The 121896-nt window shown below is 42.5% G+C and overlaps 4 protein-coding genes across 10 annotated transcripts; 2 read left to right on the forward strand and 2 right to left on the reverse strand.

Annotated features, from left to right (window-relative positions):
- Window positions 1-60172: 60172 nt before the first annotated feature.
- On the reverse strand, window positions 60173-66382 carry LOC139405958 (growth/differentiation factor 6-A-like). The gene is made up of 2 exons (XM_071148414.1): window positions 65939-66382; window positions 60173-61732 (listed from the first exon to the last, which is right to left on the reverse strand). The coding sequence occupies exons 1-2, from the start codon at window positions 66288-66290 to the stop codon at window positions 60840-60842; spliced, it is 1245 nt and encodes a 414-aa protein (XP_071004515.1). The 5' UTR covers window positions 66291-66382; the 3' UTR covers window positions 60173-60839.
- A 7895-nt stretch (window positions 66383-74277) lies between these two features.
- Window positions 74278-89138, forward strand: LOC139394543 (syntabulin-like). 6 transcript variants are annotated; one of them, XM_071142660.1, is made up of 8 exons: window positions 74278-74396; window positions 79531-79585; window positions 79901-80087; window positions 81019-81213; window positions 84978-85077; window positions 85416-85565; window positions 87037-87189; window positions 87329-89138. In XM_071142660.1, exons 2-8 carry the CDS (start codon window positions 79562-79564, stop codon window positions 88491-88493), a joined length of 1974 nt encoding a protein of 657 aa, XP_070998761.1. In that variant the 5' UTR covers window positions 74278-74396; window positions 79531-79561; the 3' UTR covers window positions 88494-89138. The 6 variants fall into 6 exon arrangements, with proteins under 6 accessions (XP_070998761.1, XP_070998753.1, XP_070998777.1 ...); XM_071142652.1 differs by having other exon boundaries at window positions 74280-74400; window positions 87034-87189; XM_071142676.1 differs by having other exon boundaries at window positions 74280-74396; window positions 81073-81213.
- A 2686-nt stretch (window positions 89139-91824) lies between these two features.
- Window positions 91825-111008, reverse strand: LOC139394582 (receptor-binding cancer antigen expressed on SiSo cells-like). The gene is made up of 7 exons (XM_071142688.1): window positions 110704-111008; window positions 108837-108931; window positions 108462-108540; window positions 108095-108247; window positions 107369-107476; window positions 104620-104714; window positions 91825-96022 (listed from the first exon to the last, which is right to left on the reverse strand). Exons 2-7 carry the CDS (start codon window positions 108917-108919, stop codon window positions 95905-95907), a joined length of 636 nt encoding a protein of 211 aa, XP_070998789.1. The 5' UTR covers window positions 108920-108931; window positions 110704-111008; the 3' UTR covers window positions 91825-95904.
- A 530-nt stretch (window positions 111009-111538) lies between these two features.
- LOC139405959 (dual specificity protein kinase Ttk-like) lies at window positions 111539-120761 on the forward strand. Of its 2 annotated transcripts, XM_071148416.1 has the most exons (25): window positions 111548-111658; window positions 112067-112159; window positions 112323-112545; window positions 113105-113211; window positions 113505-113648; window positions 113864-113975; window positions 114114-114198; window positions 114755-114864; window positions 114956-115037; window positions 115201-115309; window positions 115497-115719; window positions 115837-115943; window positions 116040-116183; window positions 116398-116564; window positions 116786-116925; window positions 117384-117516; window positions 117702-117794; window positions 117974-118131; window positions 118725-118876; window positions 119014-119138; window positions 119252-119326; window positions 119466-119642; window positions 119749-119848; window positions 119986-120071; window positions 120160-120761. In XM_071148416.1, the coding sequence occupies exons 2-25, from the start codon at window positions 112069-112071 to the stop codon at window positions 120244-120246; spliced, it is 3030 nt and encodes a 1009-aa protein (XP_071004517.1). In that variant the 5' UTR covers window positions 111548-111658; window positions 112067-112068; the 3' UTR covers window positions 120247-120761. The 2 variants fall into 2 exon arrangements, with proteins under 2 accessions (XP_071004516.1, XP_071004517.1); XM_071148415.1 differs by having other exon boundaries at window positions 111539-112159.
- Window positions 120762-121896: the final 1135 nt, after the last annotated feature.

Below are 121896 nucleotides of genomic sequence, written 5' to 3' on the forward strand. Positions count from 1 at the left end.
ACAGGGAGTCGGGGATGTCCAAAACAGGGAGTCGGGACACAGTGTGACAAAAACATCTGCAGTCTGAATAAATCCTATTTAAGTCATGCAAAACTGTATTGTTTGTACAGAACTAAACTCAGCAGAAAAAGAAATAGCCCTTCTTTCAAAGGTAATTCGTAAAAATCCAAAGAACTTCATTGTAAAGGGTTTAAACACTGTTTCCCATGCATGTTCAATGAACCATAAACAATTAATGAACACGCGCCTGTGGAACGGTCATTAAGACACTAACATCTTACAGACGGTAGACAATTAAGGTCACAGTTATGAAAACTTAGGAAACTAAAGAGGCCTTTCTTCTGACTCTGAAAAACACAAAAATGATGCCAAGGCTCCCTGCTCATCTGCGTGAACGTGCCTTGGGCATGCTGCAAGGAGCTATGAGGACTGCAGATGTGGCCAATAAATTGCAATGTCTGTACTGTGAGATGCCTGTACTGTGAGACGCCTGCTACACGGAGACAGGACGGACAGCTGATTGTGCTCACTGTGGCAGACCACGTATAACAACACCTGGGGTAACAGGATCGGTACATCCAAACATCACACCTGCGGGACAGGTACAGGATGGCAACAACAACTGCCCGAGTTACACCAGGAACACACGATCCCTCCATCAGTGCTCAGACTGTCCGCAATAGTCTGAGAGAGGCTGGACTGAAGGCTTGTAGGCCTGTAGTAAGGCAGGTCCTCACCAGACATCACCGGCAACAACGTCGCCTATGGGCACAAACCCACCGTCGCTGGACCAGACAGGACTGGCAAAAAGTGCTCTTCACTGACGAGTCGCGGTTTTGTCTCGCCAGGGGTGATGGCCGGATTCGCGTTTATCGCCGAAGGAATGAGCGTTACACCGAGGCCTGTACTCTGGAGCGGGATCGATATGGAGGTGGAGGGTCTGTCATGGTCTGGGACGGTGTGTCACAGCATCATTGGACTGAGCTTGTTGTCATTGCAGGCAATCTCAACACTGTGCGTTACAGGGAAAACATCCTCCTCCCTCTTGTGGTACGCTTCCTGCAGGCTCATCCTGACATGACCCTCCAGCATGACAATGCCACCAGCCATACTTCTCATTCTGTGCGTGATTTCCTACAAGACAGGAATGTCAATGTTCTGCCATGACCAGTAAAGATCCCGGATCTCAATCCCATTGAGCACGTCTGGGACCTGTTGGATCGGAGGTGAGGGCTAGGGCCATTCCCCCCAGAAATGTCTGGAAACTTGCAGGTGCCTTGGTGGAAGAGTGGGGTAACATCTCACAGCAAGAACTGGCAAATCTGGTGCAGTCCATGAGGAGGAGATGCACTGCAGTACTTAATGCAGCTGGTGAACACACCAGATACTGACTGTTACTTTTGATTCTGACACCCCCCCCCCCCTTTGTTCAGGGACACATTATTCCATTTATGTTAATCACATGTCTGTGGAACCTGTTCAGTTTATGTCTCAGTTGTTAAATCTTGTTATGTTCATACAAATATTTACACATGTTAAGTTTGCTGAAATTAAACGCAGTTGCCAGTGAGAGGTTTATTTTTTTGCTGAGTATACATTAGCTGATAAATTTTTCTTAAAATGTCTGATAAATTCTTCTCTGATTCTTATGCTTGCTGCATGGGCGAGGTGAGGAACTTAAAAAAAGAAAAAAAAGAAGCCTACTCCCTCATAGTCATCTTACCACACACACCCCACACACACACCCAGACATGCACGCACACACACCTGAACAACACAAAGCCTTCGAGTGAAGGACAGGGTTCCCAGCAACAAACCTATCCCTCATAAAAGCCTCCACCTTCCCAGACCCCTATCAGAACATGGTGTCCCATCTCACCACAGCTCTTCAAACAGGCTTGCATTGATTAACTCAGGGGGCTTTCTCTGCCACCCACCTATTCATTATGTGGCCTTCGTTAACGCTGGCCTGATGAATGGCCTCTGCTGGGAAATCCGAGTTAAGAGGTGTTAACACAACACCTGCCCGCACTCATGTTGCCATTTATTAACCAACATCAACCTTCCACGCCGTTAAGCCACTTGCTGTCTATTTGCTGTCTAATAAACAGGCCCCCATGTCTCTCTCCCCTCCCTTGTCCCCTTAATCAAGCCTCTCGGACTTTGTTGAGCTTTAAAGCTAAAAAAAATGACCCATAAACATCGAACACCTGGAATCAACTAAAATACTGATCAGGGGCACACACACACACACACACCCAAAAAGTGAAGTACTGTAGGCGGTTAATGGGCTAATGAACAACCTCTCTACGCTGTAGTTTAATAAGGGGAGCGACCCAGGTATGAGGAGCCATAAGGATCAGCTTTTCTCTGTTGACATTGTAATGGTACCAGCCAAACACCTCTTAGGCTCTTCAAGGCCAATCTGTCGTAATAGTAGGGAAATTCCCCCTGTCCCCTCAATGTTTTTTGGACCACGGGGATGGTTGGAATAGAGTATGGTTAGACACAGGATAACCAGTTTTATGATTAGGCATCTTTCGGAGTAGAATGACGGCAGTAAGTGATCTTAACCCCAGCCATTTCTGTTAAGGGCGCCGCATACCTACCTGTGCAAGAAATCCATCTTTAAAACAATAACCAATCTATGATCACTTTATATACATTTCCCTCGAGACCAGTGGGGATTGAGTTATGGAAAAATGACAAGTGAGCTGCAGGACCATAGTTAATTTCTCCCATTGTCAGAATGAGTGGTTTGGGCCATTTTCACAGGTTAGGAGTCAGTGTGATATGTGACTGGATCGGTCTGTTGGTTGCCAAGATAGCAGGCTCCCTGAGTGAACGAGGAAAAAAACATTAGAGCGAGATGGTAATGGCTCGTAATGTGAGGACGTATTTATTTCATCCATTGGCCCAAGTAATTGGCCGTCTTTCAGTGTGGCCGGGGTTAAAACGCTGAGTGATGGATGGGAGTTTTGACAGAGGTTAGCCGCTTCCGCTTTCACTGCAATTCTTCTCTGTGAGAGATGGCTGCTGTCACTGCTTTAGTAGACTGATCCACTGAGAGACCCCCATTCCGAACCCTCCAAACCCTCCAAGCCACTTTGAGTCAAATCAGTAAGTGAGTATTAAAACCTGTATTAAGAAAAACAAGATAGCTATTAGCAAGGAGTACAATTCACATACTTCACAGTGTCTGGGGCATTATTCTTTGAATTTGAGGTTAACATGTCAAATGGAAATTTCTCTATGAAATTCAACTGTATTATCAGAGATTTGAAATTACTTTTGGGGCAGGAGAGTATTAATGTCCATGTCAAACCATTTAGCAACTAATCTTAATGAATATCACTGTTAAAGAGGAATAAATCAAGGAAAACATCAACTGAACCAATTAAACTATAACTATCATGGACAGCAGGTGGTTAGCGCATTGGGCCAGTAGCCGAAAGGTTGCTAGATTGAATCCCCGAGCTGACAAGGTAAAAATCTGTCCTTCTGCCCCTGAACAAGGCAGTTAACCCACTGTTCCTAGACTGTCATTGTAAATAAGAATTTGTTCTTAACTGACTTAAAAATGTCTATGCTAGTAGGTTACAGAAACAACCACATTTAGAGTAAGGTTTCCTTTTCAATCTATTAAAATGATTGAACGTTAGCTCCTAGTATTTAATCTATAGTTTATTGGTTGCTGGTTGAGATATGATCCTATACAAAATATTTTCAATTGAACATTTAATTGACTCTTAGCTGTGCCAAAGCAGCACAGAGCAAGAGTAAAATGACTCATATAGCCATGTAGCCAACAGAATGACTTTAGAGATTGGAGTGAGTTTCCCCTGGCTCACAATCCCTCAGGTGGATGGGGGGGGGGGGGGGGTGCATTGCACAGGGGATGTGGGGATCCATAAAGAAATCATGTGGAACAGCAAGCCAACAGTGTGTGTGTGTGTGTGTGTGTGTGTGTGTGTGTGTGTGTGTGTGTGTGTGTGTGTGTGTGTGTGTGTGTGTGTGTGTGTGTGTGCGTGCGTGCGCGTGCGTGTGTGTGTGCGTGTGTGCATTAGTTAGCTAGTTTTGTGAAAAGCGGGTAACCTTGAAGTCCAACCCCTTCCCCCGTGTCCCCCTATTCTTGGGTCTTGGCTCAGCCAGTGCCCTGGCAGGTGGACCTAACCATCACAGTGGAAGGGGTGGGGCGGGCACTTAAATTACGGCTTGGGCAAAGCGCTCTTTCACAGCTCCCTGGCCACCTAACCCTTCCAGCTAAATAAATGCAATTTTATGCACTTACATAAATCTAATCAAACATGGCCTTCTCTCTTATTATTTCATCTGATTCACCAGCGCTCCCTTATGCCATGCATTGTGTCCAATGCCAGGACAGCTGAAAAATCAGGAACTGGAACCAAAGACAATCCCTGGACTTTTAAAAATGGAGTCAGATACAGTATACTTTGCTGAGAGCATGCTTCTATGAGTTGCTGAAGTGTTACTGTCTTTATGTAGGTTAATTTAAAGTTCAAGTGAAGCATAGCTAGTCTAAGTAACGCACAGGTTTACACAGAGTGTACAACACATTAGGAACACCTTCCTAATATTGAGTTGCACCTCCTTTTGCCCTCAGTTTTATTGTGTTACTCTTTATCTTGTTTATTTTTTAGTTTCTTTGGTAAATATTTTCTTAGCTCTATGTTCTTAAAACTGCATTGTTGGTTAAGGGCTTGTAAGTAAGCATTTCACGGTAAGATCTACCCCTGCATTGCTTGCTGTTTGGGGTTTTAGTCTGGGTTTCTGTACAGCACTTTGAGACATCAGCTGATGTAAGAAGGGCTATATGAATACATTTGATTTGATGATTTGATATTCGGCGCATGTAAAAAAAAATAAAAAAATTGATTTGATTTGATTCGATTTTGAAAAGCCTGAATTTGTCAGGGCATTCATACTGTTTTGTAAACTCGGTGTATACTTTAGTCTTAAGCAGCTAAATACTTAACAAAATGGGGGGAAAGGACACAAATAATTGATAGTCTTGATTTTGCTTCATTAGACTAAAATATACAACAAATCTTAAACTGGAAAAAATAACGTTTTACTAGTTAGTGTTATTACTAAGTGTTTGTGTCTGCATTTGTCTCTTTTTGTTCTCGTAAGCTGCCATCTCAGCCACAGCAGAAACCTAACTGGGGAGCAATGCACTGGCTCAGTGCTGAGCGTGGGCCACAGGCATATTAGTCGGGACAGGCAATAGTGTTGATTACTCATTGGCCATTAGATTGCTTTCACTGCAGTGGCTAAGCCTCCTGCATCATGAGCTCACTTGGCTGAGTGCAAGATTAGAGAGCGTGCTTCACCCAAATCCCCCATCCCACCCACCCGCCCGCCTCTTCTCCTCCTCCCCTTCTACCCCTGCTGGCCCCTCTCCTCCTCCCGACCCCCCCATAAAGTTAATCTGGCTCGCCTCAGGTCAGCGCGACAGTGCAACAGCAAGACAGGTTGACTTGCTGTGTAGTCCTTATTACCTCATTTCCTGTGACCAGGGTTTTACCCCCTTTCTCTTCTGGTTCAGGGACATGTTTTATGATGGTTATGCATACTTAATGGTCCCTACAACTTAATTGTTTTTAGGGTCAATTTGGAGTGACAAATTCAACTGAACTTGATTTTTTTCAGTTGGCTCATTGGATCACGGCTGGAAAGGGAACTGAAGGGGGTTCTGTTTATGATTCCCCCCCCCCCCCCCGCATTTAAGTTCACTCCAAGTCATCTGGTGGAGTTGAAACACTGAGCTGAACAGTAGAGCCAGCCTTTCGAGAGGGTTCAGGCTAATATCAAGATTTATAGTCTGGGTATAACCTAGGACTTGAAAGGTGGACAGAGAATAGCATACATAGCGGTGCAGCTTAAAGCTCATTAACCTCTCTCTCCGGCACCTTGCTGAGTTGAAAAGGCTTGGCTGCCTCTCGTAGACACATTCACTGGCAGATAATCAGGTCAACAGCGGAATTAACCAATCTTTTAGATTTGGTCACTGATGCTTGCAGGTTGTAAAAATACTTGCTTTTTGAGTGTCATTGTGACTTACGGTGATATAGTAGCCGTCTTGTCATTTGGAACAATGAGGGATATTTCGAGAAAGTTACGGGACAAGGGCAAACATCAGAGGGTTTAGTGGGAGGATGACAAGGGAGATATCATGCCATGTAAATCTTCCAGGGAACACGATCAATCACTAGCTAGGATGTGAAGGCCTGTTACAAATATAAAAGGTAGATAATAGAAATGCCAAGATGTAGCCAGCATAGCCTCCACATGGGAAAAAATATATATATATTTTTTCTAGATATTTTCTGGGGATTTTTGTTGTTGCTAAAAACCTGCATTATTAAACAGTTTTGTTGGGGTGACCACCCACATATCAGAATATTATACATACCGGTAAAACACTAGAATACTAAATATATGTGTATATACATTGAACAAAAACATGCAACAATTTAAAAGATTTGAATGAGTTACAGTTCATGTCAAGACAATTGAAATGAATGAATTAGTCCCTCATCTATGGATTTCACATGACTGGGAATACAGATATGAATCTGTTGGTGACAGATACCTTTCAAAAATGGTAGGGACGTGGATCAGAAAACCAGTTAGTATCTGGTGTGACCACCATTTGCCTCATGAAGCACGACACATCTCCTACGAATAGAGTTGATCAGGCTGTTGATTGTGGCCTGTGGAATGTTGTCCCACTCTTATTCAATGGCTGTGCAAAGTTACTGGATATTGGTGGGAACTGGATGTGCTGTCGTACACGTTGATCAAGAGGATCCCAAATATGCTCAATGGGTGACATGTTTGGTGAGTATGCAGGCCATGGAAGAACTAGGACATTTTCAGCTTCAAGGAATTGTGTACAGATTCTTGCTACATGGGGCTGTGCATTATCATGCTGAAACATGAGGTGATGGTGGTGGATGAATGGCACAACAATTGGCCTCAGGAACTCTTCACGGTATCTCTGTCATTCAAATTGCCATCGATAAAATGCAATTGTGTTCGATGTCCGTAACATATGCCTGCCCTTCTCATATCCCCACCGCCACCATGGGGTACTCTGTTCATAATGTGGGCATCAGCAAACCGCTAGCCCACACAACGCCATGCACGTGGTCTGTGGTTGTGAGGCCGGTAGGACGTACTGCCAAATTCTGTAAAACAATGTTGGAGGCGGCTTATGGTAGAGAAATTAACATTCCATTCTCTGGCTACAGCTCTAGTGGACATTCCTGAAGTCAGCATGCGACTTGCACGCTCCCTTTAAAACTTAAGACATCTCTGGCATTATACCGTGTGACAAATCTGCACATTTTAGAGTGGCCTTTTGTTTTTCCCACCTGCGTAATGCTCATATTGTTTAATCAGATTTTGATATGCCATACATGTCAGGGGGGTGGATTATCTTGGCAAGGGAGAAATGCTCACTAACAGGGATGTATGCAATTTTGTGGACAACAGTTTAGAGAAATAAGCCTTTTGTGCGTATGGAACATTTCTGGGATCTTTTATTTCAGGTCATGAAACATGGGACCAACACATTTATATTTTTGTTCAGTGTATATACATTAAACTTATCCCATCAAACAAGCTATTTTGTAACCAATTCAATCCAGTATTTGTTGCATAATAATTATGGCTTTATGTAATTTGCTTCACAAACAGCTGAACATCTTGATAAGACTGAATCAAAATGCCTTGCTATACAGAGGTTTCCATGAAAAAGCATTGGAAAAGGACTTTAACTTATGATTGTATGCACATGCACATTTACGCACGTTTGTGCTCAGGCAGGTTTATTTGTGTGCTGAGCGTGCTAGACAGCCCCTGACCCACACGGTCATAGCAGGTTGTCCTAACAGGGAAGAACATCAATCTCTCCCATGTATCAGGGTGCTAAAGGCCACCGTTAAACTGCTCAAACACTGACTGGTGTGTATTTGCCACAGAGGAAATTTGACTGAGGTTTGTTTCGGAGAATCGTCAACCTACCTTTATTCTATCGCCCATCCTAAACACACAAAGTCCCTTTTACTAACACACGCGTCACCTTATTTTTGTTTGAGGTATTTTCCAGACATTTCTAGATCATTTCCTGCTGGATTGAAGGTAATAAGGTAATGTGTGTAAAATAATCTCAGTTCTAGCCATTCTTTGACCCTTTAGGTTGATATACCCATATTCTTAAAGATACAAGTATCAACTCAGAGAGGACAATATTCAACTCTCCACCCCTCACCTCCTGCTGTTTCACCCCTGCAGTCATGCGGCCTGGGGGGCACCAGTGGGAGTGTTCTATGCGGGGGGGGGGGGGGGGTGGATTGGCAGGCCCAAGGGGTGATTGCTGCTGAACTGTGGGAATGTGGGATATGCTCCCTGACATCTCTGTGTGGATTACGGCTCACGAGCCGTCGCTCCCAATCGGTCGGGCTCCACATCACCCTCCACCCAGGCCATCGGGGAGCAGTGGGCCTGGGCCCGGCCTGGGTTCCTCAGCCCCTCAGCTCAAACCCTGAGCCCCCGACAAGACTGGAGCAAGGGGAGGGGAGGGTGGTGAGATGGGTGGGTGAGGCAGGTTCTGTAACCACACGGGGTATCTGAGTGCGCTGCACAGAGGAGAGGTGAGAGAAGGGAGGGGAGAGGGGGTCTAGAGAGAGAACCTGGGCCAAGAAAATCTGTCTTGCTCCAATTTACCTCCCATGAATCCTTCCAAGGAGCTAATGCATAAGAAAACTGAGGGAAATCAAATAAATAGAAAGACCTTTAGATGGAATTTGGCCATTTGGGGTGATGTCATTTGTTTTGTGAGCAATATACTGTATGGTGGACATGCTTCTCTGGCTTTGCAGGGGAATAGGGAGACGGACATGCTATATAAATTAGAAATGTAATGTTCCACATGAATTCTTCATACACACACACACACACACGTTCAAGTAAGGCACAGCAAGTCGAAGCTATCATGGTTATAGTTGTTTGTTTGAGAGAACACAGACGTGCACGCTTATTTAAAAGGAGTGTTCTGTTGAACTGACTTGACCTTGGATGAGTTACAGTACAGTACAGTGCAGTAGACATGGCCTCAGCAATGATATCAGGTGAAAAGGGTCCACTGCTGTGGTGCTGTGGGTTAGTCATGGCAGTTACAGCTAATGCTCGTCATCCACTAACTCAGTCTCATGAAAAAGCAAATAATCACAGACCAGTCTCAGGACAGGCAGGGCTATGAAACTGTGACTCGCTCCATGCTCTGTTCTGTCTGTCTCACAACACAGGCAAACGGAAGGAGGGGGAAGGAACGAAACACAGAGAAAATCGAAGTAAACGAATAAGGACAGTGACAGCAACAAGAAAGCGCTTGAGAAAGAAAAAGGGGAGATACACGGGAATGCTCAAATTTGGCTCAAAGGCTGTGACTCTCTGATCCAGCAAGTAAAGAGAAAGAGAGAAAGATACAGACACAGATAGAAAGAAAGAAAGAAAGAAAGAAAGAAAGAAAGAAAGCGAAAGAGAAAGAAGAAGATTGTCTGAGTGCTGTGGTCCTCCAATCAGGCACTCACCCGGCGAGTTCATTCCTTGCATTCCAGTGAGAGGCAGGCGCAAGTCTCACCAGTGGGTCATTTGGTGTGATTGACATTATTTGCTACCATTAGCCAATACTATGTGGTTGCCCTCTGACCCCCTGCGAGCGCGTTGTTTGAAACAACTTTAAACAGTTTGTTTTAATCTTCATGGGAAAAAAGACCCTGGATCCTGCCAGGGCCCCCTTAGATCAAACACCAATTAGAGGTGAGACAATGGAGCCCCTATCTCCAAGGTCAATAATTCAACTCTACTCTTTATCTCTTTTTCATTTTCTTTCAGTCTCTCTCTCTCTTTTCTACCTCAAACTCCTTTCTCTTATAGGCACTCTCTCTTGCTCTCCTACACGCTCTCTCTCCCACTCTCTCTTTACTTCTCTCTCTCTTTCTCCCTCTCCCTCTCTATCTTTGTCTCTTTGGCCGTGTCTACACTTGACAATTACATGCAACTTCTGCTATCAGAATACAAAGATCGCATTGAAAAGACAGGTCTAGATCCACAAAAGTCACTTTCTGGTCTGACTATGTTCAGATCTGGCTGACTTCAGGAGGTGGTCAGGGATGCATTGTGTGCGGATTTCTTCTCAGTCTGGACGCAATCAGGCTACCGAAAGTGTATGCGGTGGACAACATCATCAGCACTCCTCCCACAAGTCTCCAGAAAACGTGCATTTTGGGACCGAGAGGCACCTTTCCATTATAACGTTGCAGGAAATACATTCCTAGTGTGTGACTAACGTGTTTGCTGGCCTCATAAATGCTAGCCAGCTAGCTAATATTTAGAACATTTTCTTTTTGGCTAGAGTTATGCTAACCGTTTGCAATCCCTTTTAATGTTGCTTGCTAGCTTGCTGGCTAGTTAGCTGGCTAGTTAGCTACAGTAGTTAGCTACTGCCATCAGTTATTGTTGTGTTATTATCATATTTTGCCTATTCCACCGTTTGTAGAATGCATATTGGCATTTAAATACAGTGTGGGAAAAGGGAATCCGGACACACTGTGGACACGGTAGACACATTTAAATGTAGGTGTAGATGATGCGTTCAGAATTCCACGATCAGAACTCTATGATCGGAATAGCTGCATGAACTGCCATGTCTAGACACAGCCTCTCTCTCTCTCTTCCCCTTCTATGTTGCTGCTCCCTCTCCCTCTATCACCACCAACAAAATAATGACTGTTAAGGAAGTTAAAGATGTTCTGTATGTGTGCGGTTTGACACAACAACAAAAAAAAACGAAACTCCTCTTTTCTGTTTTAACGACAGACAGAAACTTGCAAGCCAAGTTCTCCCCTTGCATCATCGGACTGATGTAAGTGTGAGTGAACGAGGCACAGTGGGTTCAGAATCTGAGTTAAGCATTAAAAAACACACAATTCATGTTTTGATTGACAATTCAAACCTACAGTTGAAAGAAAGTCTACCATATTACCATACATGGCTTATGGTTGTGTTGAAACATTTATAATTCAATAGAAGAGTTAAGGTACTGGTGTTACAAAAAAGCAAGGAATACTACATAACAACCATAAACCATAAGGCAGTTAAAAAATACATCTAACCTGATTCTGCTCTATTGGTGTTTTGCCAAATAAATACAGTTGTAAAAACACAGCTTTGACTATATATTAATGCCTACTTTTTACGTGTAAAATGTACGACGACTTCTCCTCTCATGGCATTCCCTCGCCTCTGTAACAAAACAGCAATGTAGGCCTATTTGATTTGACCTTTGCATTACAGAAACATGGTCACAACCTGGTGAGTGTGTGTGTGTGTGTGTGTGTGTGTGTGTGTGTGTGTGCGTGTGTGTGTGTGTGTGTGTGTGTGTGTGTGTGTGTGTGTGTGTGTGTGTGTGTGTGTGTGTGTGTGTGTGTGTTTGTATGTGTGTGTGTGTGTGTGTGTGTGTGTGTGTTTGTGTGTGTGTGTGGAAATGAAGAACACCTGAGATAAATTAAGTTTGCAACAGGCTGAACTATGACCCTCCCACATTGAGCAGCTGGTGTGAAACAAGGGTTAACAACAGTACCCCCCCCCCCCCCCACCCACCCCAGTTCCCCCACAAAAACCCTAGTCTTCACGCCCAAAAAGAAGTCTGTGGCCTACATGAGGTGAAGAGAACAGAATGAGGAAGGGAAACAATGTTTCAATGACACACATTACAGGGCTACCAAGACGAGTTGATTGGACGTGACATCTTACATTAAGCAAAGTGCTTGAGCTCGGGTATAGTCATGTGACTTAATATGTCAATTTGCTCTTGTCCATCGGTGTTGTGTCATTATTTTTCCTTTGCCCAACCTCAAAGACAGGTAACTGCCAAAATAAAGGAAACACCAACATAAAGTGTCTTAATAGGGTGTTGGGCCACCACGAGCCTCCAGAACAGCTTCAATGGTTTACATTGTTTTCACGCTCATCAAACCATTGTGACCATTCATGTCCCGTGCATGGGGGTATTGGCATCCTATGGGGCATAGCCATGGTAGCCAAAACATTGTCCAAAATAATGGCATGTCCACCATTTTTATGCAGTACATGAACCTAAGCATGATGGGAAGTTAAATGCTTAATTAACTCAGGAACCACAACTACGTGGAAGCAACTGCTTTCAATATACAGTTCACAAAATATAAACGCAACATGTAGTGTTGGTCCCATGCTTCATGAGCTGAAATAGAATATCCCAGAAAATTTCCATATGCAAAAAAAGCTTATTTCTCTCAAATTTTGTGCACAAATGTGTTTATATCCCTGTTAGTGAGAATTCCTCCATTGCCAAGATAATCCATCCACCTGACAGTTGTGGTATACCAAAAAGCACAGGTACACCTTGTGCTGGGGACAATTAAATGCCACAATACAAGGCCACTAAAATGTGTAGTTTTGTCACACAACACAATGCCACAGATGTCTCAAGTTTTGAGGGAGCGTGCAATTGGCATGCTGACTGCAGGAATGTCCACCAGAGCTGTTGCCAGAGAATTGAATCTTAATTTCTCTACCATAAGCCGCCTCCAACATCATTTTAGAGAATTTGGCAGTACGTCTAACCGGCCTCACAACCGCAGCCCAAGTGTAACCACATCAGCCCAGGACCTCCACATCTGGCTTCTTCACCTGCGGGATTGTCTGAGACCAGCCACCCAGACAGCTGATGAAACTGTGGGTTTGCACAACCAAAGAATTTCTGCACAAACTGTCAGAACCGTCTCAGGGAAGCTTATCTTCATGCTCGTCATCCTCACTGGGGTCTTGACTGACTGCAGTTTGGTGTTGTAACCGACTTCATTGAGCGAGCGCTTTGCTGACGTCAACGTTGTGAACAGAGTGCCCTCTGGTGGAGGTGGGGTAACGGTATGGGAAGGCATAAGATATGGACAACTAACACAATTGCATTTTATTGATGGCAATTTGAATGCACAAAGATAAAGTGATGAGATCCTGAGGCCCATTGTCGTGGCATTCATCTGTCACCATCACCTCATGCTTCAGCATGATAATGCATGGCCTCATGTCGCAAGTATCTGTACACAATTCCTGGAAGCTGAAAATGTCCCAGTTCTTCCATGGCCTGCATATTCACCAGACATGTCACCCATTGAGCATGTTTGGGATGCTCTGGATCGACGTGTACGACAGTGCATTCCAGTTCCTGTCAATATCCAGCTAATTCACACAGCCATTGAAGGGGAGTGGGACAACATTCCACAGGCAACAATCAACAGCCTATGTGAAGAAGATGTGTCGCGTTGCATGAGGAAAATGGTGGTCACACCAGATACTGACTTGTTTTCTGATCCAGGTCCCTACCTTTGTTTATGATATCTGTGACCAACAGATGCATATCTGTATTCCCAGTCATGTGAAATCCATAGATGAGGGACTAATGAACTTATTTCAATGGACTGATTTTCTTATATGAACTGTAACTCAGTAAAAACTTTGAAATTGTTGCATGTTGCGTTTATATTTCGTTCAGTGTACTTTGTTTTCCTCATTTGCTTTGTTGAACGAATTAGTGCTTTTTGAGGTCGGTTCGGTTTCGGTTTGATTATTAAAAAATAATCACGGTTTTCATTTTTCAATTTTTTTGGGGGACATTAAATGCATTATGAAGTAATGACATAACAATTATTTTTGAGCTTTTTAATATAAAGTCCAAATCCAAAAGTTTTGAACATTCCATTACCAAAACATTGAACATATTCCATTGTCTCTGTCAATTCCACATTGGATAGACATCAATAGAAAAATAGGAAATGACTATGAAATAATAAAATATTTCAGTTGTGTATGTTACTTATTATTTTTCATTCCTTAAAGTCATCATCTCTTCTCCTCTTAGGCAGTAGCAGCCGAACAGCCAGACAGCGTTATCTCCATGATCCCCATGCTGTACTGTCTTCAGTCATCCTACTTAGCTAGGCTAGCTGTCTGACTAAATCATTTGACTAGTTCTTCAACGTAGATAAGGCCTACTTTCACAAACTGTCTCTATTCCTCTCTCTCATTGTTGTGTTGTGTATATTCCTCTCTATCTTTCGGTCTATGCAGTCTGTGTGTAACTAACCTAAGAGAGTATCGTAAACGTGTATCCATCTCTAACCCGAGACGGAAAAAACAGTGATTTATCTTGTGGGAAAATGTGATTTCTCTCTGGAGAAATGGTGCGTTGGGCTCACAAAAATCTGAACTAAATGGAATTCAAGTAATTGAACCGATGTTTATCAATTAGTTGTTCAATTTCTTTTATTTTTCTGATTTGTTTAACACTTTTTTGATTACTACCATGATTCCATATGTGTTGTTTCATAGTTTTGATGTCTTCACTATTATTCTACAATGTAGAAAATAGTCCAAATAAAGAAAAACCCTTGAATGAGTAGGTGTGTCCAAACTTTTGACCGGTACTGTATACTGACCAGGTGAATCCAGGTGAAAGCTATGATCTCTTATTGATGTCACTGGTTAAATCCACTTCAGTCAGTGTATTTGAAGGGGAGGAGAAAGGGTAAATAAATATTTTGAAGCCTTGAGACAATTGAGACATGAATTGTGTATGTGTGTCATTCAGAGGATGAATGGCGAAGACAAAATATTGAAGAGCCCTTTGAACAGGGTGTGGTAGTAGGTGCCAGGTGCATCGATTTGAATGTGTCAAGAACTGCAACGCTGCTGGGTTTTTCACGCTCAACAGTTTTCCGTGTGTATCAAGAATGGTCCACCACCCAAAGGACATCCAGCAACTTGACACAACTGTGGGAAGCATTGGAGTCAACATGGACCAGCATCTCTATGGAACCCTTTCGACACCTTGTAGAGTCCATGCCCCGATGAAATTAGGCTGTTCTGAGGGCAAAGTGGGTGCAACTCAATACTAGCAAGGTGTACACTCTGTCCCACATATTTTGTTCGTTAGCATAAAAAAACATATAAACTGCAACATCCTAGTGAGACAGAGAACCCCCTGGGCAAAACTGGTTGAATCAACGTTGTTTCCACATCATTTCAACCAGAAAATGCAATGTGAAGACGTTGAATCAACATGAAAACTGAATGGACTTGCAAAAAGTAATCAACGTAAGGAATTTGAACCTAAATTGAACCTAAATCCAATGGTGGTGAAATGTTTTGTTGATTTCAAGTTAAATTTTCATTAGTTTATAACTCAACCAAATGTAAATCAAAATTAGACTTTGAACTGACGTCTGTGCCCAGTGGGAACCAACATGGTGGAAAGGAAACTGCGTTCCTGTTGACTCGAGCAGCACTGCACCGCAAGGAGAGAGGAGCTGAGAGACATTATTTATGTATTGGGTTGCGTCTGAAATGGCACCCTATTCCCTATATAGTGCACTAGTTTTGGCATGAGTCAACATACTCCATAGGAGTTTGTTCAAAGGTAGTGCACTATGTTGGGAATAAGGTGCCATTTGGGATGCAAACACGCACAATATGTTTCTTCCTTGAGGTATCGCCACATTTCCTCGGACAGTTTAAGCACTGTAATTTAGAGCGCATCTTTGTGTGCTGTGGACCTACAGTAGCCTGATAATTGTTTAAATCTGGTAGGGTTCCCAGAGAGCCCTGCGTGTAATGAGTGGGGAAGGTTATTAAAAGCCCTTTTCCATACTGCGGGGAACATTCCCCTAGTCTGAGGAAGTGTTAATAAGCTCTCTTTAATACGAATGCAGTTAATTTTCCAGGTGATGCAAGGCAGTTGTGAAGCATTCGCCAGAACCAGCCTGCGTTGCTAGTTAACCCTTTCTGGTTGTTTTTAGGCATTTACTTATGCCATGGAAAGTATAGCCATCAGTGAAATCTGTGCTGTACTTAAGGTCGGCATAGTGTGGTAATAGACTGGAGGAGAGCAACATGGAACCACACTTTAGCCCACCCCAATGATCAGAGTGGAACTGGTCAAAGGATGTGAGCTTCAAACCTGGGTTTCAGCATTTCTTTTCTTTTCGAATGCTGTAGCTGTGCTTGACTGAGGTTGTCTGGCATCATGGAATCAATGGAATACTCCCAAAAGTGCAAGTCCCTCCAATCTGGCACTTCAAGTGGCTCAATACAATCCTCAAAGTAGCAGAAAGAAAACAAATACTATTCACACCCAGATCTATTGTGCTTGTTCAAGTGTGAGCGTGTAGGGTGTGGGTATGTATGGAGAGCGGCGGAGATAGCTGTGGTTCTCTGTTTGTCCTTCTTGGCTCAAGAGACAGACGCTATATCCCAGAGTGACTGAGCTTCCATATGGACCCACTCCACAAAGCAAACAGAAAAGGCTGGATCACCGGAAGGAATAGTCCTTTGAGTAATAAGGAGGAAAGCTAAGCTGACGATACGACAACTTTTCCAGTTACCGCCCCCAGCTCTCCGAACTGAAACCCCTCTTTCCCCCTAGCAAAACCTATAGCTACGCTCACGTACATGAGCAGGTTCCTAGCAAGTGGAGCTATCTTCTAGTATTTGGAGGCCTGAGGCCCTCACCCCTTAAACACACACATTGACCATATGAAAAGTCCACATGAAAATGTTTATCCCAGAATCAATTATGATATAGTAAACTACACCTCAATATCCCCACCTGCTCTTTGATCATACAGGATCAAATCTCTTATCCACGGGTCACAAACAGACAGGACTGTCTCGCTCTCGTTCTAGCGCGCTCTGCCTCTCTCTCTCGCTCTCTCTTTTCCTCTCCATCTCCCTCCCCACTCTCTCTCACCCTCTCACTCCATCCCTTCCCTGGCCAGAGAGAAGACAGGGCTGTGTTTGCCCTCTCCCCTGGGATGTAACTGAGAAGCCTCATATCAGCGCCCCTCCACTCTGAGCCAACAGAACCAATATTACAAAATATGATTTATAGCCCCTAAATACAGCGGTGAAGTGTCTGTAATAAGACAAGGAGCTCATAAAGATGGACGTGTGATTAAGAACAGAGCAGATCCTCATCTGCCTAGGTCACCGCGGAGAGAGAGATTAACAAAGCCTCTGTGCACCAGATGTACAAAGGTCTCAAAGGTAAAAGACCTTGGATATTAGGGAAGACATGTCGTCAGACACCGCCCAGTGCACTGCACAGGCCCTCGGTGGGAGAGTACAATTACAAAACAGAGAAAGACTGCGTCTCTCCACACTGTACAATAAGCTACAGCAGCAGTATTTATCTAGGCATGTAATCAGGTAAGACATGGAAAAATAATGCATGCACACAGGGGTCAAAGAATTCAATTGGACCACTGAGGAACAACCCCTTTTTCCTCCCGTGTCTGTCTGGAAACCCAGCCCGTTTTACTCCTCAACAATTACAAATGGCCACTGTGATGCAATCCAGGACGCAGTTCCTTAATTGTGGCATTTTGTTGGAGGGCAGTGACTCCCAGGGATCCTCTGAGAAGCCTGACCCCCCCCCCCCCCCCTGCCCCCTACCTCCTGGGAGCAGGGACCGAGTCTGGTTTCAGTCACATGTAGAGAGACAGTCTGGTGGTCGTGGCTGTGGCTGTTAGAGTCAGGCCCTGCTTTACACTGCTTTGAGCTGGGCTGGGCTATGCTGGAATGTGCCTGCGCTGTGAGGTAGGGCAGAGGCCCCTCTGCTGCAGACTGACCGAAAGGGGGAAAGATCTGATTTAAGTCTGCCCCCCGTGGGACAAGTTGAGCTAATGAGAGGGATACACGTCCCTCAAGCCGCCTGTCAGAGGACAGACAACAGCAGAGATTTTCCTCTCCTCTTTCCTCTCTCCTCTCCTCTCCACTCCCCACCTCCTCTGCTCTTCTCCTCTCTTCTAATTTACTCTCCTCTTCCTACTTCTCTCCTTTCCTCTTCACACCCCTCCTCTCCCTCTCTCAAACTCAGGCTGTCCATGCTGATCAGCAGGAGAACTGGGGAATGCATTATAGATCATGCATCAGTATTATGGGACTTCTTTAGCAGAAGTGACCTCAATGCAATGCACAGACAGGGCTGGTAAAGGCTCTTGCTATGAGTCTCGAGGCGTGTGTCAGGCATGGTCCCATAATGATCACGTCTCTCTGTGTGGTCTAAAGAGTATACGACATCTGGCTGGGATGGATGGTAGAAAAGGACAGGAGGAATCCAGTCCAAAGTCTGCCAGTAAGTCTGGGGCATTTCCCCAGTCTGTGCCTGTGTGTGTGAGAGAGTCCTACTCACTATGACTAAGAGTGTCTGCTTCTGCAAGCCTCCCCTGGTCCTGCATTGCCTCATCATATACTGTATGAGCTCAAAATGTGTTGGGGCCCCAAGGGTCTCGCTCTGGGGACTAGGCTTGGCCTGAAAGCCTGGGAAACATGTAGATACTTGACCATATAGACGCCAAGAACACATACGCATATATGCACACACACAAAGACTCACACAGACACATGTACATGTACAAACACACACTCTCTCCAAACACCTACTGAGCTAACAATCAGTCTGAAGGTACAGTATATGACAGGGGGAAAACTGGTCATGGGAAGACCGTCTGTAGTTAAGCAGGGTGGGGAGCGTCACTAATATGGGTGTCCGGTAGCCTAGCAGTTAGTGAGGCGAGCCAGCAACAGTTGCACCCTTGAGGATGGTACTTGACCCTTCAAAAGAACAGCTCCCCCAGGTACCCAGTGTGGCAGCCCCCACCCCACCCCCCCCGCACCTTTCCAAAAGCATGCATGTGTGTCTTTCTTTTGCTTGCAAATGACCAATAAAGTCATCTTAATATGAAACACCCTTCCACTTTCCCATCCTCAAATCCCTTTCCTCACAACACATAGGGGCTCTACTCCCAAAATACTACTTATTCCTCCAAACTAAACTTCATGGGAAGCCTTTAGATGAGACAGATCGCAAGTTAATTCTAGACGTAGGCAGTACATCAACAATACATTCCCTTTTACTGTTACCTACGATCTACTCAGAGGAGAGATCCCGTTAGCTACCAGCTTAAAAGGTGTATGCTTTGACATGTCAGATATGAATCACTGGGGATGAATGGAGGATCGTTCATCCCCATCTATGCCTGCAAGGACTGATCAGGAAGGGTTTGAAGTCTCATTACATAATGAGAGTGGCGTGTCAAAGCCCAGCTCTGACGATGTGTCATTTGGTCATTGAGTGTGCCATACCCTCAAATTCACACCGGCCCAGAATAAGGTGGGAACGGAGATGAAAGGAGTGAGACAGCAACCGCAGAGAGAGAGAGAGAGAAAAGAAAAGGAGGGGGGGGGGAGGGGACTGGCCCAGTCAAAATTGCCAGGAGATAATTAGAGGGGAGAATCCTGTCATGCCACGCAATTACTCTATTCTTGTGATAACCAAGAAATGCCACAGTCTGGCCAGGTCTATAATCTGGCCAGGCTAAACGCTGGCGGGAAAGAGGGGAGCTAAGGAATAAACAGACACAGTACGGTGAGAGAGTTCACACTGTCGGGAGTACATACTATTATGATAGATTGAGAGAGTTCACACTGTCGGGAGTACATACTATTATGATAGATTGAGAGAGTTCACACTGTCGGGAGTACATACTATTATGATAGATTGAGAGAGTTCACACTGTCGGGAGTACATACTATTATGATAGATTGAGAGAGTTCACACTGTTGGGAGTACATACTATTATGATAGATTGAGAGAGTTGTGTGAGTAGATGTAACTCAGTGAAAGAGTTGTGTGAGTGGTACACACTAGAACACACTAGCATACCGCAACACCAAGAGAGTTTTGTAAGTAGTGTACACATGATATAATTGCCCAAATGGGAACATGGGAGGCTCCAGTGACACCATTTCCACACCCCCTGACACTCACACATCCACCCCCTCATACAGAGCTAGCGAGTGATAAAAGCCATTGAGAACCAAAATAATGAAGAGCCTTAAAATACGGAGATGACAGCATCAGTTACACACACAAGTAAAAAAAAATCTAAAACAAACTAGTTAAATGTAAACAAAGGTTAATATAACAGTCAGATCAGGTTAACAATCAAATATCACTTTTGAGAGAATGACTCATGTAGCATGTGGGAGGATCGAACCTTATTAAAGCCTCGTAAACCAGGAACATCTAAATTACATCTTTAAATATGAATTACCAAAGAGGAACCAACCAATTTTGTGTCCACGTCGTCCGGTGATGGACTGGCTCATTCAGTGATTCAGAACCATGTGCCATGGGAAACGGGTTACACTGAGAAATCACACCAGGGCAGGAAGATTGTGTAACAACTAGCTTAACCAGCCCCTCCAGGATTTTGCAGGGATTTTATGTGATATTTGCAGGCAAAAATCCTTGATTTTGCCGAGGCAATTCTGAGATTTTGCATGGTGATATGCGCTGATTTGTCCAATTTGTCCCGAAAGTGCGCTGACGAGGGAAAAAGTTTGTTGGGGTTTGGCTTGATTGACCCATATTATGCGGTAATGGGTCAGTGATGTGTCAGTTTTATGTGATAATATTGCGATGATTTAACTGTTTTAGGCAGAAAAACTGTGGTGATTGGTCCAATTTGTAAGCCCTCACATAATACACAGCGAATTGTTGATTTTGCAAGAAAAATTGCAATCACAGAATGGTAGAATACTGGAGGGAATGCTTAATGATGATCAACAGCCTCATCATACAGGCATGGGAGGAAACATGAGAACTGTGTTTGCGGTAAAGAGAGAGAACACTACATCAAAATGGGGCCCCTGTCGGTGACAGAATCATATACACATCTGTTGGTTTGATTCAGAACCGCTTGACTTCTGTGGATCAATTAGCACTTTCCCTCAGTAGCTACATCCGCTTCGTCTGACAAAGATTTATGCCTGGGAGAGGGTGCTGTAACTTCAGACATTTTTTTCCTCTCTCCCCCTTCCTCTACCTCTCTCTCTCTCTCCCTCCATCTCAAGTTGAATCCCTGCTCCAATACCCTCTGACCACCCTCCTTTTTAGCAGTGATCTTTGAAAATATACAAACATGACACTGAACCTATGATTAACACCGGTGTTGTTCTGAAGCCAGAGGAAATCAAATATAACCCAGGATGTGACCAGTACCTCTCTCTCTCTCTCTCAATTCAATTCAATTCAATTCATTAGACTTTATTGACATGGCAAATTTTGTTGGTCACATACACATATTTAGCAGATCTAACTGCGGATGTAGCAAAATGCTTGTGTTACTGCGAAATACAAAAATATTAATGAGAATACTGGACAGGAAGTCCAGTACCCAGTTGCACAGGGCGGGGTTGAGACCTAGGGTCTCAAGCTTGATGACGAGTTTGGAGGGTACTATGGTGTTAAATGCTGAGCTGTAGTCGATGAACAGCATTCTCACATAGGTATTCCTCTTGTCCAGATGGGTTAGGGCAGTGTGCAGTGTGGTTGCGATTGCGTCGTCTGTGGACCTATTGGGGCGGTAAGCAAATTGGAGTGGGTCTATGGTGTCAGGTAGGGTGGAGGTGATATGGTCCTTGACTAGTCTCTCAAAGCACTTCATGATGACGGAAGTGAGTGCTACGGGGCGGTAGTCGTTTAGCTCAGTTACCTTAGCTTTCTTGGGAACAGGAACAATGGTGGCCCTCTTGAAGCATGTGGGGACAGCAGACTGGGATAAGGATTGATTGAATATGTCCGTAAACACACCAGCCAGCTGGTCTGCGCATGCTCTGAGGACGCAGCTCGGGATGCCGTCTGGGCCTGCAGCCTTGTGAGAGTTAACACGTTTAAATGTTTTACTGCAGTGAAGAAGAGTCCACAGGTTTTGGTGGCGGGCCGTGTCAGTGGTACTGTATTGTCCTCAAAGCGAGCAAAGAAGTTGTTTAGTCTGTCTGGGAGCAAGACATCCTGGTCCACGACAGGGCTGGTTTTCTTTTTGTAATCCGTGATTGACTGTAGACCCTGTCACATACCTCTTGTGTCTGAGCCGTTGAATTGTGACTCTACTTTGTCTCTATACTGACGCTTAGCTTGTTTGATTGCCTTGCGGAGGGAATACCTACACGTATTCGTGAATGTTGTTGTTTGACGCGTGCGGAACATATCCCAATCCACGTGATCGAAGCAATCTTGAAGCGTGGAATCAGATTGGTCGGACCAGCGTTGAACAGACCTGAGCGCGGGAGCTTCCTGTTTTAGTCTCTGTCTATAGGCTGCGAGCAACAAAATAGAGTCGTGGTCAGCTTCCAAAAGGAGGGCGGGGGAGGGCCTTATATGTGTCGCGGAAGTTAGAATAACAATGATCCAGGGTTTTACCAGCCCTGGTAGCACAATTGATATGCTGATAGAATTTAGGGAGTTTTGTCTTCAGATTAGCCTTGTTAAAATCCCCAGCTACAATGAATGCAGCCTCAGGATATGTGGTTTCCAGGTTACATAGAGTCAAATAAAGTTTGTTCAGGGCCATCGATGTGTCTGCTTGGGGGGGGGGGGGGGGGGATATATGCGGCTGTGATTATAATCGAAGAGAATTCTCTTGGTAGATAATGCAGTCGACATTTGATTGTGAGGAATTCTAAGTCAGGTGAACAGAAGGACTTGAGTTCCTGTATGTTGTTATGATTACACCACGTGTCGTTAATCATAAGGCATACCCCCCCGCCCCTCTTCTTACCAGAAAGATGCTTGTTTCTGTCAATACTATGAGTAATGCTTAAATGTAATATATGAGTAATGCAAAATATGTAAACATTATTAAAGTGACTAGTGTTCCATTATTTAAGTGGCCAGTGATTTCAAGTCTATGTATATAGGGCAGCAGCCTCTAATGTGCTAGTGATGGCTATTTAACAGTCTGATGGCCTGTTTTTCAGTCTCTCGGTCCCAGCTTTACTGTCCCATGCACCTGTACTGACCTCACCTTCTGGATGATAGCGGGGTGAACAGGCAGTGGCTCGGGTGGTTGTTGTCCTTGATGATCTTTTTAGCCTTCTTGTGACATCGGGTGCTGTAGGTGTCCTGGAGGGCAGGTAGTTTGCCCCCGGTGATGAGTTGGGCAGAATGCACCACCCTCTGGAGAGCCCTGCGGATGTGGGCGGTGCAGTTGTCATACCAGGTGGTGATACAACCTGACAGGATGCTCTCAATTGTGCATCTGTACAGGTTTGTGAGGGTTTTAGGAGCCAAAAAAAGATAGCCTCCTGAGGTTGAAGAGATTATATTGCGCCTTCTTCACCACCCTGTCTGTGTGAGTGGACCATTTCAGTTCATCAGTGATATGTATGCTGAGGAACTTGAAGCGTTCCACCTTCCCCACTACTGTCCCGTCAATATGGATAGGGGGGTACTCCCTTTGCTGTTTCCTGAAGTCCACGATCAGGTCCTTTGTTTTTTTTTATGTTGAGGGAAAGGTTATTTTCCTGGCACCACACTCCCAGGGCTCACACCTCCTCTCTGTCTCGTCATTGTTGTTAATCAGGTCTCCTGCTGTTGTGTTGTTTGCAAACTTGATGATTGAGTTGGAGGTATGTGTGGCCACGCGGTCATGGGTGAACAGGCAGTACACGAATGGGCTGAGGACGCACACTTGTGGGGCACCTGTGTTGAGGATCAGCGAAGTGGAGGTGTTGTTTCCTACCTTCACCACCTGGGGGCGGCCCGTCAGGAAGTCCAGGACCCAGATGCACAGGGCAGGTTTCAGACCCTTAATGGGGTTGGTTTGGGTTAGTGAACTGAGCCTCAGAACCAGCTGACTGAGGAGACTCTTCTCTCCACGAAACAGACACACACACCACTAAAAACTATTTCTCACACACAGATACGCGCACACACATCCTTTGCACACTATCTGTCTTTCTCTCTTTTTCTCTCTCACACGCACACACACACATGCACACACACACACAAATAAACTGCTGGGACACACTTCACTGAGCAGAGGTAGCTGGCCTGTAGACACAAACAGTTAACAAATCTCACAGGAGGCAGGTAAAGAAAGAATGAGCCTGCAACAGGATTCCAGGGCCACGGTGCTCCATTTACACTTTCAACTCCCCCTTCCTTATCTCTGAGATTAGCCTCGATAAGAGAATTATAAACCCGGCCAGGCATCTAAAGCTTCCTGGGGGGTCAACGGCATGATGAGAGACAGCCATGAGGAGACGGCTGCCTCAGAACCGCTTACCCCCACCCGCCCTCCACCCAACCTCCTAACCCCCACCCCATGGCCCCACTCATACGGGGTACCACCTGCGCCCGTGCTCCCCTCCTCTCTCCGTTTTTCAGAGAGCGGAGGAGGGGGGAATGAGTGGGGCTCTTTCAGATAGCCTTGCTTCCGTGACTTCCTTCCTGAACATTCCAGGTTTTTGTGACCCTACTTCAAGGACAAAGAGCTAGAACACTTTCTTATTTCTTCAAGATTCAGAAGGAGAAGGGAAAAAAATAGAGTTTCTCCCCTAGTCACAGGTTGTAAGGGAGACCACGTGAATCATAGGGGTTAATGCCCCCCCATATCTAAATATCATGGCAGTGAGTCTGGAATAAAATGCCAAAATAATAGCAGTAAGTCTGGAATGAAATGTCATATTTTGTCAGGCAATGTTTGAAGAGCTGGCTTGCAGATGTTTCATGCAAGATGTTTCATCTGGAAAATTAGGCGAGTCTTTGAGATTCCACAAAGTGATGGAGAATGCCTATATGATGAATTATTGTTACTAATTGGATAAATAAATCACACAGATATCACCCCCTAATGACCTTTAGCTACATCACGTTCAACTGCAGAGCAAAGAAAAATGACAAAAGACTGAAAATATTTATTTTCTTTCTTTTGAATTTTTACCCCCCTTTTTCTCCACAATTGGTACCCAATTGTTAGTAGTTACTATCTTGTCTCATCGCTACAACTCCCGTACGGGCTCGGGAGAGACGAAGGTCGAAAGCCATGCGTCCTCCGAAACACAACCCAACCAAGCCGTACTGCTTCTTAACACAGCGCTCATCCAACCCGGAAGCCAGCCGCACCAATGTGTCAGAGGAAATACCGTGCAACTGGCGACCTGGTTAGCGTGCACTGCGCCCAGCCCGCCACAGGAGTCGCTAGTGCGCAATGAGACAAGGATATCTCTACCGGCCAAACCCTCCCCTAACCCGGACGACGCTAGGCCAATTGTGCGTCGCCCCATGGACCTCCCGGTCGCGGCCGGCTGCAACAGAGCCTGGGATCGAACCCAGAGCTCGATCCTCTGGGGATGCTGTCAAACAGCAGGCTAATATTGATCTGTATGATGTGACGCTGAGCCTGAGGGGCTAGCATGCTCGCTTTATTAGCCTCGTCTCGTTTTGGATTTGCCTGCTGAATTTGAAATCAAGATTCTGCTCTGGGAAATTCACCAGAGATCCAGAGAGCAACTCATCCACCAGAGGACAATTCATCCTGCCAGTCATTTAACCATGAGACATTCCGTATGTTGTTGACATATGCTATACAGTGTATAATATCCTCGAAACCAAAAACCACCTGCATTGACCATTTTTTGCACTAACTCTCTTGCACTGACTATGCACACACACTGGACTCTGCCTACACACTCACACATACTTACACTGACATTCTAATACACACAGAACACGCACACACACACACATGCACACACACACACACACACTTACCACATACACTGCTACTACTGTCTATTATCTATCCTGTTGCCTAGTCACATTACCCCTACCTACAAAGACTCAGTAATGTTACTGGTACTCACTGTACAGTATATAGCCATGTTACAGTATTTTTACTTGTTATTGTGATTTGTTATTCACCATGTATTGAATACCTGTGTCACTATTTCAATATATCATTTATTTATTTATTTAACTTTACATTGTTGGGAAAGGACCCATAAGTAAGCATTTCACTGTTAGTCTGCACCTGGTGCTTACAGACAAACAGGGTCGGCACTAAGGCACCATAGAGATTTATCACACCACTGGGTTCTCACGAAGTGCATTTAATTTCAGAATTGTTTTTTCTCCAACAGCAGGGAATAGCTAGGTGCCCATACTCATCTCCCCTCCCTTGGGCAAATCCTTACATAATGCCTCAACTCGCTAAGAGTTTATGAGGGAGTCACAGGAAAACTGGTGTCATATCTACCAGTCTGGACACACCTTCTAATACCCTTCTTCGCCTCCACTCAAAAACAACGAGTCTCGGCGTCAGTCCATCAGTGATTCATTCTTCGACTCTGTCATCTCCATTCAATGACGCACCCTGTGCCCAGGGCACAATTAAATAACGTTTTCAAAATAGTGAATGAGATTGCAGCTGCATCAACACGGAACGCACCTCTCTTACTCTGAGCCATCTCCAATAGGCTCTCTCGCTCTGATTCTCTTGCTTGTCGACTGGCACCAACAGTATCACAGGCAAATCATGTTTGTCCTGAATCTGATACCCCCTGTCCCCACCCCCCCCAAAAAAAATCTGCCTCCACCCCCTCACCAACCAGCCGCCCGGGCCGCACCATGTTAATTTAATCCAACAACACTTCCTATAGCAGCCTGTTAATGTCAGAATGAATTTCCTCTGCGTTCTCTGTAACCCAGAAAAGAGCACCACCCTTCCACTTCGCCAGGAACCTTCCTTGGTTTAGTGTTTCCCAACAAACGGCAAATATGCTTCAGTACCAATAAACGTACCCCTGATATTTATTGGACTGTAATACAAATATTCCCTCCCTTCTCAGCAAAATGCCCACCCCCATCTCTTACATGCACACACACACACACACACACACACACACACACACACACACACACACACACACACACACACACTCACTCACTCACATACACACATGCACATGCACACGCACCCACACACCGGCCACAAGGTATTTGCAATTCTAATGAGGGACAGATTAAAGGGATGTTATGTTCTGCGTTACAGTACATGGGTAAGCTTAGTGTGACGGTGAGAGGTGAGGGAGAGGAACACAGAGGGAAGAAATTGAGAACACTGCTTGATTAAAGAGCTCTGGAATATCTAACCTTTGACTGCACTAAGAGTCACTTTAACACAGTCCTGCCCAGGCATCATATGCCAGGCTATTCATGTGTATGAAGGGTACACTGGGGAATGAGAGGTGTAGGGTGGGGTGACGGGTACTCAAATTTGACCTGGAAGTTCTCTATTTCGTCATATCCCTGACTCAGACATCTGGGAATGCTGCAGTAAAACCACTAAAGGTAACTGGCAGTAATGATTCTGTGTATAATATTACTCTGCAGAACGACAGGGCAGAGAAGGCAACATACTACACCTACACTGTGCTATAAAGGTAGACAATTTGCACGTCGGCTGAGACATGGGAGAATTGGGCTTACCTGAACATCGCACTTTGTCTTTGGTAGTTCTTTCTATGAAAATACGACATGAAAATGTGGACTGAAGATTAAAAGGTTGGTTTTGCTTAGAGCAGTGTATAAAATTTAAAGGGATACTTCAGGATTTTGGCAATGAGGCTCTTTATTTACATCCCCAGTGTCAGATAATCTCGTAGATGTCCTTTTTTATATATTTGTGTCCAGTAGGAAGGAAGTTAGACTTAGTTTCGTGAGCAAATGCTAACTAGTTAGCAGTTGGGCTAGCGCAAGTTAGCAACTTCCTTCAAACTGGACACAGATACAGAAAAATGGTATCCACGAGCTTCACCCAGGTCTCAGTCCATGTGTAAATTGTCTACCTTTATAGCACAGTGTAGGTGTTGCCTGTTGCCTTCTTTGCCCTGTCGCTCTGCAGAGTAAGAGTCCCTGCAGAATAACTGTTGGTGGTTTTACTGCAGCGTTCCCAGATATCTGTGTCAGGGATATGAAGTAGAGGATTTTCTCGTTCAAATCTGAGGACTGGTCACCCACCCTACACCTCTCATTCCCCAGCGTACATACACATGACTAGCATGGCATATGAGGTTTGGGCAGCACTGTGTAAAGGTGACTCTTAGTGCAGTCAAAGGTTAGATATTCCAGAGCTCTTTAATCAAGCAGCATTCTCAATTTCTTCCCTCTGTGTTCCTCTCCCTCACCTCTCACCGTCACACTAAGCTTACCCATGTACTGTAACGCAGAACATAACATCCCTTTAATCTGTCCCTCATTAGAATTGCAAATACCTTGTGGCCGGCGTGCTGTGTGTGCGTGCGTGCGTGTGTGCATGTGTGTGTGTGTGTGTGTGTGTGTGTGTGTGTGTGTGTGTGTGTGTGTGTTTGTGTGTGTTTGTGTTTGTGTGTGTGTGTGTGTGTGTGTGTGTAGGAGATGGGAGTGGGCATTTGGCGGAGAAGGGAGGGAATACTTGTATAAGAGTCCAATAAACATCAGGGGTAAGTTTATTGGTTCTGAAACATATTTGCTGTTTGTAATCCAAAAGTATCCCTTTAAGTAAACAAATAGTAGGCCTATTATAAACAATACCCACCTATTCAGTTTAGACTAAAACTTTCAGACATGGATGGACATTAAATACTGACTTGTATCATGTCAGTATTTGCCTGGGTAGGGGTGCCTCGGTAGGGGTGCATTTACTGGTAGGTAATGGTTGTTAATTTCGGTATAGATTGGCCTACAAATACTATAGCCATGCACAAATACTATATGCACATATAGGTACGTTTATATTATAAACTACTATAAATAAATACGCAATTGTACAACCATGCTTACTCAGTCAGAAATAATGTCGACCCTCTGAACTGACTGAGACGTGTACAAACACTTATTTCACGCCAAAACAAGTTTATTGCTGCAAATGTCCACTTCCTCTCCTTGAGCCCAACCCAGACATTGTTCTATGGGTCCCCTCTCCCCTTCCCCCGCAAATAGTTGCTTATCAATACTCTTTCAGCCGCCTCATCAATCACACTGTAAAAACCCTTTACTTCTCCTGAGCAACAGTTGTTTCCTCACAGGCCAGTCTGTTGCTAAGGTCCGGCAACTGCTCTCTCTTTCCTGCCTGCTGGTCAGAAGGCTAATAAAAATGTCCTGGTCGTTCAGGAGACACCCAGTGAGGGGGAAGGTGCAGGGTCACAGATTAGGACAGCCTGTACACCACTGGTATGCGGGGAGGGGAGTGGGAAGGTCTCTTTGTAGCTGGACCTTATAACTCCTAGAGAATGATAAATAACATACAGTTGAAGTCAGAAGTTCACATACACCTTAGCCAAATACATTTATACTCAGTTTTTCACAGTTCCTGGCATTAAATCCTTGTAAGAATTCCCCGTCTTAGGTCAGTTAGGATCACCACTTTATTTTAAGAATGTCAGAATAATAGTAGAGAGCAGGATTTATTTAATATTTTATTTCTTTCACCATATTCAGTCAGAAGTTTACAGACAGTCAATTGGTATTTGGTAGCATTGCCTTTTAAATTGTTTAACTTGGGTCAAATGATTCGGGTAGCCTTCCACAAGCTTCCCACAATAAGTTGGCTGAATTTTGGCCCATTCCTCCTGACAGAGTTGGTGTAACTGAGTCAGGTTTGTAGGCCTCCTTGCTCGCACATGCTTTTTCAGTTCTGCCCACAAATTTTCTATAGGATTGGGGTCAGGGCTTTGTGATGGCCAATCCGATACCTTGTCTTTGTTGTCCTTAGACCATTTTGCCACAACTTTGGAAGTATGCTTGGTGTCATTGTCCATTTGGAAGACCCATTTGCGACCAAGCTTTAACTGATGTTTTGAGATGTTGCTTCAATAAATCCACATAAATTTTCTTCCTCGTGGTGCCATCTATTTTGTGAAGTTCACCAGTCCCTCCTGCAGCAAAGCACCCCCACAACATGATGATGCCACCCCGTGCTTCATAGCTGGTATGGTAGTCTTTGGCTTGCAAGCCTCCCCCTTTTTCCTGCTGAGCGTCCTTTCAGGTTATGTCGATATAGGACTTTTTTTACTGTGGATATAGATACTTTGGCACCTGTTTCCTCCAGCATCTTCACAAGGTCCTTTGCTGTTGTTCTGGGATTGATTTGCACATTTCGCACCAAAATAGGTTAATCTCTAGGAGACAGAACGCGTCTCCACCCTGAGCGGTATCACGGCTGCGTGGTCCCATTGTAATGGATTTCCTCCTCTTCGTCTGAGGAGGAGTAACGATCGGACCAAAGCGCAGCGTGGTAAGTGTTCATAATTTTAATTAAAGGAAGCACTGAACACTGAATCAAAACAAAATAACAAAATGAACGAACGAAACGAAACAGTCCTGTCTGGTGACATACACACGTAACACAAAGACAGAAAATAAACACCCACAAAAACCAGGTGGAAAAGGGCTACCTAAGTATGATTCTCAATCAGAGACAACTAACGACACCTGCCTCTGATTGAGAACCATACTAGGCCAAACACAAAAACCAACATTGAAAAACAAACAGACTGCCCACCCCAACTAACGCCCTGACCATACAAAAACAAAGACAAAACAAAGGAACTAAGGTCAGAACGTGACAGTACCCCCTCCCCCCCCAAGGTGCGGACTCCGGCCGCAAAACCTGAACCTATAGGGAAGGGTCTGGGTGGGCATCTGTCCGCGGTGGCGGCTCTGGCGCGGGACGTGGACCCCACTTCACCATAGTTTTTGTCCGCCTCCTCAACCGCCCCTGTGGCCTCTTATGAGCAGCGACCCTCGCCGCCGACCTCGGACTGGGGACCCTCGCCATGGGTCCCGAATGGACGGGAGATTCCGGCAGCACCGGACAGGCGGGAGACTCCGGCTGCGCCGGAGTGAAGGGCGATTCTGGCATTGTCGGCGTGAAAGGCAGCTCTGACAGCTCCTGGCTGACTGACGGCTCTGGCAGCTCCTGGCAGACTGACGGCTCTGGCAGCTCCTGGCTGACTGACGGCTCTGGCAGCTCCTGGCTGACTGACGGCTCTGGCAGGTCCTGGCTGTCTGACGGCTCTGGCAGCTCCTGGCTGACTGACGGCTCAGGACAGACGGGAGACTCTGGCAGCTCAGGACAGACGGGAGACTCTGGCAGCTCAGGACAGACGGCAGACTCTGGCAGCTCAGGACAGACGGGAGACTCTGGCAGCTCAGGACAGACGGGAGACTCTGGCAGCTCAGGACAGACGGGAGACTCTGGCAGCGCTGGAGAGGAGGAAGGCTCTGACAGCACTGGACAGGAGTGAGCACCTGTAGGGAGATTACGGAGAGACAGCCTGGTGCGGGGGGCTGCCACCGGAGGGCTGCGTAAGGATGGTGCCATGTACCCCGGCCCGAGGAGACGCACTGGAGACCAAATGCGTAGAGCCGGCTTCATGGCACCTGGCTCGATGCCCACTCTTGCCCGGCTGATATGAGGAGCTGGAATGTACCGCACCGGGCTATGCACATTCACTGGAGACACCGTGCGCTCCACCCGGCACAGCCAGAAGAGGACTGGCCATCCCACATATGCTCTCTCTAATTCTCTCTTTCTTTCTCTCTCTCGGAGGACCTGAGCCCTAGGACCATGCCCCAGGAATACCTGACATGATGACTCCTTGCTGTCCCCAGTCCACCTGATCGTGCTGCTGCTCCAGTTTAAACTGTTCTGCCTTATTATTATTCGACCATGCTGGTCATTTATGAACATTTGAACATCTTGGCCATGTTCTGTTATAATCTCCACCCGGCACAGCCAGAAGAGGACTGGCCATCCCACATATGCTCTCTCTAATTCTCTCTTTCTTTCTCTCTCTCGGAGGACCTGAGCCCTAGGACCATGCCCCAGGAATACCTGACATGATGACTCCTTGCTGTCCCCAGTCCACCTGATCGTGCTGCTGCTCCAGTTTAAACTGTTCTGCCTTATTATTATTCGACCATGCTGGTCATTTATGAACATTTGAACATCTTGGCCATGTTCTGTTATAATCTCCACCCGGCACAGCCAGAAGAGGACTGGCCATCCCACATATGCTCTCTCTAATTCTCTCTTTCTTTCTCTCTCTCGGAGGACCTGAGCCCTAGGACCATGCCCCAGGAATACCTGACATGATGACTCCTTGCTGTCCCCAGTCCACCTGACCGTGCTGCTGCTCCAGTTTCAACTGTTCTGCCTTATTATTATTCGACCATGCTGGTCATTTATGAACATTTGAACATCTTGGCCATGTTCTGTTATAATCTCCACCCGGCACAGCCAGAAGAGGACTGGCCACCCCACATAGCCTGGTTCCTCTCTAGGTTTCTTCCTAGGTTTTGGCCTTTCTAGGGAGTTTTTCCTAGTCACCGTGCTTCTACACCTGCATTGCTTGCTGTTTGGGGTTTTAGGCTGGGTTTCTGTACAGCACTTTGAGATATCAGCTGATGTACGAAGGGCTATATAAATACATTTGATTTGATTTGATTTGATTTGATCACCAGAAAGGCCACTCAGCAAGGAAGAACCCACTGCTCCATAAACGCCATAAAAAGTCAGACTATGATTTGCAACTTCACATGGAGACAAAGATCGTACTTTTTTTGTCCTCTGGTCTGATGAAACAAAAATAGAACTGTTTTGCCATAATGAACATCGACATGTTTGGAGGCTTTCAAGCTGAAGAACACCATCCCAACCGTGAAGCACGGGGGTGGCAGCATCATGTTGTGGGGGTAAACAAAATAGATGGCATCATGAGGAAGAAAATTTATGTGGATATATTGAAGCAACATCGAAAGACATCAGTTAAGTTAAAGCTTGATCGCAAATCAGTCTTCCAAATGGACAATGACACCAAACATACTTCCAAAGGTGTGGCAAAATGGCTTAAGGACAACAAAGTCAAGGTATTGGATTGGCCATCACAAAGCCCTGACCTCAATCCCACAGAAAATGTGTGGGCAGAACTGAAAAAGCATGTGCGAGCCAGGAGCCCTTACAAACCTGACTCAGTTACACCAGCTCTGTCAGGAGGAATGGGCCAAAATTCACCCAACTTATTGTGGGAAGCTTGTGGAAGGCTACCCGAAACATTTGACCCAAGTTAAACAATTTAAAGGCAACGCTACCAAACACTAATTGAGTGTATGTAAACTTCTGACCCACTGGGAATGTGATGAAAGAAATAAAAGCTGAAATAAATTATTCTCTCTACTATTATTCTGACATTTCACATTCTTAAAATAAAGTGGTGATCCTAACTGACCTAAGACAGGGTATTTTTACTAGGATCAAATGTCATGAATTGTGAAAAACTGAGTTTAAATGTATTTGGCTAAGGTGTATGTAAACTTCTGACTTAAACTGTGTGCGCTATCGTGAGAATGATTGTTGAGAAATCTCCACTTAATAGATTCACTATTGCTGTCAAAGTAATTCCAAAGGCTATGTTTGACAGAGCAATGTAACCATACTGTTCAACCATATACAGTAACATCAATGATGCGATTTAGGCCTTTATAGCCTTTCAGCCCAGGATTAAACTAAAAATAGACAATACATATAGGCCTAGCGTTTCAAGCTTAGGTTGATATCAAATGGAATTTACAAATTAATAATAAATATGTTGGATTCAAGTCTTCATCTCAACGAAAAATCAAATTTAAATTATAGGACTAAATCAAATCAAACTGTATTTAAAGTTTATGTGAATCCAACATATCAATTATTAATTTGTAGACATACTGAATTAAAGCCAGACTAAGTAATTGGCTCAGAAGGAACTATCCAAGCGGAAGATACATCTCCTTCAAAATGTTGATATTTGGTTGCGTTAACAACCAAACAATATTCAATATCACTTTTGCAATACAGTAAATAGCCTATTGACCTTCGAAAATTTAACAAATGTTATGTTGGACTCACTTCTCCATCTCAACCAAAAATTACAGTTAACGAATAGGATTAAGCCAGTAGCTCAGATATAACTATTTAAGCAATAGATACATCTCCTTTAAATGTTGATATTTGATTGCATTGTCAACCAAATACAACCAAACTCAATATTACCTACAGTTAAGGCTATCTTACAAACTAATATAACAGTATTTATTCAACCTTAAAATGTAGAACAGATCGTGGACACATTTTGAGGTTACCGTAACAACAAATGTCTTCTCACAAAATAATAGAAAGTGTGCATGTTCAATATAGCATGCAAAGGTCGAGGTTTGTGGAAATATTCACAAAATACTATAATAATCTGCAACGGCATTGATCACCTGCACCATGTACTTTAATGTAATCTCATCTGCAATCCAGGTCATTTGGTTGTGCTGTTAGATGAAGCCCAATGATTACACATGAAGTCATTGTATAAATAAACACAATGTCTCACATTGTATTCCCATTTTAAGTTTGATGTGTTTTAAATTGTAGAAATCATAGTGACAACACATTGCAAATTCAACAAACTTTTGGCTGTCTTTTTGAGTTGGTGAAAATAGGTTGTAATGTCATTGGTGAACATATAAACCAAATATTAATCAATTCTCCACGTTGAAATCTCATGGTGTTCCCAGTGGGCTGTGTATCTGAGTATGTGTGTGTGGGGGTTTGTGTGTGTGCATGTGCTCGTGTGTGTGTGTGTGTGTGTGTGTGTGTGTGTGTGTGTGTGTGTGTGTGTGTGTGTGTGTGTGTGTGTGTGTGTGTGTGTGTGTGTGTGTGTGTGTGCGTGTGTGCGTGGGTGCGTGGGTGGGTGGGTGCGTGCGTACATGTGAGTGTGTGTGTCTGTAATAAGGGATCTGTTGTGTCTCAGACAGATGGCTTTGTGACTGATTTTGAGTGTTAGGGTGGAGCAATGTGAGCAATCAGTGTATGTTTCTTTACATTTTAGAGCCAGGCTGTTGTTGGCCCCCCGTAACTCAATACATACACACAGACAGACATTATCACAGACACACATGCAAAGAAACAACACACACAGAAATGCCTCTGCCAATGTTATCCCATGATTTAATCTTATCCGATATGTACTTGATATTATAAACTGGGTGTTTCGAGCCCTGAATGCTGATTGGTTGACAGCTGTGGTATATCAGACCGTATACCACAGGTATGACAAAACCTTTATTTGTACTGCTCTAATTACATTGGTAACCAGTTTATAATAGCAATAAGGCACCTCTGGGGTTTGTGGTATATGGCCAATATACCATAGCTAAGGGCTGTGTCCAGGCACTCCGCGATGCTTCGTGCCTAAAAACAGCCCTTAGCCATGTTATATTGGCCATATACCACACCCACACGTGCCTTATTGCTTAATTAAACCAGGGGGAGCCACATGTTTTCAACGTTTGTCTGATGGTCGATCTTCATGAATTCTCCATGTTTTTTTTCAGAGTAAAGGGGACAGAAAATACAATTTCTCGGTATCGTGCTATAATGTCAAAATCACTCCGAAGGAAAATTGAAAAAAAGAGGGGGCATAAATCTTCCCTGGTATGGGTTGCAGGGAAGGAAACTGTTATGTTGAAGAACAAGAAGCACATGTAGCGAGCAAGCTACCAGGAAATTGGTATAGTCTTGTATGATTTTATAGGGATCTTGGGCATGCCCTTCAGATTAATTAGGATGTGGAGTGCGGAGGTATTTTTTACAGGAAACTAAGTTTGGAACCCCTGCTGTCTGCCTCAGGGCTCCGATCGTGAGTCAAGAACGTGGAAGACTCTGTAACCAAAGAAAAGGGGATAATGCAGGTCATATGCACCCACGGATACACACACATGGACACACATACACTCTCACACACACAAACACGCACACACGGGTGTTTACACACAAATGTAAATACACACAGTCTCCAACAAATTCAAAAGTATAGAAAGAGTGTTGTGTTTGTCAACATTCTATGGTCCGTACTCATCCAGGTAGTAAGTACATAGTCTATGGGATTTATGACCTTTGGGTTTCAATAACATGGAGTTTCCAGTAAACCTAGTTAACTGGAAGACCACACCACACAACAGTTGTTTGTTTTTTTACGCCTTGGATATGTTGTTAAGGAAATGTTTGCTAATGACAACCCATGCCCACTGGGGAGGGATAACATCTTGGTCTAGTACAGATCATTTATTGATTTGTTCAGTTGGTAGTGTGTGCGTGCGTGCGTGTGTGTGTGAGTGTGTGTGCATGTGTGTGTGAGTGTAATGCTTTAATCCATCCGTAAAACTTAAGTACTAAAGCAGAATCTCAGAACAACTTTCCTAATCTAGTACCTGTCTCTATTACATTATCCCTTTGTGTGTCTGCTGCCATGTGCAGGGTTTTCTCTGCCCACCCAGGTAGTTATTCAAAAGTACTCCGTGGTAACTTTGTCTTCTGTGCACTCAAATATGGCACTTCTGAGATTCCTTTGATTAACCGCAACCTAAATGCAAATCAAACAGAATTTAAAATCATAGTTTTCAATCCTAATCTCTATGAGAAGTCAAGTAGAACTGTGTGTGTGTGTGTGTGTGTGTGTGTGTGTGTGTGTGTGTGTGTGTGTGTGTGTGTGTGTGTGTGTGTGTGTGTTTGTGTGTGCACATAAATATTGTGTTGCTTTGCATATGACCCATGGCACTCTGAACATAAAGGGTGACTTGTGAATGGCGAGGAGGAAGATGATTGTCAGAGTGTGTAGCACAGTGTCAGGACAAGCAGTTTCTAAATGTATGTTTACACAATCTAATGCACAAGGCTTTTAATGTTTCCGGGTTTATTTATCCAACCCAGTGCCTGGCTAAGATGAAACCCCCCCACACACACACCCACCTACCCGAGTACAACCACAGCCCCTTTGCAGTCTCACCATTCTCCCACCCCTTGCAAACCCTCCCATGACATCACAAACTCGAATAGACACCTCATAATCTGATTGGCTAAGAGCAAAATATGTTTTTTTGTGTAGGGAAAAACATGCAGTTATCCCTCTTCACAGTCATTTTTTTTTTTTGTTCAAGGGAAATAAAGAGTATATTGTACAGTATATAAGAGCTATGAATCTGCCTCAGCAAGAAAAACATTTGCCACATTGGATAAAGTCACTTTACAATTGATTACTCCTTTACTTGTGTAATTTTATTTTTCAGATGAAGAAAGGGATGAAGAAAGGGAAAAATAGTGTGACCTCATTTTGAAGGAGAAGAAAGAAATCTAAATTCTATAAGATAATGTTTCACATATGTTTCACATTTCATGTGTGATCTGAATGTTGTAAAAAATAAAATAACAATCCATTGCTGTCACTGAGCACTGAGCTCTCATTCCTAGTTTTTGATTATTATTTGCGTACTGTTTGACATTTCTGCTGAACTGTTAGGAGCTAGGAACACAAGCATTTCGCTGCACACGATAAATTGTGTATGCGACCAATAAACTTTGATCTAATTTGATTTAACGCACCTCTCGTAACTTGCCAACTCACTCTCATACAGTATGCACTCACTCCGGCACGCGCACACACTCACGAAATGTAATGTTGCAAAAACCCAAACAAATCCTTTGCTGTCAATCTGAGCATGGCTCTAATGTGACAATTGTAACTTGTACAAACACCCATGCACTCACGCACACACACAAACACACACATGCAGCATCTCTTATACCCTGCCCTGCTTGCCATACTTCCCACAAGTTGATGTTAATGGTTTCTTTACCCGACATAGAATCCTCCAGGCAAACATGTCATGCCTTAGCTGTTCTGACTGAGAGCAGATACAAGCCACCGGCTGCATAGCATAAACACTTGAGCCATTTTACGTGGCCAACCATCAGTAAGTGGATAGTGTTGGTCCTCGGACTGAAGAGTTGTAAAATCGACATGTCTATAAATCCACGCTTTTATTGACACAATTGAATGGCTCCAATGATTTTGTCAGTTCGTTTACTGTTATTTGCTAATAATTCTGAAATGCTTGTCACATTTTGGCAATGGTTCTTTGGCTTTGGAGCTGAGTTTTATTTGAGGTAGCAAATTGCAACATCTTCCATCAGAAGTGGGGAGAAGGCTAAACGCTGAATAGAAATTCCAAGCTGTAAGTACAATGGTCACCCAGGGGTCAGGGAGTCAAGCCAAATAGTCATAGCTAACAATGTATCTCAAAGTCCTCGCAGGCTCTCTGGTATATCCTCTTCAGGATGTGACCTTGTATTGCGTAATAGCGTTGATGGTTCAGATATCATGCTTCAGTTTGCTGCAAGGCATCTCACATAACCACATCAATCATTGCCGATTCGAATTACGTTTCCCAATATGCTGTCACATTATTCTGTCTCATCATTAGACCTCTCATCATTCGTGGTCCCACATACCACTATCTCTATGGGCCAGGGAAAGAAGACACTAGACGTACACGGCCTACGTGCAAAGCTCCTCAGTGTACAGCTATTGGAGGGCCGCACTACTGATCTCGACCTCTCTCACTCACTCTCTCCATCCCCCATTTTTCTTTCTTTCTCTCTCCATCCCTCTCTTTATCCATCTCTCCCCCACCTCCCCCCATGTTAACAAGATGTGCCCGTCAGAGGGCACCCTGCTGGCAGCAGTGATGCATTGCCTTGGAGGGACGAGAGGAGCAGCCACTGCCGATCAGCCTGGCGGGAACTCTGGAATGCCCTCCTCGCTGATGGCTCATACCAAACCCACCAGGAGCTCTTAGCCTATGCCATCATCGTGGCTAGCAAGCCCCTGGGAAAATACAGCCACCACTGCTTTCTCCAAGGTGGATGGAGGCATGTGTTCGTTTGGCATCGTTTGCGTGTGTAGGTATTGTGCAATGGGAAGCGTTCCCACCCAGGCACACATAAACTGTGGTAATTGGATGTAGTATGTGAACTTCCACGGGCATTCTTTTGTTATGTTGACACAAGTTCTTTCTGTTTTTCTTGCTGGGCTGTTTGTGAACCAGAGACTGACAGATCCATTCCTCCACACACCCGCTGTCTCTCTGCCACTGTCCACTTGCTCCTCCTAGGAGAGACCCATGGAGAAAAAAAAATGAAATATGATCCAGTGATCTACCATCCATTTGACCAATTATACTGCTTCTGAATTGATTTGTTATAGTTGTTTATGGTGACAAAATGGGTCACCCACAAGAAGTGTCACCCACATTATAAATTCAGGTGTATTTACTTATAGGGAAACCCAATACTTCCATTGATCAGGTCTGAGAGGCTAGCAGTTAAGCATCCTAAATATGACCAGAGCAATTTAATGGGACTCATAGACATTTAAATGGACCTGTGTTGTGAAACCTTACCCATTAATGCAGGCTGGTTTAAGGGTTTTATTAAGAAAAATGAAAAGATGTTTCACTACTGTTCTGGTATTTTTATGTTCTATTTTTACGAGAGCTAGATTTTTTTCTGTCTCTCTCTTTTCTTACTTGCTTCAGTTTACATTCACTTTACTGCCTCTGTTCTGGAGTTCAACTAGAAATGCTCTGTTTTCTCTGAGAGCCTTTTATTGCGCACCAACGGAGTGTTGGGACACAAAATACTCAACAAGCTTCCCACTGGGCAAAAACTGGTTGAAACAACGTTGTTTCCACATCATTTCAACCAAAAATTCAACGTGACGACATGGAATCAACGTGGGAAACTGATTGGATTTGCAAAAAGCCATCAATTTAAACCAATAACGTGTTCCATTTCATTGTAAAAACAATCTGCTTGTAACAAATTGGGCCAAATGGATTACAACACAAGCATAACAATGAAAACAATGAAAATGTCAAATGTCAAACTGATTCACATCCAGTATCTTGATGGAGAACTTGGCTCTCTGCAGAGAGATGCTAACCGATCTACCAAGATCAACGTCCAAGTGACAGCAACAGGGAAGGATCTGATGTAAAATACAGTTCTGGGCTTAAGGATACGCCACTTTTTTCCCAATTTTTGCCTAAAATGACATACCTAAATCTAAGTGCCTAGTTCAGGCCCTGAAGCAAGGATATGCATATTCTTGGTACAATTTGAAAGGAAACATTTTGAAGTTTGTGGAAATGTGAAAGGAATGTAGGAGAATATAATACAATAGATATGGTAAACGATAATACAAAGAAAAAAACACCATCATTGCACCATCATCTTTGAAATACAAGAGAAGGGCCATAATGTATTATTCCAGCCCAGGTGAAATTTAGATTTTGGCAACTAGATGGCAGCAGTGTATGTGCAAAGTTTTAACTGATCCAATGAACCATTGCATTTCTGTTCAAACTTTTGTATCAACACTGCCTAAATGTGTCTAATTTGTTTATTAATAACTTTTCATGTTCAACATTGTGCACTCTCCTCAAACAATAGCATGGTATTTGTTCACTGTAAATTGGACAGTGCAGTTAACAAAAATGTAAGCTTTCTGCCAATATCAGATATGTCTATGTCCTGGGAAATGTTCTTGTTACTTACAACCTCATGCTAATCGCATTAGCCTACATTAGCTCAACCGTCCCGTGGATGGGACACCGATCCCAAAGAAGTTTTAGTTAACAAATTGTCTGAGAAGTTGGGGAACTGAACCAGAGAACCAACTTCTCAGGTTGAAAACGAGTTATGTGACATCGATATGAGTCAGAAACAAGTGTAAATAGGATAATTTTGGTCATAAAGTCAGAATAGTCCAAAGCTGAGATTTGCAAGATGGTTAGGAAAAAAGGGCAAGTCAGGAAATAAGGTTACACTTGAATGTTGGGTTGGATACAAGTATGTCAACAATCATGCCCCCTTTTGCCCAGTAACACATGTTGGCAATGCCTAGGGAGAATTGTCATGCACAGAGAAACAGCTGCAGTGATTGCTCTCTAGCTTCTGAGATGCTGTGTAATGTGGACAGGTCTGTCTCATGGTCTGTGCTCTGTGCCTCGGACTTGTTCACATAAGACAACACGTCACACATTGTTTTTACTTGAGAAATACCTCACCAAACATCTTAGCTAGATGTAAAATTGCACAACTAAAATGTCCACGGGAAAAACATCAAAATGAATTACTGATTTCTTGATTTATGTTAGACGAATTCTGACTATTTTCAGGAAGTGGTACTGGCTATGTTGTTGCAGTGGTGCCACAAGAGGGACAAACTGAAGTAACTACCAGGGTATGACAACACACCCACATCAAACCGTACTCCGAAGACTGATACCTTGTTTTTCTTGATGAGCAGCAGAAAAACAAATGCAAAATCGGTGAGTTCAGTACTGTTAAATGTACACATATCTATGTACCAACTTAAGCAGTGGAGGCTCCTCAGAGGAGGAAGGGGAGGACAATCCTCCTCAGTGAATTTCATAAAAATAAAATAGTGAAGCTTTTAAAAGTTATCATTTTTAGATAAAACTGTACTAAATATGTTCACAGGTTACCAAATAATTTATTAAAGCACACTGTTTGCAATGAAGGTCTACAACAGGTCTACAACACTCTGTAGGGTAGCACCATGGTGTAGCCGGAGGATAGCTAACTTCCGTCCATCTCTGGGTACAATGACTTCAATACAAAACCCAGGAGACTCATGGTTCACACCCCCTTCCATAGACTTACAGAGTAAATATGACAGCTTCCAGAGGATGTCCTCCAACCTATTAGAGCTCTTGCAGCATGAACTGACATGTTGTCCATCCAATCAAAGGATCAGAGAATAAATCTAGTACTGAAACATTAAGCTACAGCTAGCTAGCACTGCAGTGCATAAAATCAGGTGAGTAGTTGACACTAAGAGAGAGAAAGACAATAGTTTAACAAATTAATTTCTTCAAAAATAAAGACCTAAGCAAGAGAAAGAGATATACACTACCAGTCCAAAGTTTTAGAACACCTACTCATTCAAGGGTTTTGCATATTTTTATTATTTTCTACATTGTAGAATAATAGTGAAGACATCAAAACTATAAAATAACACATATGGAATCATGTAGTAACTGAAAAAGTGTGTGTTGTGAGAAGGTAGGGGGGGTGTACAGAAGATAGCCCTATTTGGTAAAAGACAATGTCCATATTATGGCAAAAACAGCTCAAATAAGCAAAGAGAAACGACAGTCCATCGTTACTTTAAGACATGAAGGTCTGTCAATACGAAAAATTTGAAGGTTTCTTCAAGTGTCGTCACAAAACCCATCAAGCGCTATGATGAAACTTGCTCTCAGGAGGACTGCCATAAGAAAAGAAGACCCAGTTACTTCTGCTGCAGTGTATAAGTTCATTAGAGTTACCAGCCTCAGAAATTGCAGCCCAAATAAATGCTTCACAGAGTTCAAGTAACAGACACATCTCAACATCAACTGTTCAGAGGAGACTGTGTGAATCAAGTCTTCATGGTCGAATTGCTGCAAAGAAACCCCTAGTGAAGGACACCAATAAGAAGAACAGACTTGCTTTGGCTGGAAAACACGAGCAAAGGACATTAGCCCGGGGGAAATCTGTGCTTTGGTCTGGAGTCCAAATTGGAGATTTTTGGTTCCAACTGCCGTGTCTTTGTGAGACAGGGTGTTGGTGAACGGATGATCTCTGCATGTGTATTTCCCACCGTAAAGCATGGAGGAGGAGGTGTTATGATGTGGGGGTGCTTTGCTGGTGACACTGTCAGTGATTTATTTAGAACTCAAGGCACACTTAACCAGCATGGATACCACAGCAATTCACCATTCCATCTGGTTTGGGCTTAGTGGGACTATCATTAGTTTTTCAAAAGGACAATTACCCAACACACCTCCAGGCTTTGTAAGGGCTATTTTACCAAAAAGGAGAAGGATGGAGTTCTACATCAGATGACCTGGCCTCCACAATCCGCCGACCTCAACCAAATTGAGATCGTTTGGGATGGGACCGCAGAGTGAAGGAATAGCAGTCAACAAGTGCTCAGTATATGTGGGAACTGCTTCAAGACTGTTGTAAAAGCATTCCAGGTGAAGCTGGTTGAGAAAATGCCAAGAGTGTGCAAAGCTGTCATAAAGGCAAAGGGAGGCTATTTGAAGAATCTCAAACATAAAGTATATTTAGATTTTTGGTTACTACATGATTCCATGTGTTATTTCATAGTTTTGATGTGTTCACTATTATTCTACAATGTAGAAAATAGTAAAAATAAAGAAAAACCCTTCAATAAGTAGGTGTTCTAAAACTTTTGATTGGTAGTGTATATATTTAGTTGTTTTTTTTTACTTTCACATAATTAACTAGCAAATGCAGCTATCTAGTTTAGACTACTCAAACACCCGGCTCAACCAGAGGGATGCTATATTAGTTAGCTGGCAATGACTATCCAACACAACACTGGAACTTTTCCAAGTCAGGGTAAGCTTTTGGTTTTACAAATTTATTGCCAACGGAGCCCGCAGGTGTAACTGCTAAACTGCTGTACACTGTACTGCATTATTCTAGTGGGTTTATTGACGTGTTAGTTCTATTAGTTATGTTAACTATGACGTTACTTTAGCTAATATGGTGACAACGATGTAGGCTGTGTAGTGGATATGATATGGTTTGGCTCTGAAAGTTTTTTTTGCCTGTTCACATACAGCTGATGTGTTGTGCATTTAAGTCCACAAGCAAAGGGAAAAGGTGAGAGGAGGAGAGCGTGTAGATGCGAGAAGGAACACAACGTGGCTGCTATGAAAGTGATCTGTTTTTATGTGTGATCAGTGTTTTATTCATGCCGCCAATTCTGTTGAAAAAAACATTTCTTAAATGGAAGCAAAAGGAACGAAACAGTGATAAAAAATACCAGAATTTGTCTAATAGAAACTCTAGTTTGCAACTGTTGGCCAAATTTTTCTCTCGACCTGTGTGCAACTACATTGGAAACTTTCATTCATAGGCTAGGTTGTAGCAACCTCATGATGATTATAGGGCAAATTCGTTACATTGAGCTGGGTGAATGGAATATGAATGACAGTCATCCAATATCAAATCAAATCAAATCAAATCAAATTTATTTATATAGCCCTTCGTACATCAGCTGATATCTCAAAGTGCTGTACAGAAACCCAGCCTAAAACCCCAAACAGCAAGCAATGCAGGTGTAGAAGCACGGTGGCTAGGAAAAACTCCCTAGAAAGGCCAAAACCTAGGAAGAAACCTAGAGAGGAACCAGGCTATGTGGGGTGGCCAGTCCTCTTCTGGCTGTGCCGGGTGGAGATTATAACAAAACATGGTCAAGATGTTCAAATGTTCATAAATGCCCAGCATGGTCGAATAATAATAAGGCAGAATAGTTGAAACTGGAGCAGCAGCACAGTCAGGTGGACTGGGGACAGCAAGGAGTCATCATGTCAGGTATTCCTGGGGCATGGTCCTATGGCTCAGGTCCTCCGAGAGAGAGAAAGAAAGAGAGAATTAGAGAGAGCATATGTGGGATGGCCAGTCCTCTTCTGGCTGTGCCGGGTGGAGATTATAACAGAACATGGCCAAGATGTTCAATATGTTGTTATAGAAATAAGGCCATTCTCATGAAAAAAAAGAATCGTCCTCTCTCATCTTAAACAGCACCGACCGCCACTGGATGTTTTCATATCACTAACCAGATTTCCATCCACAGTTTTTATGCTCGGTGCAGCTGTGATGGAAACTGCAAGTTTCGGTACACGTTTATAAATGCCTGTTTGTTCAACATGGTGGGATCTTTTTGTGCAGGTTCAATTAAGTATGCGAGAAATGGCGTTGGAAACAATGATATGGTGTGTGGTCCTCCCACTACGACTTGTGAAAACATGCAGTTTATTAGGTTACGGATAAAATAAGTAATGATGAACTTCACAGGTGAAAGTGCACGGTGATGAGTCTGATGCTCCTTTCCAATAAATGTTGCGGGTCTTATTCTGGTGGCATGATGATCGACGCTTGACTGCCGTTTGACAAATTCAAATACTCTCGCTTTTATCCATAATAAGCTCATCATGTAGACTAGCCTACCCGCACAGTCTACTAGCAAGTGTAGGCTATCTGCGAGCTGTTGACCAGAGCACACGTGCCAAAACCAGAGTAGAGTCAAAAATGCAATGGAAACACATTGAACTTTAGATTTTAATTCGGTACATGAAAACTTAGTGTGCACTACGTCATAACTCACTGATTTTTTATCTGAAACACACCACTCGTGAAAAAAATTGCATATTTATTTAGAATATTTGTGTGAAAAATGTCCGCCAATTGGATGGAAACCTAGCTACTAACATGTATATTTCTATACTAGCTTGTGACAGTGTAGTAACACAACTAATGGTTTAATGTAGAGCAACTCCACAGCATCTGTTAATTGTCTGTTAGGGGTGTGTGTGTGTGTGTGCATGTTTAAGGCCAGGGAGGGCAGGGAAGGTGGGGTGTGTGTGTGTGTGCATATTTAAGGCCAGGGAGGGCAGGGAAGGTGGGGTGACGTGGAAGTAGTCCCAAATTAATCTGATTCAGTGCAATATTCTTGCAATCCTAGAAGGTTGAAGAGAAACTCCAGATCTTAATTCAGACTTGCATTTCAAGCCCCCTCTGAAGTAGACAAAGAGCTAATTTGCGAAGGCATCTGGATCCTGTGGCAGACCAGGCAGGGCCATACCATGGTGTGCATTCCCATCCAACGCCCTCCGCCCCTCCCCCCACCAACATCCCAGCAACCAACCCCCAGTCTGTTCATCATACAATCTCCAACACAGGATCAAACATGAAAGGATGAGTGCTCACGAGAGCCTTTTTAGATTTTGTGGAAATGTGACATCTCTGGAAACATTTAGCCTGTCATAGCTGCTGGTGCTCTTCAAAGAGCGCAGAGAGGAATGAATTAATGTTGCTTCTGTACAAACATACTTCCTGTCCTCCACATCCCCTGCTACAAAGAATGTCTGATCCCCCTTTCATAATGGAACTGAAAGACAGATTATAGGGCTGTATTGTAATGGGGCAGCAAATCATTTTTCATTTGGCACGTTTATCAACCCTGTGTATCAACTCTTGAGCTTGAAGCACATCAAGGGTTTTGCGAGGCTCTTTGCCATCAAAATCGTATATTGTATCAGAGAAACAAATGGCAGTTCATTCTAACTACAACTACACCTTAGAACTTGTATTTTGTCACTTGTGCACCTACACCAAGTGGTGCACCACATACACCAATGTTTTTTTTTTACCAGACATAAACACTAAAGATAACCGTAAGACTCTGTTCTGTATCACAGCAGCATTGTGACTGAGTAGCTAGCTTCCAGTTGATGCCGAGGTGGTTGGTGAGTCATAGGCCCAGTCTGACACAGACGTGGTCTTCAAGAGCAGGATGAGGTTTGTCAGTCAGGCCTCGGTGAGCACAGGGTCAAGTGGAGCAAATCACACATCAGATCCAGACCAACCTGGAGCTCTGAACATCTTCACTGAAACCAGGCACAATACGCGCGCACACGCAAGCACTCATGCACGCATGTACACACACACACACACACTCACTCACACACACACACACACACACACACACACACACACACACACACACACACACACACACACACACACACACAGACTCACATATACAGACACACACAGAGAGCGAGAAAGGAATACTGTTTGCTCACTGTTTGCACACTGTTTGCTCATTGCACTCGCCCATGAGAAATGTCCATCTCAGTCGGACATTCTCTTCTGTTCTCTCCTTCTGTTCCGCAGCATGTCCAGCTAACACTGCCCCTTACCACCCCCCTCACCCCGCACCCCAACACCACCACCACTTTACCAGCACAAAAAGATACGGCACGGCACTTTCCTTTTCACCCTAGCATGCAAGTCCCTGCCCCCACCCCATTTCTCCCACCTTTGTATCAGTTGAAAGGCATATGGTTACTGCCATTTGATTCCACCGGCTGAAAGTGCCTTTCACTTAACCGCAGTTCACAAAGAGGTCAGACTAGAGCAAACAGAAATATTGTGTGAGAGCTCACTTTGTTTGCTTAAGCTAAGAGATGTGAGAGACACAAGAATAGAAAAAAAAGAGTAAGTACCTGATAAGGTTACATTTGGTCAAACAAAACTCACTGCATTCCTCATGCCATAAAAGACCACAATAATTGATGTCACTCTAAACAGAAAGTGGCATTTTAAGGAATTAATCCAAATCAAAATCAAAAGTTATGGCAACTACATATCATAAAATTCAACTTTGAATAAATGCACAATTTGAACCATGCTGGATGTCATAACATAAAGCAAAAATGATCCTGAGGTATGATGTCGTCTAGAAAGAAGATCTGAGAACAGCAGTGCTACAGTCTCTCTGTGTAAGTAATGTCATATGGGGACATTTTTAGTGACAAAACAAAAAAGGCCTGACATCTCAAATATCAAGTCACAATAGGAAAATCAATCAGCAATCTGAAAGTTTTTTTCCAGGATTGATTGGAGAGTGGCGTCAAAAATGTCACCGTGCTGTCTCTGTGTGTAACACGATGAGCCTGTGTTTAGGTCACAAAGGCCTCTGGGTCCTCTGGGCTATCTAGTCTCGCCAGACCTCTTTGTCTCCCTCTGGTAAATGATTCATATCCACTGTTCCTCTGCTGACCTTGTTTGTTAAAAGACTTGTACCTGACAACTTTCCACAGTTTGTTCTCTAAAGAGGAACTATTGGTGACAAACACAAGCCTTCTCCCATTTCAAAATGCCTCCTTGTCTAAGTTATGAGTTGTGAAATAAGTTGTGCACTTTAAAGCTTTTTGGGACCCCACTGCTTGCCATATAGTCTATTTTGTTAACCTTAATAATTGTAGCCAAGACTCTGAGGGGGGCTTTTTAGTATGTAGCCCTGTAATTAGACTGCATTTCATCCATCAATTTATGACCAATATTTTGCTAAGGCATAAAAGCTACTGAACTGTCGATTTGATTCACAGTCCAACTTTAGGGGAACCACACCAAAACAGCCTCTGAAAAGAAACCACAGCAAGAGACCTCAGCACATCAAACACGTCACTGAGAATCCAAAGAGATTACTCTTGAAAAAAAGTGAACCAGTCTTTACTGTTGGCTTTTTTATGATGGTTACTTTCAGTAGAATAACATTTGGTGTGAATTTGTCATAGTTGGTTTGATTCTCTGCCTGCTATCTGTCCACAGACCAGGGGCTCTCTGAGGAGGTCCCCACAGTTTACTCCCTCCCGTGAGAAGAGGCTGTCGGCCAGCCTGGAAGCCTACCTATTGGAGGGGCCATCAAACATTTATTCTTCTTTTTAGACTGCTGTCAACAACCTCTGTGACCATAAAGGCCAGCCTGGTCGAAGGAGAAAACTGTTCTCAAAACATTTGACTTACTCCTAATTTGAATATGCACTTTTTTTTCCATGTTTCATCCACTTCAGGGGAGAAGCCTACAAAAACATAACAACTCCGGAACTTCTCATCCTTAATGTGTATGTGTGTAAAAGGGGGTGGGAAGGGGATGGCATTCCTGAATGGAGGACAGAGTTGCACCATAAATCTGTCTCTCATCGGGAAGACAAAATGAAAAGGGCCCCCATCATAAAACATCTGTAACAGTTCCATCCGCCACCAACGCGTAATGGGGTAATTGCTGTGAGGGGGCTGGGACAGCGTGAAGCCTTTTACTCTCTTTTGTACACCATGCAGTGTGTGTGTGCTCTCCTGCTACCCAACCCACCACCACATGACACAAGAGCTATAAAACAGACACAGTCGGAGAATTCAAAGACTCCACATCCAAATGCTTATTGAGCCTTGCCTAGAAAGACTGTGTGTGTGTGTGGGGGGGGGGGGGGGGGGGGGTGCGTGTGTGTGTGTGCGCGCGTGCAAGTGTGTGGGACATTAGCAAACAGTCAAAGACCTGGTGTATGTTCCCCTTGCCTTGTTGCTTTGGTAACAGACAGGCTCATCCAATGTGAAGTTGCATTATTGATGTCTGATCTTTTCTGGAGGCTGGGCCTGGGCACTGTGTCTTCCACACCTCGTAATCAAGCGTAATTGAGGTGAACTGTACGGCGTGGCTGAAACGCTAGACAGGTAAGCCGCAACCGCTCATGATTAATGTAGTGTGGTGGTGTTCTGGGCTCTGACCTTTTGAGATACCCCAGGCACCATTTTTAAGTTAAAGTTTTGCCTTCACAGAGCTGTGGAGTTGTCCATCAAGTATTCCTAACACCCCACCACCCTGCCCCTCCATCTCCTACTCAGTGAGATCCTAGTATTCCTGCCTCATTGCCCCTGACCCATGTTCGTTTTTCTCCCTGTCTCGTTTTACAGTACAAAACATAGACCTCTGTCTGTTTCTCCCATCTGGTCCATTGGTTTAATCAGGGGCTATGTTCTCACTAAATACGAATCAAACCAGGTTAATGCTCTATGTTGAAATGATTTGATATGGCTACCTGATGTATGGTTTCCAAATCACACTGTTGGGTTGGAAGCCCCCCTTATGGTATGTCCTTGAGGTCTTGACCAATGAAAGGCATGCCCAGCCCCCTGGCCAATCATCATCCTCCTCCCACCACCACTCCCGTTGCCATCACAGATGTGAATTGACAGGGAGGCCATGTCCTGGCTTTGCCCCCAAACATAAGCATTGTCAAAGTTACTGAGCAAATTTACTCTGGTCTTCAGCACATTCAGATTCACATACAAACACACACAAACACTAGGCAGTCTCACACACAGATACTCAGACACATGCCCTCACAAAAAACAATCTGTACGCACACACAGGAAAGCTCTCAGTGAGGTACATCTATTTGCAGGTGGTTATAGTCTATGGTAAAGCCTATGCTTAAGCATTTGATACACTGTCAATTTGAGGAAATATTGCTTTCAATAAGACAGTTCACCATCAGAGGCATACTCCTGGTTAGTAGCAACAAGATGAAGAGAGATGAAATGGCACTCTGGGACATTCCTTGAGAAATTAAACAGGAGCTTGAAAGGTGCCCCCATATAGATCAATCAACCTCACCCAATTGACATTCTGTTTCTGGTCTTTTTTATTTTACTCTTGCTCTCCGCTGCTTTGGCACAGCTAAGAGTAAATTAAATGTTCAATTGAAAATATTTTGTATAGGACCATATCTCAACCAGCATCCAAGATACTATAGATGAAATACTAGGAGCCAACGTTCAATCATTTTAATAGATTGAAAAGGAAACCTTACTCTAAATGTGGTTGTTTCTGTAACCTACTAGCATAGACATTTTTATTTAACCCTTATTTAACTAGGCAAGTCAGTTAAGAACAAGTTCTTATTTACAATGACGGCCTACCAAAAGGCAAAAGGGAACTGGGATTAAAAAATGTAAAAATACAATATAAATATAGGACAAAACATACATCACAACAAAAGAGACAAGAGAGACAAGTATAAGACTGTATAATCTGCATAGAAATGGATGAGAGAGCTTACTAATGCCTGAGCTATGTTGTTGTAAATTGTTGTTGTAAATTGAGAAGAGCGTGGCGCCTAGGATCGAGCCTTGGGGTACTCCCTTTGTGACAGGCAGTGGCTGAGACAGCAGATTTTCTGACTTTATACACTGCACTCTTTGAGAGAGATAGTTAGCAAACCAGGCCAAATACTCCTCAGAGACACCAATATTCCTAAGCCGTTCCACAAGAATGGAATGGTCTACCGTATCAAAAGCTTTGGCCAAGTCAATAAAAATAGCAGCACAATATTGCTTAGAATCAAGGGCAATGGTGACATCATTGAGGACCATTAAGGTTGCAGTCACACATCCATAACCTGAGTGGAAACCATATTGCATACCTGAGAGAATACTATAGACATTAAGAAAGCCAGTCAGTTGATTATTGACAAGTTTTTCAACACTTTTGATAAACAGGGCAAAATTGAAATAAGCCTATAACGGTTAGGATCAGCTTGATCTCCCCTTTAAATAAAGGAGGAACCGTGGCTGCCTTCCAAGCAATGGGAACCTCCCCAGAAAGGAGAGACAGGTTAAAAATGTTGGAGATAGGCTTGGCGATGATAGGGGCAGCAACCTTAAAGAAGAAAGGGTCTAGACCATCTGACCCAGATCTTTTTGGGGGGTCAAGTTTAAGGAGCTCCTTTAGCACCTCAAACTCAGTGACTGCCTGCAGGGAGAAACTTTATAGCGGGGCAGGGGAAAAACGAGGGAGAAGCATCGGGGATAGTCACATTAGAAGGGGTGGGAGATGAGGAAATGTTGGACGTGCAAGGTGTCATGGCTGAGTCAAATAAGAATCCCGACTTAATGAAGTGGTGATTAAAGAGCTCAGCCATGTGCTTCTTGTCAGTAACAACCACATCATCAACATTAAGGGACATGGGCAGCTGTAAGGAGAAGGGTTTATTCTCCAGGTCTTTAACCATTTTCTTCTTGGGGTTAGACCCACAGAGAGAGAACAGCTCCATAAAGTAACTCACTTTGGCCTTCCGGATAGCCTGAGTGCACTTATTTCTCATTTGCCTGAACGATAGCCAGTCAGCCTGAGTATGCGTGTGCCTAGGCTTTCGCCAAATGCAATTCTTGAGGTGGAGTAACTGCAAGATCACGGTCGAACCAGGGGCTGAACCTATTTTTAATTCTCATTTCTTTATGGGGGAATGTATGTTAACAATACCACTGAAAATATTAAAAATGAAGGTCCAAGCATCTTCGAAGGAGGGGATCAAGCTGATTCTATACCATTTTACAGAGGACAGTTCATGAAGGAAGGCTTGCTCATTAAAGTTTTTTAGCAAGCGTCCATGACAAATCAGGACAGGTTGTTTCACTGAGCAGCCATTACGAACACAGGCTGTAAACAGTGATCACTAAGATCATTACAGAAAACACCTATCATTACAGAAATCATGATAGGTATTTCTGTCATTACAGAAATACCTATCATGATTATTTGCGAGGAGAGTAGACTTTTTCTGGGTGTTTGGAGTCATACTGTACCTTGTGGGATTGGTAATAATCTGAGAAAGATTTAGGGAGTCCCATTGCTTTAGGACTTGGTCAAGTGATTTAAGCATGTGCCAGTTAAGGTCACCTAGCAAGACAAATTCAGACTTAGTGTAAGGGGCCAGGAGAGAGCTTAGTGCAGGTAGGGTACAGGCCAATGCTAATGGAGGACAATAGCATCCAGCAACAGTCAACAAAGAGCTATTTGAACGTTTAATGCTTAAAACCAGCAAATCAAATTGTTTGGGGACAGACTTGGTGGAGACAACTGAGCGCTGAAGGTGATCCTTGGTAAGGATTGCCTCTCCTCCACCATTGGAAGATCTGTCTTGCCGAAAAAGGTTATAACCAGAAAGGATACCATCAGTATTCAAAACACTCTTCCTTAACCATGTCTCAGTAATGACCAACACATCTGGATTGGAGCTGTGAACTCACACTTTCAATTGATCCATTTTAGGTAATAAGCTTCTTGTGTTAACGTTCAGAAAACCCAGGCTTTTACGAGAGCAGAAAGCAGTGAAGCAGATATCAGAGCACAAGTCAGAATTGGGGCTACCCAGTCTTCAGTCAGTGCTTTTATTTTCAAACTTTTCCCCAGTATCATGTGTCCCAAAAGCTACTCCCTCGCCCCAATTTACAAACACCACTCGCAAAAATCTCTCCATGCTCCAATTAGATTTTGAATATTGAGATAGGATAGATAATAAAGTAACGACGGCCTCAAAGGATGTGATGTAATACAATTAGCAGATGATCTGCAGGGAAGTGGAGGCGTCCGCCAGTCTGTCCCCCGTATGGCCTGATGGTGTCCCTGATGATGGGGTAAGGTGGGCTACCATAGGGCCACAGAGGGTCCTCCGCAGGGCTGGAGAAAAAAAGAAGCCTAGCAGATGCCCTATCAGAGAGAACACCATAGTGCTTTGTTATGCTACTCCTGTGTTTTCCTTGTTTGTTTTTACTTAGTGAGCAGCTGCCAAGGGCAACCACCTTTCTTTACAGCATCACTGCCTCATATAAAGGTTCAAATCATGATAGATAGAAAAGGGTTCACTCATTTCTTCTTTTCTCTCTCATTCCCTTATGGTTGTCCCGCTCAACACGCTCAACTGTCTGCCTCAGAAAAAAAGAAGTACAGTTGAAGTAGGAAGTTTACATACACTTTACTCAAATACATTTAAACTCAGTTTTTCACAATTCCTGACATTTAATCCTAGTAAAAATCCCTGTCTTATGTCAGTTAGGATCACCACTTTATTTTAAGAATGTGAAATGCCAGAATAATAGTAGAGAGAATAATTTATTTCAGCTTTTATTTCTTTCATCACATTCCCAGTGGGTCAGAAGTTTACATACACTCAATTAGTCTTTGGTAGCATTGCCTTTAAATTGTTTAACTTGGGTCAAACGTTTCAGGTAGCCTTCCACAAGCTTCCCACAATAAGTTGGGTGAATTTTGGCCCATTCCTCCTGACAGAGCTGGTGTAACTGAGTCAGGTTTGTAGGCCTCCTTGCACGCACACGCTTTTTCAGTTCTGCCCACACATTTTCTATAGGATTGAGGTCAGGGCTTTGTGATGGCCAATCCAATACCTTGACTGTGTTGTCCTTAAGCCATTTGGAAGTATGCTTGGGGTCATTGTCCATTTGGAAGACCAATTTGTGACCAAGCTTTAACTTCCTGACTGATGTCTTGAGATGTTGCTTCAATGTATCCACATAAATGTCCTCCCTCATGATGCCATCTATTTTTTGAAGTGCACCTGCAGCAAAGCACCCCCACAACATGATGTTGCCACCCCCGTGCTTCACAGTTGGGACGCTGTTCTTTGGCTTGTAAGCCTCCCCCTTTTCCCTCCAAACACAGTGATGGTCATTATGGCCAAACTATTCTATTTTTGTTTCATCAGACCAGAGGTAATTTCTCCAAAAGGTATGATATTTGTCCCCATGTGCGTAATCTGGCTTTTTTATGGTGGTTGTGGAGCAGTGGCTTCTTCCTTGCTGAGCGGCCTTTCAGGTTATGTCGATATAGGACTCATTTTACTTTGGATATAGATACTTTTGTTCCTGTTTCCTCCAGCATCTTCACAGGGTCCTTTGCTTTTTTGCTGGAATTGATTTGCACTTCTTGCACCAAAGTACGTTCATCTCTAGGAGACAGAACACATCTCCTTCCTGAGCGATATGATGGCTGCGTGGTCCCATGGTGTTTATACTTGCGTACTATTGTTTTGTACAGATGAACGTGGTACCTTCAGGTGTTTGGAAATTGCTACCAAGGATGAATCAGACTTGTGGAGGTCTACAATTTATTTTCTGAATTCTTGGCTGATTTTGTTTGATTTTCCGATGATGTCAAGCAAAGCGGCACTGAGTTTGAAGGTAGGCCTTGAAATACATCCACAGGTACATCTCCAATTAACTCAAATGACGTCAATTAGCCTATCAGAAGCTTCTAAAGCTATGATATCATTTTCTGGAATTTTCCAAGCTGTTTAAAGGCACAGACAACATAGTGTATGTAAACTTCTGACCCACTGGAATTGTGATACAATGAATTTTAAGTGAAATAATCTCTCTGTAAACAATTGTTGGAAAAATTACTTGTCATGCACAAAGTAGATGTCTTAACCGACTTGCCAAATCTATAGTTTGTTAACAAGAAATTTGGTTGAAAAACGAGTTTTCATGACTCCAACCTAAGTGTATGTAAACTTCCGACTTCAACTGTATATGGACAAAATGGGACCTCTGGCATTAAGGCACAAGGAAGTATATTTAATGTTTGGATCCGCCTCTGCCTTTGTGTGCAGGCCAGTGGTTCAATGCAGGGTGGCAGTGGGGGTCAGTCCAGGCATCTGCCGCTATTCTGCAGCACTCATCTGCCCATCTGTGTATGCTGCTATCCTTCTGTCCTCTAGCATACGCTCACACTCACACACACATCATACAATATACACGCATGTTCACTTTCACATTTAAATGTACTTGGACACTCCAAACCAACACGATTTGTGTGTGCCCGCACACGCATCTGGGGTTCTGAGTATTTATTTTCTATTATAGGGACAGAAACCACCTTGCACTGTCCTGTGAGGTAAAAGGTGAGGTTGGGGAATGAGCCACAACCCAGCCAGGCTCTATTAGATGCAAGGAATTAAAAAGGAGGGATCTCTTTCCAGAGATTAACAAAAAATCTCTGAGAGGAGAAACAGACACTGAAAATCTTTGATAAAGAAATTCCAATTTGATGTCATCAATAGTCTCATGAACAGTTTGAGTTCAGGCCTTTGCACTGTCCAAGCACTCCCTTTCCCTGCATCCCAAATGCAGCCATTCAACAAATCACAATGAGAGTTCTCGTAGTTAACAATAAATCATATCATATTTCACTATGCCCATTTCCCTTTATACTCGCTTAAAAGCTGCTCGCAGCCTAAATGTTAAGTTCGATTTATCTCCTCACTGCACAGTTTGTGAGGACATCACTGATAACAGTGGGGTTAGGTATGGGGGAAATGTCTGTCTCTATAGGGGCCAACTTGTGTTTTTTTGACGTTGGAGAGACTCCAGGACGATTTGGAGAAACACATTGTAGATCTTAACCTTGTTATCAGGCATCATCATGGACCATGAAGAGGGAGGCACAACTCAGTGGTCCACAGATGTGGGGTGTCAAGGCTATTTGTGTTAAACATTCTCCACATATTCTGATGAAAAGGAGCTGTGCCTTTGCCAATACAACACTGGCTAAATAAATAGAAATAGATAGAAATGATAGATGATAGGTAGAAATGTTAAACAAAGCAGTCTCTCGGAATGGCTTCGCCATAATGGTGACTAAGACAATTATGCAACTATGAGGACGAACCTGTTATTCTTTATGAGACCATTAAAGCTAAAGAGTGAATGATTAAGACGACTAAACTAAAGCATTCCTTCCCTTTCATCGGCATGTAACCATTCTCAAAACTTCCTCCCAGTGTCAAAAGCAGAGATATCATCACTGTATCCAATCAAATAAAGGGACCTAAAATGTAAGGGGAATTGAAATTCCAAGCCCTCATTTTTCACAGAAGCAGCATACGTAATCTCACAGGTAAGGTAAGAGCGTAGAGGACATTTGGCTAATGTAAGTCAACCTGTCACACACTTCCTGTCTGTCCCTGTGTCTTTGCTCTTTTCCACTTGCAATGCACGTCTGCTTGTAAGGTATCACCAGGCTATGGGTGTCACCAACGCACTGCACTTGTGGGGAGTTAGCTAGTGGGCCTAGCATTAGCCACATAGCATCCTTATATTCAATGCTGACACACAGACATAGCCTGAAGGGCCATTTGGTTATGCTCAGGGGAGTGGTTGCTGTGTCAGTCATTTGCAGGGGCAGCTAAAGAGCGCACTTAGTGTCCTCTCTTTCCCACAGCGACCATGTGGGGAGTGACATGATACTGTACAAGAACCTGGACAACATATAACATTTCAAAGCCATTTCCTAATTGTTTCCAGGCCAAGGTCGATAGCCTATATGGAAGCAATCCCTGCTTTCAAACTTTTTTTCATCCTCAGATTGTGAAACATTAAAGTGTTAAGTAAACTTGACCCAGGGGGGTGGCTAATTCATTGGGAAATAGCTGTGGTTCATCCATTCAGTACCATATCAGTGACAGTCAATGCATTTCCTTCTACTTGAATGGCCACCACATGTTAACATAGTTTTAGCACAGCGCTGAGCCAGCCAAACACTGAACAATAACACTCATTGTCTGTTTACATGTTAGTGAAAACATTAAATGATCCTGTGGCTTGAAGCCGAGAGCCCTATGACTTCCAATAAGTTCATGACCTACACAGTACCATTAGATAAACCATAGCCTACAGTGCCTTCGGAAAGTATTCAGACCCCTTGAATTTTTACACAATTAGTTACGTTACAGCCTTATTCTAAAATGGATTAAATAAATAAAAAATCTCATTAATCTACACACAATACCCCATAATGACGAAGGGGAAAACAGGTTTTTAGAAATATTTGCAAATTTATACAAAAAAACTAGCAGCAATGCCTTATCTACGTAAGTATTCAGACGCTTTGCTATGAGACTTGAAATTGAGCTCAAGTGCATCCTGTTTCCATTGATCATCCTTCAGATGTTTCTACAACTTGATTGGAGTCCACCTGTGGGAAATGCAATTGATTGGACATGATTTGGAAAGGACACACCTGTCTATAGACAGGTCCCACAGTTGACAGTGCATGTCAGAGAAAAAAACAAGCCATGAGGTCGAAGAAATTGTTCGTAGGTCTCAGAGACAGGATTGTGCCGAGGAACAGATCTGGGAAATGGTACCAGCATTGAAGGTCCCCAAGAACACAGCGGCCTCCATCATTCCTAAATGGAAGAAGTTAGGAAACCACCAAGACTCTTCCTAGTGCTGGTCACCCGGCCAAACTAAGCAATCAGGGGAGAAGGGCCTTTTTTCAGGGAGGTAACCAAGAACCTGATGATTACTCAGACAGAGCTCTAGAGTTCCTCTGTGGAGATGGGAGAACAATGCAAAAGGACAACCATCTCTGCAGCACTCCACCAATCATGCCTTTATGGTAGAGTGGCCAGACGGCAGCCACTCTTCAGTAAAATGCACATGACAGCACACTTGGAGTTTGCCAAAAGGCACCTAAAGGACTCTCAGGCCATGACAAACAAGATTCTCTGGTCTGATGAAACCAGAATGCCAAGCATCACGTCTGGAGTAAACCTGGACCTATCCCCAAGCATGGTGGTGGCAGCATCATGCTGTGGGGATGTTTTTCAGTGGCAGGGACTTGGAGACAAGTCAGGATCGAGGCAAAGATGAACAGAGAAAAGTACAGAAAGATCCTTGATGAAAACCTGCTCCAGAGCAATCAGGACCTCAGACTGGGGTGAAGGTTAATCTTAAAACAGGACAACAACCCAAAATACACAGGCAAAACAGCGCTGGAGTGGCTTCGGGACAAGTCTCTGAATGTCCTTGAGTGGAACAGCCAGAGCCCGGACTTGAACCCGATCGAACATCTCTGGAGAAACCTGAAAATAGCTGTGCAGCAACGCTCCCCATCCAACCTGACAGAGCTTGGGAGGATCTGCAGAGAAGAATGGGAGAAACTCCCCAAATACGGGTGTGCCAAGCTTATAGCGTCACACCCAAGAAGACTCGATGCTGTAATCGCTGCCAAAGATGCTTCAACAAAGTACTGAGTAAAGGGTCTGAATACTTCTGCAAATGTGATATTTTATTTTTTATAAATTAGCAACATTTCTAAAAACCTGTTGTTGCTGTGTATTTATGGGGTATCGTGTGTAGATTGATGAGGGGAAACAACCATTTTATCAATTTTAGAATAAGGCTGTAGAGTAATAAAATGTGGAAAAAGTCAACGAGTCTGAATACTTTCCGAAGGCACTGTCTATCAACTCCTACCGATAAAGATTAATGATTTGTTTGCATTGCATAAACTTTTAAAGGAAGCTGAACTCCATTGTCACCACCAAAGAGTTCTACTGCATAAGTTCGAAAACAACTACAACTCTCAAAGTCGGGCGTTTCGGTGCTGTAACCAGCAGCACATCCCCTACTAGAAAAAAAACACCATGCTTTGCTAAAAGCTAGTTTTGTCATTCAAGCACATTTAATGGTTAAAACTTGGAAATACATCATGGATTCATTGTGATCCAATAAGACTGATATTATTGAAATATGCATAGATATTGTTGAGCAACAGAACACTATACAAACAAATAGCATCTCTGCTTATATACAGGCTTTGAAAGAAAGGGTAAAACAAATGTTTTTTTCCCATAGTTAATATAATCCAATCATCAAAGGAGACATTCTTCTCACTTCTTATTTTGGTCAACATGAAAAAATGCACAAAGGGCCGATTGAAGTGTGAGTTTTTCCCATTATTCAAATCAAATCCATGTAGACCACTTGAGTTAGCATTAAACTTACAGTAACGTTAGGTACTGTAATTAGTGTGGTTCATATCTGTAACTTCATTGGAAACAAGCAGAGTTATAAATCATATAAAAACGATGTTTTCTCTCTGTCACAAAGGATCAGCTCACAGAAAGGGGGAGTTAAGTCATCCGAAGAAAAAGAGTGTTGGATGTTTTTTCTTTACTTTATTAGTACAGTAATAGTGTGGAATAATATCCTATAATATATAGATATATACATACATATATATATATATATAGATATAGATATATATAGATATATATATATATATATTGGCCTATATAAATGTATAATTTCATATATCATTTAAAAAGAATTGAACACAGTTGAATGCACCTCAGAACTCAGAACCTAGGTAATTATGAGGTAGACATCAATAATGGTATTTCCACCCTCAACAGTTTTTATACAGCTTAAATTACTCTTATCAATGTAAGAAATATATGATTATCATGAAACTCTGTACATCACAATTAATAAAATTATTATAGAATAGATATTATAACGATTTGAGTGCATTTAAAGTATGTACATGTACAAAGAAATGCATTTTGTCATTTCTTCATTCGTTGCACTTGTAAAGTTTTAACTATACACATATTTACAGCTCAAATAACGAACAGCAGTGCATTCAAAGCTAATGTGCATTTAAATATCTCGTTTGCGAGTCTTTTCTAGTCAGTCGATTTATCACGAAAAAGGCGCTCCTCCTGACTACATGACATTGCCGCAGTCAGTTGAGGAAGTGCCTTTTGTAAGATGCGTTGGAGAAGCAAATGTTTGTCTTGATTATTTATCGTGGCCTCCGGTGTCCCCACGTGCTCCTGTGCGCAACCGGGTCCAACTGCCTTTCAGTGTGCCTTCAGCAAGTCATCGAGATACAGTCAGCTGTAAAATGACAGGCACAATATGAATGCCTATGTCCATAGAGTCCATGTTTAGAATCGTCTGTTAACTAAAGTCTTGCATTCGTTTCCCGCCGGCTGTGGTGACTCGAGCGCGCACTCCATTCGGTTGAAACAGGGCGCACAGACACATCTCTTGTAGGCATACCTGCGTTATCTCTTTTCCTCAGAGCCCATTGTGTGTTTGGTAGATTACATTCACCTTTTGGAGAGAGAAAGGGAGGGAGAGAGAGAGACAGAGAGACAGAGAGAGAGAGAGAGAGAGAGAGAGAGAGAGAGAGAGAAATATATTTGAGAGAGAGAAATTGGAGAGAGAGAGGGTGGGGGGGGGGCTAGGGCCGATTGATAACGCATCAGAAGAGCTCGATAGTTTCAGCTGGATGCTGGCAGTGAGCCTGGAAACACCCGCTACAAATGAGTCCTCTTTGCAAGACCGCTGCAGGGAACTGCAACAATGCACAAGGGCTATCCCGTGACTGCGGCCTAGTTTGAACAGGTGCATTCCACTGTGCCCATTTCGGACGTAATTCACTGATGGAAGACCAACAATTCCAAGTCTGCTCAGAAAAGAACAAATGATAGCCTATCACTAGCCTGTCGATAGCCACTCCTCTCCTGCGGACTAATGGTTTATAACGAACTGTCTATCCATGTCGGGGCTTCGCGAAACAATAGACTATGCAATTGAGAAACACATCATATGGACGGCAATGTAGACTAGGAGGAGTATGTATTAGTTTAACACAACAATTGGACAGATAAGGCTATGTGAGATTGTACTGAGTTTAAATGTGACCAACACAAATATGCTTGCATAGGCCCACACTGCAAATAATGTCTCTCGTGGATCCCTTTTGAGTGAAGTTTAGGCGCACCATGATATGGCAAGAACGCATGGGTCTATATGCTTAAGATATGCCACAGCTTTCATATCCTGACCTGGGCCGACTGACTTATCTTTGTTTTTACGGGGTTTAAATACGTTCAAGTGTCGCAGAAGAAAAGGACGCTACCTGCAGCCACACTGCTCTACCACCATGTCCTCGTACTGTTTGTACACAACGTTATTGCCCGAGTCTATGTAAAGAATGCTGATGGGACTTAGTTTAGTGGGAACACAACAGCTAGGAGGTGTGCTATTGGGGTCCATTGAATTCATGAGAGTTTGAATGATGGCATGGTTAGTTGGCTCTAAATGCGACCTCAAAGGGAAGTCGCACACGCCCTCGCAGTGGTACGCTTCGTAATCCAATGGCGCAATGATCCAGTCATCCCACCCTAGCTCTTTGAAATTAACGTGCAGAGCCTTTTTACTGCATCTAGATTTGGACTTTTTGCCATGTCTTTTCCCATGCCGATTGTTCAATGCAGTCCTCCGTCGGCGCCTGGCTTTGAACCGCAGGCCCCTCTCCTCCTCCGACCTGCTCCCCGATCCGCGCGACTTGATCTTCTCTTTCATTTCGTTGAACAGGTTCTCCCTTTTCTTGGACCTGGTGTAAACCACCAAGATGGCCTTCTCTTGCTGGTTTCGACCGGTTCTGTCAAATCCCATCTGTTTTAAATCGATTTCCATTTCTGATTTACCAAGAGTGCCCTTGAGCTGGAGACAAAGCTGGCTCCCCTGGGCAGAGTGATGCCGGTTTTTAAACATTTCCCACACGTCCAAAACCTCCCATCCTGGTTTTCGGGAATCCAGAGGATCAAGGGATCTGGAATCCAGTAGCCGTTCTGATCGACAGGAGAGTAATTGAATGTCATAGAGACCTGTCGGGGATGTTTGCAAATCCCCGGGCACTTTTCTAAATATCCTTAATTCAGCTCCAACCAACTCCTCTTTGTCTGAAAGGGTTGAGACATCAAACAGATACTTTTGTCTTCGCAAAGGAGAGTGCAAGAGATCGTCTGCAAGATAAAAATAAATAATTGCAGTCAGATTCACTTAGGGTGTACAGTGTTCAGGAGAGGGAGGGAGGAGGAGGGTTCACATTCTCACAAAGAGGCCAGATCCACTGGCCTTCTCTCTTGTTTTTCTGTGCCCACTCCAATGTCGAGCTGAGACAAACTACGACTGACACGTCATCAAATTAGATTTTAAAAAAGGTATCGTAGTTGGCTATTTGATATAATTTCTGAGCAGAAAGGGTGATTTTCATTTTGGTACTGTACAATAAACCATCTTCACTCTTAACATCAATAATCAACAGGTGCAAACTTATCAAAACAACTACCATAATAATCAATTATTTAGATTAGCCCATTATGCCTAATATGATGAGGTGTCACCTGTTTGAATCAACTTTATTTCCATGAAACTCAGATATAATTGTTGAGACAGTAGCCTGAATATTGTAGGCTAAGCCTATGATCACAATACAACAGCAGGCAATTACATATTTATCTCTCTCTCTCTCTCTCTCTCTCTCTCTCTCTCTCTCTCTCTCTCTCTCTCTCTCTCTCTCTCCTTTTTGATTTTATACATTTTCGATGCGCAAAATACCGTTCAGTAGCCTATATTCCTATACTTTTGCCCTGTACTTTAAATGGTGTCACTTTTTATTATTAGAACAGAATCGAAATATAGCCTGTGTCATTTAATTATTATTGGGAGAGAAATGTGAAATTCAGAAGCAAATCTTATCAATCATTTGAAATGTTAATTATATTAGGCTATTGTTTTCTAATAACACCTCAAATGAATCCCGTCTGAGAATACTTTTCTTTTTCAATGTAGGCCTATCACCACTAAACGAAGAGCCTGATTAAATTAGTGAATATTTTATCAAACAAGTTTATTCATTATTCTTTGCTTTGGAAAAATAATTTCTGAAACGATTATCAAAGTTGTGAAGCAAAGAAACGAGGGGCCTAGTGACATGACGGAAGGGGATTCTGCCAGACTCAACCGACCAAAGGCGACATAGGCTACTGTACACTCAACTGAACAATACAGAATTAATACATTATTCCCTGCTCGAGACCCACGAGGCCAAGGCCACACATATTTGATCCCAACGAGTCAATGTGCTCTCATATAAGTTAGAATATTGTTCATTTCTTCTGTGAAGGGTATACCGGCGGTATGCAGTGTTTTATTTTTATATCTAAAACCCAAGATTTCATAAAATACATTATAGTTTTTTTTTAACACAGAACTTTTGATTTTCCTCATCTTTCATCAGTCAAATATAAATATACTTAGGAATAATAGGGTAAATACTCAAATAGGCTGAAGTAAAAAGGCTACCATGAACAAATTATTTCCCCAAACTAAATGCGATTTTCTTTAGCAATTCACGATAACAGGAATATACTCGGCCTACATAAAACAGATCAATCTGTGGTGTTCTGAAATATCAACCAAATGTGATTCCGTTTAATATTTGTCCATCAAATTAAATGGACTAAAAACATTTTATTTAATAAAAACAACAACTCTTGTTAGCCTGTTCTAGGCCTAAACAATTGCGCCCTGTGTGTAGGCTATTAATCTATTACTCCAATATAGATGCCATATATCAAAATAATATTTTATTCTAAATAGATATTTGAACATGGTTGCCAGAACTTTCCCCCCTCTGTGAACCCTGCAGAGTTTAATAGTAAAAGTAGAGTGAAACCTTGTGTTTGTTTCAGTAACTTTGCACGTATGGTCTACATTAAGTTTTTTTATAAGACCTCAAACAAATCGTATACAAGGTCACCAAATAATTAACAGTTCTGAATTCCCCTCTTCCTCATTAAAATACTTACCCGCTTATATTTAATTTCCTCTTGCCAACGACAACACTCCCGGTTCAAAAGTGCTTGGCCTGATTATGCTGATTTAAGTTACAGCGGGAATCTGTTTAAAATAACTTTTAAAGACATTACAGTTTGTTGATTTGGAGATAAGACTCGACAAATTAAAATAATATGTAATTTACATATTTATCTGACCAAAATATGAACGATACGGCGTCATCCATTTATGTTAGGCCTATTGTTGTATTATCTGAGTTTGTGGACAACATATAACATTGATGTTACGCTTTATTTTATGTATTAGGCTACAACTTTCTGAAGGTTGAGAAAGAGACCGAAGAGGAGAGGAGTGATATATATATACCATGAACACATTATATATATATATATATATATATATATATATATATATATATATATATATATATATATATAATTGAGAGAGAGAGAGAGAGAGAGAGAGAGAGAGAGAGAGAGAGAGAGAGAGAGAGAGAGAGATTTCTAGTGCTGTGGCTTCCGAGGCCAGCGAGCCCCATCTGCGTTTTAATGAGTTACTTCAAGTGCCATAAGTAATTTTTTATACATTTGGTTTATTCTTGTCTGACCTTGCGACCATAACGAACATAGAGACGTCTCCTAATCTGTTTTGCATAAATGTGTTTTATTTTACCTGCAGAGGGGAAAGGCTACACAATATAAAACATGTCAGTTTTATACAAAAGTGTCGTCTATCGTACAAGTGTTTCCAAAAAGAGCTGTGCGTAATAGCTGAAAAAGCGCAAAATGCATATATTACGCACGGACGCCGTCGCATGAATATTACTTTTCGGACATTTTAAAGTGCAAAAAAACCTTATGTTGTAACCTATTAAACAATACAACTCAACACTCGAGGGCCTGGTAGAATCTTAGCAGAAACCACCAATGTGCTAAGAGAACGGAAGACAAAATATTGTCAGTAATTAAAGTGGCTGTCGCACAGGGAGGTAGGTACACAGTAAAATACTAACCACTTCATAGCGAAGGACGTGCTCTTACATTTTTTTCCTTCGTTTTTGGTGATGTGCCATTGGCTGAGCTGGGTCATTATGGGAGAATAGACAGTGTTTGATATGTTATGACATGAACACTCAATTAGATCACGAGTTCAAATACTCCAATCAGCGGTTCGATGCTAAGCAACCCTCAGAGAGTCCAGAGAAGGGTCAGAGCCAGTGACACATCAAATCAAAATCAGGGGGAAAGTGAGGCTTTTTCACCAAATCATCTTTATGTTAGAGATGGGAAATAATGGCAACAATGACGTTAACTGATTGATTTTCTCCTCTAAAGATAAAGCAGACGTACATGTGTTCGGTTTGTTGGTGTTTATCTTCCTTTGTCTGTCTAATCAAATCCGTCAAATCACCTTGTTACACAGTTAACTGTCCCTAATCACCTGTAGCCCACCCTAACCCATTCTAATATATCCGTTTATTAACTGCAGAGTTGGCCATACAGATTGTATGATGATCTGTAACACAAACTGTTCATTCCTATCTTGATGCAAGCCAACTGTAATTTCCTGTTTGACGTGTTCACTGATTCACATAGTCCTACGCCAATTTGTAAAAGAATGCACAAGTTCTTTGGAAATATAACTTTTTCTATGATTATCACAATTGGCTCTGTTTTGAGATAGTCTAGTCGGACGACAAGGCAAGGTTTGAGCAGGATGGGTTTGGTGCACGCGGGGACCAATAGAGAATGATTTACTACCTTCATTTAGATAGGGCCTCAATTAGTGTTTTATTGTCGTCTTACCTGGGGGTCAATGTAAGTATAATATAACTTTTTACTTTGCAAAACTGACGTACGCCTATGGCTCTTTAAAATGTGTCCCATGGGCTCAAAGTGAACTGAATGCGACAACAAAACGCAATGCGTCCCTCATAAACGGTGATAACGTTCCAGTGCAACTTTGAGGCTGACAAGATAATTGCACTTTAGCTTGTGATATATCGTTTTATGCATTCATTAATAGTACCTTTTACAATTCAAACTTCTACATATTTAGATTGGCCAGCACACTCTATTTTGATGTGGTTATTTTATTTTATGGCACTCTTTATGGGTCAAGAGTAGAACAGGCACACAATTTTTCCACATTTCAACTTGCAACTCCAGCATTTCTTTCAATAAGACAGCCATTGTAAAATTAATAGTTTATGCTATTGTGAAAGGGGGTGGGGTTTTTTTAGATTCAAAAAAATGCATACCATGGCTGCAGCGATGTGTGCAAATCTAGAACAAACGTAGCAAGATTGTTACTTGGTCGTATGCAACGGTAGTAGACAACATAGCTAAGTCATTTTAGATGAGACCAACCTGTTCCTCTGTCCACAAAACTTGTTATGGTGTTTGCAGACTTTGAGGAGCGGAAAAAACTTGCGTTTAGTCCGAGTCTCTCTGCAGCCGAATACGTTCTGTATATGGAGAGCATGTAATCATGGGGCACAATTGCGTCCTTATTAAAGTCTTCTCGGTGACGGCTTAACATAGGGGAAGATGCGAAGATCTCTTTGAGAAATGTGGTTGACCTTTGTCCATCATGAAGTATCTTGACTCCCTTGTTTCTCCTTGGCATAGAGGGGGATATGATGGCAGCTGACTGAAAACATGGTATATTCCAAATGAAGAGGAGTAACAAATATAACGATAGTACTTGAAATGCGTCCATGGTGATAGTGTCCCAAAGATGTTTCGAAGCCCTCTCCACAATGAAGCGATTTTAGACAGCAAGAGCTGAAGATAGACTGCGCGTCAGTTAGACTTCTGCGTTCCCTTCTCACCAGAAAAGTGCGTTCGCGCCCTCGACTTCACACAAGAGCGGAGACTGTTGAATCAATAGAGAAACACGCCCACTTGCAGACGCTCATGTAGCCTACTTATTGGATAACTTTTCCCAGTCTTTCTATGGACGTTAAGACGGAGGAGACATCTCCGACGGCCGAGAAGTCGTGTCTCACCGCCATAAGTAACGCCACAGGAAGCCAAGTTTAAAGGTACAATAACACGTTGGCATGGGTCAAGAGTTGGACAAAGATTTCATCAGAGCAGAGGTCATGGAACGTTCCTAACCAGCTGAGAGAGTAGCCTATTGGCCTATATTGATGAATGTAACCAATTATCTAAGACCCCCCAATAAACTTTTAGACACGAAAACATTTTATTTATTTCAAACATGCAAAGAATTTGGGGCCATCTTGTTTTACTTCATAAAAACCTTTCGCAATAGTTCAGCTATTTGGGCGATGTTCTACATCCCTAACGAAGGTCACAGGTGCAATCTTTACTTTTCAAGACAAAGGACCTCGGTTATATATATTGTTTTTCTGTGCGTAAACCAAATTGGCAAAGGGTATCAATAGATTCTGAAAGTACTAGAAGAGAATGTGTTCCGTTCAAGAAAATAAATGGCACGAACACTATTCATTACGCTATTCAGCCTCTCTTTTTGCTGTACTCTACCGGCCTCCAATGGCATTGCCATGAACTGCAAGTTGCTTCAAAATCATACGACCCGTACTTCTCTAAATATCTAGGCCCACTTGATGAAGACATGATAATAATGTATCCTCAAAAATGTGTCATTCGGTTCATGATAAGGCCATCATGTCTCCAGATAAAGGACAATGAAAATCCCTTGTGGAAATCTCCAATCTTGAACGGGTTAGTCAGAGATAAGATGTGTGCATAGGCCTTGTCAGTAACATATTAACTAACTGTGGTGTTAGTAGGTCAACAAACCGACAATGTCCTTCACAGTGATAAGATTTTAAATAGTTTGAGACAGGAAACAACTTCACAGTGATTTATAATGCATGCAGGTGTTGGTGCATTCACTAATTGTGTGTCTGCAATAGTTTTTACTCTGTGTATGTTTAGGACTATAGCCAACCTCTATGCAGGCCCTATTTCTAATGACAGTTGGGTAAGATTGGATCCAGAAGATTCACCAAGCAAATACTTTACCCGGTTTTGAAGAATTCCACAAAATCAATTCGCATGCAGATTTTTTTTGTGGTATGTAAAGTTTTAGCTTTTATCTACACTACCCGTGAACAGTTTAAGAACACCTACTCATTCAAGGGTTTTTCTTTATTTTTTTATTATTTTCTACATTGTAGAATAATAATGAAGACATCAAAACTATGAAATAACACATATATGGAATCATGTAGTAACCAAAAAAGTGTTACACAAATCAAAATATATTTTATATTTGAGATTCTTTAAATAGCCAACCCTATGCCTTGATGACAACTTTGCACACTCTTAGCATTCTTTCAACCAGCTTCATCTGGAATGCTTTTCCAACAGTCTTGAAGGAGTTCCCACGTATACTGAGCACTTGTTGGCTGCTTTTCCTTCACTCTGACTCATCCCAAACCATCTCAATTTGGTTGTGGTCGGGGGATGGAGGCCAGGTCATCTGATGCAGCACTACATCACTCTCCTTCTTGGTAAAATAGCCCTTACACAGGGTCATTGTCCTGTTGAAAAACAAATGATAGTCCCACTAAGCCCAAACTGGATGGGATGACGTATCGCTGCAGAATGCTGTGGTAGCCATGCTGGTTAAGTGTGCCTTGAATTCTAAATAAATCACTGACAGTGTCACCAGCAAAGCACCCCCACACCATAACACCTCCTCCTCCATGCTTTAAGGTGAGAAATACACATGCAGAGATCATCCATTCACCCACAATGCGTCTCACAATGATACTGCGGTTGGAACAAAAAATCTCAAATTTGGACTCCAGACCAAAGGACAAATTTCCACCCGTCTAATGTCCATTGCTCGTGTTTCTTGGCCCAAGCAAGTCTCTTCTTATTATTGGTGTCCTTTAGTAGTGGTATCTTTGCAGCAATTCGACCATGATGGCCTGATTCACACAGATGTGTCTGTTTCTTGAACTCTGTGAAGCATTTATTTGGATTGCAATTTCTGAGGCTGGTAACTCTAATGAACTTTATCCTCTGCCGCAGAGGTAACTCTGGGTCTTCCTTTACTGTGGTGGTCCTCATGAGAGCCAGTTTCATCATAGCGCTTGATGGTTTTTGCGACTGCACCTGAAGAAACCTTCAAAGTTCTTGAAATGTTCCGTATTGACTGAACTTCATGTCGTAAAGTAATCATGGACTGTCATTTCTCTTTGCTTATTTGAGCTGTTCTTGCCATAATATTGACTTGGTTTAAAAAAAAAATAGGTATATCTTCTGTAAACCACCCTACCTTTTCACAACACAACTGATTGGCTCAAAGACGAAGATTGGCATTAAGAAGGAAAGAAATTCTACAAATTAACCTTTAAGAAGGCTCACCTGTTAATTGAAATGCATCCCAGGTGACTACCTCATGAAGCTGGTTGAGAGAATGCCAAGAGTGTGCAAAGCTGTCATCAAGGCAAAGGGTGGCTATTTGAAGAATCTCAAATATAAAATATATTTTGATTTGTTTAACACTTTTTTGGTTACTACATGATTCCATATGTGTTATTTCTTGTTTTGACATCTTCACTAAAATAGTAAAAATAAAGAAAAACCCTTGAAAGAGTAGGTGTTTTAAAACTTTTGTCCGGTAGTGTATATGACATATTTGAGGTTTTAAATTAGGATTTAAAACCTTTAAATGCATTTATTACATGTATCTAAAACTTTAATGTGAATGATTATCTATTTGCATTTCTATAAATTGGTATGTGGAGAAATAAACATGATTAAATCAGTCCATAAAATAGCATGTGTTTGATTGAAATAGCATGATTTACTATTCCATTGTGTTGCAGTACACTCCAGCAGAGGGCAGCATTTGTCCACCACCTCCTGATATCTGCCGCTTTGACATGGAGCTTTCACTCTTTAAGTTTACTCTAAAACACATGGACAGGGTCAGTATTTTACTCCAAATGTTTCACATGAAAATAGGCCTTTGATGTCTCACACAATTAAGTAGCCATTGGTCACAGGGGTAGGCTACTTGAATGTTCTGGCCACAAGTGTGAAGCTACTCAGTATTCCCCACCTCTTTGATCTGTTTGTTTTTTTAACAGTCTCCGTCTGATGATCTCTGCAATCTGAACATTGAGTTTGGAGAGCTTTGGCAGTTACTTGTCCTCAAATAAATGTTGCTCTCAACGGGCCCTGCTGAATTACGTAATTCACTTCTTTCGTCAGTATGAGTCAGTATAGTTCTCAGAAGAGCACCTGATTAAATTGGTCGAATGGTTACTAAACATGCTGTAGAAGCAATTCTCACCATAAAGCAGATTTTTTTAAACACTTTTTTTGGGGGATGATACAAATTGGATTGTGAAGTCTTGCGAAGGATGCGCTGCAGAGTCTACTCACAGACGCTATCCCACTACTGGACTGCACCTGGGATTTGACCTGCTTCGTTTCCGACCTGGGCCAGTGTAGCCCTCCTTAGACGACATGGAGGGACCGGCCTCCCCAGGAGCACTATATCGATACTGGATTTAGTGCAGACACCCGTTCGACATAGAGCGTCTCAGCTCACACAATGCGCCAACCTCAGCCCCCGGGTGACTTGGGTTACAGGCATGCGCCACCGCGCCCGGCGCGAAACTCATCTGCAGGTAAAGGTGATAAGCAGAGTAGTATGTGACGTCATTTCAAAGGAACGCTTACAATCCTTTGCAAAGTCAACGAGAATAACTAAAGACTTTAGTTTTCTATAAACTAGGCTTCAAGTGCTTCAAATTACCCTCAGATTTGACAATATTTTAATAGAAAGTCGGAGTACAGAAAATCTCTGATAGACAGTTTTTTCTCTCTTTGTAAGATGATGGAAGGTTATCTGTGCTGTTGAAGGTTGTAAGAAATAAAACAAGGTTCATGTATTTATGCTTTACCATACATTATGGAAGAGTACAGTAAAACAAAAAAAACATTGAACTGACAATGAGATTGTAGTATTGTATTTGTATTAATTGTTTTAGAAAAAGCAATAATTTATTTTAACCATGCTTTGCTTCAAATCCATTGTTCAATGTTGGCCATTTTCGGCCTTTACTGTTACTTTAGACATAGAAGTATTAATTCTATTCAAATTCTAGTCAAAGACAGAATTGCTTTTCTATACTGACAATCTGGGGTATTTCTATGATTTGAAGACAGTCAGGGCTTAGCCCTAAACCAGTAGGTGGGTCTGAGGGCATTCTCCCCCAGCACAAAAAAAAGAAGCAATTTCAACAGCTATATGCATGAATTTGGTGCACTTTGAGATGAACTTTCACCTTCCCACCTGTCACAGCAGACACTGCCAGTACTCAATTACAGTTGCTGCTGTGGGTCTCTCTACTATAGAACAATCTTTACTCTGGAATACATACATCTACCGTGTATTTCCCAAAACTCCACTGGCCTCCAATTCTCATCTGTCCTCCTTCTAGGCTCATCTGAAAGGTAGCAAGGTAGAGGTGCAACATGTCCTTAGTTAGTTTTAAGGAGACAGAACTTCCTGATTTGGCATCATTTTAGATTTGGTTAATTAAGAAATGCTAGCGGCCATGAATGAATTCAAACAGGAGTTGGTTTTGGGGTGTAGTGTGATGTGGGTGTCTGGTGTGTTTGTTCGCAGATGGGAAGAGTAAGCCAAATTATTTTGCCAATTATCTACAGTAGTCTGTCTGACTTTGACAGACATTAAATTACACAATGTAAATGAGACAATATTTCCATGTAGCACACCTTTTAGTTTACTCATTAAATGCTTTCAATAATTGTATATGAATTTCTACAATTTATAGTGTGTTTGAGGTTTTTAAGTCATTGACATTCGGAGCTATTGGAATTTTAACATATTGTCCCATTTACATTGTGTAATTTACCAATGGTCCCTAACTAGCCCTTAGGCCAGGGACGGGCAACTCCAGTCTTCAGGGGCTGGAGTGGTGCCACACTTTCCCCCCATTCCTAGCATACACAGCTGATTAAACTAAATGCATTCTGAGCTGAAGATCATGATTAGTTGATTATTGGAGTCGGGTTTGTGAACTGGGCCTGGGGCAAAAGTGTGACACCAATCAGGCCCCCGAGGACTGGAGTTGCCCATCCCTGTCCTAGGCAGTGCATTCAGACCCCTTCCCTTTATCCACATTTTGTTACATTGCAGTCTTATTCTAAAATGGATTAAATAAAAAAAAGTCCTCATCAATCAACACACAATACCCCATAATGAAAAAGCGAAAAACAGGTTTTTAGACATTTTTACAAATTAATTTTAAAAAAATCTCTGCAGCACTCCACCAATCAGACCTTTATGGTACAGTGGCCAGACGGAAGCCACTCCTCAGTAAAAGGCACATGACAACACACTTGGAGTTTGCCAAAAGGCACCTAAACGACTCTCAGACCATGGGAAACAAGATTGAACTCTTTGGCCTGAAGGCCAAGCCTCACGTCTGGAGGAAACCTGGCACCATCCCTACGGTGAAGCATGGTGGTGTCAGCATCATGCTGTGGGGATGTTTTTCAGCGGCAGGGACTGGGAGACTAGTCAGGATCGAGGGAAAGATGAGCAAAGTACAGAGAGATCCTTGATGAAAACCTGCTCCAGAGCGCTCAGGACCTCAGACTGGGGTAAAAGTTCACCTTCCAACAGGACAACAACCCTAAGCACACAGCCAAGACAACGCAGGAGTGGCTTCGGGATAAGTCTATGAATGTCCTTGTGTGGTCCATTCAGAGCGGTGAGACCTGAAAATAGCTGTGCAGGGACACTCCCCACCCAACCCGACAGAGCTTGAGAGGATCTGCAGAGAAGAATGGGAGAATGTTTTATATATTTGCAAAAATGTCTAAAATACAGTTTTTGCTTTGTCATTATGGGGTATAGTGTGTAGATTGATGAGGGGGGATTTTTTAAATATATTTTAGAATTAGGCTGTAATGTAACAAAATGTGGAAAAAGTCAAGTCAATATAACGATAAATGAGCCAAAACGTGGACCTGCAGAGTGGAATAAGTTAAAAGACCTGTATTATTCATTTAATTTAATCAGTTCCACCAGCTAATCGTAGATGTTTTAGATTGCATCATTTAAGGGTCTATGTACACTACATGATCAAAAGTATGTGGACACCAGCTCGACAACATTTCATTCCAAAATCATTCATATGGAGTTGGTCCCCACTTTGCTGCTATAACACTTTTCTGGAAAGGCTTTCCGCTAGATGTTGGAACATTTCTGCGGGGACTTGCTCCCATTCAGCCACAAGATAATTAGTGAGGTCGCTCACTGATGGGGTGTGTGTTCGATGGGTGTGTTCGATGGGGTTGAGGTCAGGGCTCTGTGCAGGCCAGTCAAGTTCTTCCACAACGATCTTGACAAACCATTTCTGTATGGACCTCGCTTTGTGCACAGGGGCATTGTTATACTGAAACACAAAAGGGCCTTCCCCAAACGATTGCCTCAAAGTTAGAAGCACATAATCATCTAGAATGTCATTGTATGCTGTATCATTAATATTTCCCTTCACTGGAACTAAGGGGCCTAGCCCAAACCATGAAAACCAGCCAGTAGCTACCAAAGTGTATAGCCAGCCAAGCTAGCTACAGAAACAAAACCCATCAAATACACTAGCTGAAAATGAACACTTTTCATCACGACTTACATCAATATCCTTTGCTTGCCCATTCACTAAATATACTGTTAAATAACTCTGACTGACACCCAATAGCTTAAGGATGCATAGCGCTAATTCTAGCTTCTTAGCATTAGCCAACCCTCATACCGAGAGAGACAATTCAGTTAGCTACTACCAACCCTGCACAAACCTACAACTCTGCTGTTGCTGCACATTGACTTCATGGCTGTTCTGCAACCTCTCTACCTCATTCACTGCTACCTCAACTTGCTCAACCTGCTTGCACTCTTTTGGAAGAGGTTCCGAATATCCAGATTCTGACTGAGTGACAGGCATTTTGCTGAGTGACGACATTGACATCTAACCGGTGCCGCAAGGGTGGGCAAGGGGTCAAGGGACGCGAGTGGTCCATTGCGATGTGAAATCTCGATCGATCACAGCAGGTACTGTGTCATTCTAGGGGCTCCTTTCAGTGCCTTCTGCCTAGCGCATTATATTGTATTGTTTATTTTTGTCACAAAAATGTGTCGGTAAAATGTTTTCTTATAAATACTGTATAGTGCAAGTGATGTGTGGTTATGGAAACTCATATCAGACTGAAATGTAAGAAGGTTGGGGGCTGGAGCAAAAAGCCCAGGCCTAATGACGCTACTGCTCAATTCCTGGACTCGCCCAGTGACTTCAGCACCATGGACAGGAAACCCATGCTGCGCCTCAATCGTACTGACATTGCCTGAGATGCAACCATATTGTTTCAGATATTTGTTGTAATTTCATGCATTTGTTGTTGTCACACATCCTGATTTTATTGTCTGTGTCATTTTGGGGGAACAAAATCAATCTGAATCTCGCTACATAGGCTATGGGAGGCGGAAGAAGGCAATTTGAGGTCGGAACAATCATGCCTGCGTTATGTAACCCTACACTGCTGGAACATTGGTCATACTTGACTTCGAGCACGCGCTGTCACTGGTGGTGAGTGTTTAGCAGCTTCATCCTCGTCCAATCCTGTGTGCACAGTGTAATTTCCTCATATCAAAACACAGAGTGGGATGGGCTCCACAGTCAGACTCGTGAGGAACACTGGAGTAACGCGGGACTCGTTGTGGTGTCCGTGGTTTAGGCTACACGCGCATCCTTTGCGACTGGGGGAATCAACACCAAACATCCAAGCAAGTATAATTATATGTTTATGCAAATAGCTTGATGAAAGGATTTAGGAAAAAATAGGAATAGGAAAAACAATACGCATGTAATTCTGATTTCTAGCTGGCCTATGATGTTGTTTACTTTCCCATTTCGCACTAACCAAATATTAAAGGTGGGGCTGGTTGAAAAGATGGTCAGGTTAAGTTTGAACTCATGTTCGGCACCACGAGACAGTGGACAGCGCCACTGATTTCAACTGCGTATTACGATAATCCCATGGGCGACCATCCCCCCCAATGCTTTGATATCTTTCTTCTGGGGTTACAAGAGCAACAATGCATGTTTTGGTAGCCATATTTCAGTACATTTATGGGTTAGACTATATGTTTTGCCTTCGTTGTTGGATTTTAGTAGAATGGTCTAAAATCATTTTCAAACCGTCAATATTAAGAATTTATACATGTGGCGGATAACTTTTGATATTAGGCCTACCTTTGATGTTAAAAAGGGGGAGACCTTCATCCAAGTCCATGAAGCACATCACATAATGTAACTTAAACATGGACAAACATGGTCAGCATTTGCAGAAACAGATATTATAAGGATATTAAGGAACGTTTTGCTGTCATAAATTGGTTGTCTGTATTCTCTCTGTACATAATGTGTGTATTTAGAGTGCACTGAATGGGATAACTGTTGATAGCTGAATGTTATCAACCACCAAAAAGCAAATGAAAGCTTTAACACCTTGCCATTGTTATGGGTCTTTTATGGGTATTTTATGCACACCATAAGGTTCAGGATGATAAGGAAAATCTATGTTGGATTTGGGGGAAATCTATCAAATCACTTTATAGAGCTGGACATTTTTAGATGTGGTTTTATTGGAGAAACTGTAATGTATTAGTTTGTGAACATCATCAAAAGACAGAAAAGTAGACACCTTGAAACACATAGTTTCTATCATCCTGCTGAATGCTCACACACGTTTGCATGTTCTTACACACACGCACACACACACACACACGCACACGCACACACGCACACACGCACGCACGCACGCACGCACGCACGCACACACGCACACACGCACGCACACACACACGCACGCACGCACGCACGCACACACGCACACACACACACGCACGCACACACACACACACACACACATACACACACAAACACACACAGACCATACACAATACCTGCACATACACAATGTGTCCAATGAGCTTATGTTCTCTTTTTTTATATGGCTTTCAATAAATTATTATGTGCCATACCATATGTCAACCAACTCAGAGGAAGAGATTGGATTATATAACAAAGCCAAGCAGGCAGACAATATACCAATTGAACAGAATGAGGATGCAGTATCATGAAGTAATTCCCAGCTCAGAAATAAAGTGTAGTACAAATAACAAATAAAACAATAAGAAGTAAATGAAACCATCATACCCACTAAATGAGCTTTCATAACTAAATTAGTTATCTTGTTAAATATGAGCTTGCCATACCCTGCAGATCTGTGCAGCTATTTAAAGGCCCAGAGGTCTTATATATTTCCACACTATGAGGTTAGAAAAATACTGTGAAATTGTGAAAATTATGATAATGCCCTTTTAGTGTAAGAGCTGTTTGAATAGACCACCTAAAATGTCAGCCTGTTTTGGTGGGATGGCATTTTGGCCTGCCTGGTGACACCACCAGGTGGTAAATGTGTTAATAGACCAATAACAAAGAGTGTTCCAAACCTCTCTGCCAATGACAGCTCATTTCAGTTTTCCCCTTCCCACTCAGACCACTACCAGACAGTCCTAGCAAAATTCTTCTTTGAGAAATTGCTCTTTGCTAAGAAGCTATTTTTGTTTCTTTTTGACCATTTTAATTTAAAACAATTACAGCAAGGTACATCATTATTACCCAGAAATTATTTGATATTGAGATTAACGGCTGCAAACCACTCGCTGAGTAACCTTGCCTGCAGAACAGAAAATTACTGTTAACTCCCAGAGCTGAGGTCTATAGACTTTAGCTTGGTAAGCGAACATAGTCTTGTGTTGTGCAAAACACCCGGGTTTGATACCCAGTTGATTGCATAAGTTCCAGCCATAGGAACAAAGCCAGGAACACTGTAAACAACACAGCCAGGTCACCCATGATGCCAAATCAGTGGTAGACGTAAATCCATATCTGAGGACGTCAGGGGATTATGTGGAAACCATCCACAAGGGGCAACAGTGAGCGGTGTTAGTTTCAAGTAGGTTTATGTTTTTGATGTGGACAGGGATGGGTGTAAGGATCTGCTTCTGGTGCCAAAGGTTGCATGTTCAAATCCAGCTGTAGAAGTTGTTTTTTTAGATTTTTGTCCCTTAACTAAATCATTCAGAGTTAATGCCTAAGCATCTGCCTCTGGTGCCAGGTTGCAATTTTGAATCCAGCAATAGAAAGTTTTTTTTTTAGATTTTTCCCCCCAAACCTTAACCCTTACCATAGCCCATTCGTAGTTAATGCCTAACCTTAAGATTTTGGAGTTAATGCCTAAACCTGGCCCTAACCTTAAAAATTCAGAGTTAATGGCTGAACTTAACCTTAAACACTTCGACATTTGACATTGGGAACAAATGTAACCCTGGAGGTGCCTTGATAGATAGAGACCTGGGGGAAGGGTTGACAGCCTCAGATTCACCGAGAGGTGTTGACCAACGTGACCATCTCCACAGCGGGAGCCGTCTGGCGCTCTGGCTGTTGTCAGAATTAAACGTTTGTCCATGTTCTTCCATCTTTCTCAAGCGTAAAATTTCGATTGAGAAAGACGGACAAACATCTAATTCTAACGTGAGACCGTGAGAGCTTGTTGCAGCCATACGGCTCCCGCAGTGGAGATGCTCATGTTGTTTTGCATCTTATCTACCGAGAGCATGCATGGGCAGGCTTAGATGAAAACATCTCTCTGTGAATCTGAGGCTGTCAACCCTCCACCCAGGTCTCTATCTTCTAAGGGACCACCAGGGTTACATTTGCCTGCATGGAAAATGAAATGTTTTAAAATATTTTGTAACAGTAGCGAAAATATGTGCTTGTTATTTGACAAGTCCAGGTAGTCCGTTTCAGTCCATTTCCTTTGACCTTTTCTTCTACCTGGGTCATTCCTCATGACCCAGGAGGAGGTTTACAAGCACTACTGAGATTCAATCAGCATTGAGACACTGTATGGACATGATACGATAACAACTATTGAGTATAGCAATGCACAAACTTGATAGCATTTTCCTGACATTGATTGCTGTTGAAGTGCACAAAGACAACGGCTCACGTGCACTTACTCATATGGGAGCACACCTGACCTTGTTCCAGTCTGTAACACTCCCCCCACACTGCCATAGGCCACTCCCAAAGTAAACAACATTGACATTTTTTATGTTGCAGGAGGAAAACCTTCCTATTGCACTCTCGGAAGATGCTGAACATAGAACTGTCTGCAAATTTAATTGGCCCAATTTAGCCTGTGTCTTCCTTGCAGTAATTTTCCTCTGTTGCTAAGTCTGTTGCTAGGGCATTGTTTGGTGGGTAGCTATGTGACTGTGCCTGCTGCCTAATCTGATTCCACTCTGAAGCTGTGTGCTTGTGTGCCAGCTATCCAGAGGCGGGTAGAAACAAAAGGAAAACATATCGAGGCATAAAATGCTGGCGTACTGCTGTTTTATTGTGATGCTCATGACACACTTCTCAGTTGCCATAAGAGGTACAAAAAGCTGAACTAATTTCGGGGGAACATTTGGGGTGTTCTCATATCAGGGCTGGGGGACCTAGAAGACTAAAAGTGCATACAATCTGGTATAAAACCTGCCTTCAAGTATTCTTTTTTGTGGTTTAACTGTTTAACTGATTTCTTTGCCCTTACTTGCTGAAAACGTACCTGTAGTGGAAGACATGGTGGTCAGGCTACACAGTGTATTTCAAGAGGGGTGTTTGCTTGGTGACAGGGACAGCTGCTATATTTACCAACATCCTGGGTGCCATGCAGTCAAAATAAAGAGAGAGCATCTGGACTGTAAGGGGGGGGAAAGAAGTCTGGATTCAGGAAAGCGATAACGACCTTAGGGGTCAATTACGTCATTCTTGATATAAAAAAGGAGAAGGCCAAAGACGTACACACTTACATAACCAACTCCTTTAAGCGATGATGCTAAGCGGCACAACATTCAACAGGAGAGAGGGAATGGATAAAGAATGGAGGTATGTTATAATGTGCAGTCGGGCATTATGTGAACCTTGAATTATTCAGCCGTCAAACATCAATAAAACATACACTTTTGTGCATGTACTGGTGCCTGGAGGCCTTTGCATGTCTAAGTCAAAAATGGAGAGGGTGAATTGAACTACCTGTATAGGGTCTGTGAAAATTGATATACAACCCAAACATTGTACACTATTATTCTGTAATTCTTATCTCAATATTCAGTGAGCGGTTTGCCGGTGTGTTACTCTCTGGTGTCATCTATTTGGCAGGAAAAAGGCTCTTTGGCACAGGATCCCAAAAGGAAGAAATTATGTCATATTTCTGTGTTTGTTTTTTTTTTATCTTGGCAGAATAACTGATGGCACTTAGTCAACCTCTTTCTTATAGATGTTTGAAGATGCTGCTGTCTGTTTTCCACCTGGTGGGACATCATTTAGAAATACATGAATAAATTAAGAGTTAGAACCCCACCCAGTTCCTATCTGCAGCGTCATTCACAACTAGATTTCAATCATCACTCAATTACATCGATACGTAATCGGATAATGCGTTTTTAGGTTGTTGCATTTTTCTGTGGCACATGCATGTGAAGGACAGTAGGCTTTGGTTTTATTGGATGTAAGAAACGGTCTCATGCCTTTGTTCCATGTTTGAGGAAATACATGCAAAATATTTTCAAGTAAAACAAAAATATTTTCCAATTTGATGTGGGTCTCACTGGTTTAATGACCAAGGTCCGGTCAGTGTCTGTGCCATCTGTGCCAGGCAGGGGTGGACGTGGGCGGGGGTGACATGATTTACATAACAGATTCCAGACAGAGTCGCCCCTTGTTCGTAAAGGGTTCAGTGCCAGTGTGCCACGTCATGATGCCTTGGACAGAAATACATCTCACCTAGTTTTACTTTTCTCACAGATCCAAAGGGGAAAAGGCAGCGTTAAGCACCATGGGACCATTCCAGGAATATGAGGTGTGTGTCATTGCAACACTTTCAAAGTCAATCATTCTTGCTATATTAGGCTATCATTTTGAATCTTAACAATTCAGCTAATATTTTCGTAAAAATTTCACATCATGAGAATGATTGTTATCTAATCTAGACTGTCACAGTCACAATAGCAGACCATAATTAGTTCCTGACTGTGTTGCTGTGACAGAGCTAGTGAGACAAAAACAAAATGCGCAAAGTTGCATTTGTGCACACCGATTCTGATATAAATCTGATTTGTTCTTGTGGCAAAAATTCAAGTGGCGAGCATAGTTGTGATACTTGTATGGTGCTCAGGAAAAGAAGTCGCCGGGGAAGGAGAGCCCCCGCAGCCGCATCCCACGCTTGATCCTCCATCCTTTCCAGCCTAATGAGAAAGGGTCGCCCCTGTCCGAATCACCCATTTCAGAGGAGGAGGGTAAGGACTGTGACATCAGCTCGGACAACTCCAAACGGACCATCAGCACCAACAGCTTTTGCTCAGGTATGTGGTTCCCATGTTTCAGATCAAGGTTAAGGTACATCCTAAAAGTCTAAAGTAGTTTCCTCTTCCAATCTCAATAAATGTAGCTGAAAACATCAAATTGATAGGAATTTGCTTTCACCTCTCACTATTGCCACATTTTTTATGGCTGCCAGGGCAGTTCTGGCAATGGCAGATGGGCTGGTCTATCTAAATAGAATATTTTGGGTGCAGAGTGAATGGCCGTCTGTGTGTTAGCAATGCCCAGGACGATTTCCGATCCCAGTCCACCCCTGCAGCCAGCGTTCATCATATAAAAATGTCTGAAATCATGCTAACATAGGCTTTGTTATGCCATTCTGGCCAAGTAAGCCGAATCCACATCTTATCACATACTAGTCAGGGCGTTGGTTACATAATCATGCATTGGAGATTTTGTGAGTGTTGCCAAGTCAAACTATGTAAAGAGAAGTCCTCATCATATCATATGAAAGCTTGTTGATTACTGTTGTTTCAAACAACTAGCATACTGTTGCAACAAATTTGAATTACACAAGGCTACTAACCTACCACAAACAACAAAGTTGGCAAGCATAAAAGTTTGCACAATAGTTGGCATTATTCCAGAAATAACCTAGCCGTCTGTAGTAGGCCTAGATTCTTTTTTCTATCAACATTATTTTGACAACAGTTACACCTAACCAAAATAAGGTTACAACATATTGACGTATATTGAATAACATTAAGTCATCATGGAAGTTCCTCGTCACCCCTTTCGCCTCCCTTCAGCTTCCACAACACAGTGCTGTGGCGTTGGTAACATGAACACTGTTGGTTGGATGAGTTACAGTATGAACAGATACGAGGGAGTGAACCTCAAGCTCTGTATGATTGATTGACTGCTGTGTGTTCCATGCTGCATGCGTATTCTTGGCTATACCTGTCTACATAGATGACACCGGCTGCCCCAGTAGTCAGTCTGTGTCCCCCTCCAAAACCCCATCAGGCTCAGACAACAGTCCGCATGGCTCCCCCACACCCACCGCCGAGTGCAAGACCAAGGTGAAGAGGGTGAGGGTGATGGAAGAGTGGCACGCACCCCCGCCAAGGCACAAGAGGGAGCAGCGATCGTCCACATTGCCCAGAGGTAGGCTACTGCAGGGAATGGCTTCAGTTTTTTTTTGTAGGTGGGGTTAGGAGGATCATACATACGTTGTCCTAGTAGATCTTAGGCCAGGGCTGACCAACCCTCTTCCTGGAGATCTACCGTCCTGTGGGTTTTCAGTCCAACCCTAATTTAACACACCTGACTCTACTAATTAGCTGCTCAACAAGACCTTAACGAGCTGAATCAGATACGCTGAATTAGGGTTGAACTGAAAACCTACAGGACAGTAGATCTCCAAGGAAGAGGGTTGGGCAGCCCTGTCTTAGGCATTTCTCTCAATGCTCATTCTGTGTATTTGTTTGATTTCAGTATTTGTCTAACTGTCAATTAAAATAGATCTACAAAATACATCTACATCAGATTAAAATATATATGAAATAGCCATGTGAAATGGTTTCTTGTAGACCAGGGTTGGGCTCAATTTGAATTGAAAGCAGTCAATTCAGGAAGTAAACTAAAAATCACAATCCAATAATAGAAAAAAAGGGCATTTATTTTCAATGACTTCTCAATAAACTCAAAAGTAGAAGCTATTTATTTCATTTTGTTTTTAAATGTCTGCATTTTAAATTCTAATAATTTCCTACTTGACTGCCTTTAATTCAAATTGAGCCCAACCCCGATTTCTACATGGTTTGTGTGTATACACTATCTGCATAGTATTGTTTTCATGTAATTTTAGCAGTAGAAAATAAGTGTAACTGATGTGAAATGGCTAGCTAGTTAGTGGTGTGAGCGTTAATAGTGTTTCAATCGGTGACGTCACTTGCTCTGAGACCTTGAAGAAGTTGTCCCCTTTGCTCTGCAAGGGCCGTGGCTTTTGTGGAGCGATGGGTAATGATGCTTCATGGGAGGCAGTTGTTAATGTGTGCAGAGGGTCCCTGGTTTGAGCCCAGGTAGGGGTGAGGAGAGGGATGGAAGCTAAACTGTTATATTGGTGCCGTGACCTGGATCACTGGTTGCTGTGGAAAAGGAGGAAGTCAAAAGGGGGGTGAGTGCAACCGATGTGAAATGGCTAGCTAGTTAGCGGTGTGAGCGATAATAGTGTTTCAATCGGTGACGTCACTCACTCTGAGACCTTGAAGTAGTTGTTCCCTTTGCTCTGCAAGGGCCGTGGCTTTTGTGGGGCGATGGGTAACAATGCTTCGTGGGAGGCAGTTGTTGTGTGCAGAGGGTCCCTGGTTCGAGCCCAGGTAGGGGTGAGGAGATGGACGGAAGCTAAACTGTTACATAAGCAACAATGATTTGCTTGGGAGAATGGGAGAATCTCAATTGCAAAACATCCATAGGAGGAGACAGTCAGAGCGGCAGGACCTCTGGCTTTCTCGTCCAATGGGGTTTGAGAAGGAGGCGAGACGCTAAACCTTTTTTTTTATGAGTATGCAATTGAGGTTCTCCCTATGGTTACATCCCAAATATCTCTCCTACCTCTCACAGTGTACACTTGTTCACTTCCCTTCATGGATTTGAAAGGAACTGACTGGTATAAGACTTATGATAGAAACTTCCTCTAGCCCATGTCTACACCAATCCAATGCTTTTAAATTTCTGGGGAATAATGAACAAGTGCAGGAAGAAGGAGATATTATTGGGACGCACTCAATGGTTGTGTTCCACTGCTCAGACATTGCATGTATTAACCAATGGTTGCATGACACCACATCTTCTGTGCCTTTGGGCACCAGATTGCTGACATATGATGTGGTTAGCCGATATATAAAATACTTATCTAGGCTTTGTAAAATCTGGCATGTGTCAGCAAGGTCTGTGCTGAAGAATGCCAACAATGAGGGGATTCGATTAATCTGGCCCGGGGATCCCGTTTAAAGCCCACGTTGAAGTTGGCTCAAAACAAAAGTGATGTAATTAAGCATGTGGAGTAATGAGTAGGATTCTGTGTTTTCACATGCTAAATTTGAAAAAAGTTAGAAAATTCAAATATATACTGTATGGAAAATAGATGCATGTTTCTGGACGATTCGCCATGCTGCCTTGTTGAAGACATGACCGAGAAGCGAAGATTACTGTTTGATTTGAGATGGGCACTCCTTCCTTACTCCTTTTGCCCGTTCACGTCACGCAACCCGAGGCTCAGCATAATTGAATCCGACCAAACGCCTTAATCAAGGTTCAAATCCAGAGAGGTTGCTGATTGGATAAATAATGTTGGACGTGAGGTTTTCCAATTAGTAGCAGTCAGACTTCACGTTGTACTTGATTCACTCACCCAGTGTTGAAGGTTCAGTTTTGTTGTTATTTAATCACAAATTCACTGTGAGCACTTTACTATGGTTTTATCGAATGGGACGAGATGCTACTCAGGTATGTCATTTATTTCAGGAGTTTACCCATCACTGATTAGGGAGCATGGTGTTCTACCCACATATTGAGTTGCCACGCTGGCTCATTCTTAGAGTGATTATTTTGTTTGAGAATGCAATATTATTTTTGCACTAATTTAGAAACATGTCTTCAGAGGTTATTTATGGAATAAAATTGGTTGTCATGATTTGGTACAGCTCTACTGTAGGTACGTTAGGTTGGCCCTGTTCTTTTCATTAATAATCTGGTCGGGAATCTTTACTAGGTGATATAATGCTTAAATGTACTATGTTTGGTTTTCTAGGGATTAACTGGATTTAAAATTATTTTTATGAAGTGGTTGATGCAAAACGATATGTACAAATTGTATCGGCCCTTCATGTCAGTAGATTACTGTAGTGCATGAGGGAGGGAGAGGTTAGGGCAAGGGATGCCACAGCCTGTCCTGCAGCCACCAGACAGGTGAGTGGCGGATCTCATGGCCTTTCCCGATAATGGACTAAAGGAACCCGATGTTATTCCTTATAGTCCAATCAACTCACAGGTTCAGTTTCAGAGGTGAATTGGCTCTAGCAGCCAAATACTCCATTTAAATTGAGTCGGTTCTAAACTTTGCCCTCTAATTTCATATCACAAATGCAAAATCTACTTGCTGTACACTGTTTTAAATTGCAGCTGACAGTATTGTTCAATGACACAGGTGTTCGAAGACTCAGATAGTCAACTACCAGTGCTACTTAGCTGTCTTCTGTCTGTCCTCCGTAAACAAGCGCTATAACATGGAAATATGTCCTTGTGGGAAATCTATGAAAGGTTAAATTGCTACACACCTTTATATCAGCGAGAAAAAAATAAAGATTCGTTCCTTATGTTTCCAAACCCGTACTGTAAGCGACGCATGTTAAAGTTCAAGTACGAGCGTTGGGGCTCATAATAAACTCGCTCGGCCAGTAGAGCCTTACGTCAATAGGCGCTAAAGGTAGTTAGCGTCTATGAATGGGTTAGCGGGTGAGGCTGCATTTATTAGGTACTCTCTCGTGCAAGGTTGAACCGATCGGGCCTGCTTATTTTATGGCAGCTGTGTAATCTAATAGCCTCTGCTTGAATCATGCCATTGTTGCCAACCACAAACGCACCATAGCCTCTAACAAGGAAGGGCTTTGCAGCAGTATGACGCTATTCGGTTTGTTTACCGTTTTGAAGTGGCTCACATGGTGTTTAAAAAAAATGTATATGATGTTTTTGACATCTGAATGCAGAGAAGTTGGTTCTTGAAATAGACATGGAACACAACTGCAAGATGTGTAGTCATGGAAAAGCAGAATGCAAGTGTGTTTGTGTATGGCATGAGTGTTTAGTGTGTCCTGCCTGCTGATGCCAGGTCAGTAGTAATATCCTGATGTGTTTGTCTGACTCTGCAGGTAGTGAGGCAGACTTCAGCTCCTCCAGCAGCACTGGCAGCATAAAGCGAGGGGGGAGCCTGGCCCACAGCTCCACAGGGAAGAAGATCTCCTCACGCAGGTGATGTATGGGGTGGCTCTGTTTCTCTACTGCCTCCATTGTAGAAGCAGACACCATGCCTTTACCATTTATCTTCCCCCACTAGTGGGTGTTATACTTAAAAGGCCTGTTTTCCCTGACCCAGATTCAGCCTGATCCTAAACTAAAATGCACTTTCAACAAAAAAAATGTAATTGGGTCTGGGAAACTGTTCCAATAATAGCTATGCTATTTTTTTTTATTGCTGTATATTTCCCCGCCCCCACTGGTATTTAGTTTTTTCAATGATAAATGCACAACATTACAAGACTGGTATTGTGGAAAATGTCTTCTCTAGCTTTGCCTGTCTTTCCCCACAGTCGGGGTGCCCACATCAGGAGCCTCCCTGTGTTCAAGCTGGCAGGGATCCCCTCAGCATCCCGTGATGCAGAGCTCTATGCCCCGTACAAGACAGTTCCCTCATCCACCACCAACAGCAGCAGCAACTCTAGCCCCACAGTACCCTCCAGGTAAACAGCCATGTCAATAATTCCACCTTGCCTATCGAAGGACACGAGCAACTACCATGGTCCTATCCTTTCCGATCAACATGAAATGCCCTATGAAGAAGGGGTTAGGGGTCAATTTGTAATGACGCATATGTTGCTCTGTGAGGAGTGGGCATTCACTAGGTGGGGCAAGGGTGGATAGATTAGGCTCTATGCTGGGACTTTTTGTCGTCTCCCCTCCCCCTCCTGAGGGATTATATCGGTCAGGATTGGGCTATACTGAGATTAGAGGATTTTATAAACAGTCAGGATTATTTTGGTGTGTGGGTGTCAAACTTGGGTTTATAGGAGAGGAAGAGTTCATTAATATTTCATCCCATCTCAGTCGCTAGCCAGACGTGCTTGCCTGGCTGCATCCCTGCCTTCTTTTTCACTTACTGTCTGACATTTGTGGTCGCGCTTCTGGGTTCTCATGTTGCTATGTGGCAGAATATTCACTTGAGGGTTCCTGTGCTGCCATGACAGCAGCACTGCTCAAACAAGCTCAACCTTGCCTTTCTGCTCGGACTGTAAAAATAACTAACCAGAGTCCTCTTGAATTCAGCCCAGAGGCTTAACGTGATTCATTCTCTATGCAACACAGAGAATACTTATATACTTATGGATTTTATGCGGACGTGAGAACGTCCACGACTGCATTTGTTTCTCAAGTCATTTTTATTGCTACAGGATTTTTGTCCTTGTTCCCCTCCGCTCTCTTCTGCCTGGCTGGGTTTCGTGTGACGTCCTAGTTCTCTCATTACCTTCTGCTAGCCTGTTCTATTTCTGGCAGGGATGCAGAGAGCTCGCATCAAAGAACAAGTCCCAGGTTGTTGCTAGGATATAGCGCTAGCTTTTAAGCCTGTTTGTAAGAGGGGCTGCTCTGCATATTAGCCAGATCCATTCTCCGAAACAAAAATGTTTCATCAACCCTTTAAAAAAAAAAAAACCTGAGCCCTGATCACAGGGATATTCCAGAACTGCTAATGTACAATTGAAGGTTAATGTGCTTGTAGTGATAAATGTAGGCATTTCAGGGATTTCTCGGGCAAAAACACTTACCTTGTAGACTAGAGTAGAGCAAATGTAATTTGGGCTTTCCCCTCCCAATTCATTGTTTTCCTATCAATCCCTGCAAGCTTTTGACCAACCTGGCATTTTAGCTTTTTTTGCAGCATGAAGTCTGCTGGCTGGTTAGCTTGTGTCCCAGTCGGACTTTGCATCGTGCAAGTTGCCCCAATCCCTTTATTTTTTTGTTGCATGGCCTAGTTCCTTCCCCACAGAACTGAGGGAGCGTACTTTAGATTGGGCACAGTACAGGATGGTGTGTATAATAGACGTGGTGTCCTCTTCATCAGTATCCATATTGAGAAAAAGATGGCGTCTGACCAGTAGAACATACAGTATGTGACTCGGGGCAAAGGTGTAATTTCCTGTTTTGTCTCCCCAGAAGGATGACCCCCAGAAGATACCACTCCTGTGGGGACAACCATGGCATCAGACCCCCCAATCCAGAGCAGTACCTCACCCCCCTGCAACAGAAGGAGGTGGCCATTCGCCACCTGAGGAGCAAGCTGAGGGAGGTGGAGAACACCGTCCACGACAGGTTACCTTCTCAGTGAACATCACATGTTTAGCTTATTTTCTAAATTCATCCCATAGAGTGCATTCCACCTACAGTGTAGCCAAACATTGCAATCCCACACAGCTGGAGCTATTAGCTGACCCTCTCCTTTCTCCCTCAGGGAGTCTGAGATTGAGAATCTCAAGTCCCAGCTGGGACGGATGAGGGAGGACTGGATCGAGGAGGAGTGCCACCGCGTCGAGGCACAGCTGGCCCTAAAGGAGGCACGAAAGGAGATCAAGCAGCTCCGGCAGGTTGTGGAGACCATGAAGAGCAGCCTGATGGAGAAGGACAAGGGCATCCAGAAGTACTTTGTCGACATCAACATCCAGAACCGCAAGCTGGAGTCCCTGCTGCACAGCATGGAGATGGCCCAGAGCGGCTCCACGCTGCAAGACGAGCCAACCATGGACTTCATCTGTGGCGACTCCGACTCCCCTGTCAACGACCAGCAGGGGGAGGTGGGTGACCAGGCGGTGGAGGAGATGGTGGACAGTGGGCTGCTGGTCAACGACAACCTGGAGCATGTGCTCATGTCCACGGCGGTGGACTCCAGCCACGACTCTAGCGGTAAGCTGCGCTGCCACCCAGAAGCTGGTCCAGGGGTGTCCACTCTACTCCACAGTCTGGAGGAGAAGGTCATACCACACACCACTTCACCACCCTCCAACACGTTCTGCTGCAGCACACTCCCCTTCCCTGCTCCAGAGGACAAGGCCGTTCAGACCGAGGTGGTGTCCTTCCCTCCTGACCTGCACACCCTCCTGCTGCAGCTGCTGAAGCTCCATGGTGGTACAGTTGGAGATGCTCTCCTCCCAGCTTCTACCAGCCTCCTAGAAATCCCAGCACTGCAGGGCCCAGCCTCGACCCCTCTCCCATCCAGCCCTAACCAGTCCACCTTAAGCCTGCCTAGCCCCAGCCAGCCCACACCAGTTTTGCCAGTGAGCCCTGACATGTCCAGTGATTCAGGCCTGTGTTGCTCAGACCCTGAGGTAATGGTCTCCATGCGCTTCATGGAGGAGCTGGATTTTGAGGTGAGCAGTGAGGAGCCCTGCAGGGCCCCCGAGATGGACGTGGTCAACAAACGCTATTGGAGCAGCAGCTTCCTTGTCGATCTTGTTGCTGTGGCCGTACCAGTGTTGCCCACGGTGGCCTGGCTGTATTCCCGGCATGGCGTGGATGGGGCGGCGCCAGTCTACAACATCGCAGCACTGATCCGTGGCTGTTGCATGATGGGCTTGCACTCTCTCCGTCATGTCACTCATCATCACGGGGCAGATGTGTAACGAACGGCCTCTGACCCCTGCATGCACAGCCCGACCACTCAACTTGAAGCACTTATACATCAGTTAATCAAAGAGTATTTGTGAAAATCTTTAGTTTTTCTACACTTGTGAATATTAAAGCTACCGTTATTAATTTAGGTTCCCACGCGGTTACTTTGCACTGTGTACAGTTGTTGTGAGTTATGAGTTATGTGAAATTTATGGTGAAGGGATTTTATTTACTTTCCATCTGTTCTGTTATCATAATTGTGTCTAAATGGATAATCTGTGTAGGTGGTTATGCATCATTGATGTCCTGGGCTGGCACTAGTTACCCCTACTTAAAGCAACTGTTATTTTTCTGAAAGTATTAGGATTTCTGAGGGTGGGGATGAAATTGAATGTTAGTTTAAGCAAGCGTTTGTAATGGTTTATGTTCCCAAATCTTAAACCTGCAGCCAAAGCTTCATTAGTGAACGTTCACTCAATGTTTATTTTTCTACCTGGGAGTAGAGCTTTTTACGTACGTGTGTAACAAATTGTTGATGGGAGTATGAGCTCAATGCTTCGAAACATCCCATACTCGTTTGTGCCTGAGCTACTTTGTGTAATACTCTTAACATCAAATGTCCTAATATATTTATTAAAGCATGATAATCCAATCCATGTTTGATTCCTCTTGGGCATTTTCTGGTGGGAAGGGTTGAGCAGACTTTCATCCCAAGCATTTCTATAGTGACCATACATTCTACATGCCATATCTAGCAACAGCACACAACCGTTGTCTCGTTCTACAACCAATTGAGATGCATCGTTCAGCTCTTGTCTTTCTCATGGGTGCCAATTTCAATTGATTATTTTCATAGTTTCTCTTTAAATGCCAACAAGAAGGATATTTCAGTGAGCAAATGAAACTAAAAAGATTTCTCAGATGGACTGTTTTTAATCTCCAGAGTAGAGGGGGAATTCTTAATTGCAAAGCCACACATGTCAGAGGCCAGCTCTGAGAACAGCAGAACACAATGTTCCCGGCCCCAAACACGAGGGTACATGTTTCTGCATCCGCACAACAGCTCTTAACTAAGGAACAAGTTCAAATGAATTAATAAACTGATCTGTCTGAGCCTTTCCATATGACTGCATAATACACTGAACAAAAATAAAAACGCATTATGTAAAGTGTTTGAGCCTAAACTAAAGATCCCAAATATTTTCCACATGCTCAAAAAGCTTCTCATTTCGTGCACAAATTAGTTTGCATTTCTCCTTTGACACAATAAATTCACCTGACAGGTGTGGCATATCAAGAAGCTGATTAAATGGCATGATCATTACACAGGTGCACCTTGTGCTGGGAACAAGGCCACTCTAAAATGTGTAATTTTGTCACATCTGTGGCGTAAGGTTTTGAGGGAGCATGCAATTGTCATGCGGACTGCAGGAATGTCAACCAGAGCTGTTGCCAGCGAATTCAATGTTAATTTCTCTACCATAAGCCGCCTCCAACGTAGTTGTGGAGAATTTGTCAGTACGTCCAACTAGCCTCAACCTCAGACCACGTGTAACCACGCATGCCCAGGACCTCCACATCCAGGTTCTTCACCTGCGGGATTGCCTTTTCTTCACCAGGGTCTTGACCTGACTGCTGTTCGACGTAACTGACTTCAGTGGGCAAATTCTCACCTTCAATGGCCACTGGCACGCTGGAGAAGTGTGCTCTTCACGGATGAATCCCGGTTTCAACTGTACTGGGCAGATAGCAGCGTGTATGGCATCATGTGTGCGAGCAGTTTGCTGATGTCAGCGTTGTGCATGGTGGCGGTGGGGTTATCGTACGGGGTTATGGTACACAATTGCATTTTATAGAATGCACAGACACCGTGATGAGAACCTGAAGCCCATTGTCGTGCCAATCATCCGCCGCCGTAACCTCATTTTTCAGCATGATAAATCACGGCCCCATGTCACAAGGATCTGAACACAATTCCTGGAAGCTGAAAAATGTCCCAGTTCTTCCATGGCCTGCATACCCACCAGACATGTCACCCACTGAGCATGTTTGGAATGCTCTGGATCTACGTGTACAACAGTGTGTTCCAGTTCCCGCCAATATCCAGCAATTAAGCACATTGAAGAGGAGTGGAACAAGACTCCACAGGTCACAATCAACAGCCTGATCATCTCTATTCGAAGGAGATGTGTCACTGCATGAGGCAAATGGTGGTCACACCAGATACTGGCTGGATTTCTGATCCAGGACCCTAACTTTTTTTTAAGGTATCTGTCACCAACAGATGCATATCTGTATTCCCAGTCATGTGATATCCATAGATTAGGGCCTAATTCATTTATTCAATTGACTGACCATCTTCGAAGAAAGGTCATGCCACAGATCAGCAGTGACTGTTTACACACACACAATGTTTTCACTTGTCACGTTACATCTATGTTTGTGTGAGGGTTAAAGTAAATCTAATCAACTGGCAGACTGATGAAATGAGACTGGAGTTGGAATGAGAAGCCCCATGCGATGCTAAATAACCCATTTCCCCTACTGCCATATGGGGATGTTGCATTACATAACCATGACCCTCTGTTCATTAGAGTGCAAGGAGACTGATGAATCATTCCATCTGTTGTAATCTCTCTCTGCAACCAGGCCTTGTAGAAAAGAGAAGGTTGAATCAATATGGGGAGGGGGGATGGAGTCATGCTGCGTTCGTAACCAGTGGGAAGTGGGAATTTATCACAGACGAATGGCCCTCCAACAGGTAATTACTAGTGGGGAACTCATCTATCCTCCTGAGCTCTCTCATTTGTCTCACCTGCTGACTTCTGACATCAACTACTAAGGAAATTACCTTGATAACAGCATTTTAAGCAGTTAAATGCTATAAAACTTTATAAAAGGCAATCTATTAATATGGGTTTTGAACGTCATTTGTTTACATCCTTGATAGCTGAACTTTTAGATTATGGTTTGCTCAGCTGGTTGGCCATTAGCCATCTGGCGTTTCTCAACGGGTTCATAGCATGTGAATGACTTCACAATGACTTCACAACTGGTCAATTCCCACCTTCCACTTGGTTACGAATGCAGCATTAGCTGAGTTCAGGGCTGCCTCAATTTGTCTTTCTTTGATTCCATGCATCCTAGCTCCCTGCATCCTTCTCAATTGTATTGGAGATGATGAACCAAGGTCCCTCCCCTCTGACCTTCTCCAATGCATTCTGAGGAGGCGAGGCGGTAAGATGTGAGGAATCAAGGAGAGATGGATTGAGATATCAACAGAATAAAATATGGATACTTTAATTAGAATGGCTATTATTGACACAGATGAGACTATTTCAGTTTTACAATGGAAAAATTATAATTCTGCAGGAACAGAGCAGATTATCCTTCAGTGATCCCTCTACCTCAACTCTTGCTGAAAAACTGATGAGTGAGACATTTTGTTCCAAGAAGTAGGTCATGATCAGTCTCAGTGGTTTGGTCAAGCAGGGGTGTTTTTTGGCGACAGATAGTGACTTTGTGACGATGTTGTTACATGTTATGGCCAGAAATGAAGAGAGTCAGGACAGCTAGGTTTTGGGTTTGAAAAGCATTTGAAAGGAATTTGCATTGCACGAGATTAAAATGCCCTTTAAATATACTTAAGAGAACAAGCATATCTAATGACACTGGGCTCCATGCACGTAAAAGATTTATTCAGAATGGTAGTTTTTCCTAATGCAATAAATCGTGGGTGGTGCAGAGAAATATGACTTGAGTGAATCTCGGGAGGACATTTTAGTCCAATACTAAAAATGATGTTCAATCACAAACAAGTCTGAAAAAAACAAAGAGTGATTTAATGCAGATTTAATCTTAAAATCCACTTGCTTAACTGGTTTTGTACCTTTGTTTCTGTCATGACTCTAATATTGGTTAACATTCAGACACAATTGAAAAGGGACCCAGAGATTTATTACAGAAAATTAAGGAATGTGCAAAAAAAGACATTTGACAAAGATAAACATAAAGCACGTATCCCCATCATGCTGACTTTGATAACAATTGGAAGAAGTATTTGCAAAGAAAGCAAAAAGGACAATTGTCAGCGGTATTATTTTCATAATTCTCTGTGGCTAACAACCTCTTTCTTCACGATCCAATGTTCCATGCAATGGGTAATATAATACTATCGATATCAAGAGTCTGAAAAACAGAAATGAATCCCTCATTTACCACAAAGCCCCACCTAAAATAACAATGAAAACACCACATTTTCAAAGGCATCGTTCATTTAGACATTCTATATAACTATTTTTGCCAGAGTCCCCATATTATATACAGGATACCCCAGTGACGGAACAAGGAAAACACAAGCGTGTAAAAGGGACTATCAGTTACTCTAATCCAACAGGTCTGTTTAATTGCAAATGTATGTCAGCTCTTACAGCTCCATCTCTGCATATGTGTTTCCATGGCAACTAGACCCTTCTGCTTGACATTCCAGTCTCATACACCGGTTGCTGGGAACTCGCACAAAAGCGCACACTTCCATCACAAAAAGCTCCAATTGATTCGACATCGATTGACCATACCAAAATCATATTGATACGTAACAGGTTTAGTCCAGTCAATCAAAAATGCTTTGACTTATGAAATCTATTGACCGATTCTGTTATTAACGGTCCACAAATTACAGAGGGAAGCACGGAGCTTTGCATCTTTTTATTTGCTATGATCACCGATCAAGGATGTCAGTTGGCCATCCAAGTCTGATCACCAAGTTGTCTCAGATAACACAGAGACAGGAGTTTGTGTGTGTTATGCTACATTGAAAGTGTAAAATAAAATAAAAACCCACATTCAACATAATAACAAAGGCAAAAGTCATTAAAGAGGAGTCACTTCTATTTTGGTGTATTAAAAAGCAGGGATAAGAACAAGCAGGAACATTTTTTGATTATTCAAGATGTCAGAGATGTTGAGCCTGGCAGATCAGTAACCACAGGATTACCATAGGAACCCAGAGTCAACTCTTGAGTAAGGCTCAATTAAATTCCCAAATCCCTTTGACAGTGTCCACACACTCAGTTTGAAACTTATTTTTAAGCCTTCAATTAAAAAGTGCAATTCCAGTATATTGAAGGCTGTACAGTAAAAGTACATCAGGAATATCAAGCAACGTCAATGAGAGAATGTGTTTTCGAACAAAGACGACGAGAAACATAATTAAAAAGCACAATAACCAAGGCAACAAAGGGATGTATGTAACTGATATACAGTGGGACTTACTTTTAATTACACACCTTCGTCCTTCTTGTTATAAGACAATGCCAGAGAAATAGGTCTCTTGAGAGTTCACTTGTACTATAGGTACCAGAATATTTACACATATTCCTGGGAAATACAACTGGACAGTTTGTTTTCTGTAACTCAAATCTAATTACTGAACCCAGAGTCATACCTAGCCAGAGTGACATTTGATAGCAAGTCTTTGATATAGGGCAATGCCTAAGGGCATTGCAGAGTATTTATTTAACCCTTCAGACTCAAAGTATTGTCACACAAACTGCAATTGCAGTTGAAGTCGGAAGTTTACATACACTTAGGTTGGAGTCATTAAAACTCGTTTTTCAACCACTCCACAAATTTCTTGTTAACAAACTATAGTTTTGGCAAGTCGGTTCGGAGTAATTTGTCCAAAAATTGCTTACAGACAGATTATCGAACTTATAATTCACTACATCACAATTCCAGTGGGTCAGAAGTGTACATACACTAAGTTGACTGTGCCTTTAAATAGGTTGGAAAATTCCAGAAAATTATGTCATGGCTTTAGAAGCTTCTGATAGGCTAATTGACATCTTTTGAGTCAATTGGAGGTGTACCTGTGGATGTATTTCAAGGCCTACCTTCAAACTCAGTGCCTCTTTGCTTGACATCATGGGAAAATCAAAAGAAATCCACCAAGAACACAAGTCTGGTTCATCCTTGGGAGTAATTTCCAAACGCCTGAATGTACCATGTTCATATGTACAAACAATAGTACGCAAGTATAAACACCATGGGACCACGCAGCTGTCATACCGCTCAGGAAGGAGACGTGTTCTGTCTCCTAGAGATGAACGTTCTTCGGTGGGAAAAGTGCAAATCAATCCCAGAACAACAGCAAAGGACCTTGTGAAGATGCTGGAGGAAACCGGTACATAACTATCTATATCACACAGGGGGAAAAAAAGTCCTATACTGACATAACCTGAAAGGCGGATGAGCAAGGAAGAAGCCACTGCTCCAGAACCGCCATAAAAAAGCCAGACTACGGTTTGCAACTGCACATGGGTACAAAGATCATACTTTTTGGAGAAATGTCCTCTGGTCTGATGAAACAAAAAATATAACTGTTTGGCCATAATGACCATCATTATGTTGGGAGGAAAAAGGGGGAGGCTTGCAAGCCGAAGAACACCATCCCAACCGTGAAGCACGGGTGTGGCAGCATCACATTGTGGTGGTGCTTTGCTGCAGGAGGGACTGGTGCACTTCACAAAATAGATGGCACTATGAGGAAGGAAAATGATGTAGATATATTGAAGCAACATCTCAAGACATCAGTCAGGAAGTTAAAAGCTTGGTTGCAAATGGGTCTTCCAAATGGACAATGACCCCAAGCATACTTCAAAAGTTGAGGCAAAATATCTTAAGGACAACAAAGTCAAGGTATTGAAGTGGCCATCACAAAGCTCTGACCTCAATCCTATAGAACATTTGTGGGCAGAACTGAAAAAGCATGTGCGAGCAAGGAGGCCTACAAACCTGACTCAGTTACACCAGCTCACAATTTTAAGGCAATGCTACCAAATACTAATTGAGTGTATGTAAACTCCTGACCCACTGCGAATGTGATGAAAATAAAAGCTGAAATAAATCATTCACTCTACTATTATTCTGACATTTCACATTCTTAAAATTAAGTCGTGATCCTAACTGACCTAAGGCAGGGAATTTTTACTAGGATTAAATGTCAGGAATTGTGAAAGCCTGAGTTTAAATGTATTTGACTAAGGTGTATGTAAACTTCCGACTTCAACTGTAAATCAGGGTAGTGTTCATTCGGCGCAAAAAAAAAAAGAACTGATACAGGGGGTGACTTCCTGAACTTGTTAGATAAAAAAACGCTCATTTCCGTTGCGTGCCCTAATGAACACATCCCAGGTATGCCGTGCCTTTCCGAAAGCTAAATGCAACCGTCTTTGAACAAACATCACACTGGCCAAGCCATGTCTCGAATGATGGCTGGTGGACAGAGATTTTTTTAAATGACCGCTGTGTGGAGTAGAGATGATCTTCGTGTGGAGATGACTAGAGGATAGCGTGATGACGTTTGTCTAAGTGTTCCTTTTCTTGCCCTCCGGCTCACGGGGTGAGTGCTCTAAAAAAATGTTACGAGAGCTTGACCGCAATCTTCTGGTCCTTCTTCATCATCCTTTGAACCTCCTTCTCCATCTTCTTCCTCTGCTGCTCCATGGAACGCTTTTCTCTCTCAGCCATCTTCTGTTGTCTGGTAGACAGGGAAACACAAAAAGGTGCGAGTTTAAAAGGATTGCAACAAACCTCATTACTAAGCTTTTTGAGAGAGCAAAGGTGATAGTTCAGGAGGTAGAGAGAGAGAGAGAGAGAGAGAGAGAAAAAAAGTACTGCCAACCAAGTTTCCCTGAAGTCCCTGAATTTTCTGTGTGCAAATAATGCCTTTCTTTTATGTTGACTTTGTGCTGAACATTCTTAATATACTGCCACCTGCTGGATAACAACTAAACTTGCAGAGCTCTTGACAATATGACAGTAATATGACACTGAACATGACAGGATTTTCACATTGAACTAGGGCTGTCCCCAACAATTCGTCTCGTCCAAATTTTTAAACTAGTTTTTTCCCCATAAAATGACACATCCCTATGTGTTTTAATCAAATCAACTATATGTACTGAGCTTGGCTGATGCTTTAAGCGCACCGTTTGATGAAATAGTTAAAAGACACACAAATGACTACAGGGAGTAATGACTGCATTTGATTTGATTGTGTAGGGCCGGGCTCAGACTTGCTGCACTGGTTAAAAAAAATGACAGCGAGTGACTGTGTGACTGTGTCTCTCTCACCTCCCTGCTGCAGTGACCACAGAACATCAATCTATTGTTTATTTTTTTGCTGAAGCTACAACATAATTACAGCCATTTCTGACTGAAAGGTTCTGGTACCGAAATCCTTCATTTGTTTAGGAAAAACATTCCCTATTTCCTCAACCCTTGCTCTATTTACGTGACAAATGTATGCATCGCATGCATGTGACCACTAGGGACTGACCTATACCATAATCACATCAATAACTTGGATATAAAAAAAAACTTCAAACACGTGACAGCAAAATGGATGCTAAGGACGTGACAAACTCGAAACGGGGGAATGTTTTAATGGATGCTCAGGAGGAAGTCAGATGTGTGGAGTAAATTGTAACTTTTTGTGGAAAATATTGGGAGGTCAAGTAAAGTTTTTATTACAGCAAAGACTCAAAAACAGTCGCATTCATTCATGAATGCAATTTCCGAAATGAAACGGTTTATTTATTGTTTACGCCAATTACTCAAGGAATGCTTTATTTTAAAACGAAAATGCTGGATTGCATCTCAAATCATGAATGACTCGTATGCTGTGTGATGACATGAATGAATGATTAATGGATACAGTAGCCTACAGAAGTATTTAAATACAGGCCTAAGTAAGTTACCGTATTAAGCCTAAACAGGATGCACTCTTAGGCCTACAGCTCAATGGTGGTTATACAAGGATGTTATATAAACTTATTAATGATAATGACATTACTTATTATTATTAGAAGGATGATAACAATAATAATAATAATAATAATAATAACAACAATAAGGAGATCAAGAAAAAAAAAGATGGTTATTACAAATATTATTTCTTCTGACAATTTGGAACAGTATAAACAAAATAATACCAGAGGCTGTTCTAACGGGGGAAAAAAAAGTGTAAAGCTTTTATGACAGCATAGCAAAGATTAAAAACAGACGAATGTGAAATTGTTTATCCGACATGTGGTTGTGTGAGGCTTGGTGCTGACGGAATGAATAGGCTATTAAACAAACACACAAAAAGGCATCAAAAGCAGGATCTGCCTTATTTCTGTTGATATATATGGATTATTTACAGTGGCAAGAAGTTACAAGGATGTGAACCCTGTGGAATCACCTGGATTTATGCTTAAATTAGTCATCAAATTTGATCATCCAAGTCACAACAATAGACAAAAATAGTGTGCTTAAGCTAATAACACAAATTGTATTTTTGTCTATATTGAATACATCATTTAAACATTCACAGTGTAGGTTGGAAAAAGTATGTGAACCTCTAGGCTAATGACTTCTCCAAAAGCTAATTGAGGTCAGGAGTCAGCTAACCTGGAGCCCAATCAATGAGACGAGATTGGAGATGTTGGTTAGGAGCTGCCTTTCCCTATAAAAAAATAAAATCACTAAATTTGAGTTCGCTATTCACAAGAAGCATTGCATGATGCAAACCATGCCTCAAACAAAATAGATCTCAGAAGACCTAAGATTGAAAATTGTTGACTTGCATAAAGCTGGAAAGGGTTACCAAAGTACCCTCGAAAAGCCTTGATGTTCATCAGTCCACTGTAAGACAAACGGTCTATAAATGGAGAACGTTCAGCACTGTTGCTACTCTCCCTAGAAGTGGCCGTCCTGCAAAGATGACTGCAAGAGCACAGCGCAGAATGCTCAATGAGGTTAAGAAGAATCCTAGTGTCAGCTAAAGACTTACAGAATTCTCTGGAACATGCTAACATCTCTATCGACGACACTAAACAAGAATGGTGTTCATGGAAGGACAACACAGAAGAAGATACTGCTGTCAAACAACAAAAAAAAACATTGCTGAACATCTGAAGTTTGCAAAAGTGCACCTGGATGTTCCACAGTGCTACTGGCAAAATATTCTGTGGACAGATTAAACTACAGTTGAGTTGTTTGGAAGGAACACTACGTGTGGAGGAAAAAAAGGCACAGCACACCAACATCAAAACCTCATCCCAACTGTAAAGTATGGTGGAGGGAGCATCATGGTTTGGGGCTGCATTGCTGCCTCAGGGCCTGGACAACCAGCTATCATCGACGGGAAAATGAATTCAAGTTTTTCAAGACATTTTGCAGGAGAATGTTAGGCTCTTTGTCTGCCAATTGAAGCGCAACAGAAGTTGGGTGATGCAACAGGACACCGACCCAAAACACATAAGTAAATCATCAACAGAATAGCTTCAACAGAAGAAAATACACCTTCTGGAGTGGACCAGTCAGAGTCCTGACCTCAACCCAATTGAGATGCTGTGACATGACCTAAAGAGAGCAGTTCACACCAGACATCCCAAGAATATTGCTGAACTGATACAGTTTAGTAAAGAGGAATGGTCCAAAATTCCTCCTGACTACAGAAAACGTTTGGTTGAGGTTATTGCTGCCAAAGGAGGGTCAACCAGTTATTAAATCCAAGGGTTCACATATTTTTACACGCTGCAATGTGAATGTTTACACGGTGTGTTCAAAAAAGACATGAAAACGTGTAATAGTTTGTGTGTTAGTTTAAGCAGAATGTGTCCATTGTTGTGACCTAGATGAAGATCAGATCAAATTTTATGACCAATTGATGTAGAAATCTAGGTATTTCCAAAGGGTTCACATACTTATTCTTACCACATATACATTTAACAGTTAGGCTATTGATTATAGACCTAATTAAGTTGGGGTTTCCTCTCGCCGCACTTTTCTTCGAAAATTAAGGCAAGGGCTTTTCTTGTCTCCTAACACCGCTGCGGTCTCCAACCATTGTTCTCAACAGTGGTATAAATTGCTTAAGTAAAAATACAACTTGTCATTTCTGGGGGTATTTATATTTTTCACAACTTTTACTTTACTACATCCGAATTGAAAATAATGTACTTTTTACTCCATACAATTTCCCTGACACCCAAAAGAACTTCCGTTTTGAATGCAGGACAGGAAATGGTCTAATTCATGCACTTAACAAGAACATCCCTGGTCAGCCTACTGCCTCTGATCTGGCGGGCTCACTAAACACACGCTTGGTTTGTAAATGATGTCTGAGTCTTGGAGTGTGCCCTAGCTATCCTAAAAAATAAGAATTGAATACGAAAAAAGAAATACAACAAAAACAGTACTGTTAAAACCTCTTGAATCTAGGGGGCACTATTTTCATTTTTGGAAAAATAACGTTCCCAAAGTAAACGGGCTATTTTGTCAGGACAAGATGCTAGAATATGCATATAATTGACAGCTTAGGATAGAAAACACTCTAAAGTTTCCAAAATTGTAAAAATATTGTCTGTGAGTATAACAGAACTGATATTGCAGGCGAAAGCCTGAGAAAAATCCAATCAGGAAGGGACTCTTATTTAGAAACCTCTGCATTCCTATAAGTCCCTATTGAGCAGTGAAAGGGATATCAACCAGATTCCTTTTTCTATGGCTTCCCTACTGTGTCTAGTGTCACAATACATAGTTTCAGGCTTTTATTTTGAAAAATGAGCCTGAACGTCAACATTGTGTCAGTGGTCAGCTGAAGTCTCTCAGTGTTTTGTGCATAAAGGACAAATGCGGCCATTGTTTCTCCCGGTTGATATATTATCGAATAGATATTTGAAAAACACCTTGAGGATTGATTATAAACAACGTTTGCCATGTTTCTGTCGATATTATGGAGCCAATTTTGAATATTTTTCAGCGTTGTCGTGACCGCAATTTCCGGTAGATTTCTCAGCCAAACGTGAAGAACAAACGGAGCTATTTCGCCTACAAAAATATTTTTGGAAAAAAGGAACATTTGCTATCTAACTGGGATTCTCATGAGTGAAAACATCCGAAGCTCAAAGGTAAACGACTTAATTTGATTGCTTTTCTGATTTGTGACCAGGTTGCCTGCTGCTAGCTAGGCATAATGCTATGCTAGGCTATCAATAAACTTACACAAATGCTTGTCTTGCTTTGGCTGTAAAGCATATTTTCAAAATCTGAGATGACAGGGTGATTAACAAAAGGCTAAGCTGTGTTTCAATTTTTTTCACTTGTGATTTCATGACTAGGAATATTTTCTAGAAATATTTATATGTCCGTTGCATTATGCTAATTAGTGTCAGTTGATGACAACGCTCCTGGACCCGGGATGGGTAGTATCAAGAGGTTTAAGTTATCTTTTACAATTGGGTACTTTTGCCACCACTGGTTCTCAACACCAATATGCTGTTTAACATTGATATTACTCACATAGCAACATGGTCTAGGAAAAGGTGCCAATTCAACAGCGCACTGATGCGTTTCCGCAGAGAGCGACCGCTATTGCGGGAGAAAGCACATTTGTTATAAAATAATAATTGTTATTAGTGTCGGACCACTGTTCTTACGTAATATAACCATATACATTTCCAGTAGAACAAATTTTAGAGTGATGGACTGTGCCCCACAGCCTCCACACAGTCCACTCAGACAGGCGCAAATCTGACAGGTGTCTTGTACACCATGATTACTTTTGTTTTGCTACTGGTCGTCTAAAGAAATCTCAGTGGACCAACAGCCTATCGCCCAAACAATCAACCAGTCGACTAACTCAGTGCCTCTGCTTGACATCATGGGAAAATCAAAATAAATCAGCCAAGACCTCAGAAAACCAATTGTAGACCTCCACAAGTCTGGTTCATCCTTGGGAGCAATTTTCAAAATGCCTGAAAGTACCACGTTCATCTGTACAAACAATAGTACGCAAGTATAAACACCATGGGACCATGCAGCCGTCATACCGCTCAGGAAGGAGACGTGTTCTGTCTCCTAGAGATGAATGTACTTTTGTGCGAAAAGTGCAAATCAACCCTGGAACAGCAAAGGACCTTATGAAGCTGCTGGAGGAAACAGGTAAAAGCGTATTTATATCCACAGTAAAAATGAGTCCTATAGACATAACCTGAAAGGCCGCTCAGCAAGGAAGAAGCCACTGCTCCAAAATCTCCATAAAAAAAAGCCAGACTATGGTTTGCAATTGCACATGGGGACAAAGATCATACTTTTTGGAGAAATGTCCTCTGGTCTATAGAACTGTTTGGCCATAATGACCGTTATGTTGGGAGGAAAAAGGGGGACGCTTGCAAGCCGAAGAACACCATCCCAACCGTGAAGCACAGGGTGGAAGCATCATGTTGTGGGGGTGCTTTGCTGCAGGAGGGACTGGTGCACTTCACAAAATAGATGGCATCATGAGAAGAAAAATTATGTGGACATATTGAAGCAACATCTCAAGACATCAGTCAGGAAGTTAAAGTTTGGTCGCAAATGGGTCTTCCAATGACCCCAAGCATACTTCCAAGTTGTGGCAAAATGGCTTAAGGAAAACACAGTCAAGGTATTGGAGTGGCCATCACAAACCCCTGACCTCAATCCTATAGAAAGGTTGTGGGCAAAACTGAAAAAGGATGTGCGAGAATGGAGGCCTTCAAACCTGACTCAGTTACACCAGCTCTGTCAGGATGGGCCAAAATTCACCCAACTTATTGTGGGAAGCTTGTGGAAGGCTACACGAAAAGTTTGACCCAAGTTAAACCATTTTAAAAGCAATGCTACCAAATACTAATTGAGTGCATGTAAACTTCTGACCCACTGGGAATGTGATGAAAGCAATAAAAGACGAAATTAGCATTCTCTCTACTATTATTCTGACATTTCACATTCTTAAAATAAAGTGGTGATCCTAACTGACCTAAGACAGGCAATTTTTACTAGGATCTAATGTCAGGAATTGTGAAAAACTGAGTGTAAATGCATTTGGCTAAGGTGTATGTAAACTTCCGACTTCAACTGTATCCTTGAGAGTCTATCTATTCCCAATACACAAATATATCAGGAGCCATATCTACATGGTATAGGTCTCAAAAATATTTTCAAAAACAAATTGCATTTAAAATATTCTCTAGACCCCTCAAACTCAAATCTGAACCTCGAAGTAGAGGGCTGCCTGTGGGTCCCGACAGAGGTCATTGCGGTGAGGTCAGCCTTTTTCATGCTGTGGGTGGGAGTAGGCAGACAGATGACTTCTGGATTAAATGATATGTTGTTGCACAGATTATTTGGAAACGGTCATCGTTCTTCTTTGTATGCGTTGGCCTTCCTATTGTATTAAAAGCACACCTTTGTCACATTATTCACACACACACACTCAGAATTCGCTGCTTCAACTTTAGCAATGTATCTCTCATCTAGTTGGGCGTGCGATCAAGCACGACTCGTACACAAAAGTATGTGGATTTAGCTATTTCCACCACACTCGTTGCTGACAGGTGTATAAAAATCAAGCACACAGCCACGCATTATCCATAGTCAAACATCGGCAGTAGAATGGCCTTACTGAAGAGCTCAGTGACTTTCAAAGTGGCACCGCCATATGATGCCACCGCCATATGATGGGAGCAACAAGGGCTCAGCCGCAAAGTGGTAGGCCACAGAAGCTCACAGAACAGGAGTGCTGAAGCGCATAAAAATTGTCTGTCCTCAGTTGCAACACTCAATACCGAGTTCCAAACTGCCAAGGGAAACAACGGCAGCAAAAGAACTGTTCGTCGGGAGCATCATGAAATGGGTTTCCATGGCCAAGCAGCACCACACAAGCCTAAGATCACTATGCTCAATACCAAGCATTGGCTTGAGTGGTGTAAAGCTCGCCACCATTGGACTCCACAGCAGTGGAAACGCATTCTCTGGAGGGATGAATCACGCTTCACCATCTTGCAGTCCGACGGACCCATCTGGGTTTGGCGGATGCCAGGGGAAAGCTACCTGCCACAATTCATAGTGCCAATTGTATAGTTTAGTGGAGGAGGAATAATGGTCTGGGGCTGTTTTCCATGGGTCGGGCTAGACCCTTTAGTTCCAGTGAAGGGAAATCTTAATGCTACAGCATACAGTGACATTTCTAAACAATTCTGATCTTCCAATTGTGGCAATATTTTGGGGAAGGCCCTTTCCTGTTTCAGCATGAAAATACCCCCATGCAGAAAGCGAGGTCCATACAGAAACGGTTTGTTGAGATCGGTTTGGAATAACTTGACTGGCCTGCACAGAGCTCTGACCTCAACCCCATTGAACACCTTTGGGATGAATTGTAACGCCGACTGCGATCCAGGCCTAATTGCCCAACATCAATGCCCGACCACACTAATGCTCGTGGCTGAATGGAAGCCTCAACAACGTTCCAACATCTAGTGGAAAACCTTCCAAGAACAGTGGAGGCTGTTATAGCAGCAAATGGGAGACCAACCTCATATTAATGCCCATGAGTTTGGAAAGACGTTCGATGAGCAGGTGTCCACATACTTTTGGTAATGTAGTGTATATGTGTGGTCTCATTGAAATAGAATAGGCTGCCAATGCATGGGTGGAGAATCACTGGCAGTTATCTTTCCAAGGAAATGTACTACCTGAATATGATTAGGCTATCGTTCACTACATTGCCTATAAATACATATTTATAACCCATATTTGTCTCAGTCTGAAAATCTTCCCACTCCTAAAAAGGTAGGCTAAAAATAGCACAAGAGAAAGTGCAAGTCTCTCTACGTCTAGCATATTGGCTGATATAGCCCACTAATACCGATAGCTTAATATAAACGGGCCACTTGAAAATCTCAGGTAATTTAACCTAGGCTATTTCTTAGGTTATTGTTTGCACATTTTCAATATTGCCTAATGAGCACAACATTGCTGGGACCATGGCTGGCAAGTGAGCTGCGTACATACGCCTAAAATAACATCACAAGACAGTGGTTGGGCTCAGAACCAGTTATACGGATAGCGGTTGGGAGCAGGAGGAAGAAATCAGTCCTGCGCAGACAACATCGAAGCCAGTTCCACTGCCCCCCCATTCTTCCCCTCCAATCAGGGTCTGATTTAGACCTGGGACACCAGTTAGGTGAAATTCATTGTCAGGTAAAACAGAAAACCAGCAGGCTCTGGCCCTGTAGTGTAAGATTTGAATACCCTTGCTCTTCACATTATTAAAAGTGCTATCACCTGAGCACCAAATCGGCCTCCCAGGCAGCATCTGACGACTCATCCTCCCAGGCGTTGGCGTCCTCATGCCAGGTATCCATGTCTCCAAGCTCAGACTGTGGGACAGAGGAGGAGGACAGGAATGCAGTCAGGACACGATCGCTGACACAGTATAGGATGGCGGTGGGACCTAATCTCCATTAGCAACTATTCTTCACAACACTATAAAACCTTTATTCAACATGAATACAGAGAACTGTGGCCCTGGAGGACTTGTGCACTCCTGGGAATGAACAATGTCAGAGCACTGGTCCAACTAAAACAGACGTTTGAGATGGTGAACTAAAAAGAGACTCAGACTTCCTCATATTGCTATAGAGAGATGGTCTGTAATCCTTGAAACAAGAAATTGGACAGGCGTTGGCTAGCTGCTCAGTTTTTTGGTGGCTGAGGTTTTGAAATCTGGACAGTGGATAGAGCAGTACCACCTCTCTCAAAGCCCCTCACCACCAAATATCATAATTGGATAATTCTCCACCCCCCTGAGTCAATACTTGGTGGAAGCACCTTTGGCAGCCATTACAGCTGTGTGTGAATAACTTGGAATAAGATTCTACCAATTTTGCACAACTCTTAGGGCAATATAAATCCATTGTTTTCGTCAAAATTGCTCAAGCTCGTTACATTTGGTTGGAAATCTTTGACGGACAGCAATATCCCAAAAAACTGGTATCAGATTTTCAAGCAAATTTCATTCAGGACTAAAAAGTATTTCTAGTGGGACTATCCCACGGTCAGGTTTTCAGAAAACTGAATGCAACAACATTGCATTCATTCCATATTACTGGCCTGTATGACAAAGTGATAAAATAAAATAAATGATCAAATTAAAAAAATAAGAAATAATCCACTCCAAATGATCCATTCTGTTTGCAACAAGGCTGATAAGTAATATTAAAAACTACAGGATAGGGTCAAATCCAATACAACACAGAGTGAAACCCTCTATATTTTCAAGTAATGTGGTGGCAAAATTTTATGGGTATGCTTGTCATCAGCAGGGACTGCATAGTTTGTCAGGATAAAAAAAGTTTGCGGAAAACCCGACTCGGTCTTCTGTAACCCTAAACCTGAGATAAAAAAAATTTCAGCGAGACAATTACACACATTTTAATGCCAAAGACACGCCAGAATGGCTTTCCAATAGATGCTGAGTGTTCCTGTGTGGTCTAGTCTCAGTCCTGACTTTAATCGGCGTAAAATAATCTAAATCCAAGTTTAAATATTGCTGTCTATCAATGATCCCCAACCAAATGTTATGAGTTTGAGCAATTTTAACAAAAACAATGGATATAAACTCAGCAAAAAAAGAAACGTCCTCTCATGGTCAACTGCATTTATTTTCAGCAAACTTAACATGTGCAAATATTTGTATGAGCATAACTAAATTTAACAACTTCCACAGACATGTGACTAACAGAAATGGAATAATGTGTCCACGAACAAGTGGGGTGGGGGTCAAAATCTTGAGATTGCCTGCAATGACAACAAGCTCAGTCCGATGATGCTTTGACACGCCGCCCCCAAACCATGACGGACCCTCCACCCCAAATCGATCCCGCTCCAGAGTACAGGCCTCGGTGTAACGCTCATTCCTTCGACGATAAACGAGAATCCGACCATCACCCATGGTAAGACAAAACCGCGACTTATCAGTGAAGAGCACTTTTACCAGTCCTGTCTGGTCCATCAACGGTGGGTTTGTGCCCATAGGCGACATTCTTGCAGGTGATGTCTGGTGAGGACCAGCCTTAACAACAGGCCTACAAGCCCTCAGTCCAGCCTCTCTCAGCTTATTGCGGAAAGTCTGAGCACTGATGGAGAAATTGTGCGTTCCTGGTGTAACTCTGGCAGTTGTTGTTGCCATCCTGTACCTGTCCCGCAAGTGTGATGTTCGGATGTACCGATCTTTTGCAGGCGTGGTCTGCCACTGCGAGGACGATCAGCTGTCCGTCCTGTAGCGCTGTCTTAGGCGTCTCACAGTAGGGATATTGCAATGTATTGCCCTGGCCACATCTGCAGTCCTCATGCCTCCTTGTAGCATGCCTAAGGGCACGTTCACGCATATGAGCAGAGACCCTGGGGATTTTTCTTTTGGTGTTTTTCAGAGTCAGTAGAAGGCCTCTTTAGTGTCCTAAGTTTTCATAACTGTGATCTTAATTGCCTACCGTCTGTAAGCTGTTAGTGTCTTAACAACTGTTTCACAGGTGCATGTTCATTAATTGTTTATGGTTCATTGAACAAGCATGGGAAACAGTGTTTAAATCCTTTACAATGAAGATCTGTGAAGTTATTTGGATTTTTACAAATTATCTTTGAATTATCTTTGAAAGACGTCCTGAAAAAGGGACGTTTCTTTTTTTGCTGAGTTTGTTGCCCTAAGAGTTGTGTAAAGTTGTTAGAATATCATTCCAAATTATTAACAGCTGCAAAGGTTGCCAAAGGTGCTTCCACCAAGTATTAACACAGGCGGGAGGAGACTTATCCAACTACGATATTTCAGTTGTGTTTTCTTAATTTAGAACATTTTCTATAACTTTCTTTCACTCTGAAAATGTGGACTAGGTTGTGTAGCGCTGTCGAAAAAAAAAAAACTAATTTCATCTAATTTTAGATTACATTTTATGGCAACAAAATGTGAGAAAAAAAGCTCAAGAGGGTGTAAACTTTCTATAGGCACTGTACTCTGGGCGATGCTACACAAACTCACAGATGGCTGAATGAAGGAGGTGTCCTGAGTGGCTGCCAGTCTGCTGGAGAAGCCCGCACTGCCATCGGGTACCAAGTAGTTGAGGGGCTCCCTCTTCTTCAGTACAATCTAGGGTGGGGACAGAGAGAAAAGAGACAAGTTAAAACTACTAAGACTCAACAATATGATATGGCGCGACTACAAGCAGCAGCGTGGCCAGCGATATTCTCGACAGAGTGTGAGGCAAGAGGCTGCACGCTTCATCACCAAAACAAATACTGTTAAGCATCAGTGCATATGCACGGGAGTTTGCTTCGCCCTCTCATGCCATGTGATAGCTCGGTGAAAACAAATGTTGAACAGTGCAGCCTCGCCCTTTAGGCAATTTCTGTTTGTGTTGGGAGTTACCCTGCTCCTCCCTTCTGGTAAAAGTATATTGCCGAGTCTACCTTTAATTAGTGTTGAGAAATGCACTTTAAGTTGGAATCCATAATTCGTGAAAATGCCTCATCCATTTGGGATATTTCAACAAAGAAGTTAAGTCAAACAACAAACACCTTTTCCCCCTTGGACATCATTGCATGCACATATAATACTAGAGTATGTGCAGTACTGCGATTTCTTTTTATCATGCTGTCTGATACTCCCCTCATGAGTTTCATCAACTAAACAAAACAAACACAACAACAAAAGACACTAGGGCGAACAGTGGCACAGATTTCAGCTTTAAATGAAGACCCAGCCTACTTTCTGTGTTTTCCTGATGGTGGGAGCCATGTCTTTGAAGTAGTCTGGTTCCACTTCCTCGCCGGGCTGTGGTGGCACATTGCCATTACCGCCCTCGATCTTGATACTTGTGGGACCATCTTCATCCCACGAGCTCCATTCTTCAATCTCTGCCTGCACAGGGTTTGGTCAAATAATATGACGAAAATAAAGAGAAAGGATTTAAGTGTGTAAAAATTGACTGTTGGTTGCACAATAAATGCTTGATGATGTAATTAATGACAATAGGGGGAAAGCAGGTTTGTTAGGGATGTAAAGCGAATTGACTAAGCACTTAGAGCACATTATTGCTAACATGATGCATCTTAAAAACTTGTATATCACTGACCGGTTTGGGTACTGATGAAAAATCAACCGTCGTTGGAAGAGATATCTGATCCCCACTTAGCTTACGCAACCTCCCAGATCTATGTCAAAACAGGAAATGTGCTTACCGTCAAAACTGTGGGCCACCACAAAAACAGACATTTTTAGAGCAAAGGCATTCCATGGGAAGCAATTTTCACATGCAAATAGCATTTGATTTCTATGCTAATGTATTTGGTAGTGCTCAAGGAATGGCATTCTATATCATTAATTTCAACATTAAGTAAAGTGACTGGAAAGCTTAGACTACGGCTGTCAGATTTGACCGAATCTGACACGGCAAAGGGTTCTAGATCAGTTTTGCTTCTTCCAATTCAACATAATGGTTGTTCCTTACCTGCATATTAACCTTCTGAAGAATGAAAGGAAGGTTGCAAGCCATGTGCAAATCTTGAAAAGGCGAAACTGAGAGATGGCCATGGTGAAGCTGAGCTAAAAGGAGGACATACATCATAATTTGATTTATAATCAGAATTTTCAAGCAAGACTGTCATCAACATCCATCGAATAAATGAGTAAGTTTGCTAGCTGTAATAGCTTTTGTCATTGGCATAGCTAGAAAGTTTGCTAGCTATTTTCTTCCTGGTTACTACTTCCTCCTGGCAATTTAAAAAGTATCACAGTATGAGTCATAATACCCATAAAACCTAGCAGTCAAACAGAGAAATGGTTCCAATTGTTTTTACACCATTGATGTTTACCATAAGGGATTTTAGATATTTTTGAAAAATAAGGGCTGCGTTTCGTGTAGGCTTATCCTGGCGTGACATTTTGATAACTGTGTAAATCTCTCTAGGACAATGTGACTAACAAAATACCTGCCTGTATTTACCCCCCAAAAAGTGAAATGCTAATTAGCTTCTAATGTAGCCATCATAAAGAACTACAAATGCCAGGATCTGGACGAGACTGCCGAATCGAGGCAAAGGTAAGCATCTCTGGATTAACTATGTTAGCTAAATGTAGTAATGAATAAATTGGCTACATTTCTTTAAATGGGCAATTATGTGAACCATCTTGTGCAAGTTTTAAATTGACAATGCCTGTTAGCAAAGGTGTCAGCTAGAGATGATGTGCAGGAGCTTGCAGGGATTTGTAGTTTAGCATGTCGTCTACTTTGATGCTACTTAGCATTTTCAAATCTGAGAGTAAATAGTTGTGCTGTTATTTTTATTGATTTGGCCAAAGCTTTTGATACGGTAGACCATTCCATTCTTGTGGGCCGGTTAAGAAATATTGGTGTATCTGAGGGGTCTTTGGCCTGGTTTGCTAACTACTCTCAGAGTGCAGTGCATAAAGTCAGAACATTTGCTGTCTCAGCCACTGCCCATCACCAAGGTCATCTCTGTATATCTGTCACAAGACGCACTGGTTGATGCTTATTTATAAAACCCTCTTAGGGCTCACTCCACCCTATCTGAGAAATATACTGCAGCCCTCCACATACAACACCCGTTCTACCAGTCACATTCTGTTAAAGGTCCCCAAAGCACACACATCCTTGGGTCTTTTGTCTTTTCAGTTCGCTGCAGCTGGCGACTGGAACAAGTTGCAAAAACACACTCAAACGGGACAGTTTTATCTCAATCTCTTCATTCAAAGAGTCAATCATGGACACTCTTACTGACAGTTGTGGCTGTTTTGCAAGTGATGTATTGTTGTCTCAACCTTCTTGCCATTTGTGCTGCTGCCATGTTGCTACCATGCTGTTGTCAGCAAGGGCTCTCTTTATGTAGTTTTTTTTGTCTCTTGTCGTGATGCGTTTTGTCTTAATTATATCCCAGCCCCCGTCCACACAGGCCATTTGGTAGGCCGATATTGTAAATAATAATTTGTTTTTAACTGACTTGCCTAGTTAAATAATGGTTAAAAAAATAAATGTATTGATAAGTCACCTTGTCCGAGAGATTTCCATGGTTATCAAAACGTCACGCCAGGGTAAGCCTACACGAAACAACCCTTAATGAACTGTTTCGAAAATCTCTATGGGTAAAATTTCTGTTTGAAGAACTATTGGAACCATTTCCCTGTTTGAACGCTAGGTTTTAAGGATATTATGAGACCACCGTGGGGCTCAATTTCTGCATCATCTAATGCACCCATTCAAAACAACTGAGAACTCATACAAATACGAGCTCAAATCATGCAGGTCGGAACTCAAGAAAGAGGTCCATTGTCTTCATTGCTAAAATACAGACACTCACCGTACAGCTCAATATACTTGCTTAGCTGACAGCTGGCGAATCAGATGTGGCCGTCCCCAGAATTCATGTGTTTAGCTAGCTAGCGCTAACTTAGCAAAAGAGCATACCGATATGCAACGTATTTTTCCTTGTAAATTTCACTCTCGAAACAACACACTTGCAATAATGACACCAGTCATATCACAAGCGTATGTGTCTAACAGCTGCTACCTAGCATCCGTTCTCATTATTTATTCCATCAATATTTGTCGCTTCTTCATAGCCTCATGGCTGCCATCTTGAAACTGGGGAGAGGATGTGGAACCAAAGCCGGGGCAAGAGGCACACTATGTATCTCTGGGCTATGGTAGGCGTTGGTCTTCTGCCCCCCAGTGGTAGAACATATCATAGGACTTTGGCTTTATTTGAGCTGTTCTGTGAAATGTTATAGGCATAAAAAAACGCATTTGGTTAATAAAAGTATAAATGTCATCCAGGCAAACTATGGATTTATGAGTAAATAATTAGGACCATTAACCAGTGGTGTAAAGTACTTAAGTAAAAATACTTGAAATTACTACTTAAGTCGTTTTTTGGGCTATCTGTACTTTACTATTTATATTTTTGCCAACTTTTACTTTCCTAAAGAAAATCATGTACTTTTTACTCCAACACATATTACTGAGTGTTGGAGTGTGCCCCTGGCTATCCTTCAATAGAACATGTAAGGAATTTGAAATGGTTTATATTTTTACTTTTGATAATTACAAAATGACAAATAATTTTAATCGAAGTGGGCGGAGTATTTAGAATATTTGGGGCGTAGTCATCCATACAAACTGGCCAATGAGCTGACGAAGTACTTGGACGTGGTAGATTTGAAAGTGTGTTATAAACAGACAGACTGACGTTGTTGGGGTTTTTTTTTTAGCTGGGAAGTATAATTATTTCACGTGAAACTACATTTGATAAACAGGTGAGATGCGTTTTAATCTAATGTACGACTTTTAAAAAAAAGTGATTTTGATTGCTTTATAGCTTTGTTTCCTTGCAAATCGTTGTGCTACGGCATACGCCATAATCCGGTAGCTAACTAGCTAGAACTAGTAGCTAACGCGTTATTAGCTAAGCTAGCTTTTCTTTGGCTAGACGAGATGCAAATGGTTAGCTAGATAAGGACGTTAACTTAGCAACACATATCCCAGCGAGCTGGTTATTTACATCAGGGTCCGTTGTATGCTTGTTGATTCACACAACAGGAGTATATATCACACTATAGCGTAGATGTCATATGTGTGAATAGCTAGCTAGGCTTACAGTCAGTAACTGCCTCAATATCCATTAGCTAACGTATCGACGGTGACGTTAGCTACATTCTTTGCAGCGATGTTGGAGGAGGAACATACAGACAGACAGCACCAACTTGCCATGTTGTGTCAGAAGCTCGACCGAATTAAAACAAGATGTCTAATCGAAGGTAATAAAACCATTTCACTCGTTCCATGGCGATGACAACATGCCTCATATATTGTACATCAGATATGATATGTATCAGATATGCCCATCAGATATGCCCATACAAGACCACTGATTTTGCAAACGGTCACTCACTGTCTTTTTTCCCTCCCATTTTCATGCAGATGACACTGATAATATCAACCAGGCCATTGGCTCCAATTCGCCTGAAACGTGTCTCGCATATCTGATGGTCTTGGAGAAGAAAGGAGACCCTCACTTGGATGCTAGTCATCTCACAAAGCTTACAGACTTCTATACCCGTGTATTCTCAACTATGCCACTGGGAAAACACTGCCAAAATGAGAGCTATGCCAGAATGCTGGTCAGATTTGCAGAGCTGAATGTGTGAGTGAACCATGATCATGCTGTACCATGAGGCTTGAGCTTTGTTTTGCAACATGTTCCTCTGTTGACTGTACTTAGCTACATCAGTTAAATACAAATGGTGGTGTGTATTAATAATATTAAAGTGGCAATCTAGGATTTGGGAAAACTACAAAGTGGCCACATTGCCACTTTTTGGTTAACAGCTGAGGGATAAGGCTAGCAAAAAGGTAACCATTCTCAAATTCACAGATGCAAGGACTGACCATCCATGAGCTCAAAATAATAGTTCTATCCATATGTTGAAGCTATTCTGTGTTTGTTTACAATTACATGGTTTACAAATAATGGAAGTGAAATCAGTTTAGATGTTGGGGTCTCTGACGGATTCCGACAGTTGAACTAAGCTCTGGAGGCATTTATACCGGTAAATTATTTTATTCAAAAAAATCAATGGCTTATTTCAGAATTTAAGTCTGAAAATGTATGTACCAATCCCAGATTGCCCCTTTAACAGACAACCTTTTGGTATTTATTTATTTCCTTCACGTTGTTGAATGAGTCCTTTAATTTCTTTCAGAATTCAAGACCCCAGTGGGGCAGAGGGCAACTTCAATGTTGCGACTACACACTGCCAGGATTTCGCTTTTGTCCACATTGCACACGCTCAGTTTGAACTGTCTCAAGGTAGAGAGATGTACAACTATCTTTGCTTCGAATGGCATAGATGATTTATGCACACAGGCAACATAATTTGGGTTATTTACTCAACTTTGGCTACATGGTTTTACCAGCTTTTTCATATTCACCCGATACAGAGCAACTATTGAATCTCTAACATGTTACTCATATCATGCCAATGATGAATGCATCAGTCCAATCTGTGAAACTCCCATTCAGGAACCCCATACTGCTGCAGGAAAGTATTATTGGTATCTAGTCAGTAAGATTATTATTTCTTTACTATCCCATCTCAAAAGGCAACACGAAGAAAAGTACTTGGATACTTCAGAGGGCAATTGAACTGAATGCCAAACCCAATGACCTGCTGGAGGCTGCTATGCAGAACTTGACACTAGGCAAAGCAGAACTTCTTTCCTCTGAGGATAAGGAAAATGTACCAGGTTAGTTATGTCCAATTTCCAATCCCATTTGAGATCAGTATTAACCGGAAGCCCATTTTCTCTCTTTTTTTTTCCAGTCAAAAACAAAAAATAGTATAATACATGAACATGTTTCTTCACCCTAGATTTGAATGAAATCACTATTATGCTACTTTTGGGTTTTAGTACTGTATATTGATTGTCTTAATGTGGTGTTAAAACAATTTTTCTTTCAGTCTCAACTTATAATATAAGTGGTTCTGCAAAAAATGGCAAAGAATTTCGCAGAGTCTCCAGAAACTCTGACGGTACAGGCGACTTGCAGCTCTCCAGTATATTTTCTTCAGGGTAAAAAACAAGTTTTTTTTTTTTTTTTTTTTTACAGTGCCATGTTCTCACACCAAGCTTCTCTCTGTTTGGATTTACATTCTTCTATTCTGTCTCGTGAAATTTTTGTTGTTGACACTGTTCTTCTCATTCCCTTAGAACAATGGAACCACGGAATGGACCCCTAGAGGACCAGGCTCCAGCTTGGAGGTCTGGGTCTCAACGAAAGGGAGCCGTTGGCATAGTAAAGTTTGATTTTAGTCTTTTAAAGATTCTACATTAGATTTTATTAGTAGTAGTTTTAAATAGTGTTGGGGGGGGGGGGGGGTTGATACAGTTGCATATCGCAATATTACTTTGGACGATATTGTATCGATACTTTGACTCCAAGTATCGATTGGGTTTTTTGCTAGGTAGCGTTAGCTAGCGCCAGTTGGTTGTATCTGCGCCAAAACCCGGGTATTTTTCATCCTGTAGCTTGTTCTCCATCTTTTTAAATTGTTAGCCCACATGTTCGCACTTTTATTTTCATGCCTGATCAAACCTTGTTTTCATTATGCCTCTCTTGTCTCTGCAGCAGACATATATAGTGAGCAATACGTTAGGAACATCAAATCGCAATAAAATCGCAGTATCGAATCGCGATACATATAGAATTGTGAGATTCGCAATACATGTCGTATCGGTGCCTAAGTATCGTGAGAATATAATATCGTGAGCCCTAGTTTTAAAGTAGTTTTCCCCCCATCACTTCTCTGGCTTTAAATCATCTCTTGTTTGTTATTATCCTGCCCTTCTAGCCAGGGAGAGTGCCTGTAGTCCATCGCTCTATCTATGAAATGGATGATGATGACAGTGATGGAAGACAGGTGAAGAGGAGGGAGGCTCTCATCCCAAGTAGCTTGTCCAGGTAAGCATTTTTATATTTTACCTATTTCAAGGAAACACGTTCAGAACACAGGATTACAAAGCCTAAACTGATGAATGGAACTTTCTTTTAGGCAAACTTCTGGTTCAAGTGCCATGTTTACCTTGTCCTCAGCCCAAAAGCGTGTTGAAGATGGGGACTTCCTCAATCTAAAGGTCTGTGAATGAAAATCCCCACTGTTTCAGTTGTAATTATAGATTGCGGGGGGGGGGGGATTGTTGAAATAACATGGAGAGCAGAGCATATGATATCTCACATAATCCTATTTTAAAGACTAGTTGATTGGACAATCATATCGTTGTTGATGTGCTCTCTCAGACACCGATCATTAGCCCTGAGCCACGCCCATGGGAGGACATGGGAATGGTAGACTCCACCACGACACTGCTGCACAGGCAAGACAGGAGAGATGCCACTAGGGTGGAAGGTGAAAACCTTTTACATTGAAGTGAAGCCATTTTGACCTAGTAGTTGACGGTACAAAAAGCTTGTTTAGTGAAAAGCATTAGTTGGTGCACACCCACATATTCAAAGAGGTGCTCACTAACCGAATGGTAAACTTGTGAGAGAAAAAAAGTTCCTCACTCATATGTTCTCTGCTGTTTCAATGGTAGATACCACTGACAATATAAACCAGATAATCGGTTCCAACTCCCCTGAGGCTTGCCGGCTTTATCTGACTAAGCTGGAGAAGAGGGGCAATCCTCAGACGGACACCAACCTTCTCCTAAAGCTGAAGGACTGCTATTCCAGAGTCTTCTCCAGACTGCCATTGGGAATGTACAGCAAAAACGAAAGCTATGCCAAGATGCTGGTCCGATTTGCCGAACTCAAAGGGTGAGTGTACTAAAGGATATTTTTGTAAATAAAAAAACATGCATGTATTCAGATGTGTTTCTAGTGTTCTAGAATTGGTTTGTTGGTTTGATGGCTGTCTAAAAATGTCCTCTGTAGTATTGATGACCCAGATGATGCTCGGGACAACTTCATCGTTGTGAGATCCAACTGCAAAGGCTTTGCCTTTGTGCACATAGCACATGCTCAGTTTGAGGTGGCTCAAGGTAGATTGCCCATTTGTATTTGTATCTTACATAAACAATTGTGCGTAATATAGAGTTCTGATACTAAAGAGGTTTTTGTTCATATTCTTCGAATAGGTCAGGTCATGAAAGGCACGTCAATACTACAGAAAGCCCTTCAGGTGAACGCAAAGCCCACTGAACTAATTGAGACGGCAATGCAGAAGCTAAAAGCCGGGAATTACCAGTTTCTCCCCGCAGAAGACAGAGAGAGTGTCCCAGGTAGGTTTCATTTAAATTTTGTCAATTATGCTGTATGTCTTGGTGGTGTTCATTAGGGCATGCAATGGAAAATGTAGTCCCTCTTTTTTCTCCTGTTTGGTACCTAATGAACATGACCCTGTTCATCCTGACTACAAAGTGATAACGGCTTAAAGCTTGCAAACCTGATGTAAGTTTTAGTTAATAGATTCCTTATACATGTTTCTTTTTACAGAGCCACAGTCCCACGGGTCATTGAGTCTGTCAAACTATGGTAGAGATAGGGAGCCGGAGATTCCCGCCCGTTTAACTCTGAGCCAGACACAGCCCAAACCCTCTAGCATGGAGCTGTCTTCAGGGTGGAAAATGCCAGCCCGTGTCAGCCGAGTCGTGTCTCCAGAGGTTTGGCTTGCTATTTTATTTTTGGTGTTACTACTGTGTCATCAACATGAAAAGTGCTAGCATCAAACTCCAATTTAGTTTGTTCATTCTTATGGCTGAGTTAACTACATTTCTGTCTCTCTTTTTGCCTCTGTTTTGACACTTAACACTTTTTTGTTTTCTTTTGGATTCTTCTATTTTAACCTTTGGGTTTATCTGTGTGTGTGTTTGGTCGTCATCAGGAGAAGCACACCCCTCCTGATCTCAGGCCCATTCCACGTCTGGTGGACTCTCTGCCCACCCCATCCCTCCCTCTCCCGTCCAGACTCAACCCACCCGTCGCCTGCCAGACGCCCAACTACAAAGACCCCAGGGCCAACTGGTGAGGGGGCTGGAGTGGAGATATATCTGACATAAAAGCTCTTGTGCAATGATCCTAATCACCATAATCTAATGATTCTATTTCAGCTCTTGAGATATATTAGGAAATGGTATTGTCAGTGTTGGGGAAGCTAACCTGAAAATATTACTTCCCACTGCAAGAAGTTGCGCTACAGTAAAGCTACCCTCAATAAAAAATAAAAACATTGTTTAACTAAAGTTACTTTGAAAAGGTTACTTTGAGAACTACCTCTTGAAAAATGAGCATATTTTAATCTGAACTGGCATAGTGCAAAGTTAAGACTGTCATCCATCCTGTGACGTGGCTTAAGTAACAGTCACGGCAGACAGTGTGGTGAGATCTGAGTGTGTTTTGTCTTGGAATCAAGAGGAAAGATGGGAAGCAGTGGTGCAGAAAATTGGACTTTCTTTGACATTTGAATTCCCTTTTCTCCTCAGTTACGTTACCCCCGTGGTCAAGAGGAACCCCCCGTTTGCGGCCCCTCTCTCAGCAGCCCATAAAGCCGGCCCTGCCCAGCAGCAGCCGTGCACCCCCCTCAGCCAGGTGTCCTATGCCCAACAGACCCACCAGGTAAACCACAAACGCCATCCATGGGATTTCCCTGATCACTTGAGACGCAGTCAGGTCAGGAGGAACTCATGGCCCTAGCTAGTTATGTTCTCTATTTGTGAGTTTTCTGTTTTAAGTTAAAGGCCTATGTCAAATGAAATGTGAACTTGATGGTTGAATGACTCTGCACTTGTCCCTTACTTCAGGGTTCCACCACTGCTCTCTCAAACGAGTCCATCGTGATAAAAGGCAAACAGTTCCTCGTCCTGAAAATGATTGGCCGAGGTGGATCCAGTAAGGTAGGGTCCAGTTGTCTTGTTCATTAAGGAACAATGTAACAAAAGCTCTCAAAAACATTGTGCAACGGAAAACGAAAGACAGTTACTTGTTGGACAATTTAAGATACCAGGGAAGTACTACAGGTGGTTGGATGGCCGATTAGCCAGCTGGTTTGATGGTAGGTCCTCTGTCATTTCAGGTGTACCAGGTTCTGGACCAACGGAATCAGCTGTTTGCTGTGAAGTATGTGAACCTGGAGGAGGCTGATCCCCAGACAGTGGAGAGCTACAAGAATGAGATCGAGCATCTCAATCACCTGCAGCAGTACAGTGATCAGATCATCAAGCTGTATGATTAGTGAGTGTTCAGTGTTTGCTACCCTGACTTATTCCGCTAGGGTCTAGCAGTAAATTATTTAGATTTTTATAAAAATGCATACACTATACATCCAAAACAAAAATGGGTGGTACTGATACATACATAAAAATAAAAGACACAGTCATATGGCCTACATATAAAAAAAGGAATGATAACAACATAAATCTAATTTTTAAGTTTTAAAATGTTTTGTCTCATCGATGTTGTATCAACTCCCAAACGGGAGAGGCGAAGGTCGAGTCGTGCGTCCTTCAAAACATGACCCGCCAACCTTCAAAACATGATCCGCCAACCTGCACTGTTAACACCTGCTCGTTTAACCTGGAAGCCATCTGCACAAATGTGTCGGAGGAAACACCGTTCAACTGACAAGTGAAGTCAGCTTGCAGGGATTAAACCCTGGGCTGTAGTGACGCCTCAACACTGCGATGCAGTGCCTTAGACCGCTGTGCCACTCGGGAGGCCCCAACACAATGTATTTTGATTGTGGCCCTCTGTTCCATCCCACTATACATGTCATGGGATTCCCAGTGAGCAGTGCATTTTATCAGTCGAGTTCTCTTGTGTTCCAGTGAACTAACCAACAGCTACATCTACATGCTAATGGAATGTGGTAACCTGGACCTCAACACCTGGCTACGGAACCGTAAAACTGTCAACCCGCTGGAGAGGAAGTTATACTGGAAGAATATGCTGGAGGCAGTCCAGACCATCCACAAACATGGTTATTATCTCTCCATCTGTCTTGAACTCTGTATCTCTCTTCATCAGTAACAATTGTTTTCGAAGTTCCTCATACCCAAACATTGCACTCTATAAGATTATTTTTTTAGTTTTTTCAGTAACTTTTTTTGTGTGTAGGTATTGTCCATAGTGACTTGAAGCCTGCCAATTTTGTGATTGTGAATGCCTCGCTGAAATTGATTGACTTTGGCATTGCAAACCGCATCCAGCCTGATGTGACAAGCATTATGAAAGATTCTCAGGTAAGAGCACAACCCCCATCTCCAACTGTAGTTCATAATGTATGTATGTATGCATAACCAGAAGCTTGCCAAAATAAGGATATTGATCTTCAAGAAAAATATCTGAAACACAGGTGGGGACCTTGAACTACATGCCCCCTGAAGCCATCAAAGACACTTCATCCCAGCCAGGGAAGGCACGCTTTAAGGTGAGCTGATGTCCCGTCCTTCCAAAACAATGTATTTTTAATTACATGCATATTCCACATGGACTCATTTGTATCAATGTTGGAAGATTATGCATGTGAAATGATGTATAATAAATATTTTTGTCTCTTTGATTCATAGATTAGTACTAAAGGTGATGTGTGGTCCCTTGGTTGCATCATGTACTTCATGACCTATGGGAAGACTCCATTCCAGACCATCACCAACCAGATCACCAAGCTACACGCCATCATTGACCCGACCCATGAGATAGAGTTCCCTGACATTGCAGAGAAGGATCTGCTAGATGTGTTGAAGGTGAGTGATTCCGCTATGTATTTGGCTTTTTGGTTGAGTTTTGATTTACTGTGAATTACATGGATCTGATGGGGATATGTTTTTTGTTTTGTTTTTCTACCACCAGAGGTGCTTGGTACGAAACCCAAGAGAGCGGATTTCCATCGCGGAGCTGCTGGAGCATTCATACCTAAAGCTTCAGTCTCAGCAACAGTCACCTGTGCCAGGTACATAAATGCCCACACATTATGCATATTTTTAACTTATACCTGCCATAATACCAAGTGTTTTTTATTATATTTTTTTTTATAAGAAAAATAATTGCAACAAATGTAATTTTGTCTTCCTCTATATCTCCTTTCAGCACCTCCTGACAATAACGATCTGAAGAGGATCCTCAATGAGCTCGCTGCCTTACAGTCTCCCAACAGCATTGCCAGGGCAACTAATGTGAGCATAACAATGTGTGAATTTCCAATAATATTAATCTTATTGTCATTTGCTTTTAACTGACTGGCGTCTTCTCTGCAATCGACAGAACTTGGCGAAAATGTGCAACAGTGGTCGAAAACTGGATGCTGCAGGGTGTGTAAAGTCATCCAGCCTGCTCAACTGGAAGATGTGATCTGGCCATGTAGATGCTCCACTGATGGCCTAAAAAAAAAACATAGGTGTCAGCAGATGGGACTCCATTTATAGCCTAAGTCGTGCTTTACCCATGCTTCAGCACAACCCGAAAAATACATCCTGCTTGGCAGTACACTGGCCTTGTTTGAATACTTTGAAAATGTATCATTCCTTCACCTTGAAGTAATCACTGATCTGACATGTCTGGATTGGTGAAAGCTATGAAGTGGAACCTTTACTTTTATTTTATCCAAGTATGTCAGATCAGTGCTGACACAGAGGATGAGAGGAAAGAAGGAAGCTTTTTAAGCCGGGTCCATATCTGCCCTACAGCACTCTACCATCTCCATGTTTTATGTCCTCATGACTGACAGATACGAATCTAAACTTTTTTCTGTCTTTTTTTAGACTGACATTTTTTGTTTCTCTTTACTTTACACATTTTACTGTACTCTCAAACATGTAACTGCAAAAAATGCTCAACAAATAAACTAGCTAACTGATGTTTGTTTATTTCAGCTGTCAGTTTCATCTGTGGATAGACAGATATAGTGATTATAATATATATTATTTATATATATATATATAATTCATTCAAGACTTTCAGTTATTTGTATCCTACCAGTGCCAGTAAAATATATTTTATATATTATTTTTTATTTTTTTTACTGGCACTGGTAGGATACAAATAACTGAAAGTCTTGAATGAATTATAGTGAAGCTGCTGAATGGACAAAAGGGGGCATTTTATGTGGAGGGGGGAATAACCTGCTCTGACAATGTAAAATGGGATGACTTCAATGTATGGTAATAATGCTGTCTCAAATTCATCAAAACCAACCAAAGGGTTTCAGCACCACATCAGGGAGAGCTATGAAAATGGACCAATACTGCGTGCACCATTTTCTATTACCTCCAGCATGACTGTTACATGCTCTTCATGACACCAGACATCTTGCTTTTTCACCTTTTTGCACCCAGGAATGGTTTCCACTAGACAGCCACAAAGTCAACATTGTCTTTTGTAATACTTTGTGGAAACAAAAATGAGCTTTTTGGTCTTTAAGGTTAGCAGTGTGGTTAAACAGGTAATTTGTTGTCTTTTTACCTAAGCACAGTACTTGACTTGGGCGGGAGGTCACCTGAACTGCGTAAAGGCACCTCAGATTTAATTCTGATAGTTGCTGCACCTCATATAATATCTCGAGGGTATTGAATTCCTGCAACTAAATATAAATGAGTACTGGCACCTATTTCAGGTCAAATCAAGCACTGGCCTAAAGATGCATTTACAGTCTGGTAAAATTCATAGCTAGGAGGGGTGGGAAAGGGATATGGTATATATTGACAATAATACATTTTATTGGGCAGATGCCGTTCAGGACACTCATAATACATTTTAAGGACATCTTACATCAAATCTGGTACTATATATTACATATTTGATGTAGGCCTATAATGAATTAGAATGTTGCTTTATTATTTACAGGGAAAATGTAACATTTTTAAAACGATCAGCTTATTTTTTTATAATATCCGGGTTCTGTCACTTCACATGGTATCATGTGCGGTGAACAGTAGCTATTGCTGTGTAGGTTACTCCACATTAGCTAGCTAGACTCACAAAACTAGCAAAAACAAGTGGGCA

This window comes from Oncorhynchus clarkii, chromosome 3, assembly GCF_045791955.1.
Source record: "Oncorhynchus clarkii lewisi isolate Uvic-CL-2024 chromosome 3, UVic_Ocla_1.0, whole genome shotgun sequence".
In the NCBI taxonomy this organism is placed as follows: Eukaryota; Metazoa; Chordata; class Actinopteri; order Salmoniformes; family Salmonidae; genus Oncorhynchus; species Oncorhynchus clarkii.

What these genes read in the sequence shown, in the direction of transcription:
- LOC139405958 (XM_071148414.1), bottom strand. Translation starts at nt 66,290, where the DNA reads ATGGACGCATTTCAAGTACTATCGTTATATTTGTTACTCCTCTTCATT. An exon ending in TTTTGTGGACAGAGGAACAG is followed by an intron (nt 61,733 to 65,938) that starts GTTGGTCTCATC and finishes TTTATCTTGCAG; the next exon opens with ACGATCTCTTGCACTCTCCT.
- LOC139394543 (XM_071142652.1), top strand. Translation starts at nt 79,562, where the DNA reads ATGGGACCATTCCAGGAATATGAG. An exon ending in AAGAAGATCTCCTCACGCAG is followed by an intron (nt 85,078 to 85,415) that starts GTGATGTATGGG and finishes CTTTCCCCACAG; the next exon opens with TCGGGGTGCCCACATCAGGA. An exon ending in AGCCCCACAGTACCCTCCAG is followed by an intron (nt 85,566 to 87,033) that starts GTAAACAGCCAT and finishes TTGTCTCCCCAG; the next exon opens with AAGGATGACCCCCAGAAGAT.
- LOC139394582 (XM_071142688.1), bottom strand. Translation starts at nt 108,919, where the DNA reads ATGGCCATCTCTCAGTTTCGCCTTTTCAAGATTTGCACATGGCTTGCA. An exon ending in CCATCAGGAAAACACAGAAA is followed by an intron (nt 107,477 to 108,094) that starts GTAGGCTGGGTC and finishes TCCCCACCCTAG; the next exon opens with ATTGTACTGAAGAAGAGGGA. An exon ending in CCTCCTTCATTCAGCCATCT is followed by an intron (nt 104,715 to 107,368) that starts GTGAGTTTGTGT and finishes TCTGTCCCACAG; the next exon opens with TCTGAGCTTGGAGACATGGA.
- LOC139405959 (XM_071148415.1), top strand. Translation starts at nt 112,069, where the DNA reads ATGTTGGAGGAGGAACATACAGACAGACAGCACCAACTTGCCATGTTG. An exon ending in GCCGAGGTGGATCCAGTAAG is followed by an intron (nt 117,795 to 117,973) that starts GTAGGGTCCAGT and finishes CTGTCATTTCAG; the next exon opens with GTGTACCAGGTTCTGGACCA. An exon ending in CAGGGAAGGCACGCTTTAAG is followed by an intron (nt 119,327 to 119,465) that starts GTGAGCTGATGT and finishes TTTGATTCATAG; the next exon opens with ATTAGTACTAAAGGTGATGT.